Raw genomic sequence first — 142,254 nt, forward strand, 5'->3', positions numbered from 1 at the left:
AAAAACAACGACAATCCCCTGGGAGAGGTGCTCAAATGTCCTGGGCTATGCAGAGCGGCTAGATCCCTGGAGATGGATTCCACTTAGCACATGAGGAGGAAAGGCAACAGGACAGGGGTAGGGCCATGGGAAGGTGGCAAGCTCCCCCTCTTTGGCAGTTGTGTCTCCTTTGCCAGAAAACCATCAATCTACTGGACCTTCTCAGGGCCAGACTAAGCATGTGGCACCCAGAAAATTACAAGCCCTGAACAACCACATTCCTTCTCCACGGGATTGGCTTCTTTCTCAAGACTTGATCCTGACGTTTCCTTCTAGAACATCCATGGCTAGGGCGCCCCTGTCCTATTGCTTCATCGACAGTCCCGGCGGGCGGGGAAGGGGCAGTCCCTCCCACACCAGCGAACCTAAGAGCGGCACCGACTGCTTTTCCGGCGTCACGTTAGTCACCCTGCACCTCGCAAGACTCTTGCAAGTTCCTGGCTGGGTTTGGAACTAAAACTATTTCCAGAGGCTTTGACATAGCCACGTTGGCTACACAAAACTGCATCTGCGACAAGACAAGGCCATCAAGGCACAGACATTACGCTAAACTCTTGAAAACAGTCTGGGGAAGGCCCTCACTGCTCCTTGCTCAGCGTGCGGTGGAAGATGCTGTGGGACGCGATGTGACAGTCTCCGGCTCTCCAGCCCCAACCAGACCCGTGGGATCCGAAACGAGTCCAGCATAGCGGAGGGTGGACGTGGACCAGCCGCGCCCCACGCAGGCGCGGGAGCACAGAGGACGTGGCAGGGCGTGGCCCTGCTAGGGGGCGTGGCCGGACTTGAGATTTAGGGACGTGTCCTTGGTGGGGGCGTGGGTGCCGCAAGGAAAGGATCGTAGTTAGGGGTGCGGCTAAGTGGCTGGGACAAGGCAGAGCTTGCGGTGCTTCGTAGCTGGGGGCGGGGCCTTGGTGGGTGTGCGGCCTTAGCAGAGGCGTGGCGTGGCGGGGCAGGGTCGGGCTGGGCTGGCCAGGGCGTTTCCGTTGCACCGAGCCGCGGAGTACTGCCCTGTACCTCGGCGTGTGCATCGGTTCCCTTCTCGTCCGCAGTCTGCGCTCTATAGTCCTGGTGAGTGGCCGTGGTCCCGGGAGCGGCTCTTCCACCGAGGGCGTGGGGTGGCGAGGGACTCTTTCTGGGGAAGGAGACCAGGGCTCCTGTGATCTTCTCTCTCTCTCTCTCTTCCCGCAGCTCCGGCTCGCTCCTGCCCACAGCAGCATGGCCCAGGTAAGCCGTGCGCCAGCGACCGGGTCGATCGGGACCCTCTCCAGAAACAGCAGAGTTGGGGGAGATGAAGCTGCTTTCGGAGTCTCTTGGTCTCCGCTTTCCCTTCCACGGTCTGCTCTGTGCCCTCTCCGTGACCTCTTGGTGTCCCCCTCTGTATCCGCTCTCCTGTTTCCCTCGTCCCGGAGAGTCCAGAACCAGCTGGTCTGTACATGTGAATCGTGACGCCCCAAATCCAGAGTTGCCAAAATTAGAACCCGAGCAGGAACAGTTCTCTTGGTCATGTGAGGCGAACGCCTTTTGGCTTCCCTTATTTTTTTTTTTTTTAATTTTTCCCGCAGTTTCCTGTGTTTGAATACTGGGTGTGCACGGGCGGTTTCCATGGTGTTTCAAGGGCGCTTAGTCCAGCACTCTGCGCAGTTTGTTTAAAAAAAAACGGACCATTCATCAGTCCTGCTTTCTGCCCTGCTTCCTCCGCTAAAGGCACTGAACCAAAGTAATGAACTCGCGAGACGAGTTCTGAATTGAATTTGCCTTGGGACTCTTTCAGAAGTTGATTACCAAATAGGTTTTTGTTTTTGATACTGTTTTTTTTTAAAAAAAAATTTCGTTATATTTGTTAAGAATGTACCAAAGAAAAGCTAGTTTATATAGGAATTTGTTTTTTGTTTTGTTGTTTTTCAAGATGGGGTTTCTCTGTGTAGCCCTGGTTGCCCTAGAACTGGCTCCTCCTAATCAGGCTGGTCTTGATCTGCCTGCCTCTGCCTCCCAGCTGCTGAGTTTAAAGCTGTGCGTCACCATCGCCTGGTTTGTATAGTAATTTTAAAAGTTGATCATATGAAAACTTGATCATATCATCCCTAAAATATTCCACCCTGAGGCCTGGGTGGCTACACATCATAGAAGGTGGAAGCAGGGGGATCGGGAGTTAAAGGTCATCTTTGGTCATCAAGGGCCTTGGCTATAGGAGATTGTCTTAAAAACCTAAAGAATAAAACGTTTCCACTCCTAAACTAATTTCACACATCTTGCCAAAACTGACTGACTTGTCAGAGTCCCGACAATCTTTAGCCGACTCAAACATTGCTCCTGTGCATACACATGCTCTCCCATTAGTTCGGTAGTCAGGTAGCTTTAGTACAGTCGGATACGATTTCCTGGCCTGTTCCAAGAGAAAATGGAGGGATTAAGACGACTTTGGAACTTTGTGAAGTTTCTCCAGTGCTGCTATTTGTCGGCCTTCGCATTTCCCTAGTTCTCTCATGCTCCCTCAAGGGGACTGTGGGCTTAGGTCCTCAGCATCAAGTGTGTTATTGTGGGATTAGCTTTACTTTTCGGAATCGCGGTTCTCTTCGTGTGTGCTGGTGTGGTGACAGACATGGTGGTTTGCAAGCCTCTCAGAGAAGCTTCCTCTGTCCTTGCTGACTTGGCTTATTCTTCAAATCTCTCGTAAATTTCCCAAAGATGTCTCAAATGTTTTTGTTTGGACAAGGTCCCCATGTGTAGTCCAGGCTGGAGTAGAGTTTGCCTGCACTCTAAGAGTGGGCTTCCTCTTTTAATAGAATTGGAAACATTGTTGTATGTTGAACTTTCTGCAGCTTCGTCAGGAATCTGTGGAAACCACAGAAGTAAATCATTCTGTTAAGAACATTTCAGATTAGAATAGTGTTTGGTATCTTATTTTTGCGTTTGGTGATGAACAGAACGTGTACATTGTACAGCTGCTATCTCCCCTCTCCCTAGTGGTTTTGGGGACCAGCTCTCAAAGGGCTCACTCTGGCCCTTTACTCACTATGTAGCCGAGGATGACTTTGAACTCCTGGTTCTCCTGCCTCTCCCTCCCCAGCCGCTGGGATTTCAGGTGTGCACCACCATGCCTGGCTCTAACTGCGCTCTGCTGTCTGAATCCTTTGGGATCTAGTGACACTGGAGGAAAGCTGCAGCTTCTCGTTAGGTTTCACAGTTTCTATGGAAGGACTTTTGTTGACTTAAGGAGATAGGAACCAGAGACTTCCACTCCATGACATCTGGAGAGCAATGGGATCAGATTTCGATCTTAGAGGTGTGTACTTCAGCAGTTAAAAATTCATTGTTTAAACATTAGTGTCTCTTGCTTATTGAAAACTTGAAATGTAGCTTCCCACATAGTAGTAATTCTTCATATTTATGGACTTGAAATACATACTTATATATGAATAATCTCCTTTTATTTGTGTTGGGAAAGCACCATTTATGAAAGTGGAGAAATCCAGAACCACCATGTTTAACCATGGTGGTTTAGCCATGTTTAGGTAGAACACGAGTATGACCATCTAGCTAAGAACTGACTACAAAGAAGTGGCTGATCTCTGGTGGGACCGTGGATTTCTATCCCTCCCCTTCAGAGCCATCCTCTCCCCTTTCCCACTCTTTCCTCTTTGCCCCTTATATACATATTGTTGTATTTTTCAGTTACATATTTTACTTTTTGTTAGACAAATTTCTTCAACAAGTTCATGAATGTAAACGGTGCATTCCGGTTTCTCTTGCCTTGCTTCTAGCTCCCTCCCAGATCCCTCCCCGCTCTCCCAACCCCACCGCCCCTCTACAGGTTTTATTCCCCCCACATTCTTGTCTTTTTGTCTTAAAACCAAAGTGACTTAAACCAGGGCTGTCTGTGTGGTCCTGAGTTTGTAACAGCCCATGGAGCCTGGGGGGCGAGGGCTCACCAGGGTAATTTCCTTTTTCAGTAACATTTTACCTTAAGCCTATGAGAACTGAGGCAGAAGATCACACTGAAAGGTATATAATTTGTATTAGCATGCTTGGCAAATACACTCAGAACTGGAAGAATCCACAGAGTAACACCACGTGACCCGCTTCTTCATTGGTCCTATTCCTGGTCCCTTAGCATCAATGAACTGATTGTTTGATGGAGGAGATAGTTTAGTGATGGCTTTCTTAGTCTTCCTCAAAGAATACACCGTGGCTAATTGTATCTTTTATGATACCTAGGAAAAGTTTAAATTACAAATAAACTCTCATGTAAGCAGTTAGTGGACACTAGTTATTTTTAAATGTGTGCTTGAAAATCTTATTTGAATGAGTTGTATGATATAAACCACAATGTCCCTAATATTTTAGCACAACAGTGCCGCTACATGAGTCACGATTTACTATGGTTTTTGGATTAGTAGTAACATTTTCTACTATAGTAAATTTAAATGCAAACTCATTCAAATTATTTATTAAGAATTAACAAAGCTGTCAATGTTGCCTGAATGATCTTTATATAGTAAAATATGTGTGAGTCATTATATCTTTTTCTACATTTAAATTCTTATATAAATGTAATTTTTTCTTTACATCTTAGTAATGTTTCTTCAGTTAGACTTAACATATATTAGGCTAGATTTTTATTAGGCTACATTTTAAAAATTGGGTTCTAGAGCTTTTTTTTTTCTTGAATTTTATGCTGTTGTCTTAGTTAGGGTTACTATTGCTGTGATGAAACACCATGACCAAAAACAACTTGGGGAGGAAAGGGTTTATTTCACTTTCAGCTTTTTTTTTTTTCTAATTTAAAGTAGTGCGGGCAGGGGCTCACACAGGGCAGGAACCTGGAGGCAGCAGCTGATGCAGAGGTCGTGGAACAGTGTTGCCTACTGGCTTGCTCATCATGGCTTGCTCAGTCTGAATCCTGAACCGTCAACCCAGGGTTGAAACCACCTTCAATGGGCTGGGCCCTCCTACATCAGTCACTAATTAAGAAAATGTGCTACAGGCTTGCCTACAGCCTGATATTTTGGAGGGATTTTCTCTGTTGAAGTTCCCTCCTCTGCAGTGACCCTAGCTTGTGTCAAGTTGATGTAAAAGTAGCCAGCACAACTGACCCCCTATCAACCTGACACACAAACATCACTGCTAAGCTACAGCCTTTCTTTTCTTGTTCATCCCCAGGACCACACATAAATATCAACATATATATGTATACAATATATACATTTCAGATTTTAAAAAATCTGACAGTCTTTAAAAATTCGTTCTCTTTAAAAATACTAAGTCTTCCTGGCGTTGGTGGCATATTCCATTAGTTTCCAGCACTCAGGAGGGGGAGGCAGAGGCAGGCGGATCTCTGTGAGTTTGAGGCCAACCTGGTCTACAGAGTACATTCCAGGACAGCCAAGGTTCCACCGAGAAACCCTGTCTTGAAGTGCCCCACAGAAAAGTCACCTTCCCAAAGAAGCAACAGCAAAAATGCAACTCAGTCTCTTGTAAAAGCCAAAGTCGGCAAAACTTCAAAATCTCTTTAAAAGTTCAAGGTCTCTCGATTGTGGGATCATCTAAAAATCAAAAATCAGTTAAATACTGTCTTACTTTGAGAAGAAAGAAAAAGGGTGCAGGCAATTTGAACAAAGTGAAACCAAACTCCAAAAGTGTAACTCCATGCCCAATGTCTGGATCCACTCAGGATCTTCTGAGATCCTCCAAAGGGTGTGGTCACTTCCCCAGCACACAGAGCTTCTCTTCCAAGCTCTGCCTGGCTCTCCTCCACCTCTGCTGCTGTTGTCCCGTGGTGCCGGATCTCCAAAAATGATGGAGTCCCTTGCTGTAGCTGAGCTGCACTTTTACCAGTAGCCTTCCCTGGGCTCTCAACAGGACTCCAACCCTGCCTCACAGTGCCAAGGCTCAGCTGCCCTCCATGACCCCTTCATACCTTCAAAACCAGTACCTCTTGGATGACTCTTATATTACCAAGTTCAGCTGCCAGCGTAAGATACTACCTTGGCCACCTCTGGACCACAGTTTCTGTGTGCAGACACTGAGGAAACACTTCTACAATGCTTCACCTCAATGATGCTGGTCTCTTCTTACTCATAGCTGATTTGTTAGCCCCAGCTGACCAGCATCCATTGTCCTTGCAAAGCAAAGATTTTACTTCAGTGGTTCTGGTCTTTTGTTAACCACAGCCAGTTCTGCTCCAGTTGATCAGACACTAGAGACTCTACTTTCTACCCAGTAGAGTCTGTACTTCCTTCTGAAACCTCACAAATCAGGCATCAATCATCTGACAGGCCTCCATCATCTGCATTGCTCTCAACATCCTTATCTTCCAAGCTCCTACGGGAAGCTTGCCAAGCTTTGTGCATTCATTGGCTTTGGACCAATGGTGCAAAGTCTTCCACAGTCTTCCCCCAAACATCATCAGGTTGTCATGGAAATACTGTACCATTCTGGTAGTTAGGGTTACTGTTGTTGTGGTGAAACACCATGACCAAAAGCAACTTGGGGAGGAGAGGGTTTATTTCGCTCACAGTTCCATGTAGCAACACAGCTAGTTTTTCATTGTCTACAACCAAATGAATAGGCATTCCAGCTTACTTTAAATACTTAAACGTTTATGGGCTTGTTTTCTTTGGCTTGGAAAAAGAGTTGTCTGTATTTCATAGGCAAATGAACCATTTCATAAATTTAATTCAGTTTAAGGATGTAGTTTTCACATAATCAAAAATTTTTAGATTTATTTATTTATTATTTATTATGTGTACACCCTTCCTTCCATGTGCGCCTGCACACCAGAAGCGGGCACCAGATCTCATTATAGATGGTTGTGAGCCACCGTGTGGTTGAACTCAGGATTTCTGGAAGAGCAGTCAGTGCTCTTAACCACTGAGCCATCTCTCCAGCCCCACACATAATCAAATTTTAAGAATTTAATTTTGAGAACTCTGAACTTAGTTTTATTAGTTTTGCTGTTCCTAAAGAGTTAAAGTATTCACAGAGGCAGGAATGTCATGAAAACATAACCGGGCTCCGTAAATCTTCAGAAGAAACTCCAAGAGTATCAGTTATCTCAGTCGTATATATTTAAACTGTATAAGGGTTGGTTTGAAAATTTGGGGGTTGGTTTAGAATTGTGGGCTCATAATAATAATTTACAAAGACTCTTTCAGAGCTGGCAGGAGCCAGGTAAACAAGAACATTTTCCACGAGCTTATTACAGAGGATTCTCTAGACACTGACTTAGATCCAGGTCAGTTTTCTCTCAGCTGATCTCTGGATTCGGGACCAAGGTTGCTTGTTACCCATGGCCTCTGCCACCCTGGCTCAGGATGTTGCCGTTCCTGATCCCTTTGATTCTGAGATTTGAATTCTGAGAAAGTCACTTGGCTGCTTTGCAAGACGCTGCTCACTTCATTGGCACCAGCAAGCCCTGGTTTCCTTAAGGCTTTTCTGAGCTCCTTGGAAGACCTGCTCCAGTGCTTAAGTGACTTAGTGATGTGCGCCGATTTTCTTCCTATAATGCCTTCAGAGTTCAACATAGAATAAGTGTATTTCTACATCATAGATCCATTTCTGAAAGATACTTAGTTGTATAACTGTTTACTATTCTGACATTGCACAAAAGCATTAGTCGAATTATAATTAGTGCTCCTATGATCTTTGCTTTAAATATGTTTTGGATCCATCCTTTCTGTCTAGTGTTTACACAGTACATAAACATATAAACCCTGAGCATTTGACTTCGTTTCTTTGGACACTTGTTTCTGTTGTCTTTACTTCCATTTGTTTGTGGATCCTGAATGTTTGGATAGTTGCTGCATTTCTGGGGGTTATGGAAGAGGGGTTGCTGTGTTGAACTTGGGAGGGAAACTTTATCACTTAGGAACCTGTTCTGATAATCCTGGGGAGTGCTCCACTACCACCAAGGAAGTAGACTAGGCAGTGGCTAGGACTTCATCATCACCATGCCGGGCACAGCTGAGACTGAATAGGAGGGACCTACGGGAGAAGGGGACAGCTTTGATAAGTGAGGTGGTGGTGGTTGACGAAGGGCTAGGTGCAGATCAGGATGGATGGATTGCTGAGTTTAGGTTTGGGCGGAGAAGAGAGAAGTGGATTTGTTGAATTTGAGTTCCTATTTAATATTTAGAGTCTACACTAGGGAGTTCACAACTGTCTTTAACTCCAGTTCCAGGGGATCAAATGTCTAATTCTGGCCTCTGGGCACCCTTACTCCTCTGGTGCACATAGACTCACACAGGTTCACAGGCATACACATAAGTTTTTAAAAAACCAACAAACAACATTTTAATGGGGGCTGGAGAGATAGATGGCTCAGGGTACGTGCTTTCGTAGAGGATCCAGGTTTGCTTTCCAGTGCCAACAATGCTTATAACCATCTGTTGGTAGCTCTGTTTCTTGGGGGTCTAATGCCCTGTTCTGGCTTCTGTAGGCACTTGTGTGGTGCATGAACATACATGCAGGTAAAACACTCATATACATAATTTTAAAGATTTGGCTACATTCCCTACTAAACAGCAAGGTACCCACACTCCCTAACTCCTCTCACTTCTGTTGATGTTTATATTGTTTGTCTCTGCCTAACTAAACAGCACTAAGACTCTCTTCTACCTTAGCACAGTTTAAGTCATAGTCACTAGATTTGTACTTCTTAAATACAAGAGGAAATGAAGCTTCAAGCTGTTGACTCTTTTATAAACCTGACTGTTTTCTGATTGCCTTGCAAATGAATTGGTTGGTTCTACCACTTTCCAAGTGTTCACAGAATGCCCTGCTGAAGGCTTAGGTGAAACAGCAGACTCTCCCCTGCCTTAGGAGCTCACGGGAGTTGAAGTTCTTGCACACATCCGCAGAGGAGGGGCCACCCTTACTATAGGGAGCTTCTAAGAGCACTGTGTTACTTTTGATTTTACTGATGTTTGCCAATGGAGGATGTGCCTCACTGTCAGGGAAATTAAAAAAGATTAACATCAAGGATATACCATACCAAAGATTTTCTTTTTATAAAACTGGTATTGGGGACAGAACTCAGGGCCTCACATATACTAGGCAAATGCTTTACCACTGAGCTATGTCCCCAGCCCTCTTTTTGTTTTTATTTTGAGATATGGTCTCAGTAAGTTGCCTGAGCTAGCCTGGAAGTTACTCTGTTGCCCTGCACTTTTGTTCTTCCTATCTCAGACTTCTGAGCAGCTGGGATTATAGACATATCCTACAAAACCCATCTCAGAATTCTGTCATGTTTACAAACCCTGATTTTGTTACTGGGGCTTTTCTGCCACTGTGCATATAACTTAAATAGTGATCCTGTTGTTCCTGACCATGAGAAAGAGCCCATGGTAGTTGGGTGGTTTGACCGACTGAGATGAAGCAAAAAGGAAGAAGGCATGAGAGGGAGAGTGAAGGTCTGGAGAGCAGTAGACCAAGGGCTTGGAGCCAGCCTTCCTCTTCTGACAGGGCCAGCGCAAGGGTTGCGATTGTATGTCTGACCTGGATGCATCACCTGTCCTGCGAGAAGTAGGGGTTGGGATCGTATGTCTGACCTGGGTGTTTTTTACCCCATGGTTTGTTAGAAGTCCTGATTTTTTTCTTGGGTTTATTTCATTGTGCAATGCACAGTCATGTCAGGCTGACTTTTCCATCTTTTCTTAACCATTCAATTATTCAGTGATTAAGATTTTTCCCCATCAGTATCACAGGGAATATTGGTGAGCGTTTAGTTTGTTCACCCAGTTGCACCTTCCTGCTTCATGGGGAGGGGTACAGAACACTCTGTCTTCCTGTCTCCCCACCTTTCCAGACAAGAAAGCTATTGAGCTAAGGAGTGGATATTTTTTAAGATGAGAATTAAAAAGCGAATTCTAGGTTTTGAACAGATGTTGTCTAAGTAGGTTGAGTAATTCCTTTCCTGGGGAATTGGTGATGAGAGATGAAGAGAAATGAGGGTAAACTGAGGCTGAATGAGGCACCAGATGAAGCTTATTCTGTGGATGAAGCTTATTCTGGTGGACTATGGAGATTTCCAGAAATGGGAGCCTCTTGGATGAGTCCCTCAGAATCACATTGCATTTTGTGTGGGTAGCAAGGGGCAGGCAGAGCCCTGAGCAGGGCTCTGTCCTCATGACTCAGATGTATGACTCACGTCTGGTCTCCTAGTGCTGCCATGTGACCTTGCTAGCCCTCGATGGAATATAGTAAAACTGAATCACAGTTTCTAGAAAGCTCTTAAGTATATGGCAGGAAGTTATGCCTTCTAGTCAATAGCTGAAATCTTTACAGATGTTTTCCTCCTTCTACCTCCCAGGAAGTTTCCTTCAGTCCTTAGGCCAGGCATATTTTTTTGAGACCAGTGTCTTCTATCTTTGTGTTCAACCTTGCCCGTGCTTAACTCTGTCTCCTTGCAGTTTCTTCATAACTTACAAACAAATCAACATTTCTGCTTTTCAAACTATTTTACAAAGCTGATTTTTACAAACCATTGTTTGTGAGATGTGGTTTTCCCGAAACAATCCATCTCAGCATCCTGCAGGACCCTTTGCCACACAGGTCATCTGTCACCTCCCGTCCTCTTCCTCTGGGCTGTTCCTTCCTCTCCTTTCTTCTGTGAGCTGAATTGTTTTATGTTAACTTGACACAAGTTAAAGTTGTCTGAGCAGAGGAAATCTCAGCTGAGAAAATGCCTCAATAAGATGGGGTTGTAGTCAAGCCTATAAGGCATTTGTATTTGTTTGATTTTTTTTTTTGAGACAGGGTTTCTCTGCAGCTTTGGAGCCTGGACCTAGCTCTTGTAGACCAGGCTGTCCTTGAACTCACAGAAATCCACCTGCCTCTGCCTTCTGAGTGCTGGGACTCAAGGCCTGTGCCACCACCACCCAGCTATAAGGTATTTTCTTAATTAGTGATTGATGGGGGAGGACCTAGCCCGTTGTGGGTGGTGCCATCCCTGGGCTGGTGGTCCTAGTTCTATAAGAAAGCAATCTGAGCAAGCTCTGGGGAGTAAGCCAGTAAGCAGCACCCCTCCACGGTCTCTGCATCAGCTCCTGCCTCTAGGTTCCTGCCATGTTTGAGTTCCTGTCCTGACTTCCTTCAGTCATGAACAGGGATGTGGAAGTGTAAGCCAAATAAGCCCTTTCCTCAAGTTGCTTTGGTCATGGTGTGTCATGACACCATAGCTGGAACATTCTGGGAGCCTCTGTCCCATCCGTCTTCTTGCCTTGGGAAGCCGTTCTGCACCACATGATCAAGGAGCCACAGGCCCATGGCTTGGAGTCAAGTCCTAACTGCTACGTAGTTGCTTGATGGACACTGAGTGACTGGCTAAGCTGGAGTCGTTTTCAGAATTGCGGCTCCCTGAGACAGTCTCCATGGCACCCCGCAGAGCACTGGGCCCTTTGCCGCCCTCAGCAGAGAGCTGTTGCCCTTCTGATCCGAATCCTTGTTCCACCTACTTTTCCCCACCTTATTATTGTGGTTGCGATGTCCCCGTTCCTGTAGCCTAGCCACCGTCTGTATGACCTTGTCACTCACAGCCTGCCCTTTCCCCTGCGTGCCTGCAATGGACAGACGCAGGGTCGCTGTCCAAGTCTGAATTCCAAGCCCAGACCAGCGGCTCCGACTCGGTTCCTGCCCATCCCCCGTCTCACGGTACTGCAAAGTTGCATTGGTTCAGTTCCTTCTTACCGTCTCTGCTGTTAGTCCGGGAGAGTCTTGGCTGTACTCTTAGATAGTCTGTTCCTTTACCCCCATCGCTGTCAGTCACAGTGCTGAGCAGAGCTGACTTGTTCCTGGCGCCATTGCCTACAGCGTTCTTTATTGACTGCAGGCTCAACTCTGCTCTTCGCGTTAGCTTCTGGAGACCTTTCCCGTGCTGACTTTCCTATCCAACCTGATGCTTTTCCCAGTCTGCTGTAGCACTTAATCCTTTCCCCAAAGGCACAGATCATTTTCTTCTTGTGCGCTTTAAATCATGCTGACAGTTAACCCCTGCGACTGTCTATTTTTATGACATTGGCGACTTTACAGGCAGCCTTTCAGTCTCCCTTGGGCTGTCCCCGACCTCAGTTTCTTCTCTCTCCCGTTCTGTGCTTTCCCTGGCATATGTGTGACTCTGACCAGCCTTTCACCTGCTTGCTCGGCTGCTCTTGGCCACTGATGTGCCTGCCGCTTTCCTGCTTTAGGCATCATGGGAGATTAGTAGGAGCACTTCATGTAGCAATGGGAAACAGGAGGGCTTGGAAAGAGGAGCGCCCGTCATGGCGCTTGTCTGGCGCACAAGTTACCAAGTGTTCTCAGAAACCTCTGAGCTGTCTGAAGACTCCCAGATCTATAGGCCTGAGACTCAGTATGAAGTCTATGTAAACTGGGAGCTACACTTCCAACTGAGTGTTTAGAGCGGGGCATCACATTTTAAAGCAGGCTCAGATTGAAGTGGGAGAGCCTTAGCAAGGAGGAAGCCTGCAGGCCTGACTGTGAAGCAGGCGGCCTTGGATACTGTTGTCGGCGTCTGGGTGTCTCCTCCCCTTCACGGGCCCTGTCACTTCTCCCCGGTGCTCACAAATCCTACCAGATGGTGAATTTACTTAGAGGTCAAACTCAGCACCGAGCAAAGGGAAACTGGACTGTCGGTGTTACTAGCTTTCTGACGTTGGTCACAGTGTGAATAATACTGCCGTTCTGTCTGTCCCAGGTTCTCAGAGGCACCGTGACTGACTTCCCGGGATTTGATAGCAGGGCTGATGCAGAAACTCTTCGGAAGGCCATGAAAGGCTTGGGTAAGTTGCACCTGTTCATTCTAAAAGACCAAGAAAACAGGTGGAAGGCGTGTACAAATTCATTCAAATAATGCAATGGTGTCTTAGACCATCCTGAAGATTCATTCTCTAGAATGTGATATGCAAGTGACATCAGCTCTGTATTCTGGGATCGCCAGTCCAGCTTACACATAGTATGAGGGAAACTGGTAGCTCGGGGGCCTTGCCCATCACGTGTCCACGTCTCCTGCTTCAGGGCCTCCCCCCCCCCCACTGCCCCAGTATCTTTCTAACCAGTTTCTGACCTCTTGAGGGCTTTTGTGTGTAACTGGCTGATCTGCTCTCAGACTTCTACACCGGATTCTCGTTATCCTCACCTTGAAAGATTGCCCATGGCATCCCCAGGTGCCGTTTCAAACCCATCTCCCACTGCTGCCTGGTATCTCGGATCCAGCCAGGCCTGGCTGTCTGCTATGCATGCAAGTCCCACACTTTTCTATTCTGTGAGCTTTCACTTTATTCTAAGCCTGTCCTTACATGGCTGCCTTTCAGAAGTCTTCATCTGTCAAGACTCTGTTGGGTACCTCCTTCCCCCAAACTCCTCTCTACTCTTGTTGGCCAGAAGACCCGACTTTGCGTCTCATGTAGCACTGGAACCTCCCTAGGGTATTTGCCGTTCTGCGTTAGCTCACAGCTCTCTATAGCTTTTTAAGTTTTCCACCCGAAATTATCTATAATTTGAAGCCAGGCACTATGGTTTTTTTTCTTCTCTCTTTTCCCGATACCCAACACATTATGCTTTGTGAATAGCTATTACTTGGGTAACTGTGTAACTATGCGTGAAAGGTAGGCACACCAATATTTTAAAAGCCAGGAGTGTTTGTCCAACTGAGGATAGAAGGTTAGGTTATGTGCATGTGTGTGTGTGTGTGTGTGTGTGTATGAAACATGATAGTTAAATCCTCTTTTATATTTTCTTTTGTGTAAGCTGTGTCTTATATTTTTATAGAGTGCATTAAGAGCACAGAGTGACTGCTGAGCTAATTGGAGGTTGCTTAGAAAATAGGTGTGTGGGAGGCAAGCTGTCTTTGTTAACCATCAATTCCAGGCACTGATGAGGAGAGCATCCTGACCCTGCTGACGTCTCGAAGCAATGCTCAGCGCCAGGAAATCGCTGAGGAGTTTAAGACTCTGTTTGGCAAGGTAAGACCACGACCCAGCCAAGGTGGGAGTGGGAGTCCAGCTGTGGCTTTTAAAAGAGTTTGAGAAGTAAAACAGTCACCCCAGATCTGTAAGGAAGTTTTTCAGGACCCCTCCTCTCCACCTCAAGGACAGGAGAATCCTTAGATGCTTATGCCCTCAGGAATGGCACAGGGCTCTCCTGTAACTTGCTCACCTCCTTCTGATGAGGTTAAGCTGTTCCTGGCTGATCAGCAGATCAGTAGATGACTAATAGAATACACGCCTTGTACCAACACATTGCCATACGGTGTCGTTTAGAAGATAATAAACAGTCTCTCACAATTGTCTTTCCTTGTTTCATGCTTTTGGGGTGTAAAGGTATTAGTGGCCCATGTTGTTAACTGCCCTTGTCCTTCCTCTGTTTCCATTATCTATTTATTTTAGGTATATATCTGTATTACAATAATAGGTATATGCCTGTATTGCAATAGCTATGAGCCTGTATTGCAAAAATAGGTATATGCTTGTATTGCAATAACAGGTATATTCCTGTATTGAAATAACAGGCATATTCCTGTATTGCAATAATAGGTATATTCCTGTATTGAAATAATAGGTATATGCCTGTATTGCAATAATAGGTATATGCCTGTATTGCAATAATAGGCATGTGCCTATATTGCAATAATTTTAATATATTTGATTTCAGTTCTATTTGATTAACAGTTCAAAGCAAAAGATGAAATCTTACTGAATGAGAACATATGTGAAATACCATAATGTAGTTTTGTTATTCTGACAACTTACACTTGGCATTTCACTGAGAAACAAATGCAGTGCGGAACTAGGAAGTGTCCTTTTGTGTTTCTGGGTGGACTCCAGGACCAGTGTTCTCTAGGGAGCTGCAGTGTAGCCCATTGGTAGAAGGTGTCTAATCCCAATCCTGCTGCCTGGTGTGCTGGAGAAATACTGTGTTCCTTTTCATTAATGATTGCACACATTCCCACACTAAAGGTACCCCAGCATATGCCTCTCAAAGCATAACAATGTTCATTGACTATATATTGGAATGTTAATAATATACATTAGAATTTTATAGTAAAAGAAAAGATATTGCTTGGATCTTATAAGCTAAATCTTGCCCCTAAGAATATGTTTGTGAGTTTTGAGAAAATTTCTTTTGCTTTTTTGTCTTTTTCTTTCTGGTGCTGGAGGTCCAACCCAAAACCCTATACATGTGACACAGGGCTCTGTCACTGGGGCGTTCTCGCCCTTTGGGGGAGCTTTGCTAATGATATTTCTGAAAGGACATTGGAAAACCATGTGTACTGAGAATGCATGCTTTACATGGCCCACGTGCTCTGCCACAGAGCAACTTTGCTTCTTAAACTTTTGGTTTTTGTGCGTGGGCTGAGACAGGGGACTTGGGGATCTTGAGGCAGAATCTTGCTGTGTAAAGCCAGACATAGTGTTGTAGGCCTGTAATTCTGGATAATTCAGAGGTTGAGATGGGACCACAAGTTAAAATTTTACTTGGAGCCAAGTATAGTATCCCAACACTTGGGAGGCATAGGAAGGTGAATCTCTGTGAATCTGAAGCCAGACTAGTTTACAAAGTGAGTTCTAGGACAGCCAGAGCTACATAACAGTGAGAGACCTTGTCTCAAAAAAAAAAAAGGGGGGGGGAGGAGAGGAGGAGGAGGAGGAAGAAGAAGAAGTAAAATAATGATGATGATGATAACAACATTCCCACCTGGGGTGCAGAGTGTATTTAAGAACAGCCTGGACAGCTGCCTCAAAATTTATAAAGAGCTGGGAATGTAGACTGACTGTAGGGTGCTTTCCTGGCATGAGGAGAGCCTGGGTTTCATCCTAGTATCAAAATTAAAGAGTCACATATTTCTAGGCTGACTTCTTGCCACAGTCTCCCATATACTGGAGTTACAAGCATATGCTAACGCACATATTAGCCTGCTCTGTAAAGGTATTCCATTTTATTTTAACACTCGAAGTTAAGGAAGACATCTTTAAACTCCTTCGTAGGTAAATACCGCTGGTCGAGGTGTGGGTAAAATGTCGAAGTTTCATTCCTTAGGGCGTTGTTTAGCACAAATAGCGTCTGAAATACTTGAAGAAGCAACGTAGAGAACTGGCTAGAGCAAAGCCGTCCTTCCTGTGTGGGACGAACGTGGTCACTGAGTTTGTGTTGTCTGAGCTAGGACCTTCTGGATGACCTGAAGTCAGAACTGACTGGGAAGTTTGAGAAGCTGATTGTGGCTCTGATGAAGCCTTCGCGGCTCTATGATGCCTACGAACTGAAACATGCTCTGAAGGTAAAGGGCACACGCATGGGGCCTTCTTTCTGCCTGTGTTTTATTTGACTAATTTCAACAAAGGATGCTCAGGAGACAAAACTGTGGGAGTCAATAAGAAGTAAAGGGGTGTGTCATTTAATCTTCTTGTATAGTTAAACTCAAAAATACTGTCTAAAATTTTAGCGTGGTGGAGTTCTATACTTCCATTTTATCTTTAGGCTTTGGAAAGGTTACAGATGAGATATTTTAACTTTTAAAATAAAAAGGCAGAAGTTGACTGCATTGAAACATTTGCTCAGATGCTGACAGGAGCGACTTGTCCTAAGTGGGTTCTGAATCGGTAGACAAAGTAAGCAGCTCAGGGATCCCACCCGCACAGCAGAAGGACAGGAATCACCCAGACAGGAGGCTGAATTTGCTGAGTGTCTGTGCTGTTCTGCAATTACAGTTTTGGAGCAAATGACACCTTAGGACCTTGAGAAAAGGGCCTTTTAACAGAATACATCTCAAACACTGTGAACAACTCAGATTTTCCCATAGGACGAACTTAGGTATTTTATTGTTTGAGTTTTTGAAAAGAAGCAGAAATAGAAACTATGTTATCTTAAACAGAAAACCTAAATTTAGCCGCATTGCTGCTTATCTGTTCTGACGTAGCAGGGTAGGCATGACGTCTATAAACACAGAAAGGGAAACCAGTTAAAACTGTTTGTCAGAAACAGAAAGTGAGTTCCTGCAAGAGACCCCATTGTCGGCCATCTTTCTGTTCTGCTACCCGAGACAATCTGTCTAGGCAATAAGGGTTGATTTTGGCTCATGTTCACAAATAACTGGCCCCAAGGTTTTTGGCCTGTACCTAGGCAGGAGCCCAGAAAGAGAAGAGACAGTTGTTGTCTCATCATCTCCTTTAAAGACATCCTCCAGGGACCTAAAAGCTTTTTAAGGTTTGGTTAGCAGCCCCTGGTGCTATCTGGTGACCAAACTTTAACATTTGGGCTTTTAGGAGGACAGCATTGAAGATCTTAACTTTAACGTTATGTTTGATGGATATAGAAAAGTAAACTTTAGTTTTTTGTTGTGCAAAATGAAAAGTAAAATAGAATTAGATAGAATCAGATTGCCACTGGAAAGAAAATTAGTGTAGAATTTGTTAACTCTGTAGTAATAGACCACGTATACAAAGAAATCCATGTTTTTTGGATATTTTTGTAATTATGAAATTTGGATAACATTCAGGGAAATAGCTTTCCTTTTTTATTTTATTGATATGTTTTTGCCATTAAAAACAAATCTTCCAACAGGGAGCTGGGACCAATGAAAAAGTATTGACAGAGATTATTGCTTCAAGGACACCCGAAGAGCTACGGGCCATCAAACAGGTTTATGAAGAAGGTAAGCAGCTGGAGGCCACCGCCTTCCCATCCTCATGTGGCTGTGGCCCCTTGTAGTTCTGATTGTTGACTGAATGAACTGTGAGTCCGTCAGGCTGTTCTTCTTCAATAACAACAGACGGCAAACAAAGTAATCAAGGAACAAACTTGACAACACCTGTAAGGGAGATGCAGTTTGTTTTTGCCTGAGACTTGCAGACACTATAGGAATAGCCTGGCCTTTTCTTCTATGTTAAGTTTCTTCAAACAAATTCAACTTTATGCTAGACGTTAAGAGCTATGTAGAAGACATTTTGGGAGCAGGAAGAAAGACTGAAACCCTTTTCCAGATTGGAGTTGATAAGACATTGATAAAGGTATGTTTTTCATCTGCTGGGAGTGCTTGACTAAAGTGTCTTGTATTTTTGGATGTTAGTTTTCATGTAATCTATTTTTTTCATCTGTGAAAACAAAGTCTGGATTTTAGTCTAGTTCATATGTCAATTCTTTGAGTGTATTCAAGTCCATGAAATGAAAATGAAGAGAGTCTGATCTTGCCCGGTTTTTATGTCATTGGACTCAGCCTGGAATGTTAGCCAGTGATCGGGGCTCTCTGTGGGCAAAGCTTATAGAATTTAGATGTGATGTTGTTAACCCACCAGGTAAGAACAGTGTGAAATCTATGGCTACTAAACCATTACCCGAGTCTCTCTTTCCAGCTTCTCTTTGTAGCCAAGGTGGTGGCTCCCGCTATGGCTGAGGTGACACACATATCTTGAAGTGGCAGTTTATCTGCTGTCATCTTCAGAGCTCTCTGTCTAGGGTGCTGATGCTGAGGCCTGAGCATCTCTGATGCTGTAATTGTGCTGGCTGCATCCTGCTCAGTGTGTTTCAGGGCACGACTCTGTGTCCACTGCTGCCCCGAGGACATAGAAGGCATGCACAGTTCTTGTCCTCCGTGAGGTTAGAGTCAGTAGCTAAAGGATGATGAAATTTAGAAAGTCACGCATGAAAATATTAATTCAGAATGCAGACAGGAGGGAGAGGACATCGCAGATGGGTCTTAGGGAGGCTTCATAATACAAATGAGATATTTGGATTTCAAGAGTAGGTGACGTACTGAGTGTTCATTGAAAAATGCGTGGAAGGAACGAGTCGAACGTACACACAGTGCTACTTTATCTAGCCTTAAATGTGGAACTTCCGACATTGGCGTAGCACAGATCAACATGGAAGGCATTATGTAACTTAAGTGAAGTGAGCTGGGTGCAGAAAGACAAACACTCTGTGAGGACATCACCTGGGTAGGCTCCAACCAAGTGATAAACAGGTAAAGCTGTAGAGTAGGAAGTAGCATGGTGTTTGCCAAGGCCAGACAGGAGAGACGGTGAAGAGAGCTGGTGAGAGATGGTGCTCACCGGGCAGTGAGGCGGGGGGACGAGTTCTGGGGATGCGGTTGGAGCGTGGAGACTATTCGTAGCACCGTATTGTACAACTGAAATTTGCTAAGGAACTAGAGCCTGAGTGTTTCACCATTCACAGGAAGCTACATGGGGGCACCAGTAAGCATTTCACAGTGTATCAAGTACGATGTATACCTTAAATACACACATTTATCTGTTTATTTATTTATTTATTTATTTATTTACTATTCCTTGTCAGTCAGCAAACTGGGGAGGAAAGGCTAAGATGGGTCTCCAGTACTAAAGGTAGCTTTGATCATCAGTTACCATGGACCCTGTGCTGAGGAGCACAGACTGGGGGATCTAACGGAGCCTGACTGCAGGGAGGAGGGCACATGTGTGTCTGTCATGGGTTGGTAGGGCGTGTAGTGAATCTGCCTGCCTGGAAGATGAACACGGCTGTGAGTCGGCCGTATAATGGCTGATGAAATGTTGAAGGAACAGTTGAAGGAGGGAAGGGGGTTTGAGGCTGGATGTGTATTGTATCGATAGCTCTGTAGGGAGGCAGTGAGGAAGTTGTATAGTAATTATGGCACCACCTCCCCGAGGTTGCGGGGAGGTGGTGGCATGAAGAATGCAAATCAGAGCAGCCAGTGTGTGTGGGGGATTTGGTAACTAATTACGGGTACTGGAGTAGAGGAAGGAATCGGATGCTTACAGGCTTTGTGTCTGGTTCTCACACATAGAAGGGTCAGGTTTTTGAAATATTCCTCTTTCAACCACTGATTAAATATTTTGATGCCTTATAGCAAGACCATTTTAAAATAGCAGCTTGAGAGTTAGCTAAAGGGTCTATGACTCAGAAGGGCTCAGTTCTTCCTTCCTGTGACCTCAAGTTGAGGATTTGGAACCTGAGGTGGGGAGGGGGGGTCATACTTTAAAATGTCATTGCTGTCTGTCAGAAATAACTTAATTGCTGCAAAGGGAAAATATCTTATTAGTGGGAGATATGACCATGCAAAGACAAGAATTCTGAGGATGGAAAACATCTAGCAAAAAAAAAAATCTCATTAAATATTCGAAGAAGCAGAACTTCAGTTAACGATTACCATGCTTTTAAGCTTCACATGGTCCTTGTGTGTGTGCACTTACTAACATTTGGGGAGAGCATTTCTAAGTGGCTGTCATAATTTAGGCTTGAGTGAATGCTTTTGGGGGAGGTTAATAGAGCCCATTTTCATTCAGCTGCTCACTTACTGAGTTTGCCATCCGTGTTTAGAGTGCTCATTGATGGCATAGAGAAGGTTTTTGTTAATCAAATATACATGTCTTCCTGTATGTCTTGTTCATTTGTTTAATGGGGCAGGGTTTTTCTAGTTGAGAGATGCTATGACCAAGTGTGAAATCATTGTTTTGCAGAATACGGTTCCAGCCTGGAAGATGACGTGGTTGGGGACACCTCAGGGTACTACCAGAGGATGCTGGTGGTCCTCCTTCAGGTACTGGTAGAGACTTAGCAGAGTTGACTAAGGAGTCGGGTTGGAATGACATGCCTGTATTAAATGAAGGCCACTTAAAAATCTTTCAACAATTCCTGATATGTGCAGATTCCCACTCTGATGCGCACATGATGCCTGTGCTTGTTTGTGCTTCAGAATATCAGATTCAGACTTTAAAGAGCCAACTCATTCATTAGTTTTGGGCAGCTATATGCAGCCTGTTCACCCATAGACTTTAGAATCAGCAAGGTTGTGCTGGTTTGGATGCTGCTTTGTGACAGTGCAGCACGCTGTAGAGGTGATATGATCTCAGCACTGTAGGGGTGATATGATCTTAGCACTGTAGGGTTGATGGTATGATCTCAGCACTGTAGGGGTGATATGATCTTAGCCCTGTAGGGTGATATGATCTCAGCACTGTAGGGGTGATATGATCTTAGCCCTGTAGGGGTGATATGATCTTAGCACTGTAGGGTTGATGGTATGACCTTAGCACTGTAGGGTTGATGGCATGATCTTAGCACTGTAGAGGTGATATGATCTTAGCACTGTAGGGGTGATGGTATGATCTCAGCACTGTAGGGTTGATGGCATGATCTTAGCACTGTAGGGTTGATGGTATGATCTTAGCACTGTAGGGTTGATGGCATGATCTTAGCACTGTAGGGGTGATATGATCTTAGCACTGTAGGGTTGATGGCATGATCTTAGCACTGTAGGGTTGATATGATCTTAGCCCAAGCATAGTTTCCAGGAAGAGAGCGTGCCTTGGCACAGGCATCAGGTGCATCTTTCCATCAGAATGAAGATGCTCTGTGGTCCAGTGTATGATGTTCTTTCTTACAGGCAAATAGAGACCCTGATACTGCGATTGATGATGCTCAAGTTGAACTGGATGCTCAGGTAAGTAAGATGTATTACATGACAACTTTGTTATGACTTAGAAATAAAAAGAATTTATAATAATGAAAAATCACAACGTGCATTTTAAGAACCTTAACAAATATATTTAGCAGCTACCTACAAAATATATGACCCAAAAAGGTACATTTTTCTTACTCTGATATAGCCAACAAAATAATTGTATCCAACGCTGAAATAAAATTATATTGCAAATTACAGCTAGCCATGTTCTTTTCATCAGTCACAAAATAGAGAATTTTATTTAAAAAATCCCTGTGTTACTGTCCCATTGCCATGATGGAAGAGTTTTTTTTTATTAGTAGGATAAAATAAGGAAGAACAAATAAGGTGTTTATGGTACAATTGGCATTTTATTACAAAGAATTGACGTGTTAGTTTATTTCAGCATTAAGAAATTCTGTTTCCCTTGACAGCATTGTAAATAGAATAACTGTTCTTTTGACAACTACTTTTTTATCAAACCCCAAAGGAAAAATTTCACTTCAGGGACTTCTGAATACCAGTGAAGTTTCAGTGTGGCTTACAAGACAGTCCCACATAAGGAAGATGGTTAGGGGATGTGAAACGTGAGAACTGAAACCTGGCGATTGGTCCTAGAGTATTTGTGTTCCTAGACTCACCCGCTGTAGCCCTGTCTCTGGTCTGTTTCAGTTACAGTGCCATTGAAAAGGGGAGATCTGGTTGACCACTCCATGCAGTTGTCAGCACCATGTCACCTGGCTTTGCTACAGAGGGAAAGGTTATATTCTGAGTGGCTGGTTTCTTAACAGCGTCAGTCGTTGTGATCCCGGCCTCACTGGAGAAGAAAGGAAGCACTTGCTGAGGGCTTACTGTCTGGTATTTCACTCCTGCCCATCCTGCCTGGGAAATATCAGCTGTGCCATGTTCCTACCTAAGCCCTGCAAATGTAGGGGTTCATTGTCCTCCGGATAAAGTCCAGGCCTCTGAATGTTTCTCCTTAAAACCTGTAATCCCTGTCTTCAGCCTCCAAACCCCATCCTGAGTTCTCTTTCCTTCTCCTGTTTCTACCCCATCTTTTCAAAGGTCAGTCCTCCTTTAGATGCTTCCAGTGTGGCCTTTCCTGACCTTGAAGACATAAGTCAGGTGGCCCTCATGCAGAACTGAAGCACCCCAAGCTTCCTGTCCCTGTCTTCCTGCCTCAGCCTGCCTCTCTAGGGCCCAGTGTCAGTTTCTTGCCAGCCTCGGCTCCTACAATAGCGCTGGCATTCAGTCAGTCACTGATGTGTAAGGGTCACATCACAAAGGACTCCTCTGTCCAGGAGGCCTTTCCCAACTGAGATCAAGGAAACAAGCCCAAGTCCTCTGAGTAACAATGGAACTCCAATTCCCAGCCTGACTCTGTGACCCTAGCGCTCTCTTTCTTCCCCCAAACAAGCCTCATGGTCAATGTCAGCTCCCTGTTCTGGTTTCTTATCTTATGAAGCATTTATTAACTTATAGCTTTTAACCTATGGTTAAAAGCTCAGATCTGACAACTCCACCTTCTCGTAGAGAAAGGGCAAGAACAGACATTGATCCAGTCATCGATCCCCCAGCTAGGGGCTTCACCCCATTTCAGATGACCACATTGCTTTCCAGGCATGGATTTCTTTAGGCTTTTCTGAGAGACAGTGTAGTTCTCACATTCCTGCTCTCAGGACTAGGTGCTCTGGAGGTTTTTCAGTGACTACGGCTTGGGAAGCCAACTGTAGTCTCAGATGACAGCGGGAGACCTACATTAGGGCCCCTTGGGCAGACTTCCCAGCAGAGCTGATGTAATGGGCTCTGTGTTGTCTGAGGCCTAGGGAAAACACTCCGCTTGAACCTTCTCATTGATTTTTTTTCCTCTCACCATATGTTGCTTGGAACGGTCTCTCCTGTTCATGGGCCTCTGATCACTGCAGATCTTGGGCTTCAGTTTTTGCCCTTTGGGTCAGGGTGGGGCCATGGTTCTCATAGTCTCCCAGGCACCGATGTCCTGATCTGGGGACTGTGTTGATTACCCAGCCTATGGACACATCGCTTACCTGTCATGCAGCAGATGTGACCCTTTAGAATACTGTAAGTGAGAATTTGCACGTGTGAATACTGTCTCACGGGGTAGATTTTTATATCCCCCGGTAGAACCCAGGCTTTCCTTCCTTCACCATGGCCAGGACCAGCAGAGAGCAAGCCGCACTGGCCACGTCCTCTGGACTGTTTGCACCCAGCCTTGTGCAGTCTGCTTCTCTCAGGTCTGGGGAGCCACACCCCCCCCACCTGTTAGCAAAGGCAGCAAAATTGGCTTCAGAGGTGGGACCTGTGATGTCTCGGTGGGGCAGAAGTGGAGACAGAGGGCTTTTGAGGTTTTCTCTACTGATACTTGGCACTGAGGCAGGTCTGTTATCTTGGGAATCTGAAAAGCCATAGTGAGTCATTCACTTGGGAACTGAACTCACAGGCAATACTTCACATTTTTTTTCAATTACTTAAAACACGTTAAATCAATTTCACCTTTTGGAAAATGTTTTCTATAATTTCTTTATTTTATGTGCATTGGGGTTTTGCCTGTGTATATGTCTGTGCGAGGGTGTCAGATCCCCAGGAACTTGAGTTACAGACAATTGTGAAGTGTCATGTGGGTGTTGGGAATTGAACCCGAGTCCTTTGGAAGAGCAGCCAGTCCTCTTAACTGCTGAGCCGTCTCTCCATCCCTGAGTCTCACCTTTTTAAATGTGTTAAACTGATTTAATATTTTAAGAATGTTAAAACTGCTGTCGTCTTTCTTGCCCAGTGCTTGCTCTGGACAGAGGATTGGACTCTTAGAGAAAGGAGAGAGGAGGAAAACAGAATTGTGTTTATTGAGCACCAAGATGTATGGAAGGGTCTTGTCTTTTAACTCTGTTGGTTAAATAAAAATTAGCTCTAGACCACTATAATCTACATGCTTGTTCACCAAGATCAAGAGGCAAGTTATTGTCCTGTCTCATCTTTATTTGGAGCGTCCTTGAGGAAGAAGGCCATCTCCAGGCAAATTATAGTTCTTTTGGTTCAAAAAGGTTAAGTCTTTTAAAACAGTAACTAAAAGCCAGGTGGTGGTGACACAAGCCTTTAATCCCACCCCTCAGGAGGCAGAGGCAGGTGGTCTGTGAGTACGAGGACAGCCTGGTCTACAAGAGCTAGTTCCACGCTACAGAGAAACCCTGCCTGAAAAAACAAACAAAAAACACAAAACAAACACACAACCCAGTAACTAAAAAGGTATGCCCTTGTAAAGGTTGGCACATCTCATGTGACCTCAGATTTTATAACGTTCATGTATAAGTTTTGTAATTTATTAAATATAGGTTAAATTTATTTAACCTGTGCATGAACTTTGTGAGTATTTCTACTTTTTATGTCAAAGGTGAATATGGGTACTCAGGTGGTCTCATGAGTAGAAGTGACCTATAGATCCCAACGACTGTGCTCTCCTACAATGTTAAGCATTTCACCATCAACTGTGTGGCTGTGTACCGAGGTGTTCTATAGCTAACTCTGCTTACATCACTGATGTAAACAGGAATTACAGAGTTTGCTTTTTGTCACGTGTTATAGACATGACAGCAACTATAGGATAAGCAAAACAAAACCCAGAAACTCTTCATTGAGTTACTTTCCTGTCTGTAAACCGGTATTTAACAGAGAGATTACAGGACCTCTTGCAGACCACGACATCTCCTAGAAGATGGGATATTTCTGCAAACATTTTGGAAACATGAGCTCCTGTCTCATTTCTGTGCTTCGTATGTGACCCATTAACTTGGGGCACAGGCAGGCAGATTCACTGTTCAGGAAGGTACAGAGTGCTTGGGAAACCAGAAAGTTGACTGACTCAGGTGGGATGGTTCATTACAGGCGCTGTTCCAGGCTGGAGAGCTGAAGTGGGGGACAGATGAAGAAAAGTTTATCACCATCTTTGGGACACGCAGTGTGTCTCATTTGAGAAGAGGTAAGTAAACACAGAAACATAAACAAAAACCCAACTGTTTGAGACCAGTGCTTTGGAAAATTTGGAAAGAACATGGGCAAATCTGAACAGATACTGCCCCAGAGAAAAATCAGTTTCCACAGTTTGATCAGGAGAAATCACAGAGTGCTTGGCACTTGCTTTTACAAAGCTGGGTGTCCTCAGCAGTCCCGTCACCCTCAGAGGTCCAGTCTTCAGACTGGAGTCTCGTCAGGCACCAAGAAGGGTCACATTCTAAGAACTTGCTGCACATTGGTCCCTAAGATTCATAGGCATCTGTTCAGTGCAGCTGTCAGTGCCAGTTGAGAATTAGTTTGGTGGCAAGTGACAAAAAGCCCTCACCCTGGCTTTAACAGTTGGGCTTTATTTCTGTGGGTATGACATGGTGATTTGGTAGGATCTGTATCCTTCTGTTTTCCTGCCACAGTCCTCTGTGCTAGCGTGTCCCTTCTTAGGCTCATTACCTCATCATCACAAGATGGCTGCTGTGGCTCCAAACCTCGTTTTCACAACAGGAAGAGGAGAAAAGGTTAAATCAGTTCTACTTGTTGACCACCTTTTAGAAGGAAGGAAAATCTCTCCCAACAGATTTGCCTGTTGCTCTCACTGATTAAAACCAGCAAGAGGCCAGGAAATCTGCATCTGTGAAGCGATGTTTAGAAGCCAAGTGTGGTGGCTTATGCCTAAGTATAACGTCCATGCTTAAGCCTGCCCAGCTCCTCAGGCAAGCCACAGTCACATCTTGGTCTTATTTGGACATTCGTCTTGGCTAACAGAGCTCTGTCTGTTAACTCCAGACAAAAACTAAAAGGGTGCAACTCTGTGACTTGTAAAGATTGTCCACATCTCAAGTGAGCCTTTGGAGAGCACAGACAGGAGGGTCAAAGTTGAGGCCAGCCTGTGTGACATTGCAAATTCTTGTCACGACAAACAAAAGTAAGCTCAATTTTGCAAACTTCTAATTAATGACATGCATTACAACATAAGTAAACTGTTGCTTAGGGCTTGGCACTGGGCAACCCTCACAGTGTGGAAGGTGGTAGTGGGGTTTCTTCATCCAGTATGAAGGCATGTTCTTTTTTATTCTTCTAGTGTTTGACAAGTACATGACAATCTCAGGATTTCAGATTGAGGAAACCATCGATCGAGAGACTTCAGGGAACTTGGAGCAGTTGCTCCTGGCTGTGGGTAGGTGAATTCGCAATGTGTGTAATATTTCCTGTGGGACGATTTGATTCCATCCAGTTGAGACTAAATCTGAAGGTAATCATGTTTCTTCATGGAAAATAGGGGAATGACATGGCGTTGGGTGAACTGAACTCCTGAGTTTCCCTTTGGAGAGTCTAGGCTGAGGTTCTGGATACAGGTTATCTGGTTATTTGCCCAATTGTTTGTAGTTACTAAGGGCATTAGTAGGACTCATTTTAGAGCCACATTCAAAACAGTTCAGCGAGGTGTGGTGGCTCACACCTTTAATCTCAGCATTCGGGGGCAGAGGCAGGAGGATCTCTGTGAGTTCAAGACCAGCCTGTCTACAGAGTGAGTTCTGGGACAGCCAGAACTGTGACACAGAGAAACCCTGTCTCAAAAAAACAATAGATAGAAAATAGTACTGTGGCCCTCTGATGCTGGGGACATTACCACAAAGCTTGCAAGTATGGCTTGCCTTTGATTCCTGTGTGGTTTTAGACTTCCTTTGAATACTGTCCTCACAGCTTTGCATGCAGACTGAGAAATTATCATCTGGCTAGAAAAAAAGTGTGTACCTTCGACGTGATGGGGTGGTGGTGATGGGGTGGAGGTTGTTTTCAGGTTAAATCATTTGGATCTTCATTAAGTGCTCAGAATTACTGGGGAAGTGAGTTTGTGGTTGACTGTGGGTTTTTATCCATTCCCCAAATCCTGAGGGTTCAGGTCCTGGTTTCACATGGTCTGAAGGCGGCCTGTCTGTCATTTGTCTGCGTGTCCTGAGCATTTGACGTGGAGCTCATTCTGGCTTTTTGTTTTGTGGGAAATGAGCAAACGTTATGCAATAGCCCACTCTTAAAAGTCACCTTTTACATGAACACACCGCCAATACGTTGGACACTTGGCTCTTTCATGATGAAGACACACATGGAAGTCATATTATTTGAGCACTTGACAACCCTAAGTTATGTAACCCCCAAACAACCACTGTCCCATCTCCTAACACATCAGAGATAGAGATTTTTTCCACCTAGCCAGATGATAACTTCTCAGTATGCCCCCAAAGCTATTTTCCTTAATCTTTGAAAAGGAAGAATTAAGAAACCTCACAGCTGAAGGATTGTTGGATTTTTATCCCCTAAAGCTTCTATATGCCATGTGTCCTTTGCTGAGTGGACTGTGGTCTCCACAGCCTTAACTGCATTCGCTGTATGTGCTGGGAGGGAGGAGGATGCTTCCCTGACAGTCTGGCCCAGCATCTGGACTGCAATGGATTCATGCAGGCTGCTTATATGAATTGTGAGTTTTAGTTTGAAGGATTAGGAGAGGACACAGTGCTTCCAGAGGTGATCGTAGTCTTGGACCATCTGATTGAACATCTGGAACAGAAACTTCCAATTACTTACATAACATATCAGTGTAAAAGGCTGTGGCATGTTAACTACCCAAAGGAGACCGCAGAGAACAAAGGGGCCCAGAAAAGACTTGAGCCTCTGGTCCAGTGCCTTTCTGTGCCCGCATAGACCTCTGTGGAGAACCAAAGCAGTGCCTAAAAAAGTATTTGGTGAGGGAACCCTAGCAGCTTGCCGATGAGCCCCTCTGCAGCACATCTCACTCTACACTTGGAGACAGGACTGAGAGAGCACACGAGACAGTGTTCAGTGTTCGCACCCTGATTACGTCAGTCTTCTCATGGCAGAATAGCATCTGACAGCCGTATTATGTGTTGTCCTAGTGAAGTCTATTCGGAGCATACCAGCCTACCTTGCAGAGACCCTCTACTATGCGATGAAGGTGAGTGGACCCCGTCAACCATCTGTCTAACGAATGTGCCCTTCTCTGTCTGATTACGCCTTAGACAACAACCTGGGAATTCACATCTTCAAACGGGTTGCCTCTCCCTACTAAACCGCTAGACTGAAGTGACTCAGACCAGGGGCGTTTGATGCTGTATGTGAAGACTCAATGCCTGTGTTCTTTCTCCTCTAAAGGGTGCTGGGACAGACGATCACACCCTCATCAGAGTCGTGGTGTCGAGGAGCGAGATTGATCTGTTTAACATCAGGAAGGAGTTTAGGAAGAACTTCGCCACTTCTCTGTATTCTATGATCAAGGTAGAGCTTCCTCTCACATTGGAAACTCAGAGCCAGACAGTGGGCGGCACAATGGAAACGGGGGAAAGAACCCTCCAGTTCCTATGCTTATAGGGTTAGAGCTAGGGGTTCTGAGAGAGGACAAAGGGAGAGTTGGATGTCAGGCCTGACCATGGTCCAACAGAGCCAAGGCTTTGCCCATGGCTACAACATGTCCTTCTGTGTTCATCGGTATCCACTGTCTCTGTCAACACTTCTCTCTCCTCACCTTTTCTCTGGTGTCAGGTCATATCTGCAGCAAGGGACTAAGGCAACACAGCCATCACTGTAAAAGGGAAGCAAGTCTGACCTTGGAGTTTGGCCACAGGTCTTTTGACAGGCTTCCCTGTGGGGGCATTAAAGTTCCTGTGGCCCATGTGTAGAGCAGGGTCTCGGTTTAGCAAAGCTTTGTCTTTAATGTATGTGGTGTGTGTGTGTGTGTGTGTGTGTGTGTGTGTGTGTGTGTGTGCGTGCTTGGACTGAAGGGCTCTAGAGAGTTCGCACACTTAAGACACTAGTATTTCACACATACTTGGGGCTGAGGCCAGCTTGAGGAAAGCATGTTGTGTGCTTGTGTCTGAGGCAAAGCCCTAGCACCCAGGTGGGCCTGTACCTTCGTCTTTGTTAGCCTGAGAGAAACTGGGAGTCTGTTTGGAAAGCATGATGAGCTTCATATACTTGGAAAAGTTTCCTTGCCCTCTCTTTCTAGATGGAAGAACATACTTCACAGTCATCAAGAGAACAGCTCTTGAGGGGTCAAATTAGAAAGTTAAACTAAGCAACATTGATAGGAAATTCCCTGTGTAGCATTCCTGTTGTGGGAGTCATGAGAAGTTCCCGGTTGGGAGAAAAGTCATAGCAACACAATCTGTGCCCAGATAGCTCCTGATCTCTTATTTCCTGTGGCATTTGTGAGTCAATGAGCTGTGTCTGGTTCCAGGGCGACACATCTGGAGACTATAAGAAAACTCTGCTGCTGCTCTGTGGAGGAGAGGACGACTGAAGGAGGGAGCCTAGAGCGCATGGTGCCCCTGCTGCCTCCATCAGCTTCCCTCAACGACTGCAGCCATGCTTGCCTTCCTGTGCCTGACAAGCTGCCTTACTCATGCTAGTACGCTAATGACCAAATGTGTCATTAGTATTGCTAATGACAATAGTGGCATGCCCTCCTGATCTCCCTGTTGACATTAGTGCTGGCCTTCACTCCTGTGTGTGTCTAAGTCTGAGTTAGTAATATTGTCTGTAGCAAGGGCAGATTGCTTTTTATAATCTTTTTAAAGCTTTTATATTAAGTTAATAACTGTATTACCTTGATCGGAACCTTAGCCGTGAAATTGTGAACTCCTGGAAATGCTGTCAATCAGGCTCAGTGCTTTATCAGACCTACAACATTATGACGGTCATATCAGGAAGATTAATGACAAATAAACATTCTCTTCCCTCAGAATCCTGTGTGCGTTGACAAAGCTTATCTAACATTGATGCTCTTTTGAAACCTGGCATTTGACAGTGGTATTAGGAAAAGCTACAATTATAGTGCATCTTGGAGTACTGAAAATGCAGCCCTGTAAACCAAATTTCCTAATGCAGCAAGATGAAGAATGGTGAAGAAATGGGAGGTTGGGGAGGTATCCTGGCTGGGCGTGGGGTGGAGTGGGATGCAAGTGCGTTTGTGCAAATGTGTGGGTGTGTGTGTGTGCGTGGATACGGGCATGTGCCTGTGTATATATGAATGTGTGTGCATGCATATGCATGTGGGGTGTGGGTATGTGTGCGTGCATGCACACATATGCGTGTGGGGTGTGTGTGTGTGTGTGTGTGTGTGTGTGAGAGAGAGAGAGAGAGAGAGAGAGAGAGAGAGAGAGAGAGAGAGAGTTTTCTGGTGACAAAGAGAGAAGAGGTTTATTTCCTCATCAGCTCACAATCCTGTGTGTTTCTTACTAGCAGAAAAAGTACTTTTTGCACAATCTAAAATTTCAGAGTGCTAGCTTTCACTTTTGCTCTTTGCCCTCTCCTTTGAAGTAATAGCACAGACAGTATTTTTAGAAGCATTTCTTCTGCTTTCCTAATACTTGCCTTTCAGTTTCCTGCATCCAGGGTGCTTTTCCGTGGAATTATTTGCTATTTGTACTAAGGCTACGTATTAAGGGTTACCTTTTTTTTCTTCTAAGAAAAATATTAATCTCCCTTCAAAGAATTTAAATAACAGCAATCTTTTCACAGCTCTCAGTGCTCTATAAAATCACTAAGGAAACTGTAAAGATTGTGTGTGAGATCATGTAAAGTTGGGTTTTCCCTCCCAAGCTCCACAGGTGCAGAGCCATGTTCAACATTAAATGCACAAGCTGGGCAAGAAAGGCTGACACACTCAAGAGCCCCGAGCTGGGTGTGGTGGCTCACACCTTTAACTCAACACAAAGTTGAGACAAAAGGATGGCTGTGAGTCCCAGGCCAGCCTGGGCTACAGTGTGAAATCTATCAGAAAAAGAAAAATAACTCTTTTGGCTTTAAATAAAGATGGAAACACTTTACCGTGTGTTGTATTTATCCAGTTTGTAACCCTGTCATGGACTGGCTCAGTGGAGCCACTCCGACCATGGGAGAAGTAGGGTCTTGGTACTCAAGAAGGCACGAGGTCGGCGATGACAGACAGACACAACTCACAAGAGAGTGGTTTGAATGAGCTGCAATTTTACTTTTTTCGTTCATTTTTTCGTTCTATACCATCCAAACCAGGACATAAATCAGAGGGGCAGGTATCATCATCAGATGGCACAGTATTGTTGAGTCCCTTGAGGACAGGCCTTCACACCCCCACTGGATCTGTTTTGCACTCTTGTGGTTGGTTGGTTGAAAACAGGAACAAGGACAGGAACAATCTGTCATTTTCAGCCATGTTTCTAAGAATGTTTACCCCTAAGCCATGTGAGTTGCTGTGATGAGCTTCCTGCTTTTGCTGGCTCCGCCTCCCTTGCTGAGGGCTATATATGCTGTGTGAAAAAGTGGAATAAAAGCTTGTGTGCAGAACCTGAAGTAGTGCTGTGCGTTAATCCTGACGTCCCTCGCTCAGAACAACTACAGTTGCCGTGCTGGCGCGGCAAGCATGAAAGCTTCTTTTAGTTACATGAGCGATTTCTAAGAAAAGCATATTATCAGGAACAGGTGTTTGACATAACACATCCTTTGAAGAGGAACTCTTGTCCCTGGGAATGTAAACCTCGGACAAGTGGTCTCATCTTATCTAAGAATAGAAAGTTTCTGTTTCATTATCGCTTTCATGGCCTTCCCCAAGCTCCTCTTTCTAACCCTTTCTTTATCTCATCTACTGACCAAATAATGCCTGACGGCTCTCTTCGCCTGCCACATATACTTTCTTGTACCTTCTTATGCAGAAGACACCATGCGAGGTTGGGATTTAGCAAGTCTATCCATAAAGTTCAAAGTATATTATACCACTCTTTGTCCATCAACATTAACCCATCTATTCCCTTGCTCATCATACACCCCAGTGTATGGCAAGGGTTCTACTGTAGTCTTATACATTCCCACACTGTGCTTCCCTATCCCAGAGCTGTTCCTGAAGAGATAATCCTTGTCTTGTAGATATAAAGAATATCGTCATTATAAAAGAGATGGTGCAAAGCCCATATATTACATAGCCAGCTAATGGAGAAACCCGTCTATGCCTCAACGGGCGGCCTATACCGGGCCGTTTGCCATTGACCTCGAAGAAGCCTAGTCCCATAGGATACTCAGCTCCCGTCCGGCATAGTGACATATGTCATGTCACACAGACGACACTGGAGTTGGTGTGGCAATCCCCCAATCATTCCTGAGACCCGAGACCAAGTCCTGAGACCTCTTCACAGTGTCAAGCACCTACCTGGCTTGGTCTTAATCGCCCTCTTCTGAAGTTTCCCGCACCAGTCTCACAAGGAGCTCATATATACGAATTAGGGTATCGGAGTAGGGACAGTGGACGATGAGGTATGTCTTTAACCTTTTAAGGGCGGACATGCCTCTTGTTGTTTCAAAGTCCCCGGGAAAGAGGCTCGTCCACGTGTCCAGGAGGGTGCAGATGGCCCTGGTGGAAAGGGGCAGACAGGACACTTAGTGGCCTGGACTTTCCTTTGCCATCCCGCCCAAGACTCCGTGCATGTGAGACTGCAAAGGAGGGGATATCCAACCCGTAGCCATACGAGGACAATGAGCAGGACTGAGAGGGCCATGGGAGCAGGGAGCTCCATGCGCCCCCATGCTCAGGCTCTAATGGAGCACAGCTGAGCGAGCCTTCATGCCATGGACTGAGATGAGGGTAGGGTCTCAGAGGGTCACCGGAGGCCACAGGCTTTCCTCATATCCCCACTTGCAAGGGCCGTGCTCATGCAACTCTTTTCACCCTCCAGTCAATGCTTAGACCTCAGTATGGTAGTAGAAACGTGGAGCGTGAGCTCCAAGCATCGGCCACCCCTCACCCTTGGTACCCCAGGGAGCCCACCCTGCAGAGCCAAGGCCTGCCTTTCTCAGATTGTAAAGCTCACTTACGTCTTTATTTGCTCATCCTCCTGGCAGCCGTGGCGGAAGCATGCATACCTAGAGGAGATCAGGAAGGATGTTACCTGTGGAGTCCCAGCTCCCTACCTAAAAGACATCTGGGGGGCCTGCTGACTCCTGGAGCAGAATCAAAGTCCAGAGCCTAGAAGTTCTCTCTGCTCTCAGGTTACTAGTTCACCTGCATTCTGTAGGTGCTTCAAATATGTCTGTGCAGTATGTCTACCCGGACATCTCAGTGGACACAGCTTCCCTCGGATTATCCTCCACGGGTCTCCACTCAAGACCCATCTCTATCGGGTGCTCCAATATGAATTCTAGAACCCCCTTTCCAATGGGAGAAGCGCTTTGACCATGCTTCAGAAAAACTGGCCAAGGATAGAGAGCTTCCTGAAGGACACCCACACTCATTAGGGTCTCAGCTGTGGACACAGCAGTCCCTAGGGCCCAACCTGGAGGTAGTAATGTCTGACTACATGCTGCTGGCTTCTGACAAGACTCTAGCAACTAAGTAGGCCCGGAGAAAGGCAGAGGCTTCCCATAAAGGACAAGAGGATATGAGGCCTCTGAGCCTGGAAGTGGGCACTCACCGCCTGAAGAGCACATCCAGCACCTGCTCGATGGTGGTATGAGCAGGGTAGGCGCTCAAGAAGGCCATCAGGCACTCGCGGTCCCCACGGCGAAGGGAGGTGATGAGCTGTTCTATTGCCATCCCCAAATCCCCGAAGTTTAAGGACCCCGGGACTGAGTCCCTCTGGTCCTCCAGCTGGTCCTGCGGGACGGAGTCCACTGGGTCCCCAGGGAAGGACTCAGTCAGGTCCCCGGGGACTGACTCCGGCTGGACCTCCAGGGTGCAGTCCATGGGGTGCGGGTGCCCGGGAATGGCCTCCCCCTGGTCCTCCATGTCCTCAGAGGCAAAGCCTGTCAGGTCCCCGGGGAAGGACTCCGATTGGTGCTTCTGGTCCCCAGGGCCGGACTCTGGCTGGTGGTCCTTGTCCTCTGGGGTGGAATCCGCTGGGTCCCCAGTGTCAGAGCCTCTCTGGTCGCCAGGAGTGGGGTCCCCGCTGATGGACTCCTGGTCCACCAGGGTGCAGTCCATCGGGTGCCCGGGCCCGGGGGTGGAGTCCCGCTGGTCCTCCTTGTCCTCAGGGGTGGAGCCCATCGGGTCCCCAAGCAAGGACCCGGGCTGGTCCTCTGAGGCGGCGGCCATTGGGTCCCGGTCCTGGTCCTCGGGAGTGGAGCCCATCGGGTCCCCGGGGATGGACTCCTGACTGGCCTCCAGGGAGGAGCCAATCAGGTCCCCGGGGACGGACTCCCTCAGGGCCTCCGGGTCTTCGGGGCTGGAGCCCATTGGGTCCTTAAGCCAGGACCCGGGCTGGTCCTCTGAGGCGGCGGCCATTGGGTCCCGGTCCTGGTCCTCGGGAGTGGAGCCCATTGGGTCCCCGGGGATGGACTCCTCCTGATGGGCCTCCAGGGAGGAGCCAATCGGGTCCCCGGGAATGGACTCCTTCAGGGCCTCCGGGTCTTCAGGGCTGGAGCCCATCGGGTCCCCGGGGATGGACTCCTCCTGATGGACCTCCAGGAGGGAGCCAATTGGGTCCCCGGGGAATGACTCCCTCTGGGCCTCCGGGGAGGTACCCATCACGTCCCTGGGAACAGACTCCTGCTGGTCGTCTGTGGAGGAGCCCATCGGGTCCCCAGGGACTGGCCCTGGCTGGTCCTTTGGGGAGTCGCCCATAGGGACCCCGGGGAGCGACTCCAGCTGAGCCTCCAGGGAGGAGCCCATCAGGTCCCAGGAGATGGACTCCTTCTGGTCCCTGGGGGCGGACTCAGTAAGGCCCCTGGGGGCTGACTCCTCCTGCTCCTCTGCAACCTGAGGAGAAATCAGGGTGGGTGGTTCAAACTTTCACAGGACTACAATGTCATGATTGGTTATTATCATCCCACGTTTTCCTGACCCTTTCACTCTGCCAAACACCAAGTTTGAGAAAACTGAGATTTCAGAGTGGTTACCTGGCTCTGGCTGCCCTGCCTCACCTGTCTTCTCTTTTCATGGCTGCCGAATGGCCAGAGGCGCTGGAGCCATGATCTCCAGGAACCTCTAGGGCCTCTAGCTCTCCTCCTCCTCCCATTGGTGTCATCGTCGGAGTTCCCACGACTCCCACAATAACAACACCACAGGAAGCACGAAGGCATGACTACTAGTCAAGCTTGTCTAAAGACAAGTGAGCCTTCTCGGCTGTCTCTAATCAGCTGGCTGCCTGGTTGCAGGTTTCTGCATTGTTATGTCACAGTTAAGGAAGTGAGGTCACTCCTGGGGTCCTCATGCCCGAGTCCTCTCCTCACACAGGCCTTCCCCAAAAGCCTCTTAGGCCCCCTCCCTCCTCCCACGCGCACTACTTGACACAGAAAGATACAAAGGTGCTTCCCATTCCACTGCTCCTAGGGATGTCTGGGTACAGGCAGCACCTCGGCTTTCCAATCTGACCTCCTATTGTTGACCTGCATCTGAAATTCTAAACCCAATCCTAATTGCCCTAGCACACCTTAAACCCTCGCCATGTTGCCTTGCTTCTAGGCTACTTTGTGTGTGTTCTCTGTGAAATATGAGCACACATCACCTTCGTGTTGGGTTTTTAATGAGGATCTCGAGTGGGACTTTAGTTTTTTAGCAAGATTTTTTTTTTAAAAAAATCATTTTCTTTTGCTTTGTATTGTTTTGTTTTGAGACAGGATTTCTTTGGATAGCCATGGCTGTCCTGGAACTCACTTTGTAGACCAGGCTGGCCTGGAAATCTCAGAGATCCACCTGTTTCTGTTTCCGGATGTTTCCGGAGTACTGGGATTGAAAGCATGCACCACAACCAGGGTCATGAGTGAGGTACTTGTATAGTTAATTATAAGTGTGTGCTTTTTTGAAAAAAAAAATTTTTTTTTTGATTTATGTTACAGACTCCTTCAGGTCTCTGCACCTAGGCATCGCCGATGTCTCCTCTTTTATTCTGAAAGTTTGCCAGCAAGGGAAGCGGCACAGGGAAATATACTGGGGAAAGATCCAGCCAGGAGGCCTGGAGCCTTCAGCAGCTCCTCTCCACTTCCCATCTTCCCCAGTGACTGCTGAGCTTCACTGCTGCCCCCGTGTGGAGGAAAGGGACACAGCCGGCGAGAATGCCAGTGGAAAGTGCAGTGGGATGTTTTTAAGTACAAGTCTGAGGTGTGGGTAGGCGAGATTTCTCAGCGGTTAAGTGCACTGGCTGCTCTTCCATAGGTCGTGAGTTCAATTCCCACCAACCCCATGGTTCCTCACACCCATCCGGAATGAGATCTGATGCCCTCTTCTGGTCTGGCATGCAGACATACACACAGGCTGAATACATATTCATAATAGGTAAATAAATCTTTAAAAAACATGTAAAACTAAATAAACCTGAAACTTAAAAAAATGCTAAAAAAGAAGTCAGGGCACTGTTAATATGTCAAATATAGACACGAATTTATACAAACCAGCAGTATCATATGAATTTGTAGTCTATTTGTGTTCAATATTGGACAATTTACATGAACATTTATTTCTGTACTTAAATTACAAGGGCTCAAAGTAATCATTGGTGCTTAGCAGGCAGAGCACGGGGCAGCTCTCCTTTACTGACGAGGCAGCGGCACATCCCTAGAGGAGGGGGCAGTGGGGCTTCAGCTGGTGCAGCCCTGTGGCTCCTTGCAAGGCTCAAGAGTATTCCCAGGCCGCCCCACATTGTTGGACGATGTTGCCTCATCAACATCCTCACACAGGGATGCTGACAGGCCCCATCCCCGCCTGGAATTGAAGGCAACCCCCTGTGGCAAACTTACCATCCCTCTCCCTGAATGCCATTCCTGTGACCATGCTGTCTAATTCATGCTGCGGGGTGCTCCTCACTTTGCCCCCAGCGTCAGGCACCGGGCCTCACTTGTCCGTGGTTCAGACCCTGCTCTGCTTGCGTGCAGCAGAGCTGAGCACCAGGACCTTGCTGTGCACTGCAGAGAGGTCAGAAGAACCTTGCTGACTTCAGAACCGAACTGACCATGTCTCAGAGGAAGCAGTTCTCTTCCTCGTTTTACAGGTGAGAACAGGGAGGCTCGGGGATGTTAGGGGACTGGTTGTCAATTCCGCATAACAAACCACTCAACAGTGGAGTGACTAAGGAAATTATTGTTATTGTTACTGTCAGATTACTGTTCACACTTCCACGAGGCATCACTTTCAGCCTGGCTCCACTGAGGGTTCCTTAGGCCACGCTCACGGGAGTCACTCATGAGACTATGTTTACCTGGTGAACTCCCAGGCACTCATTGTGTTGGGTCTCAGAAAGAAGCAGGTCATCCTGTCTAGAGTTTTCTGAATCAGGGTAGCCCAGGAATCTTCACACCGTCACTGTGTGAAGTTCCCAGAAAGAGAACAGAGGCGTCAAAGCGTCTGCAGATCCAGTACAGGACACTGCACACCACTCCTGTGACCATGGGAGTCCCTCACTGCTCCAGCTGTTAAGAGGGGCAAAGGGGCTTGAAACTGTGATGGATTTGTAGCCTTTGTCCTGTCTTAAAAATCTTGTCCAGCAAGCAAACTCTCTAAGCTCACCGAGGAAGTGTTGGCACGCAGAATTGGGCCTGAAGAGTCTGCTTCAGTCTGTGGGTTTGACCGCAGTGGTTACTGTGGGAAAGGAAGGCCTCTTTTTCTTCAGTTCCTCATGCTTTCTGGACGCTTCTGCTCCCGCACCCAGCCCCACGGTGTGACTGCATCAGTTTTACCCGTATGCTCAGGTGCTAGTTCAGAACTTAAAGGAACGTTTCTGTGGTGAAAATCTGATGTGATCTTTTCCTTAGAAACATTCATGAACCTTTATTTATTCCTGTCTTCTGACTCCTTGGCCCTGACTGGGGAGCCAAGCATTTACACTCACGTTCACCAAACTCTACACCGACTCAGACACGTGAGCAGCTCGCATCCCACTCAAGGACACTATGTGAGTTTAAAACCCCTTCCTTCCTGTGGTATCTAGAAGCAATCAAGGATGTGCTTTTGGGAGGAGGAATTTCATTTCATTCAAAGCTAATCTAAGTGTCTCAGAGAGCTAGATTCAAGAAGCCATTTTCTTAGGAGGTTCTGAGCAACATTGTGGAAGAGTAGCTTGGGGCTGTCTTTGGAAACAGAGGGACCAAGCCTCCAAGCTAGCGCCGCCCAGCTTCTTACAACAAATTATGATGAAATAAAGCAAATCGAGCAAGATATAGATTTTTTGGGACAGTTTAAATTGCCTGCTGGTTAATGCAGAGAACACATTATTCAAAATTCAAGTCATATTCAAAGTATATTTTCGTTATTGAAGAAATAAGTTGTCTGAATTTTGTAACTAGAGACATTGTGTGTGTGTGTGTGTGTGTATTTATAATCTGGCATTCCTTTTTTAACTATTTATCATGTATACAATATTCTGTCTGCATGTATGCCTACAGGCCAGAAGAGGGCACCAGACCTCATTACAAATGGCTGTGAGCCACCATGGGGTTGCTGGGAATTGAACTCAGGACCTTTGGAAGAGCAGTAAATGCTCCTAACTGCTGAGCCATTTCTCCAGCCCCGACATTGTATATTTTTTAAATCTAATACTCATTTTTCTTTTAAGCACATAGAAAGTTTAGAGTAACAGATACGAAAATCTATAAAACTTTTAGAAAGAATCAATGCATGTCATCTTGCCGTAATAGTATTTGACACTTTTTAGATAGCTTATTTGGTTTTATGATGTACATAAGAATAAGATTGCAGCCGGGCTGTGGTGGCCCATGTCTTTAATCCCAGCACTGGGGAAGCAGAGACAGGTGGGGATCTCTGTGAGTTCAAGGCCAGCCTGGACCCAAAGATACAGAGAAACACTGTATCAAAAAAAAGAATGAGACTGCATCTTATTGTTATCTCATCTTTGTTACTTTTCTATGGCTGTGAGGAGACACTATGCCCAAGACAACTTCCAGAAGAAAGTTCTAAACGGGACTTACAGTTTCAGAGGATGAGTCCATGATCCTCATGGCAGGGAGCACGGCAGCAGGAAACAGGCATGATGTGGGAGCAACAGTTGAGAGTTCACATCTGGAAACACATGAGGCAGAAAGAGAGCTAACAGTCATGCCTCTTCCAACAATGCCACACCTCCCAATCCTTCCCACATAGTTCTACGAACTGGAGGGAGGGTCAACTATTCAAATATTTGTGCCTATGAGAGTCATTCTCATTCAGATACATATTCCATACCTGTTCCTGTTGGCTTCTGGTCAACATATCAGAATGAAAAATGCATTTTGTCCAACTCCAACAGTCCCCCTAGTCTTTCAGTCTGAACAATCTCACAGGACTCTCTTAACTGTAATCCCTCTGTAAAATAAAAAAAAATCAAACTACATACTTCTGATATACAATTGCACAGTTATACATTACCATTCCAGAACATATGGTAAATAATAGAGGACAGTGAGGAAATATTGGACCAAAACCCCCAAACTCCAAATCCCATAGCCCTGTGTCTACTGTCAAAGGGCTGACTTAGAAGGCTCCACCCCTTTAGCTTTGCTGGCTGCAGCACAACTCTCTCTCTTGGGCTGTGCATTAGTCAGGGTTCTCTAGAGAACAGAACTGATAGAACGTGTGTGTGTGTGTGTGTGTGTGTGTGTGTGTGTGTGTGTGTGTGTTTCTGTGTGCGTAGCAAGTGAATTTATTTCATCATAGATTTATGATGTACCCAATTTTTCTAGGTCTCTGATATAACGTGCTCTCTCACTGGCTAATCCCATCCTAGTGTTTATTGCAAAAATCTTCAACTATTCTAAATATTGCACTCATTTGGACATCTTTCCCAGAGCTGATCTAATTATATAAGAGGAGCTTTAGTTTCCTGTTCATTTAAACTAAAATTTTTACCTTTTTAACGAATTGACCTGGAATTTTGACTAATGCTGCCCTAAATTTACATATTGCTTGGAAAAAACTGGCAACTTTGCAATGTCACTGGGAAATGTTAAATGGGTGTGCTGATGGGTTTTTGGATTTGTTCTCAAGACAGAGTTTCTCTGTGTAGCTCTGGCTGTCCTGGAATGCACTCTGTAGACCAGGCTGGCCTCAAACCCACAGAGATTCCTCCTGGCTCTGACTCGCAATGATAGTGATTTTTTTAGAAGATTTATTTATTACATATACAGTGTTCTGCTTGCATGTATACTTGCACACCAGAAGAGGGAACCAGATTTCATTACAGATGGTTACTGGGAATTGAACTCGGGACCTCTGGAAGAGCAGTCAGTGCTCTTAACCTCTGAGCCATCTCTCTAGCCCAATGATAATGATTCTTTAAAGACTTTGCAGTTGCTACAGCCTGCAACTATGCTGAGTTCTGCTGCAAAAGAGTCTTTATCAATAGGATTAAGTTAAGGACTAGCAGCGAGGAAGTTGCCCTGAATCTTCTAGAGAGTAACTAACAAATACCACCATGAGAGGGTGACCAGAAGCAGGCAAGGAGATGTGAAAGTTGTGTCAGAAGATGGGGTATGGGCCACAAACCAAGAAGAATGTAGACAACTTCTAGAAAATGAAACAGGTGTGGGAATGACTTCTCTCCTACAGCCTCGAGAAGGAAGGCAGCTCTACTGACCCTGTTTAAACTTCTGACTTCCATAACGTAGCTGCCAATAGGGCTAAGGAGGGGATGGACCCCTAAGCAGGAGTATAGAATAATCGTCTACACACCTCATGCCTGTCTCATGTTATTCTTTACTAACAGAGAAATAAATGTTTAGAAATTGGGTAGGCAAGCTTGTCCAGAAGGGATTAAGTTACTTTTTAAAATGTAATTTCCCCTGTCAAAGATTTTGAAAAAAAGTTCCGAGTGTGGAGTCTGAACTTCATAGTTTCATGAAGTGTGTTGTGGTACCAACATGAAATGTGCCCACAGGCTCATGCGCTCCATCACTCAGTCCCCTATTACAGTAACTGTAACCTCAGTCCTCGCTACTTCACTGTTAAAATGAAGTCTTACTCACAAAGACTGGTCCTGTGTTTCCTCTTAGGTGTGGCTAGACCTGTCTCTATTTAACCAGGCTGCTCTACAATGTTAATCTCTAAAAAATATTTGTTTTAGTTGTTGCTAACAGTTTTCGATTATTACTTATATTCTAATTTTCTGTAAAGTATCTTCTTAAACAGTTCTTACTCTGTATTAAATTTAGAAATATTTACCTTTGGGGTGCTGCACTTTGCCCTCTAAACTCTAGATTACACTGAAAAGCTACTTATATCTGCCTACTTACCAAGAATTAATCCCATGACAAATGTTTTCATGTGAACCGGGTCATAGATCCACACATAAACCTAGAAGAGTCAAGAAACCTCAGTGTTTAAAAGTTCTACGGTCCTTTGAATTGTTTTCTGTGTTTCTATTTTGTTGATTTCAGCCCTCAGTTTGATTATTTCCAGTCTTCTACTCCTCCTGGGTGAATCAGCTTCTTTTTTTTCTAGAGCTTTCAAGTGTGCTGTTAAGTCTCCCATGTGTGCTTTCTCCGTTATCTTTATTTGGGCACCTATTGCTATGAACTTTCCTCTTAGCAATGCTTTCATAGTGTCCCATAGGTTTGAGTATGTTGTGTCTTTATTTTCTTTAAATTCAAGGAAGACTTTAATTTCTTTCTTAATTTCTTCCTTGACCCAGGGGTGATTTAGTAGTTGACTGTTCAACTTCCATGAGTTTGTTGACTTCCTGGCGGTAGCATTGTTGTTGAATTCTAATTTTAATCCATGGTGATCTGACAAGACACAGGTGGTAACTAATATTTTTTCGTATCTGTGGAAGTTTGCTTTGTTATCGAGTATGTGGTCAATCTTCGAGAAGGTTCCATGAGCTGCAGAGAAGAAGGTATATTCTTTCCTATTTGGGTGGAGTGTTCTATAGATGTCTGTTAAGACCATTTGATTCAATACCTCCAATAATTCTCTTATTTCTCTGTTAGGTTTCTGTCTGATTGACCTGTCCATTGGTGAGAGAGTTGTGTTGAAGTCTCCGACTATTAGTGTGTGTGGTTTGATGACTGCCTTGAGTTCTAGAAGAATTTCTTTTACATACATGGGTGCCTTTATATTAGGGGCATAGATATTCAGGATTGACACTTCTTCCTGATGAATTGTTCCTGTTATGAGTATGAAATGTCCATCTCCATCTCTTCTGATTGATTTTAGTTTGAAGTCAATTTTGTTAGATATTAGAATGGCCACACCTGCTTGTTTCTTAGGTCCATTTGCTTGGAAAACCTTTTTCCAACCCTTTACTCTGAGTAGGTGTCTGTCATAGTGTGGGACACTATGAAAGCAGTGCTAAGAGGAAAGTTCATAGCACTAAGTGCCCAATTAAAGAAAATGGAGAAAGCACACATTGGAGACTTAACAGCACACTTGAAAGCTCTAGAAAAAAAAAAAGAAGCTGATTCACCCAGGAGGAGTAGAAGACTGGAAATAATCAACCTGAGGGCTGAAATCAACAAAATAGAAACACAGAAAACAATCCAAAGAATCAATGAAACAAAAAGCTGGTTCTTGGAGAAAATCAACAAGATTAACAAACCCCTATCTAAACTAATCAAACGGCAGAGAGAGAACATGCAAATTAATAAGATCAGAAATGAAAAGGGGGACATAACCACAGACACAGAGGAAATTCAGAGAATTATTAGATCTTATTACAAAAGCCTGTATGCCACAAAATTGGAAAATGTAAAAGAAATAGACATTTTTTTAGATAACTACCATATACCAAAGTTGAACCAAGACCAGGTGAACAATCTAAATAGACCTGTCAGTCGTGAAGAATTAGAAGCTGTTATCAAAAATCTCCCTACAAAAAAAAGCCCAGGACCAGATGGTTTCAATGCAGAATTCTACCAGAACTTCCAGGAAGAGCTAATACCTACACTCCTTAATGTATTTCACAATATAGAAGCAGAAGAGTCATTGCCAAAATCTTTTTATGAAGCTACAGTTACCCTGATACCAAAACCACACAAAGACACAACCGAGAAAGAGAATTATAGGCCAATATCACTCATGAACATCAACGCAAAAATTCTCAATAAAATACTGGCAAACCGAATCCAAGAACACATTAGAAAAATTATCTATCATGATCAAGTGGGCTTCATCGCAGAGATGCAGGGCTGGTTCAACATATGCAAATCTATCAATGTAATCCATCATATAAATAAACTGAAAGAAAAAAACCATATGATCATTTCATTGGATGCTGAAAAAGCATTTAACAAAATTCAACACCCCTTTATGATAAAGGTGTTGGAGAGATTGGGGATACAAGGATCATACCTAAATTTAATAAAAGCAATATACAGCAAGCCAACAGCTAACATCAAATTGAATGGAGAGAAACTCAAAGCCATTCCACTAAAATCAGGAACACGACAAGGCTATCCAGTCTCTCCATACCTCTTCAATATAGTGCTTGAAGTTTTAGCAATAACAATAAGACAACATAAGGGGATCAAGGGGATTTGAATTGGAAAGGATGAAGTTAAACTTTCGTTATTTGCAGACAATATGATAGTGTACATAAGCGACCCCAAAAACTCTACCAAAGAACTCCTACAGCTGATAAACACCTTTAGTAATGTGCCTTGATACAAGATCAACTCCAAAAAATCAGTGGCCCTCCTATACACAAAGAATAAAGAAGCAGAGAGGGAAATCAGAAAAACATCACCTTTCACGATAGCCACAAATAGCATAAAATATCTTGCGGTAACTCTAACCAAGGAAGTGAAAGACCTATTTGACAAGAACTTTAAGTCTTTGAAGAAAGAAATTGAGGAGAATATCAGAAAATGGGAAGACCTCCCCTGCTCTTGGATTGGGAGAATCAACATAGTAAAAATGGCAATTCTACCAAAAGCAATCTATAGATTCAATGCAATCCCCATCAAAATCCCATCAAACTTCTTCACAGACCTTGAGAGAACAATAATCAAGTTTATATGGCAAAACAAAAAACCCAGGATAGCCAAAACAATCTTATACAATAAAGGAACTTCAGGAGGCATTACCATCCCTGACTTCAAACTCTATTACAGAGCTACAGTATTGAAAACAGCTTGGTATTGGCATAAGAACAGAGAAATCGACCTTTGGAATCGAATAGAAAACCCGGATATTAACCCACAAACCTATGAGCACCTAATTTTTGACAAGGGAGCTAAAGGTATACAATGGAAGAAGGAAAGCATCTTTAACAAATGGTGCTGGCATAACTGGATGTCAACCTGTAGAAGGATGAAAGTAGATCCATATCTATCACCATGCACAAAACTCAGGTCCAAATGGATTAAAGACATCAACATTAATCCATCCACTTTGAACCTGATAGAAGAGAAAGTGGGAAGTAATCTACAAGATATAGGCACAGGAGGCCTCTTCCTAAGTAGGACCCCAGTAGCACAGACAATAAGAGAAACAATGAATAAATGGGATCTACTGAAACTGAGAAGCTTCTGTAAAGCAAAGGACACTGTCAGTAAGACAAAAAGGCTGCCTTCTGACTGGGAGAAGATCTTCACCAACCCCTCATCAGACAAAGGTCTGATCTCCAAAATATACAAAGAACTCAAGAAACTAGACACTAAAACTCTAATTAACCCAATTAAAAAATGGGGTACTGAACTGAACAGAGAATTCACAACAGATGAACTTCGAATGGCCAGAAGACACTTAAGGTCATGCTCAACCTCCTTAGCGATCAGGGAAATGCAAATCAAAACAACTTTGAGATATCATCTTACACCTGTCAGAATAGCTAAAGTCAAAAACACCAACGATAGCCTATGCTGGAGAGGATGTGGAGAGAGGGGAACTCTCATCCATTGTTGGTGGGAATGCAAACTTGTGCAGCCACTGTGGAAATCAGTGTGGCGGTTTCTCAGGAAACTGGGAGTCAACCTCCCTCAGGACCCAGCAATTCCACTCTTGGGAATATACCCTAGAGATTCCCTAACATACTACAAAAGCATTTGTTCAACTATGTTCATAGCAGCACTATTTGTAATAGCCAGAACCTGGAAACAGCCTAGGTGCCCCTCAATAGAAGAATGGTTAAAAAAGGTGTGGAACATATACACATTAGAGTTTTACTCAGCAGTAAAAAACAATGACATCTTGAATTTTGCATGCAAATGGATGGAAATAGAAAACGTTTTACTGAGTGAGGTAAGCCAGACCCAAAAAGAGGAACACGGTATGTATTCACTCATAAGTGGATTCTAACCACAATTAAAGGTCTTTGAGCCTATTATTCGTGATCCTAGAGAAGCTAAATAAGAAGATGAACCTGATTAAGATTATTTAGCTATCCACCAGGAGGCAGGAAATAGTCAAGAGTCCCAGGTAACCTCGGGTGCATGGGGGCGGGGGGGTGGGAGGGTTGTTGGAAGGGGAGAGGGTTAGAGAGAAAAAAAGTAGGGGAGGAATGGGGAAAGCTCGGTTGACCGGGATGGGGGGGATGGAGGAAGGATGAATATGGGATCAGGGAAGAATATATTTCAACTAAGGGAGTCATTTTAGGGTTTACAGGAGACTTGATTATATATGGGATCCCAGGTCCAAGGAGAGATCCCCAGATTGTTCTCTGGACAGAGGAGAGGGTGCCTGAACCGGCCTTGGCCCATAACCATACTAATGAATATTTTGCTTATCACCATAGATCCTTCATCTGGCGAAGGAGGGCGATACAGACGGAGACCCACATTGGAGCACCGGACTGAGCCCCCCAAGGTCCAAATGAGGAGCAGAAGGACGAAGAAAATGAAAAAGGAAATAGGGAATGCAAGGGATGCTATCACCCACTGATACAAGGGGACGGATCTAATGAGAGTTTACCAAGGCCAGTTGGACTGTGACTGAACGAGGAAGTGATCCAACCAGATTCTCTGAATGTGGCTGGCCCGGAGTCTTTCTGAAAAGCCATTGACAATGACACTGGGACTTGTTTCCTCTGCATATACTGGATTTTGGGGATCCAGTCTGTTTGGATACTCACCTTCCTGGACCTGGAGGGAGGGGGGAGGAACTTGAACTTCCCACAGGGCAGGAAACCCTGACTGCCCTTAGGGACAAAGAGGGAGGAGGAGAGGGAGTGGGGGGAGTGGGAGGGTGTTGGGAGAAGGGGCGGAAATGGAAACTTTTATAATTTAATAAAATTACTTTCAAAAAAAAAAAAAGTTCTACAGTCACACTGTAGTCAAGTGTACTCCACACTGAAGCTCCTCGAAGGCACCCCAACACCTAACACCCGAAGAACTTTTTCCTTTCAAGATCAGAACTACACTCAATCATTAAAAGGCTCTCAGTTTGAGCTCTCAGTTTCTGTAAAGTACAGCATTCTTCCATTTCCGAGTTCTATTTTGAAAAAACTTTTTATTGCTTGTATTTGGATCCATTTATATTACTAACACTTGGGATTTCAACTCAACCCATATTACACTGTTTCCATATTCCCTGGGAATTAGATTCACAAACATTAGTTTGGCTACTCACCACTAAATAAAACCCTATATGTTAAAAAGAGACATTTTCCAATTTTAAAAGTCCAGAGACATGGTGTTTCATGAGTGTGTGGGTATGTGTGCACACAAACTAACCTTTTCAAGATGACAAGCGTTCAACTTTTGTTCAGCCTGCTTCCTCCCGGACAGACCTACAATTCCTTCCTGGTACAATGGGCAATCTGCCAGTTGGTTCTGAAGACTTACGGCAGGTGTCTACCGTCTCCTACCTAACTGGTAACCGGCAATGCTTACTACATTATACAGAATACAGAAAGATGTGTAGGTGCCTATGTCTTTAGGGAACTCTAAAATTCTTTACAGAGAATTGCACTATATTTTACTATACCAATTCCAGCGTCTGTGAAGCATCTGGCACACACGGATGTACTCAACGCTTAACTCAAGATATCTAAGCTCTTCCCAATGCAGAATTTAAACAGAGAGCCCTAGGAACCACTGCTTTTTACATATTTGATAATTGGTATCAGTGAATTAAGAAAGAATATGTCTTGAAATTCACATCAGTTTGGCGGCTAAGACATAGTTATTATTTTTGTAGTAGTTAAGTGACTACCTTAACAGCCTCCAAGCAAGGCCATCATCGCATAAATCTCACTACAAAAGATAGAATGGAACTATGCCCTTGAACAAAGCATTAGCAATGTTGAAAATTTCAGGGCTCCAAGAGCTGTGTCTGATGAAACACTGCTGAAGAGCCAGAAACCAGTAGGCGATTCCCATGAACCATTCTCCTGCTTCTCTCTATGATAACAGAAATTCTGTGTTCTGACTGGGCAAATTAAACCCTCAGTATAAAAAGTGCATTTTGAAGACCTTATTTCAGGTGATCAGTAAATCCAAGTGTGCATTCATAAGATGGTTTCCTGGAAAGGAATAAACGTGCCTCTCCTTCTTTTTCTCTGTGGATGTAGTTTTAGGGTTGATGGTCTTTATGGATCACGAGGCACCTTGGCCAGAAGATTCTAACACAGGGAAAAAGAAAGGAGGATCTCAGGCCCGCCATGGAGCTCCATGCCTGTGCTGCTCACCCCTAGACTACACTAATGAGAAAGAGTCCAGCATGTGTTCTATACTAAGCGATCGTAATTTCGGGTTTCACATCACTCATATCCAGTCAAATCTGACTCTAACATCTTATAAAACTAGCCTAGAAAAGTGAATTTTTTGAAAATGACTTTCATGTACTTAAATTAAACATTAGATTTTTCTAAATTATTTCTTTTCATAATGATGGTATCAAATATATTTCTAAGATTTTACTAGGAAAAACTGGAATTCTATCATACTCAAATCCAATATTCTAATCTCACCTCATCTCCATCCAGAAAAACTTGATCATCATGTGGCTCAAGTTTGACTTTTTTCTTAGTTTCCTTCTTTTTTTGGAGTTCCTGAAGTTTCCTCCTATGAACAGACAGGTGAATAGAATAAATGCTTCAGACAGCAAACACTGTAACATTAATAAAAGGAGAAATCTGATGATTTCAACACTAATAAAAATCCTTAAGATCAGTATTTACAGATAGCCCAACACTTACCTATGTGGCTGTAAAAGCTTTATGATCATAGGCCAATTAAAGATCACATGTACAAACGATTTTTACTTTTTTAATTTGTGTGTGGATGTTTTCCCTGCATTTTGTCTAAAACACGTGCATGCAGAGCTTTTAAGAGAGCCAGAAACAGATTCAACGCAATGCCCAGCAAAATCCCAGCAAAATTCTTCAAAGACCTCGAAAGAACAGTACTCAACCTCATTTGGAAAAGCAATAATCCCAGGAGAGCCAAAACAATCCTGCAGAATAAAAGAACTTCTGGAGGCATCACAGTCCCTGACTTTAAACTCTGCTACAGAGTTACAGTACTGAACACAGCCTGGTATTGGCATAAGAACAGAAAGGAGGACCGATGGAACTGAACAGAGGACCCAGATATCAATCCACACATCTTTGAACACCCGATCTTTGATAAAGAAGCAAAAAATTATCAAATGGAATAAAAAGCATATTTAACAAGTAGTGCTGCTATAACTGGATATCAACATGTAGACGAATGAAAATAGACCCATACCTCTCACCATGCACAAAACTCAAGTCCAAATGGATTAAAGACCTCAACATAAAGCCAGACACACTGAACCTTATAGAAGAGAAAGTGGGAAGTACAATTGGATGCACAGGCACAGGGAACGACTTATTAAATAGAACCCCAGCAGCACAGACACTGAGAGAAACAATAAACGGGACCACCTGAAACTGAAAAGCTTCTGTAAAGCAAAGGACATGGCCAACAAGACAAAACGACAGCCCTCAGAATGGAAAAAGATCTTCACTAAGCCCACAGAGATAAGAGGTCTGATCTCCAAAATATATACAAAGAACTCAACAAATTAGACACCCAAGATTCACATAATCCAATAAAAAAATGGAGTACAGACCTAAACCAGAGATCTCCCAACAGAGGAATCTAAAATGGCTAAAAGACACTTAAGGAAATGTTCAACATCCTTAGTCATCAGAGAAATGCAAATCAAAACAACTCTGAGATTACATCTTACACCTCTAAGAATGGCCACTACCAAAAACAGTGATGACAACTTATGCTGGAGAGGTTATGGGGAAAGGGAACACTTCTGCATTGCTGGTGGGAATGCAAGCTGGTACAACTCCTTTGGATGCCAGTGTGGTGATTTCTCAGAAAATTGGGAAGCAACCTTCCTCAAGACCCAGCAATACCACTTTTGGGTATATATCCAAAGTGCCACAAGGACATGTGCTCAACTACGTTCATAGCAGCTTTGTTTGTCATAGCTAGAACCTGGAAACAACCTAAATATCCCTCGATTGAAGAATGGATAAGGAAAATGTGGTACATTTACACAATGGAGTACTACAGAGCAGAAAAAATGACAGCTAGAATTTTGCAGGAAAATGGATGGATCTACAAAACATCGTTTTGAGTGAGGAAACCCAGACACAGAAAGACAATTATCACATGTACTCACTCATAGGTGGTTTGTAAACATAAAGAAAAGAAAGCCAGTCTACAAACCACAATCCCAGGGAACTTAGACAACAATGCGGACACTAAGAGAGACTTAAATAGATCTACATGCAAAGTAGAAAGTAGAAGAAGACAAGATCTCCTGAGTAAATTGGGAGCATGGGGACCTTGGGGGAGAATTGAAGGAGGAGTGGAGAGACAGGGAGGGGATCAGAGAAAAATAAAGAGCTCAATAAATATCAATAAAATAAAATAAAAAAAAATAAAACGAAAAAGAGAGTCAGAGACATCCCCGGAACTGGAGTTAACAGAGGTTATGAGCCTCCACGTGGGTGTTGGAAACTGACTGTAGGTCCCCTGAAGAACGGCCTCTGCGCCATCCCTCCAGCCCCCACAGTGACTTTTAAAGTTTTAATTTAACTTCAGGAAGCTTACCTTTTTGGACTCTTCCTTTTCACCATCTTTCTTTTTCTCTTTTTCCTTTGTTGCCCTTTCTTCTTTTAAATTTTCTTTCTTGCTCTTTTTATCTTCTTCTTTCCCACTTTCAGAAATTTTCCTTCTTCTTTTTCTTTTTTTATGTCTTTATCATACTTCATTTCCATTACTTTTGGGGCCTGATGAAAAAACTGTTTCTTTAAAAGTCTGCGGGAAAAGTGACAGTTCTAGGATTACAACTCCCACGAACTACAAAGACACAAACTTTTTAAAAAAGCAAATATATCAAGACCCAAATAAAATGAGCAAAGGAAGATATGAACTGGCAACTCATAAATGAAATTATCAACAGTAAGACTATGGAAAAAATACAGTCAAGTAGGACAAACATACAAAAGAGTATGAGGAATCCCACAAAAGAAAAAAAGCCAATCATTCTCTGAAAAGCAGTCAAAACTGTCATTTGAACTAACACAAAGGACGTTACTGCTTTGAGACTTACCCGCAGAGTCTCTATGAAGTCTCAGTGACAGGAATTACGACTCATTCTCAATGTTATGTCTCTAACACAAGAGTCAAAGGGAACATAGCTTATTGAAGAAATGTCAACACGGGAAACTGTGTTCCCGACTTCTGGGGCACCTACACTCTCTCTTGCTTGACTGGGTTTCCTTGTGATACCCAATTAATTCTAGCTCATGGGCATCCTACACAGCAAATGTCAAGATCTCCTCATTTGGCCTCCCATAAATGTTATTTATATCTGTTTGGTAATGTACAAATAAACAAAAATTTGAAATGAATCTTTAATGATTACTACTTGTAAATGCAAAGGGGAATTTAAAAGCAGCAGGTTAGTGAGTTACTTGAGTAAGGAGAAGAATGTTCTTTTACTTCAGAATGTCTTAAAAAATTATAATAGAAGATATATTCTAATTTTGCTTATATTACCACTCAATATTTAATGGGAAATATATAATTTTTATGGGAACATCAAAATTTTATTAGATTATAGATGCCCACATATTAAAACTTCTGCTCAAAATAGTAATGTGATTAACTATAAAGTAATATTACAGCAATTTAGAATTGTCTCTACATCATTAGTTTGTGTCTTTAGATTTCAATTTACTCTGTGGAAAAAACTTTCTCAGTCACACCAAAAAAAAAAAATCCTCAATAAGAAGTTGCAGAAGGGCACAGACCTAGCAGGGTTGCTGCTTCTGCTGCTCGTCCAGCATGGCTGCCCACACACAGCAAAGCCAAGCATGTAACCACTGCCTAATAAAGGCACTTCCCAGCAAGCCCCCGGCCAACATTTGCTCAAATGGAGAGAAACTAAGAGCAATGCCACTAAAATCAGGACCAAGACAAGGCTATGCACTCTCTCAACACTTACTCGACATAGTACTTAAGTTTCAGCTAAAGAAATACAACAACTGGAGGAGACCAAGGGGGATGAAAACAGGAAAGGAAAAAGTCAAAGGATCCTTATTTGCAGATGATATAACAGTGTAAGTAAGTGACCCTTAAAAGTCCACCAGGGAACTCCTACAGCTGATAAGCACTTTCAGCAAAGCAGCCAGATACAAAATAATTCATAAAAACTAGCAGCCCTCTCATATACAAATAACAAATGGACTGAGAAAGAAGGTGGGGAAAACAACACCTTTCCCAATAGTCATAAATAATACAAAGTATCTTGGGGTAATTCGAACCAAACAAATGAAAGACTTATATGATAAAAAAAATTTAAGACACTAAAAAAGATATCAGAAGATAGAAAGTTCACCCATGCTCATGGATCAGTAGGATTAAATAGTAAAAATGGCCATCCTACCAAAGTAATCTACAGATCCAACACAATCCCCATTAAAACTCCAACACAATTCTTCACAGATATTGAAAGGAAAATTTTCAGCTTCATATGGAAACACACACACACACAAAACAGGATAGGCAAAATAATCCTATTGGAATGAAAACAGCATGGCATTGGTATAAAAACAGACATATCTGTTAATACACTCAAATTGAAGACCCAGACGCAAATCCATATATCGACGGACACCTAACGTTTGATATAGAAGTCAGAAGTACACACTGGAAAAAAGAAAGCATCTTGAATAGATGGTTCTGGTCAAATTGAATGGTAGCATGTACAAGGACCCAAATAGACCCATACTTATCACCCTACATAAAACTCAACTCCAAATGAACCAAAGACCTCAACATAAGGTCAGATACACTGAATCAGAGAAAGTGGGAATAGCCTTGAACTCGCTGGCTCAGGAGACTATTTTCACAACAGAACACAGCACTGGCACTAAAATCAATAATGGGACCTCATGAACCTGAGAAGCTTCTGCACAACAAAAGATAACGTCATCTGGACAAAGCAGCAAGCTTCAGAATGGAGAAAAGACTTTTCAGCAACTACACATCCCACAGAGGGCTAATAACCAAAATATATAAAGAACTCAAAAAACTAAACATCAAGAAATCAAACAACCCAGTTAAAAATGGGGTACAGATCTAAACAGATTTCTCAAAACAAGAAACCCAAATGGCTAAGAAGTACTTAAGGAAAAGTTCAACATCCTTAGGCATCAGGGAAATGCAAATCAAAACTACTTGGAAATTTCATCTTACACCAAACACAATGGCCAAGATTAATAACACAATTGACAGTTCATGCTGGCAAGGGTGTAGAGCAAGGGACACAGTTTCATTGTTGGTACGAGTGCAGACTTGCACAGCCACTAAGGAAATAAATCAGTGTGGCAATTCTTCAGGAAGATGGGAATCAATCTGCCTCAAGATTCAGCTACACCACTCTTGGACATAAACCTAAAGGAGGTTTCATTCTACTACAGAGACACTTGCTCAATCATGTTTATTGCTGCTCTACAACCAGAAATTGTAAATAATCTTGATGTTCAGTAATGAATGAATGGAAAAAGAAAATGTGGTACATTTACACAATGGAATGTTACTCAGCCATGAAAAAACACTGAAATCACCGGGGGATGGTGGCTCAGGCCTTTAATCCCAGCACTTGGGAGGCAGAAGCAGGAGGATCTCTTGTGAGTTTGGAGCCAGAGAACCACAGATAACAAAGGTTAATGTGGGGTAGGGGACCTGAGCGAAAAGAGAATCAAGCAGGGAAAGAGGCAAGTCAGCACCACACAAAGAACAGATCAGAGAGGAAATGTGGCAAACAAATAAAAGCAAAGAGAATTATTTTTTTTGAATGGTAGCATTTTATTAACAGCTAATGAAAGGGTGTGTATAATATGCAAAGATCCCTTCAGAAATGCATAGCTATAAAGATCATTTCTACCATAACACGTTAAGTTCAGGCCACTGGAAAGTGAAATACTAAATGAATATCCATTAAAATGTGTATGACTGGAGACTAATTTAGAAAAGTACATTGGAGTCAGCTAGAAAGAAGTGTCTGGGAATTCCAATCAGATTCAAATTACCTAATTTGAATTAGGTAATTGGTCAAATTATTTAACACTTTACCTGCGCAAAGGTTTATATTGTACTTTAATATTTCTATGGCCTGAAATCTAAAACTCATATTTATCAAAAGTAAAAAAAGAATAAAAGAACACTGTGATCCTTCTACTCTTTCTAAAGTAATAGTTTTTTCTGTAGTATAATTGGCATTTTATTTATTCTGTCAATTAATAATGCAATTGAAAATATTTACATCAATTGAACTCAAGCTAAGAAATCAACTTTCATGTTTTTACATGCCAACATTGGGTATTAAAAGGACAGTCAATATAATTATGCCCAAAATTATTCGCCCACAAACTTGTAAATATCTGGCATTAGGATGTTTACACACAGCTCAGTTGTGGGTGTTAAGTTCTCAAGCTTCAAGGAAGAACATTGTGTTTACTTCACTAATGGGAACATCTCTTAATGCTGGGATGGCATCTTCTTGGTAGTTCTTCCACTGTTGGTTTTTGGCATAGTTATCTGTGATGGTATAAATGGAGTTGAGTGGAGAGGTACTCATCACGTTAATACCAAATAAGAGGAAATAACCAATCACAACAGCAATGAGGAGGTAGACAGGCAATGCGACGACCCAGTATTTTTGAGGCCAGTAAGTTAAGTCTAAGGAGTTTAACCAAGATTCAGGAATGAAAGCCCATACAAGGTAAAGTAGGAAGCCAAACTGAGAGCTTAAGAAAAGAACAAAGCCATAAATCACTTTGACAATGGCGACGGTGAATTTTCCACCATTTTCCCTATGGCTTTAGACAATCTCTCAGCTCCTCAGCACTCAGTCCTCTGCGCAGGCAACGCCCAGAGAACTGCAGTGGGGGGTGGAAGAAAAAATAAAAAATTAAAAACCACTAGGAAAAAGCTGGGGATCAGAGGAGCCCTGTCGGTTAGTGCAGGCACAGTGGGCTAAAGTAAAAGTTTTTATTGCCCAAGAGCCTGCCCATCAATACTAGTTATTTATCAAATCTGGTATTACTGTTTTTTTTTCCTAGAGGAAATTTTCTTTATTATGAAATAATTATAGCCAGAATAAGGGAAATTTAAAGTAATTTAAAAATCCTTTACATCTTCTCAGTTATAAGATGAAAGCTTGACTTAATGCTACAATCTGTATTTGAGGTTTTGCATCGATAGAATCATAAACCCGATTACGTAGTTATCTTTTGTTTTGTATTGGTATTATATGGTAAGTACAATTGTTGTTTATTGACATTTTACTGACTATGCTGCTCCATGGGTTTAAGAGTAAAGAAAATATTAAGATACTAGATTGTGGGTTGGTGATACAACGTTTCACTGAAATGAAAGAGTTTATGCATAAAATATATACTAAAAAAATACGCCATAGGGACTGGAGAGATGACACAGCAGTTTAGAGTCCTTGCTTCTCTTGTGGAGGAGAGGGTTAAGTTCCCAGCAACCACATGTCAGCTGATAACCACCTGTAACTCTAGTCCCAGAGGAATCTGATATCCTTTTCTCACTTCCACAGGTACCAGGTACACACAGAACACAAACACCCATACATGTAAAATAAGACAAAACACCTAAAATGCTAGCATAGAATTTCTCGATCTGGTATTTCCCCTCAGACTTTACTTAGTTGCTGTAGAAATGAAACTGGATAAGTTTTACTGTGGTTTCCTCTACAGCTGAACAGGAACCCATGAGAACTGGTCATAATGAGGACTTTACGGTTATATCAGAATTGGCTGACACCATCTTAGGTCCAGCCCTTTATTTTAGTGCAGAAAGAACACAAACAACTGGACATGAATAGGAATAACGAGCAATTCAAAGTGAGTTTGTCTCTAGGTCGTTCTCCCAAGTTCCAGATCTCTCTCTCTCTCTTTTTTAAGGGTCTTTTTTTTTTTTTAATGTGTATGTCGAGTGTCCTGCACTATGTAAGTGTACTGTACGGATACACTTGGTGTCCTCACAGGTCAAAAAAGGGTACCAGATTCTCTGGAACTGGAGGAGCAGAGGATCATAATCTGTCACGTGGGTGCTGGGAAACAAACTGGGCTCCTGTGCAAGAGCAGCAAGGTAACCAAAGCCATCTCTTCAGCCTCAGGATCTTTTAGAACTTTTCATATAACAATGTAAATGTAAATGTTCCTAAATGACCACAGTATGTGAATTAATACTAGCTGCTCTCCTGATGAGATATTTAGGCTCACAGAGTTAATATCCTTAGTAGTAATATTGGCAGGTGACACACATTAACTTCTGCTCCAGTACATGCATCATGAACCTGCTGGAGGAGATACGCTGCAAGGATGGAGAGTAAGGGATCTGAGCGCTCCATTTCGAGCTTTACTCTGTACTGCTGTTTTCTGACCTCAGATAGGCTTTTCACTTTGCTATGTGCCAGTTCCTTTAGCTCTTAACTTTTCATACTACTCATGCACACCCGTGCATGCGGATACACATACACACAACTGGAAGCAGAGCGGGAAGTTTGTATTTTGAAATTCTCATCAGACAAATCACTGCACAAGACAGTAAATATAAACTGCATCACTGTTAGTTCAGTCCTACTTCCCAAATAAAACTTGTTTCTGAAATGTTCATTACTCATCTCCAGTCATTCAGTAACTAAGAAATTTAAGAAGTATTTGATAATCATTAACTTTAACAGTTTTTAAAGAGGGTTCTTAGATGAAAAATTGGTGTGGGACAATTGTCTATATTCTGTCAATTATATTTTTAAATAAACGCTGATTGGCCAGTAGCCTGGCAGGAAGTTTAGGCAGGATAACCAGACAAGAAGTGCAGGCGGGTCAATGAGAACAGGAAAATTCTGGGAAGGAGGAAGCCCATTCCTTCCCAGTCCTGCCCAGGCATGGAAGAAGGAAAATGTGACCTGCCACACTGAAAAAGGTACCGAGCCATGTGGCTAACATATACCAGAATAATGGGCTAATGTAAGTTATAAGAGGTAATAAGAAGCCTGGAGCGAATGGGCCAATCCGTTAATAACTAATGCAGACTCTCTGTGTCATTTTTTGGAAGGTTAAACAGCTGTGGGAACTGGGCAGGACAGAAACCCCAACAAGCAGGCCCTCATGTAAATAATATTATCATTCTTTCCCCCCTTTTTTTTTCTATAAGAACGAATCTCAAGTAGTCCAGGTTGGCCTCCAACTCACTTTGTAGGCAAGAATATCCTTGAATTCTTGGTATTTCTGTCCCCAGCTCTCCAATAGGGGATTATAAGCATGCACCACTACACCTGGTAGATGGTGGACACTTAAGGGTTATTAAGCATTGTCATCATTAAGTGTTGTATGTACCTCCCATGCAAACATATAATCTAAAATCTCAAATACTCAGATGTTAAACTTTGGTACCATAACCAAAATTTAGCTAATACAGATTAGTAAGTATACTCTTTAAATATTAAACAGAAAGAGGAAGGCAATTTGGTTTGCTTTTGGAGATATAAATTCTTTACCACAAGTTTCTTTACAAAGAAAAATAACTAAACGAAAAATGTGTGTGTCACCAAGGGGTGCGTACTTCATCCTGAATCTTCAAGAAGAGCCTGCGAAGACAGTGCAGCTGTATGATTTTTAAAAGGAATATGATATTAGCAATCACTGAAAACAGCAAGCAAGCTTGACTTTTTCCAGAGTTGTCCCGCGCTATCATCTCGCCCGCAAGAACGACGTGGGACACTTAGGATCCTTCTGCAGAAAAGCTTTAATGCGTCTTGAAAGAGAGAGAGCATAAGCTTCCAAAGCGGAGACCCAGAATGAGGGAACCCATCCCTTATATAGGAAACAGTCCTCGCTTCGGACATGTCACTCTTGGATTGGTCCGCTGCCCATTATCCCAGATGATGCCTCGGGAGTAGGCAGGAACAGCAGTGGGAAGTTACCAAGCACATGTGCGTTATCTTGTTCACCTGGTGGTGAAACTAGATGCCAGCACCATCTTGTAATGGAGTATGTGGTTGCGGTCCTCCACATCTCCCCCTTTTTTGCTTCTTTGCAGAAAGGCAACTTCCTCAGAAGGCAAAGATAGAGGTCGCACTTCCCAAAGTTGAAACATTATAATGGGCTTGTACGGAATCTGCCCCTAGGTTCATGACACCTGGAACTTATCCGGCCTGCCCTCTGCCATTTTTCTGGGAAAGGGAATATACGGCAGGAAACCCTTATGCAGGGCGACATATCTCTCAGAGAGGGCCATTCTCTGTGCGATGCTCTTCAGCTCGACAACCTTCAGGGCTAGCTAAGCCAAGCACTCCACCCTGTGCAATGGACCACTGTCCTAGGGGTGCAGGAGCTGGTTGGCATAAACCTTACTGCTTTAACATAGATAACCACACATCAGTAGAGGCCCCTGTTCCAGGGCAGCCAGCGCTTGTGCAATAACCACTTTGTCCCTATGGCTTTGGGATTTGAGTCCGCAGACCATTCAGAGGAGAAACACTATTCCACAGCATAGGGCTGCTCCAAACATTCCCACCCCCACACATTCTTTGAAGTAGGAGATGAAGGACACAATCCAGGACTGGAATCCTTCGGCTAAGCTTATAAATCATCTCTAGGAAGGTAGGGAAGCCCCAGAGTCTTATTGGTTGTAAAAAACCGAGGAAACACTGCCAATCTATGGTTGACTGGTATCGGCTTCGGGAAGGCTGAGAGTATCCCCCATCGCTGCTCCATCATAACTGTTGTCATCCATCCCTAGTAGAAGTCAGGACAATTCTAGAGATCAGTTTTCTCTTGCTACCTTGTGGGATCAAACTCAAGCCATCAGGTACATACCTTTGCCCCCGAGCCATCTCATCTCCTGAGACTAAATTGAGGACAGAGAATTCTGAATAAGTTCTATCAGATCCTTTTCCATTTTTAAACCTCATGATACCAGAAATCTAAATCAATGCTTCTAGTGCCTTGTTCATCTATAAAGTCACTGTATTTCCTAAAAATAATTACTTTCCGTTTTGTTTTTAAATATTTCATTAGTTTGGCTTGACATCACTTTCATTAGAGAATCTCAGTTGTTCAAATTCTACAACACAACGTCAATTAACACACAAGCTCACTTCACAGTTTAAGCAACCTGATCTGAGTCCAAGAAAGAAATGTGAATACAGTTCCCGTGCTTCCAACTCTGATGGGGCACCAGATTTTAAAGTTGTTCTGTCATGAAAAAAGAAAATGAATTGGCTACAAAAATAAAACAAAACAAAACTCTCAACCTAAGTGTTTGTATCAAACATCCCTCCCCTCCCAACGAAGTCATTGTAATTCAAGATCAATAAATCTATTTAAAAATCATTTCTAAACAAAACCATCAAGTAACAACAGGAAACTCCACAGTTAGTGTGTAAATGCTTTTTCCTGTAACAAACTCTGAATTTGGTCATTACACTCGATCTTTTAATCTCAAGTAATGCCAATATGAGAGGTTTTGATTCTTGACAAGAATAAAAGAACTGAGGAATGCCCTCCTTGGACACTTGGAAGAGGCTAAAGAAACGCCTCAGTGGTTAAGCACGCACTGCTTTTCCAGAAGACATCAACTTGGGTGCTAGCACCCGCTGTCAGGAAGCCTGTAACTCTAGCTCCACAGGAGCTGACACCCCTCTCTGGCCTCCACTGGTACCTGGACCCTTGTGCACATGACCACACATAACCAAAAGACAAGCATTAAAAAATTATTGGGTTGTATAACGATAGTACTGTAAGATCTTCCACAAACATTCTATACTGCCATATAGAAATTAATGTAGAGAATAGGAAAAAATTTTAATTTCATAATACCAAGCTGACTTTTAATAACTAGAGTCTCAAACAAACTAAGTAGCCATATTTCATATAATTTACAGCCTAATGGTTAATTTACCAAATAGGTGGTTGTTAATTATTTTTAAGTTTATTAAGGAGTGATAAACAAAAATCAATATAACCTAACCCAATTTCTTTATTCTGGTGAAGGAGGGCAAGAAAGAGGTTACATACCAAGCATTTTAAATAACTTTTAATAAGTCATTCATTTACTTAATATTTTCATATCAACTCTACAAAGAGTTTTCTTAAGATAAGCAATCCCTGCAAAAGCAGAAGTTGAAGTTAAAAAAAAAAAAAAGCAAAACTTCCAAGCCCTTGCTAACTAGTAGAGCTGGCGTACAAACAAGCATCTGATGTCTGAGTGGCCCCCACCATAGAGGGCTATAAAGTTTCTTCACCTACTTTCCTGTTTAACCTAAAAGTTCATAACTGAAATATGAGCAGCCATTTAAAAAGTACATTATTACCTTTATGACAATATTGAAGAGCAGATAAAACTGTAAAATAATGTGTATTAAGGAGCAAAAAAGTACAAATTTATACTGCCAGGGGTAAATATAGGCAGTACAAGGAGGTACAACCACAACAACTTCAATACAAACTGTAATACAGTAACTATCCACGTTAAACCGTAATAATAAATTTCAAATGCCTAGGAATAGTATAATTAGAAACTGCTGTTGTCTTGACACTTTGGTGTAAAGACCTATGTGAAGTTGGAATATGTCTCTAATTCCCTTCTGTACCCTGTTCAAAATTACTGTTACGCCAGCCAAATTCGAAACTTGCTGAGTGTTAGTATCTTTCCCACAGTATTTTTAAAAGGTTTAAACTTTAACTTACATAGTAGTTTAACTTACATAGTACATAACATACCCAAGACCCGTGGGTTAATTAATCAATAAAACTTTTCAAGTAGATATAAAATGAAAAAAGAAAAAAGCTATCTTGAGTGAGGAACAGAAAGACAATAGTGAGGCAACTTGGGACTGGTTTATTAACAATTTAGCACATGCCATCAACTTATTACGCCTTTATTTACCCCATATGGATGTTCAACAAAGAACTCACAACTGGGAGGGAAGTGCGGGGAAGAGATGCACAGATGACGTCCATCCCTACGGGCTGAGGGGGACGATGTGTAGGGAGGAGGCTGCCCAGCTGGCACAGGAAAGGGGCCAACAGCACCGACCGGGCTGGGTTTGTTTATACCGCGTCCCCTGGAGGAAAGCCGGCGAGCCTCAAGTAGGCTGTGCCGTTAAAAGAACTCCTGACAGGCAGGGGAGGGCCGACGCCACCTAACGTCTGCACCGGGAGCCCGCAGGCCGGGCAGGGACCGGGGACCGGGAGCGCAAAGCAGCGGCTCGGCCCTCGGGTCCGCCTCCGCCGCCTCCCACCCCAGCCACCGTGGCCTTCATTTCGGCAGCGCCAGGATGAACGGGGAAGGGACGGGAGGCCCGGGCCCGCCGCCGCCGCCGCAGGAACGCGGGGCCGGGCGCGGTGTTCCGAGCGCCGCTCCTCCTCCCTCCCTTCCTTCCCCGCCGCTCCGCAGACACCACGGCCGAGCGGCCCCCAGCACCGCCCCGCCGCAGACCCGTCCCGGCGCCGCGACCCCGCCGAGACATCCTGCCGCCGCCCGCCAGCTCGGAAGTCTTCCCCGCTCCCTCCGCCTCCCAGGGAGCACGTGTCCCCGATTCATGGCTCCTCCGAGCTACCTGGATCCGCTTCTCGTGTCGCCTGCGTCCCGCCACGTCGGCCGCTCCGCCCGGTTCCTTCTGACCTGGAGCCTGGACGGCGAGGAGGCGGCGTAAAGCTCGCGAGAGCGCGGCGGCTCGCGGCCCGGTTCGTAGCCCGCCGCGGGCTCCGGGCTGCGGGAGGCTCCGACGGCTGCGGGCTCCGTGCTCGCCCGGGGCTGCGGAGGCAGTGGCGGAGTGGGTCCAGGGACGGCAGGCTGCGACGAGCCTGGGCTCTCAGCCCCGCCTGGGCGTCCGAGTCGCCTGCCACAGGGGACTCCATGCGACCCCGCGGTCCAGTGTCCTCCGGTACGGTCTGGACCGGCGGCGGGGACTCCGAGGGCGGGGGCCCGGGACCCTCCTAGGTGACTCGGAGGTATTGTCAAATACCAAATAAATGCTAGCTGAAAGAAGACATTGGACTTGAGAAATGAAATATTCTGGATGGGAGAGAGAAAGAAAAAACCAACTGTGGTCTAGTGTGCATAACAAGGAGAACATGAGGCTAATAAATTAAATCTCTTCTGAAGGTAATAGAACCATAGTTTGAGAAGGAGCTCATAATGGTTAGTTTGGGGATTGTACTTGGCTGAATCTGGAGTCAACTGAAAGGCAAGCCACTGGACACATCTATAAGGGATTTTCTTCATCGGGATATCTAAAAAGGGAAGAACTACTCTAAATGTTAGTGGTAGATATTTGTGGCAACCTCAAGAAAGGAGGTAGAAAGAAGCTTTTGCTTTTGCCTGCTTTCCTTCACTACCACTGGGAAGCTCATCTGCCCTGCTGCTGCTCCTTCCTGCTGCTGCTGCTGCTGCTGCTGCTGCTGCTGCTGCTGCTGCTTCCTGCTGCTGAATTCCTTCACTGTTACTAGGGTGCAAATGCCTGCAGATCCTAACATGTCCCAAACACCAAGACAGCTCTAGGAACCCTCCAGGTTTTCAGCACTAGACCGGGGTGCTCAGCTACGCAGCCTCATGGGCTGAGCCACTACCCGGGCTCTCATCATCCCCAGAATGAGACAGTTATTGTTGGACAACCCAAATAGTATTATGCCACCTGATGGAATAAATTCCCTTTTAATATATATTTTATATATTGAATTAAATATAACATATAACACACACACACACACACATATATATATATATTTATCTAGAGATCCCTGATCAACACAAGCATAACCTAACCCTTTACATTTGGAAAGAAGTCAATCTCTACTGAATGAAATAGTGTTTTCATGTACAGATCAACTGACCTATAGAAACAATCCAGTGCTTTCCAAATAAAACAGCACAGAACAGAATCATCATTGGGTAGGAAGGACTAGACAAATCAAAAACACATTTTATGTTCTAAGTTGTGGGCTAATTAGTGAGAAGTCATTAATTTTCCTGCTCCCTGACAGCACAGATCCAAATTACAGATCTCAGTGGGAAGGAAAAGAAATGACTGCCTTCCGAGTAGAATCGAAGGGTTAAAAAAATAAAATAAGAGAACTTTAATGACTTTAAAATAAGAGAACTTTAATTTTAAGTCAAAATTAATGACTTTCTCTGTTCTTTGGTTAGTTTGGATAAGGGCTTGTCTAGGTTGTTGATTTTTTGAAGAATCAAATCGTTTTGTTTTGTTGATTTTAATATCTTTAAAAATTTGATGATATTTTCATTTATGTATAGGATTCTATTGATTTTTAGGTTTTTATTCTATGTTAGTCAAGGTTAGTAAAAAAAAAAAAAGAGTAACCTGCAGAGGTATTTGACATGAAAGAGATGAAATTAAAGGAACTGGATGCTTTCCAAACTGAGTAGAGGTTGGAGGAATAGCCTGGGCCTGCTTAGATGACTGCCAGATGCTATGGGAAGAACACAGACAGGGGAGTGAGTGAGTTCAAGACAGCAATGCTGGCTTCAGGAAACTCCCCAAGAAGCTGTGATCCAGCTACCAGGAAGCCCAGATTGGAAATTTGCTTCTCACACTTTTGAGGTTGCTCTTTAGCCCACAAAGATAAGAAAATGGGCCCCAGGCAGAGAAATACTCAGGCCCTATGACTTTGTTAGCCAGCAATGGTCGGTAGATAGCCTCCTCATAGTGTGGATAGTCTCCTGATGTCTCCAGTGACTCACGCCTTCATCTGGCACCCAATGAACGTTTGGTTTTAGAACCTCCTCCATCACCCCCCCCCCCCCCCCGCTGTACTACCCGCCGCCAGCTCAGAGTGCACCTGGCTATTCTCTCCCTCAGCTGGTTGATACCTGTGCGTTGAGCCAGCAGGTCATTTGGATATAGAATTCTCACGAAGCAGTGTCTTTTCTTGCTGCAGATCGGTCACGGTTCTTTATATTGTCTCATTACTCACCTCAGAGCAGCTTCCAGGCCTCCCACCACTGCACACTGTGCGGAAATTCAGACGGAGTATGGGCTTTCCTGGGTGACTGCTGTCATCTTGTTATCCCTGTGCTGCTGCGGCTGTTGACCAATCAGGGGTCACTGCAGTACACACAGTTTGTGATTTCTATTAATAACTATTTTTGATCTAAGCGTATCTTTTAGCATTTCACACTAAAGTCAGATTCATACCAGTCACATGACTCCAACAGCCTCGCCGGGCCCAGCAGGGTTAGTTTTGAAGGTGGCCCGAGACACTGCATCTTAGAGTTCCTTCATAGCTTGTCTCTACCCTAGCAGAATGATCCATGGTGTGTGCTGTTAGTCATTTTCTTCCTGTAGACTGGAGGCCTAAGGAGCTGACAACTTATCTGTTCCGTGTTGGATAAGTAATAAGCTCCTGAATTTGGGTGGATGCCCAAGGACTCACGAGTATGGGCTCATTGAGTCCTTGCTGGTTCCATGCATGAAAATATAACCAGCCAAGCTCATGGCTCCAGCAGTGACAATTGTGATCTTGTTAGCCACCAAGGTCCTCCAGAATGTGTGGCCCCTGAACAAGGAGCTCCAAAGTAGGTTTGTGTCATAAGGTTGTCATAAGGTGTATGTCTGTGGGACCAAGTCCTCCTAACAGCCAGTAAGGTCTATGATATATGTCTTCTGCCTTTGAGTTCATTGGCATCCTCCTCTATGGCCTAACCCCTGCATGAGGCTTTGAGGTTGAGCTTCATCAGTATTATGAAGCTATTCCATGTCCACCCTTCTTGGTCTGGGTGGGGTGACCTGAAAAGACACATGAGATTTTCAAGAATCTACAAAACCCATGTTAGTGCCAACAGCATCACCACCACCACTGGATCCTCCATGGGGCAGGGGGTAGGGATCAACTGTTACTGTAGTTCATGAAAGCAACCATTTTCTGCCTCTCCTTTCAAGTTCACAAATTTTGTGGCCGACCAACTTCTATATTTCCAGTTCTCCAACCCCTTTCTGCCTCTGCTGAGGAACCACAGACATCTCAGTGAAAGCTGGGGAACTTTCCTTGCCAACCCCACCCAGCCTGTGGCACTGAGGAAGACTTAGCAGAAGGTATATTTTGTTTCTGATTCTGTCTGAAAATGATGGGTTCCTAATGATTAATCCTGTAACAGGTAGGGAAAGGCTTTCTGCTTTTCTCTATCTTTGTGAAATTGAAACTAAATGTATTCGTCCTGTATCTGGGTTGAGAGTGAGACAGTAGAGATCACAGAAACCTTAAAAGACAGCCTGCCCTCATTTCCTGGGAGCAACTAGACAGCTGTGCAGTAAGAATGGGTTGTGAAGTGTTTCATCATGTATTAGTTGCTTCGTTGTTAACTAGGTTGTGTATCACATTGCCTGGCAATGTTAGACCAGACAGAGCAACTTGAAAAGAATGTCTGATGCTGCCATCTGGTGGCATATGACAGCTGCAGAACTGTTGCAACAATACGAGCTTTACATCTTGTAAATAATGTTTGATTATACGCAATAGACAGATGCTAGTCCTAGTCGTACCCAAAGAAGCTTCCGCTTGCAATAAATAGTAGTGAATGCAGAGACTCATGGCTGCTCAAGGTGCTGAGAAAACGTGAAAATTGAATGCTCGTTCCTACAGACAGTACCTCTACTATACTGTCCTGTCTGAGGTTCAGGAAACGCGCTCAAAGAGAAGGCAGACGAATGTGAGAGCTAGAAGACAGAGAAAGGGGCTGGGAAATGCCGTGTTCTAGGCATGACACAGCTATGCAGTCAATCTCTCAGCGGTTACGCCTGCCTCCGTTGACTGGGCCTGCACAAGGTAGGGCCTGTCATCAGCCAAGCCTGGACAAAATTGGTGAGACGGTATCCCATCCCGATGACATACTGGCCACTAGTAGATTCTGAGGAGAAAGCAGGCTTTGTCTCCCCTTTGATATTCACAGGAGGATGTGGTGACTAGTTCAAAAGGCTCCCAGAACTACTTCAAATCGAATATTCACAAACAGCCCTTCCTAAACTCAGTGGGTCACAAACAAAACACAAAGAGGTAAATCTGAGAAAGAGACTTGTAAAGAGTAAAGAGGTGATGGGGGAGTTGACAGAGTTAGGAGGGAGATGGGGAAATGGACTGAGTAGCCATTACATATGCATCTATCAAAGGAGAAAAATTAGTAAGAGTTAGATATAAAAGAACCAGTGCTAGGGCTGGAAAGATGGCTCAGTGGTTAAGAGCACTGGCTGTTCTTCCAGAGACATGGGTTAAATTTCCAGCACCCACATGGCGGCTTACAACTGCTGATAACTCCAGTTCCAGGGGATCTGATATGATACCTTCACACCAATGCACATAAAATAAGTTAAATGAATCATTTTTTAAAAAAGAAACAACGTGGATCCAATTTTTATGGACCCAACTTGATTTCATAATGAATTAAATACTATGTACATATTTTCAACTATAAAATATTACTTGGAAACCTCCTCCAATGCTGCATGGAGCAACAATTACATTATCTTAACCACATTTTTGCCAGTGTAACTGCAATGTATGTAAATCCTCTGGATGGTACAATTAGCAAAGGATAGCATTTGATGTCAAGAGAATTATTAAGATATTTGACTCAGTTTCTTCATTTGTATTCTGAAAGAATGCTTATACCCACTTTTAGGGTTGACGTGAAAATGAACGACCCTGTGAATGAAAAGACTAGGGTCTCGGGTCCCCTCTGAGGGAGATGCAGTTGTTGTTCATGGAGTAAGGGATAGTGTTTTAACGTTGTGCAAGTTTGTGTGTAGAACTGGTTTGTTTAGTAAGTCTGAGAAAATGCTAAAAGAGCAGTCCTGCCCTTGCTGAATGCTGACTTGCCTGGCTTCCAGGCCGGACCCACCACCTAGTGGTGTGAGATAATTGTCTGTATTCTGTCAATCATGTTTTAAATAAATGCTGATTGGCCAGGCAGGAAGTATAGGCGGGAAAACCAGACAGGATGTAGAAATGGAGCAAAGAGAAAAGGGGAAGGCTAGGAAGGAGGAAGCCCATTCCTCCATTCCTGTCCAGACCACCAAGAAGCAAGATATAACCTGCCCAGCTGTGAAAGGTACTGAGCCGTGTGGCTAGCATAGATAAGAACAATGAGTTAATATAAATTACAAGGGCTACTAGGAAGCCTGACCTAATGGGCCAATCAGTTTATAATCTTCTGGAGTCCTCTGTGTGATTTTCTTTGGGGCTTGCTGGCTGAGGGGAACTGGGCAGGATACAAACCCCAACAAGCAGGCTCCTTCATGTTACAACCTGGGCTCCTCCAGGCCTGAGGGAGGCTAAAAGCAGTGGAACAGGGTGTGGGGCAGATCCAGGATTTGAAATGACAACATCAACTCTTCAGGGTTTCTCTGCAGCTTTGGAGCCTGTCCTGGAACTCACTACATGACTTCAGTCAGTTTCCCCTCCTGCTGTGCTGGACTGGCCCACTCTGATGCTGTCTTTTACCTGGAATCCTGATTCTGGCCCTGTCAAGATGGGGGCCTCCCAGAAGACGTCCTGCACAATTGATGCCCCCTCACCCTATGGATAAATACATTACTGAAGCTCAATCCCTGTGCAATGATGTGGACTCTCTGATGCATGGAACTGAGACTGGTGGGTGAGTTCCCTTTATCCCCAGGCAGCTATAATGAACAGATCTGTGACCCCTTTAAGTCCTGCGCACTCAGTTGGTCTCTCTGGGGACACAAGCACCTTAGCTGCCCAAGGTCAGTTATGTGTGACAGTTGGTGATAGAATCATCAATGGAATTTTATGGGAGAGGGGGCCACAAAAGCAGGGTGAGTGGCAGTTGGGTGGCTACAAGCTGTATCCCTGAACACTGGAGGAATGTTTCTTTATAATTATTATTATTAATACTATTATTTATAACTTGACATTGTTACTCATAGATGGTCCCGAACACTGAAGAAAAGCCGAGTATTACTTCAAGAATATCAGCATGGTTTAAACATCGTCAACAGCATGAAAGAACCTTCCTGGAAACTGTGGCCACTCGTCTCTTCAAACTGTGTACTTACTATGGGCGACGGTGAGTGTGGGCCTGGCCTTGTGCTCATGGGAAGCAAGGATCTCACGAGATCACAATTAGTCCTCATCTGCTTCACAAAGATTACTGCTACCCAGACACAGGAGGCTGCACCTAGAGCAGAAAGCCCTCGGAAGGACTCTTGCTCAGCCTGAGATCTAGCACCTGACCCTGGCCTTTAGTTCCCCAGCAGACAGCAGCGAGACACAATGTCTAGCTCTCAGATATTCACCTGGTCCCCGTCAAAGCAGTGGCTTTTGCCTCCCTTTCTCCAAGATGGTCTGTCTCCATGGAGCCTCTCCCAGAACTAGTGTGATATGCTTGGGGATCCTGCTAGGCCGTGTACAAGCATGCTGAGCGAACACTGTAACCGCAGTTTACACAATGAAAAACAAACAACGATTAGTTAAAAGCAATATTTAATTTAACACAGCATTGAAAATAGCTCGAAGAATACAAAGGCTGTTACTCAGGAGAGGGGAAGCTGGCTGTGGGTCTTGGAATGCTGCTGGGTTGAAATAAGGGGGTGATTCTGTGGGGAACAATAGAGCTGGTGCTGTCTGCCGAGCAGAGAGATGAGGGACGCCTAAAGAAGCAAGTAGGCCCGGCCAATCTCTGGACCCCCCCAGGTGAAGTTGCACTGTGTCTGCTGACATAGTAAGAGGTTGAGTATCTGGAGTATCCTTGACTGCAGGTGGGAATGTGACCCCGACTGCTACTCCAGCTGTACATGTGACACAGGACCTTACGTTGGATTTTCTGACCTCAGGCTGCTCTGGTTCTTGCTAATTCTGGATTGTTCATTGCTTGGAACTCTAGATTTGGATGTGCAGTTCTGCCTCAGCTCTCTGGATCTAAGGATGGAGACAGATGTGCTGCTGATGCAAGCATCTCTAGAAGGGGAAGTGACAGTGGAGGGACAGGAGACAACATGCCCAGGATGAGACCTCTTTCTCAGTCTTTCCAAACATAGGAGAGACCATGTCTGCCTGCCTGGATTCCCAGATCCTATCCTCCAAAAGATCACATGCCCAGGCTAGGGTCCGGTGACTGCTCCTGCAAAGAGGAGCCTCTAAAGGATCCCCCAGTCATTCCTGAGACGCAAGACCAGGTCCTGAGACCGCCTCACAGTGCCCAGCATCTACCTGGCACTTTCTCAGTCGCTATCCTCTGAATCACTTGCCAGTTCTGCCTGCAAGTTGGTATGGAGCTCATGGACACAGACAAGGACATCTGAGTAGGGCATGTTAAGAATCAAATAGGTCTTCAACCTCTTCAGAATGGACATGTCTGATGCCTTGGAAAAGTCTTTAGGGAACTTATCAATCCATGTGTCCGGAAAGGGACAGACAGGACACTTAGTGACCTAGACTTTCTTTTGCCCCCACCCCCACCCCCAAGACTCCGTGCATGTGAGACTGCAAAGGAGGGGATATCCAACCCGTAGCCATACGAGGACAATGAGCAGGACTGAGAGGGCCATGGGAGCAGGGAGCTCCATGCGCCCCATGATCATACACCCCCGTGTATGGCAAGGGTTCTGCTGTAGTCTTATACATTCCCACACTGTGCTTCCCTATCCCAGAGCTGTTCCTGAAGAGATAATCCTTGTCTTGCAGATATAAAGAATGTCATTATTATAAAAGAGATGGTGCAAAGCTCATATCCTACATAGCCAACTAATGGAGAAACCCGTGTATGCCTCAACGGGTGGCCTATACCGGGCCATCTGCCATTGATCTCCAAGAAGCCTAGTCCCATAGGATACGCAGCTCCCATCCGGCATAGTGACATATGCCATGTCACACAGACGACACTGGAGTTGGTGTGGCAATCCCACAATCATTCCTGAAACCCGAGACCAGGTCCTGAGACCTCTTCACAGTGTCAAGCACCTACCTGGCTTGTTCTTAATCGCCCTCTTCTGAAGTTTCCGACACCAGTCTCACAAGGAGCTCATATACATGTATCAGGGTATCGGAGTAGGGACAGTGAATGATGAGGTACCTCTTTACCCTTTTCAGGACTGACATGCCTTTTGGTGTAGCAAAGTTTCCGGGGAAGACGCTCGTCCACGTGTCCAGGAGGGTGCAGATGGCCCTGGTGGAAAGGAACAGACAGGACACTTAGTGGCCTGGACTTTCCTTTGCCATCCCGCCCAAGACGCCGTGCATGTGAGACTGCAAAGGAGGGGATATCCAACCCGTAGCCATACGAGGACAATGAGCAGGACTGAGAGGGCCATGGGAGCAGGGAGCTCCATGCGCCCCATGCTCAGGCTCTAATGGAGCACAGCTGAGCGAGCCTTCATGCCATGGACTGAGATGAGGGTAGGGTCTCAGAGGGCCACCGGAGGCCACAGGCTTTCCCCATATCCCCAATTGCAAGGACCGTGCTCATGCAATTCTTTTCACCCTCCGGTCAATGCTTAGACCTCAGTATGGTAGTAGAAACGTGGAACGTGAGCTCCAAGCATTGGCCACCCCTCACCCTTGGTACCCCAGGGAGCCCACCCTGCAGAGCCAAGGCCCGCCTTTCTCAGATTGTAAAGCTCACTTACGCCTTTATTTGCTCATCCTCCTGGCAGCCGGGGTGGAAGCATGCATACCTGGAGGAGATCAGGAAGGATGTTACCTGTGGAGTCCCAGTTCCCTACCTAGAAGACATCTGGGGGGCCTGCTGACTCCTGGAGCAGAATCAAAGTCCAGAGCCTAGAAGTTCTCTCTGCTCTCAGGTTACTAGTTCACCTGCATTCTGTAGGTGCTTCAAATATGTCTGTGAGGCATGTCTACCCAGACATCTCAGTGGACACAGCTTCCCTCGGATTATCCTCCACGGGTCTCCACTCAAGACCCATCTCTATCGGGTGCTCCAATATGAATTCTAGAACCCCCTTTCCAATGGGAGAAGCGCTTTGACCATGCTTCAGGAAAACTGGCCAAGGATAGAGAGCTTCCTGAAGGACACCCACACTCATTAGGGTCTCAGCTGTGGACACAGCAGTCCCTAGGGCCCAACCTAGAGGTAGTAATGTCTGCTACATGCTGCTGGCTCCTGACAAGACTCTAGCAACGAAGTAGGCCCAGAGAAAGGCAGAGGCTTCCCATAAAGGACAAGAGGATGTGAGGCCTCTGAGCCGGGAAGTGGGCACTCACCGCCTGAAGAGCACATCCAGCACCTGCTCCATGGTGGTATGAGCAGGGTAGGCGCTCAAGAAGGCCATCAGGCACTCGCGGTCCCCATTGTGAAGGGAAGTGATCAGGTCTTTAATCAACTTTTCTGAAGGGAAGTGATCAGGTCTTCGATCACCTTTTCCAGATCTCCAAAGTTTAAGATTCTAGGGTATGTGTTAAGGAAGGCAATGAGAGACTCGCAATTCCCATTCTACATGGAAGTCAAAGTTTTGAAGCTGAATACATTCATGTACTCGGGGCAGACTCCTGGTCCTCCATGGCAGACTCCTTTTTGTCCTCCGGGGTGGCATCCTTCTTGTCCTCCGGGGCTGATTCCTTGTCCTCCATGGTGGACTCCTTCATGTCTTTGGGGATGGACTCCTTCCTGTCCTCTGGGGTGGACTCCTTTTGGTCCTCCAGGACGAACATCTCAGGATACTTTTCAACCTGAGGAGAGATCAGGGTGGGTGGTTCGAACCGGCACAGGACTGCAATGTCATGATTGGTTATTATCATTCCAAGTTTTCCTGACCCTTTCACTCTATCATCCTTCAAGACTAAACACAATGAAGGCAACTACTCACACAGATTCAGAGGATTCCTGAGCGCAGCAGACGCGAGGACACTCCTTACCTTTAAGATAGATGCCACAACAGGGACGCTTTCGTTGTTGAAGTTCACTTCTGTTCCAGAATCCAGTCTTTCTTTAAGGGCTTGGAATGCTCTTATATCACCTGATGCTCTGAAGATGCCTTCGGTGACTGGCCCTTTTTCACTAATAAAGGCTAGGATGTCCTGAGAGGAAGAAAGGGAAGCACCTGTCACTCTATCCACAGCACAGAGCATGGTTTCCTTCTTCTTGAGAACCAGACCAATGGTGTGCATAGGTGCAGTGCACAAACTGTCATGGACGAAGAGGACATTGAACTGGATTTGGTGCTTCCATCACCTGTGGTGCCCAACCCACCTTAATGTTAAGGCATTACTTATTTACTTACATCACCTGTGGTGCCCAACCCACCTTAATGTTAAGGCATTACTTATTTACTTACATCACCTGTGGTACCCAACCCACCTTAATGTTAAGGCATTACTTATTTACTTCCATCAGATTTTCCACAACGGATAAGTGATTTCTGCAAGTTCTCCAATACACAGCTCCTGGTGAATAGCACCCTCTTACCTTCCTAATCTTAAGCCAATGATTTGATGCACACTTGTTTCTCCACTTGAGGATAGAATTGAGTGGGGGTATTTAGGAGAAGCAGGATTTTGTCCTTCGGACAACCAGAGAAGGGCCATGTGAGACCTACCAGAACTGCTGTGGGCAGATTTCCATCCTCACAAATGGCAGATCATTTCCCAAGAATTTTCCTGTCTTAGCAACTGGAAAGCTGCGCACAATTGGTCCTGGTGAAGCACAGAGCCCCTGTGGAACAACAGAGATATGAAAGGCCGTCTTTTCTTAGCTCTTGGCTCCTCTGCATCTAAAGAGAATGCAGATATAATTATATGGGGTACTTTAACTTATGCAGCCTTTGTTACAGATTTCCAAATGCATAATGTTCCTGTGTAATGCATGCAATCAAAGTAATAATCATTTGTAATATATATTGCGCCACATTCTAAAATTGGCTGCTCATTCTGTCATTGTGTATGTTCTTCTTCCCTATATTCTACGCTGTTGTTAATCTTAGAGACTTGAACTGAGTGCCCTCTAGTGGGAAATCTCACAACTCAATGCTGTCTGACCACACATTACACCATGAGATTCTTGATGCCTCGTTGAACAAGCACCTCTGTTATGTTGCTGTCAGATGCTTCAGTGGTCACATCCTTATTCATAGTCACACTTCTGGTGTTCAGATAAAGAAGTGTTCCATTATTCTCAAATGTCATAGTGTGTCTCTTTCCATTCTTAGCTTTCTTGTTGAACTTTTGGAAGACCCACTGTCAAATTTCTCTTGAAAATTTATAGGCAGTTTCTACCAGCAGGAAAATGCCTGTAATGTACGGGTAATATTTTACTTTATAGTGGTTTTAGTAAACTCCCAATCACTGCTTGTTGTAAAGGATATTTTCAGGTGTAAATGAATCTTTTAAGTTGTGATAATAGAACATCTATACTTACCTATATTTCTTCATTGTGACGAGGAGCAGTTGGACTTCTGGGCTCTACATCATTGCCTGTGGGGCCCGTGCTGCCACTGGGGTGGGGTCTCCTTCACACTCATTTTCTTCCATCACAATTTGTCAGTTTGTGTGTCAAACGCATCGTAAGTGTTCTCCCCATCAGAGCAAACCGATGGGCTCTCGAGATGAACTGGATGGCCTTCTCCAAATATTTTTGGATAATTCTCAGTTAGGAAACTGACCAGAGAAATCTGTGACATAAGAGGCAAACACAGAGATCTCTGACCTTTTGCATGGTTGTAATTCTCATTTTAGCCTTGAGGCTAAAAGTTTGTACTTCAAAATTCTGAGAAAAAGTCACCTTCTATAAAATAGAGGGGAGTTTTCTGTTAGAAAAATGAAAATACTTTATGACCGTATGTTAAAATGTGACCATCACAGTGCAATACCATATGGGGATGATTTCCAGTGTTCCCCCCTGTGATGGGTAGTATATATTGTTAACTTGTCTCAAATCCTTCCACTTGTGACAGATGTGGCTGAGCATGTTTGTAAGGACGCTTACAGAAAGGCACAGGAAGGAGGAAGACTACCCTTGAATGAGGGCACCATGTGTTAAGATTGGGTGTCTAAAAATAAAGGACAACTTTCATGGGTCTCTTGTTTGTTCAGTGCAGATGCAATGCTAACAGGTTTATTACAATGGGAGATATTTGAAGGAAGGCCTATTTGGCTGATATTGAATAATTTTGGGTCTGCAATGACAGGTTGTTTGGACCCTAACTTTATCTTCCATCCATTGATGCTATACAATATGAGGAAATGATGTTCTGAGTCAGATGTTGTAGATTATTATTTTATAATGTGTTACATTTGTTTAGGTTATAGAACATCTGTTTGGTAATGCAAAGATGTGTTTCGTTCCTTTATATTACGTTTTTAAACTGTGAGGCTGTGTTATGCGCCTGTTTAAAACACCTGATTGGTCTACTAAAGAGCTGAACGTCCAACAGTGAGGAAGGAGAAGGGATGGGAGACTGGAAGTCAGAGAAAATAAATAGAAGGAGAAATATAGGAGGAGCAATATCTAGGAACAAGTAAGGGAAGAGAACTCTAGGAGTCAGCCACCCAGCTACACAGCAAGCCAGGGAGTAAGATGTAAAGAAAGGTTTATATGGGGAGAACTTGAGGGAATGGGATAGTCGAGATGGAGGAAGGACAGATATGAGAACAATGAAAGAAATATCTTGCTTGAGGGAGCCATTTGGGGGTTAGCAAGAAACCTTGCTCTAAAAAAAAATCCCAGGAATCCACTAGGATGACCCCAGCTGAGACCCTAAGCAATAGAGGAGAGGGTGCCTGAACAGCCTTGCCCTGTAGTCAGACTGATGATTATCTTAAATATCACCACAGAACCTTAGTCCAACAACAGATAGAAACAGAGGCAGAGACCCACATCGGAGCACTGGACTGATCTCCCAAGGTTTAGTTGAAGAGTGGAAGGAGGGAGAGTATGAGCAAGGATGTCAAGACCATGAGGGGTTCACCCACTGAGACAATTTGCCTGAGCTAATGGGAGCTCACCAATTTCAACTGAACTGGGTGTGAATGAGCATGGGATCAAACTAGTCCCTCTGAATGTGGGTGAAAGTTGGGGCAGACTGAGGAGTCAATGACAATGGCACTGGGTTTTGTCTCTACTGCATCTACTGGCTTTTTGGGATCCTATTCTCTTTGGATGTATACCTTGCTCAGCCTAGATGTAGTAGGGAGGGACTTGGACTTTCCACAGGACAGGGTGTCTTGCCCTCTCTTAGGATTGGAGTGGTTGAGAGGAGGATGTGTGGAAGGAGTGGGAGGGTAGTGGAAGGAGGGGAGGTAGTGGGAATTTGGATTGGTATTTTTTTAAATAATAAAATAAAAAATAAAGCTTTATTGGCAAACCTCAGAAAAAAGAAGTGAAAAATGAAATTTTTATTATCAATATTTGTATTTTCCTAAATTGAATTTGAAATAAAATTTCTACCTAGCAAATAAAAAAATCTTTGTCTCCTTACCTTTCTGGAGACATCTGGCAGTTCTGAGTTGCAGGAACCAGGCAGGTGTAGAATACTCAGGGTGATGCAAACAGCTAAATTTGATGATGTCATATGGTTGAGTTCAGAGTTTTGCTCAATTTTGTACAATATCCAGAAAAGTTTATTTAAAGATAGACATTTGGTTGGGGTAGTGAAAGACTGCACACAGAGATAAGTTATTTTAAAACAATAAATTTCACTCATAAAATTATAAATATGAAGAAAGGGAACAGAGTAATACTCTGTATCTTATTCATGATTTTCTGAGAATCAAATTAAAAGCAGAATATGTTCTATAAATATTGCTTAGAATATCTCCCCAAAGTCAGAAATAAATGGAGAAATTTAATTAATGAATATACAATGTACATACACATGATGAGATTATAAGCATGGGCCACTGTGAGTCCCCAAATCATACTTCTCTTTTCAAAATGTCTTCTGTGTTTGTGAACAATTGAAACCATTTGTTCCCAGTCAATATATTTAGTAAATGATTCTGTGCTATAAAATCTAGTGTGTCTAAGCAAACATGACTTCTATTATTGTGTTAAATGTTGTTCCCGCCATTAGTGAAGCATTACCTCTGCACTGCAGCTACTTCCTTCTCTTCACACTCGTAGTCAGGGACACCAAGCCATTCATCATATCGTCCAGATGTCAGCACACTGCCTGGTATATCTCAAAGAAATTCCTTACGGACATAGAGTAAGTGTTATGCGGAAAATAAAAATCACAGAAATTACTCAAAATACTTTCAACTGTAAAAGTATATTTAGTTCCAACTTAGTTCCTTGTTCCCAGCCTGTCCCCTAGCTGAAGCCTTGTCTGACGTTTGACACACTGAGTTTTGAGCAGATTTTGAGCAGAGGAAACTAGCACACTCGAAAGAAATCAACATCTCATCTCAAACACCATTTTTAAATGACAAAATACACAGTATGTCCATTTCTTCTCAATCCAGGGTTTTATGCTTCTAACCCTAATGGCTCTGAAAACGTGATCTAATTGCAGGGACCCATGTGCTCATAAGCAAGGTCTGATTAAGCATAGACTTCCTTTCACGTGCTGTGTGTCCTGAGAGAAAACGCTTCTAATAACATCCTGTACGCGGTGGTGGAAACGGAACGTGTGTCTTTGTACAGTGACTGTCAGGTAAATGTCACACACTGGGCATGTGGCACTTGATAATACATGGAGAGCACAGAGGTGTGCGCCTGTCATCTCTGAACTCAGGAGAGGAAAACGTAAACCTCAGGTTAGACGTCAATGCAGCAACCTGCATAATTCCTTGTTAGCCAAAACTGAGTGGAGCCTTGATGTTAGTCGTTAAAAAATTAAGATTTCCAATCACCTTGACGGCTTCCAGTCACAGGCTGTTTGTACTGGCCACATGGATTTAATTTTCACAAAATGTACCAAGCTACTTTTACTTTTATTATCACACATTAAGAATTATTCCATTATCAGTTATCTAAAACTATCAAGTATTTCTAGAGCTGTCCCACGTACCATGTCTGGACTGAGGTAACTGAGAGAGGTCAGTGAAGAAGCTGTACCAGTTACCCTTTCTGTTATCACTAGTACATAACAGGTACACAAAGCCCACCATGGCAGTGTATATACTTCTGATATACAATTGCACAGTTATACATTACCATTCCAGAACACATGGTAAAATAATAGAGGACAGTGAGAAAATACTGGACCAAAGCAAGACCAAAACCCCCAAACTCCAAATCCCATAGCTCTGTGTCTACTGTCAAAGGGCTGACTTAGACGGCTCCACCCCTTTAGCTTTGCTGGCTGCAGCACAACTCTCTCTCTCTTGGGCTGTGCATTAGTCAGGGTTCTCTAGAGAAGAGAACTGATAGAACGTGTGTGTGTTTCTCTGTGTGTGTGTGTGCGTGTGTGTGTGTGCAGCAAGTGAATTTATTTCATCATAGACTTATGATGTGACTTTATTCTGCCCAGTCTTTCTAGGTCTCTGATATGAAGTGCTCTCTCACTTAGGAGCCTAAGAACTGTGTTGGACAGGCAAACGTTCGAATACAGTTTGCTTGTGTGTAGAATAAATTAAGTGCATGTCAAGTTGCACTATAATCTCTTAGACTATTGTCTCTAATGATGGAGATGTAAACCCCTTCTTTCCTGGGTAAACTGCGAATGTCAGTTCATGTTGTTTTCTACTAACAAAAGAGGGATTCATTGCTGAACCATTATCCCAACCAGTCGCTTCTTCCAATTATGGTCTATTAGACCTTTTTTTCCATTATTAAAGCAATGTTTTTAATCTTCTGTACAAATGAATGGTCCTGAAATCCCTGCCCCTTCCATACGTGCCCTCTTTGAAGCCATTGCTACACTACAGTCAATACAAATTATGTCCATTTTCAAGAATTATGTTTTCAGATAAGGGGGCTTCGATTTAAATCATTGAAGGTGCTGTGTGTGGTGGATCCAGAGGCAGGGTGAGTAGGTAGGATGCTGACCCTACTCCCATCGAGACTAAGCGGTCCATGCTATGGGAAATAAGAGTATATGTGAGCGGAGGTTGGAACGGGAAGCAGCGGATGATAGAGCAAAGTCTGTGTTCCCTAACCAGTGGGCTATGTGCACCATTGCACATTTCATGCCAGACTCAGACGCTGTGGGGATGAAACGGAAGTGGTGACAAACTGCAGCAGGAGCCTCACGATTACCTAGGAGTTGGCAGGACATGGCTGGGGCAGCCGCCTTAGTGTGCTACAGGCCAGGAAGTCTACTTTCCGAGGAAAAGGGCAGCAGAAAAGCACAGCGAGCAACTTTATGTGCTTACGAGTAACAAGTTGACAAGGAAGTAGCTAAGAGAATGTAATAGCTGGCTACTGGAGGCCCATGGGCTCGGTCTGAAGCTGGGACTTGCCATTAGGAGGAATGCAGGTGGGTGTTGGGTAGTCAAGAGAGGAGCTATCCATTATAGACAGGCTTTAAGAAGAAACTGATATTAAAATCAGATAATCACAAAATGGTGCCCCAAAGAAGAAGCTCTATCTAAAGGAAGTGAAAACCTTTTGTGAGGGATGGAGGGGTATTTTTTTATAAAAATAAACTTTTAAAGAAGTTTTTTTCTTTTTCTGGAGTTGCAGGTGATTGTTAGCTGCCATACTGGTGCTAGAAACCAAGCTTGAGCCCTCTGCAAAAGTAGTAATTTCTTTTAACTACTGAACCTTCCCTCCAGCCCATAGATTTTATTCTTCAATTAATTACTTATTCATTTAATTTTAGTTTCAGAGCAAACTTGAGAGGATGCCTCCCACATTCCCAGTGTTCCCCAGTGTGCTTGCTGCAATAAACTAATTTATAGACAGACCCTCATCACCCAAAGACCGTGGATGGTGTTGGGGTTCGCTCTTGGTGTTGTGACGTTTTAGACAACTGCAATGATGTGGATCTACCCCAGAGTACGGTACTCAGTTGTTAGTTTCACTGTCCGAGGCTAAAATGAAATAAATGTGCTTGCTACCAAGCAAGATTGTCACTGTGGGTTTTCTACTGACATTTTGGACTAATGGAAAAGCACCATGCGTTAGAATAGATTTTTAAGTGGAAGCGGATATGTTTTGATGAGTTTTGAATGGATTTACAATCCATGAAGCCCTTAGATGCCAGAAAACAATGCCTGCTTGTGAGGCAACTTGGCGGAAGAGGCAGGAATGATTGCTAGAAGTCAATAGTGTATCAAGGCAAGGGATGGATCAGTTAGACACTTAGCGCTATTGGTGAACAGCCGTTTGGTAACGGGAGGGCTGGCCTCGGGACAGGTCTCTTTCTTGCGTGTTATTTTCACATCCAAGATGTAACCTGTGTTATATAACTGTAGGGAATATTGCTTAAATTAAATCAGCCAAACTAATGTAATGTCTAGGACCTATGTGGAAATCTGCGTTGGAAAGTTGGAAGTAGTGTAGTATAGGATACCATGGAACACAGAGTAGTAAGTTCTCCATTATATACTATGGAATACAGTGCAGGATAGATTACCGTTACAGTACATTGTATACTATGGAGTATAGTGCAGGATAGATTACCGTTACAGTACATTGTATACTATGGAGTATAGTGCAGGATAGATTACCGTTACAGTACATTGTGTACTATGGAGTATAGTGCAGGATAGATTAGCATTACAGTACATTGTATACTATGGAGTATAGTGCAGGATAGATTACCGTTACAGTACATTGTGTACTATGGAGTATAGTGCAGGATAGATTACCGTTACAGTACATTGTATACTATGGAGTATAGTGCAGGATAGATTACCGTTACAGTACATTGTATACTACGGAGTATAGTGCAGGATAGATTACCGTTACAGTACATTGTGGTTTTTTTTTTTTCAATAAATATTTTGGGCCAGGTAGTTTGACTAACTTTGACCAGGACATAACTTTATTATCTTCCTCACTTCTCAATGAAAGTCAGCATTGTTGACATCAGCCAGTCAAACTCAAACCTGGGTCTCAGAACCATGGTGCCCTGAAGTAGAATGGACCTTAGCGACTGTCCCTCAGGCGGTGCCTCCACCCTTACCATTATAGAACTCACGATTTCCCAAAGTCTGAGAACCTAACTGGTACAAGCACTGTGCTCACTCTACTGAATAATCATGTCTGGAAAACACTGGACACCTTCTAGCAAAGCAGCGTTATTCACGACGAGGTACAGCTCGCACTAGTGTAGGACGCGGCTGAGGACATTCTCATGTGATATTCTGAGGCTTCGCGCAGATAATGGTGAGACTACCAGGAGAGATCAGGTGCTTTGTTCGGGGCACACCCCAGAAAGGAGAGGCTGGAACCCATTTTCAAGAAAAGGGAGGAAAAGGAGCCCTGGAACAGCCCTGAGGTTGAACAGAAGACTAGAGAATTGGTGTGTGCGTGTATGTGTCAGACAAGGAAATTTCCAAGGAGCTCGATGGAAGTTGAAGCTTTATGAGTTTCTCTCTCTCTCTCTCTCTTTCTTTCTTTCTTTCTTTCTCTCTCTCTCTCTCTCTCTCTCTCTCTCTCTCTCTCTCACACACACACACACACACACACACACACACACACACACCATTAAACCAAGAGGGGACCTGCAGAAACAAGAGGTCAAAGGGACAGGTCATCAGAGAGTGGAATGAGGGGGGAAAATGACTGAAATTCATTATATATGAATGAAACTGTCAAAGAATAAAAGCAAATATTCAATGAAATTAAAAAAAAAAAACCCTGAGAGTCTGTGTATAACTCGCCCAGTTTTGTTTTGTTTCTGGTGTGTAGCAGTGTTTGTAGACATGTTGTGAGAGGAATTGAGGGTAGGTGTGGTTATAATGGATGTTGTCAGGGATTGTGTGATTACGACAGCTGCTACAATAGACCAGCGGGGAAAAGTGCCACACGGGCCAGATGTCTACAGAGATCACCGAATGAATGCAGTCAGAAGTCTGCAGGAGAAATGTCGTCTGAAATGGTCACAGAGCCTGATGTACGCAGAAAACTGAGTCTCAGCGCTGGCACTCCGTCTTCTAGAATCATGCGGACGGCCTTTTCCTGGCTCAGGGCACCCCGAGTCTACACTTCGGCACCGTTTCTTTCTCCATCACAAAGCAATGTACTGTTTAGGAAGTAGGACTCGCCTCTTACGTCACACAGTGCCGTGTGTCAGAAATTAGCAATCCTCAAGTATTAGCTCAGGTAACTCAGAGCGGTCCCCGAAGGCGGAAATGGAGAGAGAGTGGTTAAGTCACTTGCAAGCAGTACCGAGCTCAAGCAGACTGAGGTCATGACTCCTGACCCCTGTTCTTATCTCTACACACTGGATCCCTGAGCCAGGCAGATCGGGGACTTCGTAGGGAGTTCTGAGCCCGCAGGCCGAGGTTAGATGCTATAGAAAGTCCTGGGAGCTCCTCTTCCACACCTCTAGAGCATGGGCCTTGCACGTGGAGGCCAGAGAGTGGTACGCTGTCTCCCCATTGTGGCCATTTTAGCTGACCTACATTGGAGCCCAAGTTTGCCCTAGTCTAAAGACTCAGACTTCAGAGGGAGAAACCAGGGCCCATAGCAGAACAGCTCTACTCTGTTCTGAACGCAGGTTTTCATTTCTCAAAGCTACGATTTGTGTTTACCTTGGATGGAGACGTAGGCGGTGAGCAGTCCTCAGTACGGACTTTGAGAGCTGTCACGGAGTCATCTTACACGACACAGCGCATTGCCCTTTCTAACTCCTATGAGGAGTTCTGTCCTTGCTACATCCGGCTAAGCTGTGTGTTGACTTTAATCGCTCTCCCTACCTCCAGGTCTTTCAAGGGATGGGGTGCCAAGGCAGAGCTCAGCACTAGTCACACCAGCATCCCCTAAGAGCAAAGCTAAACAAGTGAGAGATTGGAGGGACAGCATCACAGAGCCTCTCCTGCTAGGCTGAGACCTGCTTCTTACTATTTTTATTTTATGCGTCTGGGTGTTTTGCCTGATTGTCTGTGCATCATGTACATGCAGTGCCCACAGAGGCCAGAAGAGGGCGTCAGATCTCCTGGAACTGGGGTTTAGGAAGGTTGATGAGCTACCATGTGGCTGCTGGGTTAAAGTCTGATCTGGAAGAGCAGCCAGTACTTAATCACTGAGCCATCTCACCAGGACCAGACTAACAGCTTCTCTCTACTTCTCATCCACTGAAAGCTGCAAGTGCAAAAATACACATATAATGTCATCAACGCTGCTTCCTGAGGGGAGTGTGAGGCGCTGAGTGAAGATAGTGTGGGGAAGAAGGGAGAGAGACGGTTTGCACATGCTTAGAAGTTGGCTTATGCTACCTCATCAAGAACAAATAAAGTAATTTTATTTGCTTATTTGCTCTTAAAACTTTTAAGACCAGCTGCAGCAGATTGCAGGGGAAGCTCGGGGACCCGAGAGTCGAAGGGCTTCAGTTTGAATCCTGCTCGACTATGTACCAGTTGGGCGAGTTTATTCAATTTGCTTTAGTTTCCAGTGCCTTGGGGCCCTCATAGTAAAACAGCGATGACAGAACCTGGAGAGACAGTTAAGAGGCAAGGAGCGCAGGTTGCTCTCCCAAAAGACCCAACATTAGCGCTCCCATCAGGCTGTTCACAAGCACCAGGGGTCTGAGCTCCTCTTACAGCCTGTGTGGACACTGAAACACTCTCTCTGACACACACACTGAAAAATAAAATTAGTTTTTAGAATGGTGATAATAGCTGAGTCCAGAAAGGTGAAAAGGTTGGGGAGGACCGTGTGCAACAGTGGCCCCGGCTTATGTAAAGCAAACACATTTTATAGCTGGAGATTTCAACCCTTCCATAAATTATACATAGAACCCATAGAGCTCACCCCTTTCCCAAGAATCAGGACACACGAAGGACCTGACTGGTGGCCAAGAACTGAGTATTCAGGTATTCAGCAGTCTCGCCACCAGGGCCACAGCTAGTAGAGGCGTCTTTGCATCCAGTTTAGACTCGATTAGAACAGAAGTTTTATACAGCTGCAGAATTGTTGGGCTGCAGCTTTGGCTTCACAATATGTGCAGCTGCTCCCCTTCCACCTAGATCATTCCATATTCGCCTCGTTTGGATATCTTCTCCCTTTCGGAAGCTGAGAGCGAGGGCAGGTGCTCCATTACCTCTTTCCCTGGATCGTGGTCAGTGGGGTGGAGGTGGCAGAGATGGGAGGGAAGTTTGACAGTGGGCACCAGCTTCCAAAATTTCTCTGCATCAGCAAACAAATGGGAGAAGAGAGCCGTCAGCAGGCACAGGCAGGTATTGCTGCTGCTTCACTGAGCCTCTCTTGTCTCAGAAATCCTCACTGCCAGTTTCATAGCCCATCCAGCCCAGCGGTGCTGGGCGATGCCGTAGCTGATTGCTTCAGATATCCCAGGCTGGTCTCCCTGGGTGTGAAACCAGCTCTTTGCCAATTTGGAGTAACGAGACAATACAGAAAAAATTTATATATCATGTCAAAATATACATCGTATATTGTGTGGCACGCACTGCATATGTCTGAACACATGCACATGAATAGTGGAGGAGAAGACGAAGCATCGCCCTGACTTCTCCCAGGCCTCTGCTTGCCGAAGGTCTTGTGTAAGGTGGATATGCTTTTCAGGACAGAACTGGAGGTGAGCAAATAAGATGGGGCTGTGTGCTTGAAGTGGCATGGCACATGCCAGTTCAGGAAAGCGCTGGTGAGAAAGGTGCTGCAAGTGCTTGCTTTGAATTAGGAACTAAATTACCTTTAGAATTAAGGAATCGGAAGATGGATAGCCCCAGTTACTTATTTGATGAAACAGAGGAGGGCCGATGGAGCTTGTCTCAGCGTATTAGGAAAACAACCTCTGGGCTCCCGCTGACAGGACACTTTCTCCATGTGCTATTAATTAGATCGTGTTATCAGCTAACAGCAGGGAGCAGACATCCTTTACATGTTAACTAAAGAGCACTCGCCATTTAGCTACTGGGGCTTGCTCAGTCTTTAAAACTGTCTTAATCATTAGTGAATTAGTTAAACTATAACATTATGAGATAAAAATGATGACTGGTGTCACTCGGGAACAAGTCTGAACTGGACTGGTTGTCAGATGTTCTCTGTACAGTCAGCGCTGACCGTGCGGACAGCTCAGCAACCCGGCTGCCCGTGGTTGTGCAGTATCTTGAGATCAGTGTGTTGGGGAGGTAGGGGTTAGGGGGATGGTCCCGGGGCTTCATCTTCCATCCTCAATCACCCGGAATTTTACAACATATAGTTGTAATTCGTGTATGTAGAGGTCAGAGAACAACTTTGTGGAGCGCGTTCTCCCCTTCCACCTTTCCGTGGCTCCAGGGATCAAACTCAGTACACCAGCCTTGGGTAGCAATCACTTTACCGCTGAGCTGACTTCACCAACTCCATCTCAGCATCTTGGCAGCTGGCATATTTTTCTCCTGCCACTAATAACCCATATTTAATAAAGTACACACACAAGGCTTAATTGATCTATTTTGACTTATGCTTTTAATCAATGACTACCAGTAGAAAATGTGAAGCATGTCTTACAAGACCTGAGAAGATAATTATATCATAACTTCAAAAAACATTCCAAACAGGCTGATAACCATGAGCATAATTTAAATGTAACAAAGAAAGAGTTAAACTATATACATTAAGAGAAAAGGAAAGGGATTTTATTCTATAGCAACCATTTCCTATTAATTCAGTTTCTGTTAGAACTAAACACCTTTTTCTCAGTTTAATTTAGAATGAAGTAATAGAACTTTTATTATCAACTTCATAAACTGTCTTTAAGGAGAAAATGAATTAAGGAGAAAATAGGTGTCACCATATTTACTGGTGAACTGGCTGCATGGTCAACTTGGCTCCTTTAAGTCTGGCTATCATTAGAACTAACAAGAGCAAGTCCATGAGGCCCACAGGGAACTCAGTGGCTGTGGCATCCAAGGGGAGGGCACACTCCACACATCACAATGATGAGAGCTAATGCTCCTACCCTCTGAGTCCACATAAAAAAATTACTACTCTCATTCAAACTAACTGGAAGTCAAACAGTTTAAAAAGTCAGAGTAAAGAATAAAACTATTTTCTTTTCACATAGAGGAAGGACACACCCTCTGCTCCATTTAAAGTGAGTTCTGTGCTGAGTCCCTGCTCCATCAGAATAATAAACTGAAAGTCATTTATTGTTAGTAAAGCTCCAGTGGTCCCTTTCCTACTTCAAAGATGTTTAACACAAAAAAGGCTATTGGTTTGGCTTGAAGCCCTCTGAGGAAATAGTGTGGCGGTGGAGGCAGGCTGACACTGAAGGCCTATCCTCTACAAGCCACCCTGTGCCTTGTATCCCCAGGGGCAATTTACCACTACACTGCCTCCGAGAGATCACCAGAGCACCCCACACATATGGAGTGGGGCAGAGATTGTTCTGTGGTCCCATGGGGAGGAAGAGGCACCATGCTTTGCTGATCAAAACCTACAAAGCAGTCAAAAGTCCAGAGGATCAAAGCCCAGTCAGCCAGAAGAACAGCTTTGGAAATATCGATCTACTCAAGGACTGTGGGAAAGCCAGGGTAGTGGCAGGTTAAGTAGGCGACTCCTCTGAAACACGGGCAACAGTGGCTTGGGTAAAAGCCTGGAAGTGAACAGCTGCTAAGGCCACTGTTACTGCTACCACCTCCTGGTATCTATGCTTGGGCAGACATCAGGGGTGGGAACTGAAAAACTGAGGGTTGGAGAGCACTGTGGACAACACAGGACACAGCAGAAAAGAGAGGACACTCAAAAACCTGCTTGTCCTCCTGGCCTTGAATGTTCTGTGCCAGGCAAAGACCTTTGGAGCATGGGTAGGGATCCTGAGAACAGCTGGTGAACAAAGATGGGGTGCAATGGGCACTGCTCCCCATGGGAGGCAACACTGGGCTGAGGACACCAGCAGTGCCACGTCTTCCGGATTGCTGAGGAGCAGGTGAAGAACGGGCCTAACATGGCTGCCCTGCAGAGGGTCTCTGGATTTGCAGAAAACACTGCACAGCAATGATAAGGTACAGCTAGAATCACAGATCACCTCTGCTCTCCAAAGAAAAATAAAGTCCACCAGCAGGGCTTTTCAGGGGCGGCTTCTGTACTGGGATCCTTGGATGGGCTGTGTCTGGCCAGGTCACTGTGTGGCAGGCAGAATAGCTAACTGGCAGGTACCTTGGGAAGGCTCTGTACCCACAAGAGGTTGGGGCAAACTTTCCCAATAGGGAAACTTCTTGGCCAACATCTAAGCTCCGTGAAGAGGCTGGAGCCACAATACTCAAACTCCAATGTGCCTGACTCCTTTTCTCCTACTCCTGGTTCAGAATACCCAGGAGCAGAGATGCTAAGCTGACCTGGGAGGATCCCTGGATCCTGTTACATAACATCAAACTGGAGAAAACAAAAGGGCCTAAGGGGCTGAAAAACAAAAGAGCAGTTTACATCAGACACTGATTTTTTAAAGTCTTTTTGAGCTCAGGAAACTGGAGGCAGATACCACACAGAAAGCCCAGCTTGGCTGTCTGTCCTTTGGTCTGTCCTGAGCAGTTCTGAACATTTCATATATAAATGGGGTGGTACCACTTATGGTTGATCTCTTTCCTACAAGTTGGGCAAGTGTTAGCATTCTTAAGGGAATCACGGAGGCACTGACTACAGAAGCCGTGGCCACATCCTGTAGAAACAATGAGGCGCCCATTCTGCACAACCTCAGTATCCATCCATGCAGATTGGACAACTGACAGTACCGAGGGCCTGAGTCCTGTAGCTCCTTCATCCTTGGCGCTTAGAGGAGTGTGGGTAGTCACACACACGTCTTTGTCCTAGACAGTTCCTCATCATCACTGCTCACCACGCAGCTGTCAGCATGGTCTTGGCATAACCTCCTCCCATTTCTTCCTGGCCTTCTCCTTTCTTCAACAATCACAACAGCGTCATTGTGACTGAGGTCCACAACCAGAGGCTCCAGGGACTCACAGGTGAGGTCCACGATTTCATCACCAGCATTCACGAGTTCTGTGGGTTCTGGTTCCAAGGAAATCTCAGGGGTTGAAGTTGTTCCCCGAGTTCGCTTCTGGGTTTGTGTAGAACTTACTGTTCCACCAGGCCACTTTCTTTGAGGATTCCTCTAAGGCCATTGTATTCATTGTGCTCTCTGGCTTCAATCCACAGAAAAGGAAGTGATCTACACCAAGGTTTATGGGGAGGTGGGATGTTCTCAATCTCTCATGCCCACTGAGTGCTCATCCCGTGGCTTGGAGTCAATTAGCTGTCCAATATTTCCACGTTTCGGAGTTGGTGTGATCAGGCAGACGCCACAGTGGATGTGCGTGAGCAAGGACGTACCCCCTCCACCAGCCGCTAAGGAGACCCACTCAAGCAGGACTCCACCACCTCACAGAGACCCACTTCCGCTCTGCCGGCCCTGGCCCGCACTTCCCGAATACTATTTCATTTTAGCAATAAGAACTATACATCTATTAATAGGCAGGTTAATCACAAGAATACACAATCTCATTCCTTTCCCTCATATTTCTTTTCTGTAATACTTGCCTTGTTCATGCCTTGTGTATGCCAGACTTGTACTAAACAACTGGGTCACACCCCTAATTCCCCATATTGAGATAAATTTGTAAAACAGCTGAAGATTTGATAAATTTAATTTTGTCAAGAATTTAGGTTTCATATCAGCTGTATTTTGCAATAACCATACATACTAACACAATCCAGAAAAAAATGGCTTAACACTTTTGTCTTTGTAGACACAATAGGTTTTTTTAAGTTAAAATTATAGGTATTTTTGTTGCAGTTATTCATAATAATATGCAAAATAGTTTTAAAAATTTACTCTTTTGAGACAAAAGATGCTTGGGGAAATGGAATGAAGGTGGTGATAAAATTCAATAAAGTTTACAATGACAGCAAATATACAGAAACAGATCAGAAGTAAAGCTGATTTATGTGCATGCATTTCTCGTCTGTTTTTCAGTCACTGATGGTTATATTGCTAATGTCAGAATTCCATTGAATAGGATACAGTACTTACTTTTATATATAATTATTGTGCACATAAACCATGTGTACATGGGGGGGAATCATACCACAACTTTGTTAGCTGGCTCTCCCTTTTCACCTTCAACTGACCTCTGACAATAGAATTCAGATATTCAGATATTTGGCTCATGGGGCAATTCTATTATTTTTTGTTTGTATGTTTGTTTTTTTTTGTTTTTTTTCGAGACAGCATTTCTCTGAGGCTTTGGAACCTGTCCTGGAACTAGCTCTTGTAGACCAGGCTGGCCTTGAACTCACAGAGATCCGCCTGCCTCTGCCTCCCAAGTGCTGGGATCAAAGGTGTGCGCCACCACCGCCCAGCTGGCAATTCTATTCTTGAGGTGTCTTGTCAGCCCTGAGCACAGTGATTTGAATGGCAATCTATAACATGTGCTGAGAAGCTGCATCCTTGTTGCTCCTGTATACATAAACTGAGGGATTGTAAAATCCACTAGAAGCCGGAAAGTTCTGTCTTACAGCTCTGTCGGTTCCACTGGCTGTTCTTATTTACAACCTTGAAGTCTTCTGGTTGGAATTTCAGTCCCATTGTGAGAGTGCAGCTGACGGCACATAGCAGCCCTGTCCTCCAGACTCTGCACAGTTCACTAGCAGCCGGGTCCTCCAGGCTCTGCACAGTTTACACGACTCTAAAAGGCTCCCTGCTCATGATGCGTGTTCAGAGAAAAAGTTACTGAATTAAGTGTATGTCAACAAAAGGAGTCACTCATTTCTCCTCCACCACTCGTAGCCTTTAAGCCAAGTTTTGTTCTGACTGATGACTAAAGAACTACCAGGTGGAAGCAAAACTGGGGCTTTTATCCCTAAAATAAGAATAAGGAAAATATTTTGAGAAAAAAATACAGAGTAAACCAATATAATTTTTACTTTTTTATTAGTGTGGGTATTTTCCATATAAACGAGAGCAGCACCAACCATTCAGAAACATAGTTGTGGCCAAAAATAGTAGTTATCTGTAAATTTCTCACTTAAGACCAATTTCATCTTATGATAATTTTAAAAATGTACAACAAGTTAGAAATCAACACACTGTTAGAGAGATGGAGTGGCTCTCTTTCCTCCTCATATTCTCATTGCAGAGCTTTAGTGAAAATCATAAGCACATGGATCTCACATTGTCTACATGTGCAACAAGCTGGCAAAGAAATAGTTGATGCATTTTATAATTTTTAGGAATTATCAACAAGGTTTGATTTTATGCAGTGACTGCAATCCATATATATATATATGTATATATATATGACATTTAAACACAATATGTAGTATTTTACTTTGTATTTACTATTACCCAAAGAAATAATGTTGCACATAGACCCTCTAACATAACTTAGACAAAAAATATATTTTAAAAACAAAATAAAAACTCTTACAGGCTAACTTGGAAGTATTATACTTAGATTTAGGAATTAAAGTCCATGGTATTTTATTATTGACTTGTTTTGTGGTATTTTTTTCCTTGATGTAAGAAAATAAATATTATCTTGAACTTGTGAACTCCATTTATTTGAAAGAGCACCTGGAGCTGCCTTCTATGCCGCAATCTTTATCTCGACAGCAATCTGTGGACACCAGTTCTGAGTACCAGTGCGGTCACCCCTCTATGCTAGGTCCTGTCGTTTTGTTCTTGACCCCCAGGACCCTTTGCTGAGGTAGGAACTGCTGTCGTGCCTGCCTTCAGTGGACGGGGACGTGAAAGGCATGCGAGCACGAGTCGTGCACTGTCTGTCTTAACTTGCCATTGGACATAAGCTCCCTACAGTGTGTGAACAAGGTCTCACTACAGCTAGGAATGTATGACAAAGTGGACCGTGCCCAGGAAGCCTGGGAATAGAAATTTAGACCAAACCCTTTCCTGCGCGCCTAGACAGCAGACAGTAACCAGGTGCAACAGTTACGTGGCCAGACCACGAAGTCTGGCCGTACTGCATATAAGGTGAGAGAAAATCACATTTGTGAAGATTGCAGAGCATGAAAACACCACTGTAAAAATGATACCTGGAGACTGGAGGTTCAAAATCACATCTAATTTTCCTGGAAATTAATGTAAGTGGTGCCCGCTTTGTGATTTACCATTGAAAACCGATTGATTTTTTTTTAAAAAAATTATGTTAACTAGTATATTGGTCATCAATGTATAACGCTTTATTAACTTTCTATTTCCCTTTAACAGTTCTTCAGCACATGCTTAAGAATGATCATTGATACTGATGATTCTGCACCCTCACATAGTATTAAATTGCATTGGCAATGAGCATTCTCGAATGTTTTTCTCAGCGTTATTCTCTAAACATAATTTAGGGTCTGTGGCGGATGCTCCACTTTATCTAAGGCCTTCAGCATCTTTTGATCTGATCATGTGCAATGGTGAATGGGTAATGCCCATCTTAGCTAGGGCACAACGTAGGGCACTTACAATTCAATGAGAAAGAAAACTTCAATATTGGAATATCTAGAATTTGGGGTTATTTAAAAATAACTAGTTATAACTTACAAGTGATCTTTGGGATTTCTTTGAAAATCTTTACTACTTTATTCCCCCAGAGAATGGGTCCAGGGACCACGGTTTGCTAGAAAGCACACTCATCTATTTAAGAATATTAAGCTCCTGTATCACTTACTGGAACTGTGAACTCTCCAGAGGCTGCCAGCGTCTGAACGAGGGAGAAAATAAGAGCCCCCGCCCCAGCACAGAGATCTTCATTTTTGTTCTGAATTCACAGCCTAGCACAAAAATCTGAGCTTCTGAAGCTTCCTTTTGACTGCCTCTTGACATTTCAAGTTGAAAAAGAAATCACCCAAATTGTCCCCAAAGGAGAGGGAAAAAAATATAGAAAGAGTTTCCTGTTGGTTTGGACTGCATGTTATACATGAATAAGTCTGACCAAGAGAAAACAAACAGAACACCAGAAAGGATTAAGCATAGTGCTACTCACCTGTAATCCCATAGCCTGGAGGCAGAGGCAGGAGGATTGCCACAAGCTGGAGAGTAGCCTGGTCTACATAGGAGTTCCATATCGCAGAATACTACACAGACCTTTACTTAAACAGAGAAATGTGGGCAGGGAGAGGGAAGGAGTAAGAGAGGGAGAGAATGAAGAAAAGAAATGTGGTCAGTGATCTTTCTCACATGTCAGAAGCTTCTTTTCACTGCGTGCGTTTGGTAGCATGTCTGCAATCATGGCACTTAGGGATTAGGAGCAGGAGTTCAAGAGCCATCCTAGATTGCATGAGACCTTGACTGGACCCTTCCCCAAATGAAAGCATTAAGTGCTTTTTGTCAACATACACACATCGCTCCATCCACCTGTCCGTCCGTCCGTCCATCCATTCATCCATCCATCCATCCATCATCCATCCATGAACGATTGGTCTCCTGCATTACTTTGTTGGGAAAACAGCTCAGAGACAGTTTAGTGACCTGTGTGTCCCTAACTCTAATTAGGGACAGTATTTTCAATCTGCCCACACAGGTGAGGGTCCTTAGAATGTCCTGGCCACACTGGTTACACACAGCAGATGTTAGTGCCAACAACAGAGTAGTTTATATAGGACCTATGCATGGTAAAGACAGAGAAAGGTGAAAGGGAATGGCTGTTACAAGCCAGGGAGCCCAGTTGGTGTTTCCAGAAAAATTAAAGAGGGGTTTTTATTAGGTCTGAAAGTCAATTCCTTTTGAGACATCATCATTTAAAAATAAATTAACAAATAGAGCAACATGCTACTCCAAATTTCCCTGTGAGACTGATATTATTTATTAGAGTTTGGAGCCGATATACATAACACCTGACTCATAACCCATTATGTGTGTCTTATAACCCCTCAGACAAAGATGCTAGTCAGCAATTAAAAAAAAAAGCATAGCACAAAGGACTGAAGCAGAGAGAAACAACATGGTTTAGATGCTAGTATTAGTGGCTAAGCTAGGCTCTGCAGCAAGGAAACCCTTGAGTGCTTAACTGCAAAATACATCAAACAAAGGAACTACACTGTTTTCTCTTAATACAGGAAGATTTTGGTAGCTATAAAAATAGTTTTTCAGCACAAATATAGTTTAACATACTCAGCTATTCTATATAAAAATACAGAAAAATAATTTTAAGTAAAACACAAACTCTAATGCAGTGAGAGAAGCTGAGGAACTGTAACAAAAATGTCAGTTTGAACAGGAGCCTTGCGGACTCCAGCCATTCACCCTCTAGCTGCAGCGGTGTGACTAAGGAAATTCCAATTTAACCATGTTTATTTAACTCTGTTGATATCAGCTGTAGCTTCAGGTTTCTTAGTCACGCGCTTTAGAATGCAGTGATATGTCAAAAGCACTTCCGTTTCAGGTTTAAAAAACCAACAGAGCTGGGTAGAAACCCGTCTTCCCCGTAGAGCATCAAAATAGCAGCCCCTTTGGTTTACTTATTTAGGAGTTTTAGCGTCAAAAAAAAAAAATAGATTCTCTGAGTTTAAAAAAATACTTTCTTTGGTAATATTTGTTGACATTTCCGATCAGAGTCTGTACAAATTCTTCAAAAGGTATAAAACAAAACTCTTGGGTGTAGATGTACACTCGTGAAGGAATCGGTTAACAGGGAACACATGGTTCCCTTCTTGTCTGTTCCTGGGCTTGCACGTCATCCTCAGGCGGTCTCTGAAGCCCCCAGGAATTCCATTTGTACAGCCGCTTTGGCGGGTGGGGCCGAACTACTCTTCTTCCGGAATTCTGCAGAGATTTCCTTTGGTTTCTGGAACTTTAAAAAATGTAAACAAGGTGAAGGCCAGGACGATCCCAGCGAAGAGGAAGAACACATAAGGCCCGCAGAAGTCCTGCAAGGAGAGCAAACAGTGGTGGTTAGCTGCTGGACAGTCTGCCCGGTCCTGGGGGGGAGGGGGGCTTGCACCATGTGGGCACTTACCGCGATGTACTGGAAGCAGAGAGCAATAAGGAAATTGCAGACCCAGTTGTTGAAGGCAGCCAGGGCCAGAGCAGTGGGGCGGGGTCCTTGGCTGAAAAATTCAGCAACCATGAACCAAGGGATTGGACCTGGTCCAATCTCAAAGAAACTGACGAAGAGGAAAATGGCTGTCATGCTCACATAACTCATCCAGGAGAACTTATCCTGAAGACAAAGAGAAAGTCGTAAGTGGGGCAGGTGACTGCTGGCTGTAGCCTCCTTGAGTCTAGCAGCTTCTGAGTTCTCTCAGGCTGAGATCAGAGGCGAGCACAGCTGTGAACCGAGACCCCTCCTTCATTTCCCGGCTGCCCGAACCCGAATAATCACACAGAAACTATATTACTTCCAACACTGGCCAATGGTTCATGCATATTTCTAGCTAGCTCTTACATCTTAAATTAAGCCATTTTTATTAATCTGTGTATTGCCACGGTGTTGTGGCTTACCGGTAAGGTTTTTCTTGGGCAGTACATGGTGTTTCTTTGACTCTGCCTACTCTCTCTCTCTCCCCCTCTATCTCTGTTTGGATTTGCCACCTGGCTTTATTCTGCTAAGCCATTGGCCTGAAATAGTTTTATTCGTTAACCAATAAGAGCAGCACATATACGGAAGGGCATCTCCACATCACACAACTCTCTTCCTTGTGTGTTTGTTTTTCCTCAAATTCAAGTTACTCTGGTTTGAAACAAGTTGATCCAACCCAACCAAATCTTGCTTCTGAATTTGGAGTCCCTGCCCAGCCAATCCCTTGCATTAGGGCTTTTGGGGTTTTGTTTTATAGTTAATCTTTCCCTGTGACAAGCAAGAAGATTCAGAATGCATAAGTCTTCCTACCAAGATGGCCAGACAAGGTTTGACTCCCTAGGTGCAAGATGAGCATGTAGGTAGGAAGGGGGTGGGGTCAGGTACGGCCTGTGGTTACACAAGCAGGCAGCCACCCATGCAGCTGCCCCAAATCACAGGTGCCATCCTGGTACTTACATCTCTCACTCCAAGAACATAGTTCCCTTTGCTTTACATTTCCCCTCTCCCTTAGTTAGGAAGTCAGTCTCATGCACTTGCTGTGGGCAGAACTCTTTAACTTGGGAGCCAGAGATGTTTTCCTGTGGTAAAAAAAAAAAAAAAAAAAAACTACCAGCCCAGGTACCAAACTTACCAGCAGCACAAGTCCCACAGACATGAAGATGGCACAGAAAAACATCCCAATCATTCCAGCTAGAAACAGGGACCGCCGCTCGGCCTTCTCTACAAGCAGTACCTGTGGGAGTTTACACATCGGCTCAGTGTTCTGCTGTCTTCATGCTTGCCCACTTGCCCACTAGGGAGTTTGGAATGTATGTAGTGGGGTGAAGGCAGTACTGTGGCCCCCTTTTACAGACATGCAAGAGATGACAGTTGTGTGCCCTGGCACTGCTAGTCTCGGGTGACAGTGGGAATTAAACATTGGTTTCATTTGGCCATATGGATTTGAGAAGTTCAGTCTTGGTATAGACCAGAGTGTTCCCAACACTCTAGGGCCATCCCTCTGAATACAGTAGTGAGAGGCTGTACATCCTGGTGCCTCCTAAGAGAATATCTCTGCCATGAAACTGTGAAAGATCTCCATTTACCAGGGCTGGGGTGGTAGCTCAGTAGTAGATTACTTTCCTCATATGCACAGGCCCTGGACTCAACCCCAAACATCACAAAAGAAAGGAGAAGATCCTGCTGTGCTACAGAGAAAAAGGTGACCCAGTCTCTCACCTGCTGACGTAATCATTGCAAGAGTCCCTGTGCCTCAGACACCTGAGACAGCTGGTGTCGGCCATTCTTACCCAACCTCTCAGGGCTTGGTTAAGTCAAGTTATGACGGTTTACCTGCTGCTAAGTGCATTTGATCACTGTACAGAGAATTTGGTCAGTGCACCAAATCAGTGAGCTCTGTATATCCAGGGTGTGCTTGTATGTACCTTTTGTGGGGGTGAACTGTGTATTTGGAAAGAGGTGACGTCACAGCAAGACGTTAGAGTGCTTCTTCATCCTGACTGATGAGACCTGCCAACAGTCTTTGAGCTATGGACCTCATATGGATCATCATTTTCTGACTAGTCTGACCCATGGGATCTTGTCAACACTGCACACATACACACACACACACACACACACACACACACACACACACACGAGTCTGACCCATAGGATCTTGTCAACACTACACACACACACGAGTGTGACCCTTGGGATCTTGTCAACACTGCATACACACATACACATACACATACACTAGAGTATAACCCATGGGATCTTGTCAACACTGCACACACACACACACACAGACAGACACACACACAGGCACACATACACATACACACGATTCTGGTCCATGGGATCTTGTCAACACTGGACACATACATACACACACACACACACACACACACACACACACACAGTTTCCCATCTTGGTGAGTAAACCGGCTGTGCTCATCCAGCTGAGTAAGCCAACAGCAAACCAGCACCAGTAGCATGCAGCGCTCTGGGCCCGCAGACATCTGTGGAGCACTTGTCTCTACCTGCAGTAAAAGCCCTTTTCATCTCAGAGGCCCTCAGATCAGTGTTTCAGATCACTCTAGAAATGGTGACAAGCCAAGAGCCTACATCTAATTACTAAGAAGAAAGCAAGAAAAATGTTCCTATGTGTTTCTTAAAAATTGTTTTATTTTACATGTGTGGTGCTTTATATGTGCTTTTATGTCTGTGTACCACATTCCTACAGTGCTTGCAGGTGTGGGGGGCATCATATCCCTGGGAACTGGAGTTAGAGGTGATTGTGAGCTGCCATGTGGGTGCTGGGAATTGAACTCAGGCCCTCTGGAAAAGCAGTCTGTGCTTTAACCACTGAGCCATCTCTTCTCTTATACATTTGATTCTTTCAAAGCAGGAGGAATGATACATGATGCTAACCTAGCAGTATCAGGGTCTGAGAGAACAGGAACATTCCCACAGGATTATCCGCACCTTCTGCCAATGAAAAGTGCTAACTGGATAATAAAAACTAAAAACATGTGTGCTGGATATTGAGTTACATTCTCCCCCGGAAGCTATGGCACTCCAATGCACATGACCAGCGGAGAACCATGGCCAACCACTGGGACATCTGCTGGATCACCGTCCTCGTCTCTGCCCCAGTCTGTACATCCCTCAGGCCCGTCTGTCTTGCTGGAGCTAGGCAGCCACTGCTTTGCTCCAAGAGCCATCCTGCCTCAACCTCCCCATTTTTTCTTCCTGTTTTGTTCTTTTCTCAAGCTCATAAGCACCCCTCCATCAGCTTATCACTATGGATGAAAGCCATAGCCATAGAGCCTGGACATCATTCAGAGTACTATTGGGAGCGTCTCTGTTTCTCAAGTACTCAGGAAAAATGGGTTAGATGATCTATGTTGTTCCTGGGAAACAAAGCCACGAGTGCTCATTCTTTCTGCACGCATCAGTATGGACATTGTTTTCAAGTTCAGGGACACAAAACCAGTGTCCTTTGCTGTGTTTTGATATGGTTTGGTTTGCTGCAGTGTCTCGCTGTGGAGCCTTGCTGTACTTGGACTTGAGATCCACCTTCCTTTTCCTGCTGAATGCTAGGATCACAGATGTCTGCCACCGTTAGTATTTGGGAAACCTACATAAAAACTGCAATGCTTTCTTTAATTGTGGCGTTCTGATGAAGTGATTAGAACTGATTTCCTTTGTGTCAGTCATCTATTTTAAGACTTTTGTTAAAAAAAAGAACAAACTCAAAACGCTCCATATTCAAAACAATTAAGGTGCAAGTTATATTTATAATTTACAATAATTATCAATTAAACTGCTCCTCCATTCAAATTAGTTTGGGTATGAGGGAAGAAATAAAATTCTGCACAGTTTTTGTTATTTTTTTCCTCAGGATTTGGGTTAAACAACTTGATGCTTAATATGGCAAATGCTCTTTTAAGTAATGAATTTTAATAATATGTCCATTTTGTAAAAAGTACCATTTTCAGGAGACAGAAGGACTAAGAGTGCCTTGGATTGAGGCCCAGGAATGGCCGTTAGGGACTGAAGCAGCCTTTGGCTTGCACGGGGCTGTCTCTGAAGTGGAGTCTGTAGACAGGGCATTCTGTGTAGTTCACACTCTTTTGCCTCTCCATGATCTAGCACTGGGTAATGAGGTCTGGGGATTCAGGATGTAATTTATTGACCACCCCAAGATAATAGTTAAAGTCCATGTACAGAGGAAAAAACAAGTGAACAAAATAAGCTGAGTATAGTATTATGACCAGCATTAAAACTTAAAAGCATTTGAACATGTCGTATTCAAAGGTAAGAATCAGTGGAGTTTGTCTCGTTTTGAGCAGATTTCATTAGTTGAGAAGCCTTTGTACTACTACTTAATAGGTCACAATATTAAACTAGTCCTTGGCTTTAAGAAAGTAAATAACTTCTCTTTTGGAGTTGATAACACAATGAAATTCCATATTTTATGTCATTTCTACCCAGACTCCCATTACACATATCGGAAGCATCACCAGGAGCCGTTTATTTGTGTTCTGCCCAGGGACCTAACATCACAGGAATCTGCCAAGTTTGTTCAATTCTGTTTGCAAGCTTAGCTATCTATTAGCTCGTTCAGTGTTTTCCCTAGGATACCAGGATGAAACACCTCCACCAGGCAAGGAGAAGCTGGGGAATGTGCCCAGTGTTGCTGCAATGACAAGCTATCAGCCGACCCTGAGGTGTTTAAATAGAGAAGAACAGAATGCAGTCTCGTAGAGAAGGAAAGTCTTGCCAGTGAGTTATTAATTCACCAAATGAAAGAATTACCGGCACCGCCCAGAGTGGAAGGGCCGGTGACTCACCAGCTCAGCCCGCCTCATCTTAGAGCAGTAGCCGGTGTGTGCACAGGACTTTCTCCACCACTCACTTATCTGTGCACACACAGGGCACGTGGACGAAGCTGCGGATGCTTTTAATCATAGGCCACCATCCCACCTGCACTCCCGGGCCAAGGAGCGGGCAGAGTGCTCCTCTGGGTAGTGACTTACAGAGACAGCAGTGAAGATCAGGTTGATGGCACCAATGCCAATGGTGGCGTACACAGGCTGGCTGATCCCAGCTGTCTGGAAAATGCTGGTTGAGTAATAAAATATCTGCAAGATCAGAACAGGCCAGCCGTAAGGGGAGATTCCCCATGAGGCCCCAGAACCAAAATATATAGCTGTTTATTTTTAGTTTTTGTGGATCCATGGTCCCTAGAATCCCGTAAGGTTTACCTAGCCCTCTCCTCAGACAAGTCTTCCTTCAGCATTTAAAGTTCCCGGTTGCTTAAGAGTTCTTGGCTTTCGCTGAGAACTCACTCCATTGCTTCATTCCCTTTATTTGTTTATTTTCTAAACTTTTTGTTAATATATAACCTTATAACAGGTACACCAAGTGAATAGCTCCTGTGTGTTAAAAACTGATTACAACCGTGTAAAGAGAGCCCGGGTTAAGGACTAACTCGTTTCCGGCTCTGCAGAACCCCTCTATCCCTGTATGCATCGTCCTCCCAGAGCTGCTCACCTAACATCTGATATGATAGCTGAATTTGCCAAGCCCTGTACTTGATGTTACTGTATCATGCATATTCTCTTGTTCCGGCTTCTTTTCCTAAACGTTGTCTCCACGAGAATCCTTGTTGCCCTGTGCATTTGGACACTTCATTGTCACTACTGTGTGGCATTCTGATATACCTGCATTACTATACTTCAGTTACTTCTACTGATTTTTAGAATATTTATGAATGGTGTTGCTGGGTATATACTTTTTGTTTTTGTTTTTTTTTTGAGACAACATCTCTCTATGTAGCCCTGGCTGACCTAGAACTCACTGTATAGACCAGCTAGCCTCAAACTTACGAAGATCTGTCTGCCTCTGCCTCCCAGGTGCTGGAATAAAGGTGTGCGCCACCACTCCTGGCAGGCATACTCTCTAGCGATTATTTTGGTGGAGTATGTGAATATTTATGCCCAGAATTTGAATCACTGGATCAAGTGTCTGTTATAAATTCCGCTTTGGCATAGATGCTGCCTAACAGTTACCAAAAAGAAATAAAAGTTTTATATTTTCATCAGTGTGTAGAACAGTTCTAGTTGTCATTGCAACTAAACTACTATCTGTCTGTCTGTCTGTCTGTCTGTCTATCATCTATCCATCTACCTATCTTTTATCTATCTATCTATCTATCTATCTATCATCTATCTATAATCTATCTATCATCTATCTATCAATATATAACTTGAATCTATCTGTCTGTCTGTCTGTCTGTCTATCATCTATCTATACATCTATCTCTATTCTTTATATGCATGCTGGGTCTCTGAACTCAATGATCTGCCAGACCTATTTCCTTCTTCTTAGTAGACCCAAAGTTCTCTTGAATGTTGACATTTTAAAATATTAAGCTAACTTCTAAAAATCATTGAAGCAAATCAAGGGAAATAAATTACTACCGAGTATATATTTGAATATTTGATGTCAGTTTTTACAAATGTCTTCTGGTGACTTAAGCCTAAATTTCTTTCTTTCTCAGCTCACTTTACCTCACATACCCTCCATTTCCTGTGCTTATAGGGTTAGAGCTAGGGGTTCTGAGAGAGGACAAAGGGAGAGTTGGATGTCAGGCCTGACCATGGTCCAACAGAGCCAAGGCTTTGCCCATGGCTACAACATGTCCTTCTGTGTTCATCGGTATCCACTGTCTCTGTCAACACTTCTCTCTCCTCACCTTTTCTCTGGTGTCAGGTCATATCTGCAGCAAGGGACTAAGGCAACACAGCCATCACTGTAAAAGGGAAGCAAGTCTGACCTTGGAGTTTGGCCACAGGTCTTTTGACAGGCTTCCCTGTGGCGGCATTAAAGTTCCTGTGGCCCATGTGTAGAGCAGGGTCTCGGTTTAGCAAAGCTTTGTCTTTAATGTATGTGGTGTGTGTGTGTGTGTGTGTGTGTGTGTGTGTGTGTGTGTGTGCGTGTGCGTATGTGTGCGTGCGTGCTTGGACTGAAGGGCTCTAGAGAGTTCGCACACTTAAGACACTAGTATTTCACACATACTTGGGGCTGAGGCCAGCTTGAGGAAAGCATGTTGTGTGCTTGTGTCTGAGGCAAAGCCCTAGCACCCAGGTGGGCCTGTACCTTCGTCTTTGTTAGCCTGAGAGAAACTGGGAGTCTGTTTGGAAAGCATGATGAGCTTCATATACTTGGAAAAGTTTCCTTGCCCTCTCTTTCTAGATGGAAGAACATACTTCACAGTCATCAAGAGAACAGCTCTTGAGGGGTCAAATTAGAAAGTTAAAGTAAGCAACGTTGATAGAAAATTCCCTGCGTAGCATTCCTGTTGTGGGAGTCATGAGAAGTTCCCGGTTGGGAGAAAAGTCATAGCAACACAATCCGTGCCCAGATAGCTCCTGATCTCTTATTTCCTGTGGCGTTTGTGAGTCAGTGAGCTGTGTCTGGTTCCAGGGCGACACATCTGGAGACTATAAGAAAACTCTGCTGCTGCCCTGTGGAGGAGAGGACGACTGAGGGAGGGAGCCTAGAGCGCACGGTGACCCTGCTGCCTCCATCAGCTTCCCTCAGCGACTGCAGCCATGCTTGCCTTCCTGTGCCTGACAAGCTGCCTTACTCATGCTAGTACGCTAATGACCAAATGTGTCATTAGTATTGCTAATGACAATAGTGGCACGCCCTCCTGATCTCCCTGTTGACATTAGTGCTGGCCTTCACTCCTGTGTGTGTCTAAGTCTGAGTTAGTAATACTGTCTGTAGCAAGGGCAGATAGCTTTTTATAATCTTTTTAAAGCTTCTTTTATATTAAGTTAATAACTGTATTACCTCGATCGGAACCTTAGCCGTGAAATTGTGAACTCCTGGAAATGCTGTCAATCAGGCTCAGTGCTTTATCAGACCTACAACATTATGACGGTCATATCAGGAAGATTAATGACAAATAAACATTCCCTTCCCTCAGAATCCTGTGTGCGTTGACAAAGCTTATCTAACATTGATGCTCTTTTGAAACCTGGCATTTGACGGTGGTATTAGGAAAAGCTACAATTATAGTGCATCTTGGAGTACTGAAAATGCAGCCCTGTGAACCAAATTTCCAATGCAGCAAGATGAAGAATGGTGAAGAAATAGGAGGTTGGGGAGGTGTCCTGGCCGGGCGTGGGGTGGAGTGGGACGCAGGTGCGTTTGTGCAAATGTGTGGGGGTGTGTGCGTGCGTGAATATGTGTGTGTGCCTGTGTATGTATGTATGTGTGCGCGCGCGCGTGTATGCATGGGTGTGTGTGTGTATGTGTGTGTGTGTGAGAGAGAGAGAGAGAGGGAAACAAAGAGAGAAGGAGAGAGAAACAAAGAGAGAGAGAGAGAGAGAGAGAGAGAGAGAGAGAGAGAGTTTTCTGGTGACAAAGAGAGAAGAGGTTTATTTCCTCATCAGCTCACAATCCTGTGTGTTTCTTACTAGCAGAAAGTGGTCTCATCTTATCTAAGAATAGAAAGTCTCTGTGTCATTATCGCTTGCCGCTTGCCGCTAGTCTCCAGTGGCAAGTGCTGAGGGAGGGCAGATGGCACTGGCCTTTGGATTCCTGAGTTCGGCGCACGGGACCCGTGCATAGCAGCTGGGTCTGTGCCCAAATGAATGCAGCCTGGCCCCCACTGGCCAGAGTCTTAAAGAGCTCTAAAAAGTCCCACGTTGGGCACCAAGTGAAGGGCGTGGTCAATCGGCAGTTAGAATTAACCAGACCAGCTCACAGATAAATAATATATTTAATAATTTCACAAACACAGAAAACTCACACAACCGAGATCCAGGGAGCACACACACGCAGCTGGGAGCAAGAGAGAGCAAGGAGCAGCCACTTCACTTCCCCATCAGAGACCCATACACAAGATAGGGATCAGAGCCTAGGATGGGTTGTTGTAAGGATGCTTAAACACAAAGATGAATGGAACCAGCCCCCTTGTTGGCAAAGGTGAGGGCGGCTGTATGTGGTGCTCCTCTAAGAGGTGACAAACCAATTGCGGTCAGGACGAAGATGGGAACGCTCCTTCGGTTTCGGGTGATGACTCTGGTAACAACAACAGAATCATAGGTGATGGGGAGTCTGGTGAAAAACCCCCCACATTTTAACGCCAGTTAGTATTGCATAACTAATAATCATACTCATACCGCATCCCATCCTGAAAGAGGATTTGAAAACAAATATAACATAGACCTATGGTCCCAAGCCTGCTCCTCGGTGTTGGGATGCTGATAGAGATTTTAATCTCTACCCCACAGTTATGTGGGGAGAATGTATCACTCAAAAGCCTGATTTGTTATACTGCTGGACGCAATATGACTGTTTGATCCTCTGCTTGTGTTTTTGCCCCGTTTTTCTTTGTATTGTGGAATGGCACTTTGGAGGGCGATAGTCTTAATTGTTCTTCCAGGATCTGCAAGCTGAGTAACTGCTGGGATGGTTCTGATGGAGCCTTGATCATTTGAGTGCCTGCTGTGATTCCTCTGCCGGGGCTGGTGTCTCAAGAACGGTCAGGAGATCATCCTTCATGGACAGCGGCAAGACTTTGGATAACAGCTGCAATTGTTGCTGCTATTGCTGTCGCTGCCACTGTGGCTATGCTTGCTGGGGTTGCCGTTTCCCAGACAGCTGTGACCGCAGAGACTGTGGATCAGCTGTCTGGAAGGGTTAGCGAGTCCCTGCAGGCACGGAGTGCTCTGGACTCTCATATGGGACTTGGACTTTTAAATTTAAATCAACAAACTGCGCTTTTGCAAGAACAGGTAGATTCCCTTTGGCTCCTGCAACAAGTGTCTTGTACGTTACACCTGCTAATGTTGTAAATGCTTCTGATATGTTTGAACAGTTGAATGCGTGTTTGGATGGCCCTTGGAATTCCTCCTTTTTGAATTTTACCCTGCAGACAGCTCATCATATTGTTAATATGAATAGCACACAGGTTCCTGCTGTGTCTGGATCCAGTCAGTGGAATGCCATAGTCCAGTTTGGGGGCTGGGTCCAGCAATTGTCTGCAATGCTCTCACTGCGCTGATATTGCTGATATTGGGGTTATCTGTTTTTGGATTCTCTGCCGCTTTATGTGGCAATCCCACGTACAGTACACTGTCACTCAACAAGTGTTGCTCGGGTTGTCTTCGGGTAATCAGGAAGCGCCCCAAGTCTGGCTGCAGAAGTCATGAGGGATCCCTATGATGGGCAACTGTCCTGGTATAGAAAGCTCGCCTAAGACAGGGGTTAAGACCTCCCATAGAGAGGTTAGAGTACCTATCTGGGGGAGTCCTAAGACAGGGGCTCTCATGCTTTTAAAGTAAAAAGGGGGGAATTGCTGGGTCCCTTGAGGACAGGCCTTCGCACCCCCACTGGATCTGTTTTGTACTCTTGTGGTTGGTTGGTTGGAAACAGGAACAAGGACAGGAACAATCTGTCATTTTCAGCAATGTTTCTAAGGCTGTTTGCCCCTAAGATATGTGAGTTGGGATGATGAGCTTCCTGCTTTTGCTGGCTCCGCCTCCCCTGCTGAGGGCTATATATGCCGTGTGAAAAAGTGGAATAAAGGCTTGTGTGCAGAACCTGAAGTAGTGCTGTGCGTTAATCCCGACGTCCCTCGCTCAGAACAACTACAGTTGCCGTGCTGGCGCGGCAAGTATGAAAGCTTCTTTTAGTTACATGAGCGATTTCTAAGAAAAGCATATTATCAGGAACAGGTGTTTGACATAACACATCCTTTGTCCCTGGGAACGTAAACCTCAGACAAGTGGTCTCATCTTATCTAAGAATAGAAAGTTTCTGTTTCATTATCGCTTTCATGGCCTTCCCCAAGCTCCTCTTTCTAACCCTTTCTTTATCTCATCTAGTGACCAAATATGCCTGACGGCTCTCTGCGCCTGCCAAATATACTTTCTTGTACCTTCTTATGCAGCAGACACCATACGGGGTCGGGATCTAGCAAGCCTATCCATAAAGTTCAAAGTATATTATACCACTCTTTGTTCATCAACATTAACCCATCTATTCCCTTGCTCATCATACACCCCAGTGTATGGCAAGGGTTCTGCTGTAGTCTTATACATTCCCACACTGTGCTTCCCTATCCCAGAGCTGTTCCTGAAGAGATAATCCTTGTCTTGTAGATATAAAGAATATCGTCATTATAAAAGAGATGGTGCAAAGCCCATATCCTACATAGCCAGCTAATGGAGAAACCCGTCTATGCCTCAACGGGTGGCCTATACCGGGCCGTCTGCCATTGACCTCCAAGAAGCCTAGTCCCATAGGATACGCAGCTCCCGTCCGGCATAGTGACGTATGTCATGTCACACAGACGACACTGGAGTTGGTGTGGCAATCCCCCAATCATTCCTGAGACCCGAGACCAGGTCCTGAGACCTCTTCACAGTGTCAAGCACCTACCTGGCTTGGTCTTAATTGCCCTCTTCTGATGTTTCTGACAAGAGTCTCATAATGAGTTCATGCACCTTTATAAGGGCATCGGAGTAGGGCGAGTTGATGATTAGGTGCCTCTTGACACTTTCCAGGGCGGACAGGCCTCTTGGTGTTTGAAAGTCCCCGGGAAAAAGGCTCGTCCACGTGTCCAGGAGGGTGCAGATGGCCCTGGTGGAAAGGGACAGACAGGACACTTAGTGGCCTGGACTTTCCTTTGCCATCCCGCCCAAGACTCCGTGCATGTGAGACTGCAAAGGAGGGGATATCCAACCCGTAGCCATACGAGGACAATGAGCAGGACTGAGAGGGCCATGGGAGCAGGGAGCTCCATGCGCCCCATGCTCAGGCTCTAATGGAGCACAGCTGAGCGAGCCTTCATGCCATGGACTGAGATGAGGGTAGGGTCTCAGAGGGCCACCGGAGGCCACAGGCTTTCCCCATATCCCCACTTGCAAGGGCCGTGCTCATGCAATTCTTTTCACCCTCCAGTCAATGCTTAGACCTCAGTATGGTAGTAGAAACGTGGAGCGTGAGCTCCAAGCATTGGCCACCCCTCACCCTTGGTACCCCAGGGAGCCCACCCTGCAGAGCCAAGGCCCGCCTTTCTCAGATTGTAAAGCTCACTTACGCTTTTATTTGCTCATCCTCCTGGCAGCCGGGGCGGAAGCATGCATACCTGGAGGAGATCAGGAAGGATGTTACCTGTGAAGTCCCAGTTCCCTACCTAAAAGACATCTGGGGGGGCCTGCTGACTCCTGGAGCAGAATCAAAGTCCAGAGCCTAGAAGTTCTCTCTGCTCTCAGGTTACTAGTTCACCTGCATTCTGTAGGTGCTTCAAATATGTCTGTGCAGTATGTCTACCCGGACATCTCAGTGGACACAGCTTCCCTCGGATTATCCTCCACGGGTCTCCACTCAAGACCCATCTCTATCGGGTGCTCCAATATGAATTCTAGAACCCCCTTTCCAATGGGAGAAGCGCTTTGACCATGCTTCAGGAAAACTGGCCAAGGATAGAGAGCTTCCTGAAGGACACCCACACTCATTAGGGTCTCAGCTGTGGACACAGCAGTCCCTAGGGCCCAACCTGGAGGTAGTAATGTCTGACTACATGCTGCTGGCTTCTGACAAGACTCTAGCAACTAAGTAGGCCCAGAGAAAGGCAGAGGCTTCCCATAAAGGACAAGAGGATGTGAGGCCTCTGAGCCGGGAAGTGGGCACTCACCGCCTGAAGAGCACATCCAGCACCTGCTCCATGGTGGTATGAGCAGGGTAGGCACTCAAGAAGGCCATCAGGCACTCCCGGTCCCCACGGCGAAGGGAGGCGATGAGCTGTTCTATTGCCTTCCCCAAATCCCCGAAGTTTAAGGACATTGGCACTGAGTCCCTCTGGTCCTCCAGCTGGTCCTGCGGGACGGAGTCCACTGGGTCCCCAGGGAAGGACTCAGTCAGGTCCCCGGGTACTGACTCCGGCTGGACCTCCAGGGTGCAGTCCATGGGGTGCGGGTGCCCGGGAATGACCTCCCCCTGGTCCTCCAGGTCCTCAGAGGCAGAGCCTGTCAGGTCCCCGGGGATGGACTCCTGACTGGCCTCCAGGGAGGAGCCAATCAGGTCCCCGGGGACGGTCTCCCTCAGGGCCTCCGGGTCTTCGGGGCTGGAGCCCATGGGGTCCTCAAGCAAGGACCCGGGCTGGTCCTCTGAGGCGGCGGCCATTGGGTCCCGGTCCTGGTCCTCGGGAGTGGAGCCCATCGGGTCCCGGTGCTGGTCCTCGGGAGTGGAGCCCATCGGGTCCCGGTGCTGGTCCTCGGGAGTGGAGCCCATCGGATCCCGGTCCTGGTCCTCGGGAGTGGAGCCCATCGGGTCCCGGTCCTGGTCCTCGGGAGTGGAGCCCATCGGATCCCGGTGCTGGTCCTCGGGAGTGGAGCCCATTGGGTCCCGGTTCTGGTCCTCGGGAGTGGAGCCCATTGGGTCCCCGGGGATGGACTCCTGACTGGCCTCCAGGGAGGAGCCAATCAGGTCCCCGGGGACGGTCTCCCTCAGGGCCTCCGGGTCTTCGGGGCTGGAGCCCATGGGGTCCTCAAGCAAGGACCCGGGCTGGTCCTCTGAGGCGGCGGCCATTGGGTCCCGGTCCTGGTCCTCGGGAGTGGAGCCCATCGGGTCCCGGTCCTGGTCCTCGGGAGTGGAGCCCATCGGGTCCCGGTCCTGGTCCTCGGGAGTGGAGCCCATCGGGTCCCGGTGCTGGTCCTCGGGAGTGGAGCCCATCGGGTCCCGGTCCTGGTCCTGGGGAGTGGAGCCCATCGGGTCCCCGGGGAATAACTCCCTCTGGGCCTCCGGGGAGGTACCCATCACGTCCCTGGGAACAGACTCCTGCTGGTCGTCTGTGGAGGAGCCCATCGGGTCCCCAGGGACTGGCCCTGGCTGGTCCTTCGGGGAGTCGCCCATAGGGACCCCGGGGAGCGACTCCAGCTGAGCCTCCAGGGAGGAGCCCATCAGGTCCCAGGCGATGGACTCCTTCTGGTCCCTGGGGGCGGACTCAGTAAGGCCCCTGGGGGCTGACTCCTCCTGCTCCTCTGCAACCTGAGGAGAGATCAGGGTGGGTGGTTCAAACTGGCACAGGACTACAATGTCATGATTAGTTATTATCATTCCACGTTTTCCTGACCCTTTCACTCTGCCAAACACCAAGTTTGAGAAAACTGAGATTTCAGAGTGGTTACCTGGCTCTGGCTGCCCTGCCTCACCTGTCTTCTCCTTTCATGGCTGCCGAATGGCCAGAGGCGCTGGAGCCATGATCTCCAGGAACCTCTAGGGCCTCTAGCTCTCCTCCTCCTCCCATTGGTGTCATCGTCGGAGTTCCCACGACTCCCACAATAACAACACCACAGGAAGCACGAAGGCATGACTACTAGTCAAGCTTGTCTAAAGACAAGTGAGCCTTCTCGGCTGTCTCTAATCAGCTGGCTGCCTGGTTGCAGGTTTCTGCATTGTTATGTCACAGTTAAGGAAGTGAGGTCACTCCTGGGGTCCTCATGCCCGAGTCCTCTCCTCACACAGGCCTTCCCCAAAAGCCTCTTAGGCCCCCTCCCTCCTCCCACGCGCACTACTTGACACAGAAAGATACAAAGGTGCTTCCCATTCCACTGCTCCTAGGGATGTCTGGGTACAGGCAGCACCTCGGCTTTCCAATCTGACCTCCTATTGTTGACCTGCATCTGAAATTCTAAACCCAATCCTAATTGCCCTAGCACACCTTAAACCCTCGCCATGTTGCCTTGCTTCTAGGCTACTTTGTGTGTGTTCTCTGTGAAATATGAGCACACATCACCTGCGTGTTGGGTTTTTAATGAGGATCTCGAGTGGGACTTTAGTTTTTTAGCAAGATTTTTTTTAAAAAAAAATCATTCTCTTTTGCTTTGTATTGTATTGTTTTGTTTTGAGACAGGATTTCTTTGGATAGCCATGGCTGTCCTGGAACTCACTTTGTAGACCAGGCTGGCCTGGAAATCTCAGAGATCCACCTGTTTCTGTTTCCTGAGTACTGGGAATGAAAGCATGCACCACAACCAGGGTCATGAGTGAGGTACTTGTATAGTTAATTATAAGCGTGTCCTTTTTGGAAAAAAAAAATTTTTTTTTTTGATTTATGTTACAGACTCCTTCAGGTCTCTGCACCTAGGCATCACCGATGTCTCCTCTTTTATTGTGAAAGTTTGCCAGCAAGGGAAGCGGTACAGGGAAAGACACTGGGGAAAGATCCAGCCAGGAGGCCTGGTGCCTTCAGCAGCTCCTCCCCACTTCCCATCTTCCCCAGTGACTGCTGAGCTTCACTGCTGCCCCCGTGTGGAGGAAAGGGACACAGCCGGCGAGAATGCCAGTGGAAAGTGCAGTGGGATGTTTTTAAGTACAAGTCTGAGGTGTGGGTAGGCGAGATTTCTCAGCGGTTAAGTGCACTGGCTGCCCTTCCACAGGTCGTGAGTTCAGTTCCCACCAACCCCATGGTTCCTCACACCCGTCCGGAATGAGATCTGATGCCCTCTTCTGGTCCAGCATGCAGACATACATGCAGGCTGAATACATATCCATAATAGGTAAATAAATCTTTAAAAAACATGTAAAACTAAATAAACCTTAAACTTAAAAAAACGCTAAAAAAGAAGTGCCATCACTGTTAATATCTCAAATATATACACGAATTTATACAAACCAGCAGTATCATATGAATTTGTAGTCTATTTGTGTTCAACATTGGACAATTTACATGAACATTTATTTCTGTACTTAAATTACAAGGGCTCAAAGTAATCATTCGTGCTTAGCAGGCAGAGCACGGGGCAGCTCTCCTTTACTGACGAGGCAGCGGCACATCCCTAGAGGAGGGGGCAGTGGGGCTTCAGCTGGTGCAGCCCTGTGGCTCCTTGCAAGGCTCAAGAGTATTCCCAGGCCGCCCCACATTGTTGGACGATGTTGCCCCATCAACATCCTCACAGGGGATGCTGACAGGCCCCATCCCCGCCTGGAATTGAAGGCAACCCCCTGTGGCAAACTTACCATCCCTCTCCCTGAATGCCATTCCTGTGACCATGCTGTCTAATTCATGCTGCGGGGTGCTCCTCACTTTGCCCCCAGCGTCAGGCACCGGGCCTCACTTGCCCATGGGCCTCACTTGCCCATGGTTCAGACCCTGCTCTACTTGTGTGCAGCAGAGCTGAGCACCAGGACCTTGCTGTGCACTGCAGGGAGGTCAGAAGAACCTTGCCGACTTCAGAACCGAACTGACCATGTCTCAGAGGAAGCAGTTCTCTTCCTCGTTTTACAGGTGAGAACAGGGAGGCTCGGGGATGTTAGGGGACTGGTTGTCAATTACGCATAACAAACCACTCAACAGTGGAGTGACTAAGGAAATTATTGTTACTGTTACTGTCAGATTACTGTTCACACTTCCACGAGGCATCACTTTCAGCCTGGCTCCACTGAGGGTTCCTTAGGCCACGCTCACGGGAGTCACTCATGAGACTATGTTTACCTGGTGAACTCCCAGGCACTCATTGTGTTGGGTCTCAGAAAGAGGCAGGCCATCCCATCTAGAGTTTTCTGGATCAGGGTAGCCCAGGAATCTTCACACAGTCACTGTGTGAAGTTCCCAGAAAGAGAACAGAGGCGTCAAAGCGTCTGCAGATCCAGTACAGGACACTGCACACCACTCCTGTGACCATGGGAGTCCCTCACTGCTCCAGCTGTTAAGAGGGGCAAAGGGGCTTGAAACTGTGATGGATTTGTAGCCTTTGTCCTGTCTTAAAAATCTTGTCCAGCAAGCAAACTCTCTAAGCTCACCGAGGAAGTGTTGGCACGCAGAATTGGGCCTGAAGAGTCTGCTTCAGTCTGTGGGTTTGACCGCAGTGGTTACTGTGGGAAAGGAAGGCCTCTTTTTCTTCAGTTCCTCATGCTTTCTGGATGCTTCTGCTCCCGCACCCAGCCCCACGGTGTGACTGCATCAGTTTTACCCGTATGCTCAGGTGCTAGTTCAGAACTTAAAGGAACGTTTCTGTGGTGAAAATCTGATGTGATCTTTTCCTTAGAAACATTCATGAACCTTTATTTATTCCTGTCTTCTGACTCCTTGGCCCTGACTGGGGAGCCAAGCATTTACACTCACGTTCACCAAACTCTACACCGACTCAGACACGTGAGCAGCTCGCATCCCACTCAAGGACACTATGTGAGTTTAAAACCCCTTCCTTCCTGTGGTATCTAGAAGCAATCAAGAATGCGCTTTTGGGAGGAGGAATTTCATTTCATTCAAAGCTAATCTAAGTGTCTCAGAGAGCTAGATTCAAGAAGCCATTTTCTTAGGAGGTTCTGAGCAACATTGTGGAAGAGTAGCTTGGGGCTGTCTTTGGAAACAGAGGGACCAAGCCTCCAAGCTAGCGCCGACCAGCTTCTTACAACAAATTATGATGAAATAAAACAAATCGAGCAAGATATAGATTTTTTGGACAGTTTAAATTGCCTGCTGGTTAATGCAGAGAACACATTATTCAAAATTCAAGTCATATTCAAAGTATATTTTCGTTATTGAAGAAATAAGTTCTCTGAATTTTGTAACATTTGAATTTTGTGACATTGTGTGTATGTGTGTATTTATAATCTGGCATTCTTTTTTTTTAACTGTTTATTTATTTATTATGTATACAATATTCTGTCTGCATGTATGCCTACAGGCCAGAAGAGGGCACCAGACCTCATTACAAATGGCTGTGAGCCACCATGTGGTTGCTGGGAATTGAACTCAGGACCTTTGGAAGAGCAGTAAATGCTCCTAACTGCTGAGCCATTTCTCCAGCCCCGACACTGTATATTTTTTAAATCTAATACTCATTTTTCTTTTAAGCACATAGAAAGTTTAGAGTAACAGATACAAAAGTCCATAAAACTTTTTGAAAGAATCAATGCATGTCATCTTGTTACCGTAATAGTATTTGACACTTTTTAGATAGCTTATTTGGTTTTATGGTGTACATAAGAATAAGATTGCAGCCGGGCTGTGGTGGTGCATGTCTTTAATCCCAGCACTGGGATAGCAGAGACAGGTGGGGATCTCTGTGAGTTCAAGGCCAGCCTGGTCTAGGAAGCGAGTCCAGGACAGGACCCAAAGATACAGAGAAACACTGTATCAAAAAAAAGAACGAGACTGCATCTTATTGTTATCCCATCTTTTTTACTTTTCTATGGCTGTGAGGAGACACTATGCCCAAGACAACTTCCAGAAGAAAGCTCTAAACGGGACTTACAGTTTCAGAGGATGAGTCCATGATCGTCATGGCAGGGAGCACGGCAGCAGGAAACAGGCATGATGCGGGAGCAACAGTTGAGAGCTCACATCTTGAAACACATGAGGCAGAAAGAGAGCTAACAGTCACGCCTCTTCCAACAATGCCACACCTCCCAATCCTTCCCACATAGTTCTATAAACTGGAGGGAGGGTCAACTATTCAAATATTTGTGCCTATGAGAGTCATTCTCATTCAGATACATATTCCATACCTGTTCCTGTTGGCTTCTGGCCAACATATCAGAATGAAAAATGCATTTTGTCCAACTCCAACAGTCCCCCTAGTCTTTCAGTCTGAACAATCTCACAGGACTCTCTTAACTGTAATCCCCCTGTAAAATAATAACAAAAAAATCAACTACATACTTCTGATATACAATTGCACAGTTATACATTACCATTCCAGAACACATGGTAAAATAATAGAGGACAGTGAGGAAATATTGGACCAAAACCCCCAAATTTCAAATCCCATAGCCCTGTGTCTACTGTCAAAGGGCTGACTTAGACGGCTCCACCCCTTTAGCTTTGCTGGCTGCAGCACAACTCTCTCTCTCTTGGGCTGTGCATTAGTCAGGGTTCTCTAGAGAACAGAACTGATAGAACGTGTGTGTGTGTGTGTGTGTGTGTGTGTGTGTGTGTGTTTCTGTGTGCGTAGCAAGTGAATTTATTTCATCATAGATTTATGATATACCCAATTTTTCTAGGTCTCTGATATGAAGTGCTCTCTCACTGGCTAATCCCATCCTAGTGTTTATTGCAAAAATCTTCAACTATTCTAAATATTGCACTCATTTGGGCATCTTTCCCAGAGCTGATCTAATTATATAAGAGGAGCTTTAGTTTTCTGTTCATTTAAACTCAAATTTTTACCTTTTTAATGAATTGACCTGGTATTTTGACTAATGCTGCCCTAAATTTACATATTGCTTGGAAAAAACTGGCAACTTTGCAACGTCACTGGGAAATGTTAAATGGGTGTGCTGATGGGTTTTTGGGTTTGTTCTCAAGACAGAGTTTCTCTGTGTAGCTCTGGCTGTCCTGGAATGCACTCTGTAGACCAGGCTGGCCTCAAACCCACAGAGATTCCTGCTGGCTCTGACTCGCTATGATAATGATTCTTTTTTTTTTTAAAGATTTATTTATTACATATACAGTGTTCTGCTTGCATGTATACTTGCAGGCCAGAAGAGGGAACCAGATCTCATTACAGATGGTTGCTGGGAATTGAACTCAGGACCTCTGGAAGAGCAGTCAGTGCTCTTAACCTCTGAGCCATCTCTCCAGCCCAATGATAATGATTCTTTAAAAACTTTGCAGTTGCTACAGCCTGCAACTATGCTGAGTTCTGCTGCAAAAGAGTCTTTATCAATAGGATTAAGTTAAGGACTAGCAGCGAGGAAGTTGCCCTGGATCTTCTAGAGAGTAACTAACAAATACCACCATGAGAGGGTGACCAGAAGCAGACAAGGAGATGTGAAAGTTGTGTCAGAAGATGGGGTATGGGCCACAAACCAAGAAGAATGTAGACAACTTCTAGAAAATGAAACAGGTGTGGGAATGACTTCTCTCCTACAGCCTCGAGAAGGAAGGCAGCTCTACTGACCCTGTTTAAACTTCTGACTTCCATAACGTAGCTGCCGATAGGGCTAAGGAGGGGATGGATCCCTATGCAGGAGTATAGAATCATCGTCTGCACACTTCATGCCTGTCTCATGTTATTCTTTACTAACAGAGGAATAAATGTTTAGAAATTGGGTAGGCAAGCTTGTCCAGAAGGGATTAAGTTACTTTTTAAAATGTAATTTCCCCTGTCAAAGATTTTGAAAAAGAGTTCCCAGTGCGGAGTCTGAACTTCATAGTTTCATGAAGTGTGTTGTGGTACCAACATGAAATGTGCCCACAGGCTCATGCGCTCCATCACTCAGTCCCTTATTACAGTAACTGTAACCTCAGTCCTCGCTACTTCACTGTTAAAATGAAGTCTTACTCACAAAGACTGGTCCTGTGTTTCCTCTTAGGTGTGGCTAGACCTGTCTCTATTTAACCAGGCTGCTCTACAATGTTAATCTCTAAAAAATATTTGTTTTAGTTGTTGCTAACAGTTTTAGTTTATTACTTATATTCTAATTTTCTGTAAAGTATCTTCTTAAACAGTTCTTACTCTGTATTAAATTTAGAAATATTTACCTTTGGGGTGCTACACTTTGCCCTCTAAACTCTAGATTACACTGAAAAGCTACTTATATATGCCTACTTACCAAGAATTAATCCTATGACAAATGTTTTCATGTGAACTGGGTCATAGATCCACACATAAACCTAGAAGAATCAAGAAACCTCAGTGCTTAAAAGTTCTGCGGTCACACTGCAGTCAAGTGTACTCCACACTGCAGCTCCTCGAAGGCACCCCAACACCTAACACCCGAAGAACGTTTTCCTTTCAAGATCAGAACTACACTCAATCATTAAAAGGCTCTCAGTTTGAGCTCTCAGTTTCTGTAAAGTACAGCATTCTTCCATTTCCGAGTTCTATTTTGAAAAAACTTTTTATCGCTTTTATTCTGATCTGTTTATATTTCTAACACTTGGGATTTCAACTCAACCCTTATTACACTGTTTCCATATTCCCTGGGAATTAGATTCACAAACATTAGTTTGGCTACTCATCACTAAATAAAACCCTATATTTTAAAAAGAGACATTTTCCAATTTTAAAAGTTCAGAGACATGGTGTTTCTTGAGTGTGGGGGTATGTGTGCACACAAACTAACCTTTTCAAGATGACAAGGGTTCAGCTTTTGTTCAGCCTGCTTCCTCCTGGACAGACCTACAATTCCTTCCTGGTACAATGGGCAATCTGCCAGTTGGTTCTGAAGACTTATGGCAGGTGTCTACCGTCTCCTACCTAACTGGTAACCGACAATGCTTACTACATTATACAGAATACAGAAAGATGTGTAGGTGCCTATGTCTTTAGGGAACTCTAAAATTCTTTACAGAGAATTGCACTATATTTTACTATACCAATCCCAGTGTCTGTGAAGCATCTGGCACACACGGATGTACTCAACGCTTAACTCAAGATATCTAAGCTCTTCCCAATGCAGAATTTAAACAGAGAGCCCTAGGAACCACTGCTTTTTACATATTTGATAATTGGTATCAGTGAATTAAGAAAGAATATGTCTTGAAATTCACATCAGTTTGGCGGCTAAGACATAGTTATTATTTTTGTAGTAGTTAAGTGACTACCATAACAGCCTCCATGCAAGGCCATCATCGCATAAATCTCACTACAAAAGATAGAATGGAACTATGCCCTTGAACAAAGCATTAGCAATGTTGAAAATTTCAGGGCTCCAAGAGCTGCGTCTGATGAAACACTGCTGAAGAGCCAGAAACCAGTAGGTGATTCCCATGAACCATTCTCCTGCTTCTCTTTATGATAACAGAAATTCTGTGTTCTGACTGGGCAAATTAAACCCTCAGTATAAAAAGTGCATTTTGAAGACCTTATTTCAGGTGATCAGTAAATCCAAGTGTGCATTCATAAGAAGGTTTCCTGGAAAGGAATAAACATGCCTCTCCTTCCTTTTCTCTGTGGATGTAGTTTTAGGGTTGATGGTCTTTATGGATCACGAGGCACCCTGGCCAGAAGATTCTAACACAGGGAAAAAGAAAGGAGGATCTCAGGCCCGCCATGGAGCTCCATGCCTGTGCTGCTCACCCCTAGACTACACTAATGAGAAAGAGTCCAGCATGTGTTCTATACTAAGCGATCGTAATTTCGGGTTTCACATCACTCATATCCAGTCAAATCTGACTCTAACATCTTATAAAACTAGCTTAGAAAAGTGAATTTTTTGAAAGTGACTTTCATGTACTTAAATTAAGTATTAGATTTTTCTAAATTATTTCTTTTCGTAGTGATGGTATCAAATATATTTCTAAGATTTTTCTAGGAAAAACTGGAATTCTATCATACTCAAATCCAATATTCTAATCTCACCTCATCTCCATCCAGAAAAACTTGATCATCATGTGGCTCAAGTTTGACTTTTTTCTTAGTTTCCTTCTTTTTTTGGAGTTCCTGAAGTTTCCTCCTATGAACATACAGGTGAATAGAATAAATGCTTCAGACAGCAAACAATGCAACATTAATGAAGGGAGAAATCTGATGATTGCAACACTAATAAAAATCCTTGAGATCAGTATTTACAGATAGCCCAACAGTTACTTCATGTGGCTGTAAAAGCTTTATGATCATAGGACAATTAAAGATCACATGTACAAATGATTTTTACTTTTTTAATTTGTGTGTGGATGTTTTCCCTGCATTTTGTCTAAAACACGTGCATGCAGAGCTTTTAAGAGAGCCAGAAACAGATTCATCGCAATGCCCAGCAAAATCCCAGCAAAATTCTTCAAAGACCTCGAAAGAACGGTACTCAACCTCATTTGGAAAAGCAAAAATCCCAGGAGAGCCAAAACAATCCTGCAGAATAAAAGAACTTCTGGAGGCATCACAATCCCTGACTTTATACTCTGCTACAGAGTTACAGTATTGAACACAGCCTGGTATTGGCATAAGAACAGAAAGGAGGACCAATGGAACTGAACAGAGGACCCGGATATCAATCCACACATCTTTGAACATCTGATATTTGATAAAGAAGTAAAAAATATCAAATGGGAAAAAAGCATATTTAACATGTAGTGCTGCTATAACGGGATATCAACATGTGGAAGAATGAAAATAGACCCCTATCTATCACCATGCACAAAACTCAAGTCCAAATGGATTAAAGACCTCAACATAAAGCCAGACACACTGAACCTTATAGAAGAGAAAGTGGGAAGTACAATTGGATGCACAGGCACAGGGAACGACTTCCATTTAGAATCCCAGCAGCAGAGACACTGAGAGAAACAATAAACGGGACCTCCTGAAACTGAAAAGCTTCTGTAAAGCAAAGGACACGGCCAACAAGACAAAACAACAGCTTACAGAATGAAAAAAGATCTTCACTAAGCCCACATCAGACAGAGGTCTTATATACAAAGAACTCAAGAAATTAGACACCAAAAGATCACATAATCCAATAAATAAACGGAGTACAGACCTAAACCAGAGATCTCCCAACAGAGGAATCTTAAACGGCTGAAAGACACTTAAGGAAATGTTCAACATCCTTAGTCATCAGAGAAATGCAAATCAAAACAACTCTGAGATTACATCTTACACCTCTAAGAATGGCCAAGATCAAAAACACTGATGACAACTTATGCTGGAGAGGTTGTGGGGAAAGGGAACACTTCTGCATTGCTGGTGGGAACGCAAGCTGGTACAACCCCTTTGGATGTCAGTGTGGCGATTTCTCAGAAAATTGGGAAACAACCTTCCTCAAGACCCAGCAATACCACTTTTGGGTGTATAACCAAAAGATGCTCAATCGTGCCACAAGGACATGTGCTCAACTACGTTCATAGCAGTTTAATTTGTCATAGCCAGAACCTGGAAACAACCTAAATATCCCTCGATCAAAGAATGGATAAGGAAAATGTGGTACATTTACACAATGGAGTACTATACGGCAGAAAAAAATAACATCTTGAATTTTGCAGGAAAATGGATGGATCTACAAAACATTGTTTTGAGTGAGGAAACTCAGACACAGAAAGACAATTATCACATGTACTCACTCATAGGTGGTTTGTAAACATAAAGAAAAGAAAGCCAGCATACAAACCACAATCCCAGAGAACTTAGACAACAATGCGGACACTAAGAGAGACTTAAATAGATCTACATGCAAAGTAGAAAGTATAAAAAGACAAGATCTCCTGAGTAAATTGGGAGGGTAGGGACCTTGGGGAGGATTGAAGGAGGAGGGGAGAGCCAGGGAGGGGATCAGAGAAAAATAAAGAGCTCAATAAATATCAATAAAATAAAATAAAAAATTAAAAAGAGAGAGAGAGACATCCCCGGAACTGGAGTTAACAGAGGTTATGAGCCGCCACGTGGCTGTTGGAAACTGACTGTGGGTCCCCTGAACAACAGTGCGCCATCCCTCCAGCCCCCACAGTGACTTTTAAAGTTTTAATTTAACTTCAGGAAGCTTACCTTTTTGGACTCTTCCTTTTCACCATCTTTCTTTTTCTCTTTTTCCTTTGTTGCCCTTTCTTCTTTTGAATTTTCTTTCTTGTTCTTTTTATCTTCTTCTTTCCCACTTTCAGAAATTTTCCTTCTTCTTTTTCTTTTTTTATGTCTTTATCACACTTCATTTCCATTACTTTCAGAGCCCGATGAAAAAACTGTTTCTTTAAAAGTCTGTGGGAAAAGTGACAGTTCTAGAATTACAACTCCCATGAATTACAAAGACACAAACTTTTTAAAAAAGCAACTATATCAAGACCCAAATAAAATGAGCAAGGAAGATATGAACTGGCAACTCATAAATGAAATTATCATCAGTAAGACTATGGAAAAAAATACAATCAAGTAGGACAAGCATACAAAAGAGTATGAGGAATTCCACAAAAGAAAAAATGCCAATCATTCTCTGAAAAGCAGTCAAAACTGTCATTTGAACTAACACAAGTGACGTTACTGCTTTGAGACTTACCCGCAGAGTCTCTATGAAGTCTCAGTGACAGTAATTACGACTCATTCTCAATGTTATGCCTCTAACACAAGAGTCAAAGGGAACATAGTTTATTGAAGAAATGTCAACACGGGAAACTGTGTTCCCGACTTCTGGGGCACCTACACTCTCTCTTGCTTGATTGGGTTTCCTTGTGATACCCAATTAATTCTAGCTCATGGGCATCCTACACAGCAAATGTCAAGATCTCCTCATTTGGCCTAGTCTTGTTCAGAAGCAGATACTTGAATGCAATTGTGAAACTGCTCCAACTGCCCCCCCCAATAAATGTTATTTATATCTGTTTGGTAATGTATAAATAAACAAGAATTTGAAATGAATCTTCAATGATTACTACTTGTAAATACAAAGGGGAATTTAAAAGCAGCAGGTTAAGGAGTTACTTAAGTAAGGAGAAGAATGTTCTTTTACTTCAGAATGTCTTGAAAAATTATTATAGAAGATATATTCTATTTTGCTTATATAGCCACTCAATATTTAATGGGAAATATATAATTTTTATGGGAACACCAAAATTTTATTAGATTATAGATGCCCACATACTAAAACTTCTGCTCAAAATAGTAATGTGATTAACTATAAAGTAATATTACAGCAATTTAGAATTGTCTCTACATCATTAGTTTGTGTCTTTGGATTTCAATTTACTCTGTGGAAAAAAACTTTTTCAGTCACTTACCAAAAAAAAAAAAAATCCTCAGTAAGAAGTTGCAGAAGGGCACAGACCTAGCAGGGCTGCTGCTTCTGCTGCTCGTCCAGCATGGCTGCCCACACACAGCAAAGCCAAGCATGTAACCACTGCCTAATAAAGGCACTTCCCAGCAAGCCCCCGGCCAACATTTGCTCAAATGGAGAGAAACTAAGAGCAATGCCACTAAAATCAGGACCAAGACAAGGCTATGCATTCTCTCAACACTTACTCGACATAGTACTTAAGTTTCAGCTAAAGAAATACAACAACTGGAGGAGACCAAGGGGGATGAAAACAGGAAAGGAAAAAGTCAAAGGATCCTATAGCTGATAAGCACTTTCAGCAAAGCAGCCAGATACAAATTAATTCATAAAAACCAGTAGCCCTCTTATATACAAATAATAAATGGACTGAGAAAGAAGGTGGGGAAAACAACACCTTTCCCAATAGTCATAAATAATACAAAGTATCTTGGGGTAATTCGAACCAAACAAATGAAAGACTTATATGATAAAAAAAATTTAAGACTCTAAAAACGATATCAGAAGATAGAAAGTTCACCCATGCTCATGGATCAGTAGGATTAAATAGTAAAAATGGTGGAAAATTCACCGTCGCCATTGTCAGAGCAATTTATGACTTTGTTCTTTTCTTAATAATGTGTATTAAGGAGCAAAAAAGCACAAATTTGTACTGCCAGGGGCAAATATAGGCAGGACAAGGAGGTACAACCACAACAACTTCAATACAAACTGTAATACAGTAACTATCCACCTTAAACCGTAATAATAAATTTCAAAAGCCTAGGAATAGCATAATTAGAAACTGCTGTTGTCTTGACACTATGGTGTAAAGACCTATGTGAAGTTGGAATATGTCTCTAATTCCCTTCTGTACCCTGTTCAAAATTACTGTTACGCCAGCCAAATTCGAAACTTGCTGAGTGTTAGTATCTCTCCCAGAGTATTTTTAAAAGGTTTAAACTTTAACTTATATAGTTCAAAAGACCCGTGGGTTAATTAATCAGTAAAACTTTCCAAGTAGATATAAAATGAAAAAAGAAAAAGCCATCTTGAGCTAGGAACAGAAAGACAGAGTGAGGCAACTTGGGACTGGTTTATTAACAATTTAGCACATGCCATCAACTTATTATGCCTTTGGGTTTCTGGGTGAGCTCGTGAGGAGCTGGTCACATCGATATTTACCCCTTATCAACAAAGAACACACAACTGGGAGGGAAGTGCGGGGAAGAGATGCACAGATGACGTCCATCCCTACAGGCTGAGGGGGATGGTGTGCAGGGAGGAGGTTGCAGAGCTGGCACAGGAAAGGTGCCACCAGCTCATCGCAGCACCGACCGGGCTGGGTTTGTTTACACCGCATCGCCTGGAGGAAAGCCTTCTAGCCTCAAGTAGGCTGTGCGGTTAAAAGAACTCCTGAGAGGCAGGGGAGGGCCAACGCCACCTAACGTCTGCACCGGGAGCCCGCAGGCCGGGCCCGGGGCAGGGGACCGGGAGCGCAAAGCAGCGGCTCGGCCCTCGGGTCCGCCTCCGCCGCCTCCCACCCCAGCCACCGTGGCCTTCATTTCGGCAGCACCAGGAAAAACGGGGAAGGGACGGGAGGCAAGGGACCGCCGCTGCCGCCGCAGGAACGCGGGACCGGGAGCGGGGTTCCGAGCTTCGCTCCTCCTCCCTCCCTTCCTTCCCCGCCGCTCCGCAGACCCCGCGGCCGAGCGGCCGCCAGCACTGCCCCGCCGCAGGCCCGTCCCCGCGCCGCAACCCCGCCGAGACATCCTGCCGCCGCCCGCCCGCTCGGACGTCTTCCCCGCTCCCTCCGCCTCCCGGGGCGCCCAGGTCCCCGATTCACGGCTCCGCCGAGCTACCTGGATCCGCTTCTCCTGCCGTTTGTATCCTCGGCCGCTCCCGCCTGGTTCCCTCTGACCGGGAGCCTGGACGGCCAGGAGGCGGCGTAAAGCTCGCGAGAGCGCGGCGGCTCGCGGCCCGGTACGTAGTCCGCCGCGGGCTCCGGGCTGCGGGAGGCTCCGGCGGCTGTGGGCTCCGTGCTCGCCCCGGGCGGCGGAGGCAGTGGCGGAGTGGGTCCGGGGACGGCAGGCTGCGACGAGTCTGGGCTCTCAGCCCCGCCTGGGCGTCCGAGTCGCCTGGCAGGGTCTCGGGCCCCCGCCCTCGGAGTCCCCGGCGCCGGGGCGAGGCGGTTCCGGAGGACACTGGACCTCGGGGTCGCACGGAGTCCCCTGTGGTAGGCGCTTCCTGTCCCAGCGAGCCCCTTCGCGCCTCTCTCAGTCTCCTGAGGTTCCACGGAGAAGATGAACGACGAAGGCGGAGTCAGCTAGAAGTGCTTTTACAGAAGCGTGGTTGGGGCCCTCAGTCCCCAGTGCTTTCTCAGTGTGAGGGGTTGGTTCCACCACTGACCTCCCAAAACTTGGGGTGTGTTCCCCTCCCCCAGGGGCCTGCTCAGAAGTCTTCTTCAGAATCCAGAAGGCAGGAAGAGTCCAGGGCAGTTAAGATGGAAAGAGCAAGGCTGAGTTGGGATGAAGGAGACTGCAGGCCACTTCAAGTCCGCCGTTTATTTACTAGGTGCCTTGTTATTTTAGAGCCTTCTAGACCAGAGAGAAGAGCTCAAATTGATAAGCTCTTAGATACAAGTTCCCATGACACTGTGGGAATTTCAGACCGCTGTAGCTGTAGAAAGTTGGGGGAATACAGACGAGATAAAGACAATAAAGTTGAATTCTACCACTCAGGTCTGTTAACCATTTTAATTTTCTGTAGTCCTTTGTTCCCACTTTATGTGTACACCTGATGCGTGTATGTTGACTTTACCCATTTTCTCTGGCCCCAAGCATCATACAATATGGTGGTCTGCTTTTTCACTTTTACACTGTAAACACATTATTTCAAAATTCTCGACGTCTCTATTTCATATGTCTAATATAATGATTGATATGTAATTAAGGTGAATTGCAGCAACTGGTGCCTGATCCTTTTGTAAAGTAAGATTGTTAAAGGTCTCTTATTTTATTTTTTAACAGTTCGATTCTACTCTGAAGGCAGTCATTTCTTTTCCTTCCCACTGAGATCTGTAATTTGGATCTGTGCTGTCAGGGAGCAGGAAAATTAATGACTTCTCACTAATTAGCCCACAACATAGAACATAAAATGTATTTTTGATTTGTCTAGTCCTTCCTACCCAATGATGATTCTGTTCTGTGCTGTTTTATTTGGAAGGCACTGGATTGTTTCTATAGGTCAGTTGATCTGTACATGAAAACACTATTTCATTTAGTAGAGATTGACTTCTTTCCAAATGTAAAGGGTTAGGTTATGCTTGTGTTGATCAGGGATGTCTAGATAAATATATATATATATATGTTATATGTTATATTTAATTCAATATATAAAATATATATTAAAAGGGAATTTGTTCCATCAGGTGGCATAATACTATTTGGGTTGTCCAACAATAACTGTCTCATTCTGGGGATGATGAGAGCCCGGGTAGTGGCTCAGCCCATGAAGCTGGGTAGCTGAGCACCCCGGTCTAGTGCTGAAAACCTGGAGGGTTCCTAGAGCTGTCTTGGTGTTTGGGACATGTTAGGATCTGCAGGCATTTGCACCCTAGTAACAGTGAAGGAATTCAGCAGCAGGAAGGAGCAGCAGCAGCAGGAGGAAGCAGCAGGAAGCAGCAGCAGCAGCAGCAGCAGCAGCAGCAGCAGCAGCAGCAGCAGCAGGGCAGATGAGCTTCCCAGTGGTAGTGAAGGAAAGCAGGCAAAAGCAAAAGCTTCTTTCTACCTCCTTTCTTGAGGTTGCCACAAAAATCTACCACTAACATTTAGGGTGGGTCTTCCCTTTTCAGATATCCCGATGAAGAAAATCCCCTATAGATGTGTCCAGTGGCTTGCCTTTCAGTTGATTCCAGATTCAGCCAAGTACAATCCCAAAACTAACCATTATGAGCTCCTTCTCAAACTATGGTTCTATTACCTTCAGAAGAGATTTAATTTATTAGCCTCATGTTCTCCTTGTTACGCACACTAGACCACAGTTGGTTTCTTCTTTCTCTCTCCCATCCAGAATATTTCATTTCTCAAGTCCAATGTCTTCTTTCAGCTAGCATTTATTTGGTATTTGACAATATTGGTTGTTCACATATTCTCCATCTTGACCTTTATGATCCGTCTTTAACCCGCCCTTCTCCCTTTTTTCCTAACCAAATCTCTGTTCATAGACATTTGCAAGCAACAGTGTACTCTCTCAAAAGTGATACTTGTGTTTCTGTTGCAGTGGTAGCCAGTAACCCCTTCTCCCAAGACAAGGTTTCTCTGTAGTTTTGAAGCCTGTCCTGGAACTAGCTCTCGTAGACCAGGCTGGCCTCAAACTCACAAGATCCACCTCCCTCTTACTCCTGATGGTGGGATTGAAGTTGTGCACCACTAACTTCCGGCTGGTAGTCAGCTTTTTAAAAAGCATTAAAAGGGTCAATTTACACGAGATAAGGAAGAATACAAAAATATGTTGATAGGGCAAAATCAGACAACAAAAGTTTGAACACTGAATACTCATTTTCTGTAGTAGTCTGAAGAAAGGGCTCCTCGCCTACCTACCTATTACCTGTCTGCCCTTATGAAACACCTATGTTGTTTGGTTTTAAAATTTCTCCACGTTAGGCAGATATCTCGTGAGATGACAAGGGGTAGGGAAATGACACAAAGGTCCTTGTCCCAGACCTTTCTGCCCTTCCTGCTTCCTAGTCCTACGAGGCAGATACACTGGGTTTTGTGTGCCAAGATGGCCCTGCAGTTTCAACTGGTCATTCTTAGTTCAAACATCCAAAATGCTTCAAAACCTTAAACATTCTGAATATTGAAATGATGCTACAAGTAGGAAAGAGCATGTCTGACTTTAATGAGTTGCAGGCCACTAGAAATAGTGTGTAACATTAATTTCTAGTTGTATCTATCACATGTATTTGAAACCTATACAGCTCATGTATATACAAAGCTTCGGTTTCCCCATAAAAATCTGAAATTCGATACAATTATGATGATGAGGATTTGGGATAAAGAATATTCAACTTGTAGAAATTTCCTCCTCCTTAATCATTTTTGATTCTCCTGTTTGCATGTTCTGGGGAATTTCAGCTACACTCTCAGCTCAATGTTGAAATCCTGCCTGGATATGTATTTCCAGGTTTCTTCCAGATGTCTATCTGCACTGGGTGTTGAACTAGAAATCCCCATGCCACAGCAGCACCTTTCCCCTTCATTATATAACTGTAATTTCAGTCACTACATCATCCACTCAGTCATGCTAGAAACCTTGAAAGTATGCCAGCCAGGCCCTACTGTTAGTCATTCACTGGTCTTGTGATTGTACGACTGAGATGTTTGGAATTCTTCCCTTCCTATCACTGTCTTCATCAGGTCTTGGTTACTCAGTGAACAATTACTGTGACAGCCTCCCAGTTGTCCTTCACTACCCTCTGTGCACCATACCGTCTTTTCCACTCTTGTTGACCACCCCCATTGCTGTGTATTGTGCACAGAACATTGTATAATGGCCAATATTTGTTCATATAACCTAAGAGTTGCAGTTCTGGGTCCCCTCTTCTACTTATGACTCACATACAATGGCTCAGTATCTGTTACGCCATCAATGATGGTAGTGCAGACTTCGTCAGAGCCATTTCTTGTCCAACTGCTATTTCTCTTCCAGATGAGTAGCACTGACTTTCTTATATATTTTTTCCTAAAGCAAAAATATAAGAGACTTTTCTGAGACATTTTTTTTTAAGAAAAAGAGATGTATCAGACAACAAAGAGGACCCTAAGAGAGACATACATGGATTCACTTAGGAAGGGGAAAAGGAGAAGCTCTCCTGAGTGTAGGGGCAGGGGAAGGGTAGAAGGAGATAGTGGAGAAAGGGAGTAGAAAAAAGTATAGCTCAATAAAAACAATACTAAAAAGAAAAAGATTCAATTTAGTTTTTGTTAAGGGATTGTGGCCAGTGTTTTCCTAGGTAATGAGGGATATAATGGTGACTCAGGGTTGGCTATCCCTACCCTCGTGGAACTTATCTTTTAGGGAGAACAGATAAATACATGAAGCAAGTCGTGAAGTTTCTTAAATGCCTTGACAGATGTGGCTGCATGAAAGAGCTGTTTGCAGTTGGAGGGGGTGGCACGGTCCTCCCTCTCCTTCCCCTTCCCCCATCCCCCACCTCTCTCTCTTTCTCTCTCTCTCTCTCTCTCTCTCTCTCTCTCTCTCTCACACACACACACACACACACACACACACACACACTCACACACATGTTGTGGGAGTAACTTCCGCTGCCTCAACCAATAGTCGCTGAAATACGAGCCCACAGTGCAGCGGGGAGCGACTTCTGCTCCGTCAGCCAATAGCCGCTGAAATACCAGCCCACTGGGGCGTGGTATATTTCTCTTTTAAAAAGAGAAGCAGATCCGGATCAGGCTCTCTTGGTTCCGGCTCTTGTTTCCGGTGCTTGGTTTCTGGTTCCTGCTCCCGGCTCCTGCTCCAGCAACTAGGCTCCCTTCCTGACGGTTTATGGTGTATGTAAGTTTTACCCCCCAAAATAAATAACCCCTTAAAACATAACTGGTGTGGGATTGATTCGCTGATCATTGGCAGCCCATGTTGGGCGCCATATGTAACACGAGGGCCGGCTTGTTGGGGTATCTGTCTCGCCCAGTACCCCAACAAGCCAGCAAGTCCCAAGGAAAATCACACGGAATCTACATTAGGTTATAAACTGATTGGTCCATTAGGTCAGGCTACTTATTAGTTCTTATGACATATCTTAACCCATTATTCTGATCTATGTTAGCCATACGGCTTGGTACCTTTTCCAGCTGTCAGCTTACATACTGTCTCTTCGGTGGTCTGCACAGGAATGGCAGAGGAACTTCTCTGCTTCCCAGAATTCTCCTGTTCTCATTGCATCACCTCTACTTCCTGTCTGGTTTTCCTGCCTATACTTCCTGCCTGGCCAATCAGCGTTTTATTAAAATACATGATTGACAGAATACAGATAATTCTCCCACACCACACACACACACACACACACACACACACACACACACACACACACACACATGTGCAGGCGTGGCAAGCAAGTGAGTAAGCAAGCTGAGCAAGTCAGTAAGTCAAAGTCTTTCTCTACTTCAGTTCCTGCCTACATGTGTTTCCTTGAGTCCTGCCATGGTTTTCCTTCATGAGGGACTGTAACTTGTAAGCCAAATAAGCCCTTTTCTCCCCATCTTGCTTTTGGTCAGAATGGTTCATAAAAACAACAGAGAAGCAAACCAAACAAAGAATTTGATATATGTTGTTAAAAAATTAGTGCATTAGTACTGCTGTCAAAACAAATTTAATATAAATTATAATAAGCCTAATTTTGTCTAAAAATTTAATTTGATTCTTTGAATTCTTAACAAAAATAAAGGTACATACCTATAGTCCCAGCTATCAGGACGCAGAGACAGGCAGTTCTCTGAGTTCAAAGTCAGCCTAGTCTACATAATGAGGTCTAGGACAGCCAAGGCTACACAGAAACTCTGTCACATAAAAACCAAAAAAAAAAAAAAAAAGAAAACAAAAACACGATAAAATGGGCCATTGAAAACCTGTAATAAACACATTTTTGCAAAGATTCAGAAATACACAAATTTTTTTCTCTTCAGTGAAATAGTAATTGTTTTATTGTTTTGATTTAAAATATTTTTATTCATTTTACATACCAATTATAGTTTCCCCTCCCTCCTGCCCTCCCACCCCCCTCCACCTACTCCCCAGAGAAGGTAAGGCCTCTCCATAGGGAGCCAACTAAACTTGGCATATCAAGTTGAGGCAAGACCAAGTCCCTCTCTGCATAATGGCTGAGCAAGTTATCCCACCACAGGGAATGGGCTCCAAAAGCCAGTTCATACACCAGGGATGAATCCTGGTAACACTGCCAGGGGCTCCACAAACAGAACAAGCCACACAACTGTCATCCACACTCAGAGGGCCTGAGTTTGGTCCCATGCAGGCTCCCCAGCTGTCTGTATAGGTCCGTGAGCTCCCACTAGCTCAGATCTCTGTGGGTTTCCCCACCATGATCTTGACTCCTTGTTCATCTATTCCCTCCTCCCTCTCCTTGACTGGACTCCAGGAGCTGAGCCTAGTGCTTGACTGTGAATCTCTGCATTCTGCTTCTATCAGTTACTGTACGAAGGTTCTATGGTAACAATGAGGGTGGTCACCACTCTGATTACAAAAGTCTGGTTCAGGAACCCTTTTCACTATTGCTAGAAGCCTTAGCTGGGGTCATCCTTGTGGATTCCTGGGAATTCTCCTAGCACCAAGTTTCTCCCTAACCCCAAAATGTTTCCCTCTATCAAGTTATCTCTTTCATTGTTCTCCCCCAACCTCCCCCAACTTGGACCATCCAGTTCCCTCGTGTTCTTATCCCCCATCTCCTCCTCTCTGCCTCCCCCCAGCCCCCAGTTTACCCAGGAGCTCTTATCTATTTCCCTTTCCCAGGGCAATCCATGCATCCCTCTTAGGGTCCTCCCTGTTACCCGGCTTCTCTGGGGAAGGCATCATCTTTAACAGCAGAAGATACACAAACACCCAAGGAAAAGTGTCTGAAGATGCACAGGATTTGTATGAAGGAGTTGTAAAAGCTAATTGAGGAAAATTGGATAAAGGAAGTTGATTAAATATTTAATGCTTGCTGAATTGTCGGTGGACACAGATCCCCCAACACACACAGTCAATTTTGGGCCTGTAGAAACCACAATCAACCAGATGCCATTGGCCCCATTGAAGCCTGAATCAGCAATGAACACAGATGGTTCCCCCAGACTTTTGTACCATGTACCAAGGCCTGGGCACAGAAGAAAAGAAAAGAAACAGCTCCATGCCATCCCTTATGACTGGGTTGCACACTATTCAACCATGTGCCATCTGTGCCCCAACCAAGAGCCCTGGTGCTGGGTGGTTGGGCACCATTGTGGAAAGGGTATAGGTGAGGAGGTGGAAGAGAGAGTCCAAATGGTTTGGGGGCTTGGAAGATCCCCAGTGGCAGATCCAGAAAGGTGAGGGTTGAAAGGAATGGGCTGATGTGAAATGCCAACTAGCTACCCAAGTTCAGCAAGGTTGCTGGGCCTGGTCTATGACCAAGGACTAGGTCTAGATTCAGGATCCTGGAGCTGCTGAGGGGTGCTGAGTAGTACTCCATTGTGTAAATGTAGCACATTTTCTTTATCCACTCTTCAGTTGAGGGGCATCTAGGTTGTTTCCAGGTTCTGGCTATTATCTGCTATGAACACAGTTGAGCAAGTGTCCTTGTGGTATGATTGAGCAGCCTTTGGGTATATGCCCAAGAGTGGTAACGCTACGTGTTGAAGTAGATTGATTTCCAATTTTCTGATAAATCACCATACTGATTTCCAAAGTGGCTGTATATGTTTGCACTCCCACCAGCAGTGGAGGTATGTTCCCCTACTCCACATCCACTCCTGATGACTTAAGCTGTCATCAATGTTTTTGATCTTAATTATTCTGACTGGTGTAAGATAGTATCTCAAAGCCATTTTCATTTACATTTCCCTGATGACTAAGGATGTTGAGAAATTCCTTAAATGTCTTTCGACCATTTGAGATTCTTTTGTTAAGGATTCTTTTTAGTTATGTACCCCATCTTTTAATTATGGGATTATTTGGTATTTCAATGTCTCGTTTCTTGAGCCTTTTTTATATACATTTTGGAGATTAGTCCTCTGTCAGATGTGGAGTTGGTGAAGATCTTTTCCCATTCTGCAGGCTGCTGTTTTGTCTTAGTGACTGTGTCCTTTGCCTTTCAGAAGTTTCTCAGTTTCAGGAGGTCCCATTTATTGTCACTCTCAGTGTCTGTGCTACTGGTTCAAGGCCACTTCTCACTTTCTCTTCTATCAGGTTCAGTGTAACTGGATTTATGTTGAGGTCGTTGATTCAATTGGACCTGACCTTTGTGCAGGGTGATAGATATGGATTTATCTGCATTCTTCTACATGTTGACATCCAGTTATGCCAGCACTATCTGTTGAAGATATTTTCTTTTTTCCATTGTACAATTTTGGCTTCTTTGTCAAAAATCAGGTGTTCATATGTCTGTGGATTAATGTCAAGGTCTTCAGTTTGATTCCATTGGTCATGTGTCTGTTTTTCTGCCAGTGCCAACCTATTTTCATTACTGTAACTATAGAGTAGAGCTTGAAGTCAGGGATGGTGATACCTCAAGGAGTTCTTTTATTATATAGGATTATTTTTGCAATCCTGGATTTTTTGGTGTTTCATGTGAAGTTGAATGTTGTTTTCTCGAGTTTGTAAAGAATTATGTTTAGATTTTGATTGGGATTGCATTGCATCTGTAAATTGCTTTTGGTAAGACTGCTACTTTTACTATGTTGGTCCTACCTATCCATGAGCATGTGAGATCTTTCCATTTTCTGATATCTTCTTCAGTTTCATTCTCCAAAGACTTAAAGTTCTTGTTAGATAGGTCTTTCACTTGTTTGATTAGAGTCACCATAAGATATTTTATATTGTTTGTGGCTATTATAAAGGGAAATATATCTCTTATTTTTTCTCAGTTCATTTAACATTTGTATAAGGGAGGGATACTAATTTTGTTTTAGCTAATCTTGTATTCTGACACATTACTGAAAGTGTTTATCAGCTGTAGGAGTTCTTTGGTAGAATTTTTGGGGTCACTTATGTATACTATCATATCATCAGCAAATAGTGAGAGTTTGACTTCTTTTCAATTTGTATCCCCATTGATCTCCTTCTGTTGTCTTATTGCTCTAAATAGAAGTTTAAGTACTATATTGAATAGATATGGAGAGAGTGGACAGCTTTGTCTTGTTCCTGATTTTAGTAGAATCATGTTGAGTTTCTCTTCATTTATTTTGATGTTGACTGTTGTCTTGGTGTATATTGCCTTTATTATGTTTAGGTATGTTCCTTGTATTTATGATCTTTACATGACCTTTATCAGGAAGGGTGTTGTTTTTTTTTTTTGAAGGCTTTTTCAGCATCTAATGAAATGATCATGCGGTTTTTTTCTTTTAGTTTGTTTATATGGTGGATTGCATTGACAGATTTTCATACGTTGAATTATCCCTGCATCTCTGGAATGAAGCCTACTTGATCATGGTGGATGATTTTTTTTAAGTGTTCTTAGATTCAATTTGCCAGTATTTTATTGAGTATTTTTCATCAATGTTTATGAGGGAGATTGGTCTGTAATTCTCTTTCCTTGTTGCTTCTTTGTTTGGTTTGGGTATCAGGGTAACTGTGGCCTCATAAAAAGAATTTGGCAATATTACATTCATTTTTATTGTACAGAACAATCTGATGAGCATTGGTATTAGCTCTTCTTTGAAATTCTAATAGACTTTTGTGCTGAAACCATCTGGCCCTGGGCTTTTTTGTGGGGGAGACTTTTAATGACTGTATCTATTTCTTTAAGGGTTTAGATTTGTATCATTTGTACAGTCTTGATTTAATTTTGGTATGTGGTACCTATCAAGAGAGTTGTCCATTTCTTCTAGATTTTACAATTTCATGGAGTATAAGTTTTGAAGTCAACCTAATGATTCTCTGAATTTCCCTACAGTCTGTTGTTTTGTCTTCCTTTTTGTTTCTGACTTTGTTAATTTGGATATTCTTTCTCTGTTCTTTGGTTAGTTTGGATAAGGGCTTGTCTAGGTTGTTGATTTTTTTGAAGAATCAAATCGTTTTGTTTTGTTGATTTTAATATCTTTAAAAATTTGATGATATTTTCATTTATGTATAGGATTCTATTGATTTTTAGGTTTTTATTCTATGGTAGTCAAGGTTAGTAAAAAAAAGAGTAATCTGCACAGGTATTTAACATGAAAGAGATGAAATTAAAGGAACTGGATGCTTTCAAAACTGAGTAGAGGTTGGAGCAATAGCCTGGGCCTGCTGAGATGACGGCCAGATGCTATGAGAAGAGCCCAGACAGGGGAGTGAGCGAGTTCAAGACAGCAATGCTGGCTTCAGGAAACTCCCCAAGAAGCTGTGATCCAGCTACCAGGAAGCCCAGATTGGAAATTTGCTTCTCACACTTTTGAGGTTGCTCTTTAGCCCACAAAGATAAGAAAATGGGCCCCAGGCAGAGAAATACTCAATGGTCGGTAGATAGCCTCCTGGTTGCAGCCTGTGCGTGGAGCCAGCAGGTCATTTGGATATAGAATTCTCACGAAGCAGTGTCTTTTCTTGCTGCAGATCGGTCACGGTTTTTTATATTGTCTCATTACTCACCTCAGAGCAGCTTCCAGGCCTCCCACCACTGCACACTGTGCGGAAATTCAGACGGGATACGGGCTTTCCTGGGTGACTGCTGTCATCTTGTTATCCCTGTGCTCCTGCGGCTGTTGACCAATCAGGGGCTACTGCAGTACACACAGTTTGTGATTTCTATTAATAACTATTTTTGATCTAAGCATATCTTTTAGCATTTCACACTAAAGTCAGATTCATACCAGTCACATGACTCCAACAGCCTCGCTGGGCCCAGCAGCGTTAGTTTTGAAGGTGGCCCGAGACACTGCATCATAGAGTTCCTTCGTAGCTTGTCTCTACCCTAGCAGAATGAGCCATGGTGTGTGCTGTTAGTCATTTTCTTCCTGTGGACTGGAGGCCTAAGGAGCTGACAACTTATCTGTTCCGTGTTGGAGAAGTAATAAGCTCCTGAATTTGGGTGGATGCCCAAGGACTCACGAGTATGGGCTCATTGAGTCCTTGGTGGTTCCATGCATGAAAATATAACCAGCCAAGCTCATGGCTCCAGCAGTGACAATTGTGATCTTGTTAGCCACCAAGATCCTCCAGAATGTGTGGCCCCTGAACAAGGAGCTCCAAAGTGGGTGTGTGTCATAAGGTTGTCATAAGGTGTATGTCTGTGGGACCAAGTCCACCTAATAGCCAGTAAGCTCTATGATATATGTCTTCTGCCTTTGAGTTCATTGGCATCCTCCTCTATGGCCTAACCCCTGCATGAGGCTTTGAGGTTGAACTTCATCAGTATTATGAAGCTATTCCATGTCCACCCTTCTTGGTCTGGGTGGGGTGACCTGAAAAGACACATGAGATTTTCAAGAATCTACAAAACCCATGTTAGTGCCAACAGCATCACCACCACCACTGGATCCTCCATGGGGCAGGGGGCAGGGGTCAACTGTTACTGTAGTTCATGAAAACAACCATTTTCCTTTCAAGTTCACAAATTTTGTGGCCGACCAACTTCTATATTTCCAGTTCTCCAACCCCTTCCTGCCTCTGCTGAGGAACCACAGACAGCTCAGTGAAAGCTGGGAAACTTTCCTTGCCAACCCCACCCAGCCTGTGGCACTGAGGAAGACTTAGCAGAAGCTGTATTTTGTTTCTGATTCTATCTGAAAATGATGGGTTCCTAATGATTAATCCTGTAACAGCTAGGGAAAGGCTTTCTGCTTTTCTCTATCTTTGTGAAACTGAAACTAAATGTATTCGTCCTGTGTCTGGGTTGAGAGTGAGACAGTAGAGATCACAGAAACCTTAAAAGACAGCCTGCCCTCATTTCCTGGGAGCAACTAGACAGCTGTGCAGTAAGGATGGGTTGTGAAGTGTTGCATCATGTATTAGTTGCTTCGTTGTTAACTAGGTTGTGTATCACATTGCCTGGCAATGTTAGACCAGGCAGAGCAACTTGAAAAGAATGTCTGATGCTGCCATCTGGTGGCATATGACAGCTACAGAACTGTTGCAACAATACAAGCTTTACATCTTGTAAATAATTTTTGATTATACCCAATAGACAGATGCTAGTCCTAGTCGTACCCAAAGAAGCTTCCCCTTGCAATAAATAGTAGTGAATGCAGAGACTCATGACTGCCCAAGGTGCTGAGAAAACGTGAAAATTGAATGCTGGTTCCTACAGACAGTACCTCTACTATACTGTCCTGTCTGAGGTTCAGGAAATGTGCTCAAAGAGAAGGCAGACGAATGTAAGAGCTAGAAGACAGAGAAAGGGGCTGGGAAATGCCGTGTTCTAGGCATGACACAGCTATGCAGTCAATCTCTCAGCGGTTACGCCTGCCTCCGTTGACTGGGCCTGCACAAGGTAGGGCCTGTCATCAGCCAAGCCTGGACAAAGATTGGTGAGACGGTATCCCATCCTGATGACATACTGGCCACTAGTAGATTCTGAGGAGAAAGCAGGCTTTGTCTCCTCTTTGATATTCACAGGAGGATGTGGTGACTAGTTCAAAAGGCTCCCAGAACTACTTCAAATCGAATATTCACAAACAGCCCTTCCTAAACTCAGTGAGTCACAAACAAAACACAAAGAGGTAAATCTGAGAAAGAGACTTGTAAAGAGTAAAGAGGTGATGGGGGAGTTGACAGAGTTAGGAGGGAGATGGGGAAATGGACTGAGTAGCCATTACATATGCATCTATCAAAGGAGAAAAATTAGTAAGAGTTAGATATAAAAGAACCAGTGCTAGGGCTGGAAAGATGGCTCAGTGGTTAAGAGCACTGGCTGTTCTTCCAGAGACATGGGTTAAATTTCCAGCACCCACATGGCGGCTTACAACTGCTGATAACTCCAGTTCCAGGGGATCTGATATGATACCTTCACACCAATGCACATAAAATAAGTTAAATGAATCATTTTTTAAAAAAGAAACAACGTGGATCCAATTTTTATGGACCCAACTTGATTTCATAATGAATTAAATACTATGTACATATTTTCAACTATAAAATATTACTTGGAAACCTCCTCCAATGCTGCATGGAGCAACAATTACATTATCTTAACCACATTTTTGCCAGTGTAACTGCAATGTATGTAAATCCTCTGGATGGTACAATTAGCAAAGGATAGCATTTGATGTCAAGAGAATTATTAAGATATTTGACTCAGTTTCTTCATTTGTATTCTGAAAGAATGCTTATACCCACTTTTAGGGTTGACGTGAAAATGAACGACCCTGTGAATGAAAAGACTAGGGTCTCGGGTCCCCTCTGAGGGAGATGCAGTTGTTGTTCATGGAGTAAGGGATAGTGTTTTAATGTTGTGCAAGTTTGTGTGTAGAACTGGTTTGTTTAGTAAGTCTGAGAAAATGCTAAAAGAGCAGTCCTGCCCTTGCTGAATGCTGACTTGCCTGGCTTCCAGGCTGGACCCACCACCTAGTGGTGTGAGATAATTGTCTGTATTCTGTCAATCATGTTTTAAATAAATGCTGATTGGCCAGGCAGGAAGTATAGGCGGGAAAACCAGACAGGATGTAGAAATGGAGCAAAGAGAAAAGGGGAAGGCTAGGAAGGAGGAAGCCCATTCCTCCATTCCTGTCCAGACCACCAAGAAGCAAGATATAACCTGCCCAGCTGTGAAAGGTACTGAGCCGTGTGGCTAGCATAGATAAGAACAATGAGTTAATATAAATTACAAGGGCTACTAGGAAGCCTGACCTAATGGGCCAATCAGTTTATAATCTTCTGGAGTCCTCTGTGTGATTTTCTTTGGGGCTTGCTGGCTGAGGGGAACTGGGCAGGATACAAACCCCAACAAGCAGGCTCCTTCATGTTACAACCTGGGCTCCTCCAGGCCTGAGGGAGGCTAAAAGCAGTGGAACAGGGTGTGGGGCAGATCCAGGATTTGAAATGACAACATCAACTCTTCAGGGTTTCTCTGCAGCTTTGGAGCCTGTCCTGGAACTCACTACATGACTTCAGTCAGTTTCCCCTCCTGCTGTGCTGGACTGGCCCACTCTGATGCTGTCTTTTACCTGGAATCCTGATTCTGGCCCTGTCAAGATGGGGGCCTCCCAGAAGACGTCCTGCACAATTGATGCCCCCTCACCCTATGGATAAATACATTACTGAAGCTCAATCCCTGTGCAATGATGTGGACTCTCTGATGCATGGAACTGAGACTGGTGGGTGAGTTCCCTTTATCCCCAGGCAGCTATAATGAACAGATCTGTGACCCCTTTAAGTCCTGCGCACTCAGTTGGTCTCTCTGGGGACACAAGCACCTTAGCTGCCCAAGGTCAGTTATGTGTGACAGTTGGTGATAGAATCATCAATGGAATTTTATGGGAGAGGGGGCCACAAAAGCAGGGTGAGTGGCAGTTGGGTGGCTACAAGCTGTATCCCTGAACACTGGAGGAATGTTTCTTTATAATTATTATTATTAATACTATTATTTATAACTTGACATTGTTACTCATAGATGGTCCCGAACACTGAAGAAAAGCCGAGTATTACTTCAAGAATATCAGCATGGTTTAAACATCGTCAACAGCATGAAAGAACCTTCCTGGAAACTGTGGCCACTCGTCTCTTCAAACTGTGTACTTACTATGGGCGACGGTGAGTGTGGGCCTGGCCTTGTGCTCATGGGAAGCAAGGATCTCACGAGATCACAATTAGTCCTCATCTGCTTCACAAAGATTACTGCTACCCAGACACAGGAGGCTGCACCTAGAGCAGAAAGCCCTCGGAAGGACTCTTGCTCAGCCTGAGATCTAGCACCTGACCCTGGCCTTTAGTTCCCCAGCAGACAGCAGCGAGACACAATGTCTAGCTCTCAGATATTCACCTGGTCCCCGTCAAAGCAGTGGCTTTTGCCTCCCTTTCTCCAAGATGGTCTGTCTCCATGGAGCCTCTCCCAGAACTAGTGTGATATGCTTGGGGATCCTGCTAGGCCGTGTACAAGCATGCTGAACGAACACTGTAACCGCAGTTTACACAATGAAAAACAAACAACGATTAGTTAAAAGCAATATTTAATTTAACACAGCATTGAAAATAGCTCGAAGAATACAAAGGCTGTTACTCAGGAGAGGGGAAGCTGGCTGTGGGTCTTGGAATGCTGCTGGGTTGAAATAAGGGGGTGATTCTGTGGGGAACAATAGAGCTGGTGCTGTCTGCCGAGCAGAGAGATGAGGGACGCCTAAAGAAGCAAGTAGGCCCGGCCAATCTCTGGACCCCCCCAGGTGAAGTTGCACTGTGTCTGCTGACATAGTAAGAGGTTGAGTATCTGGAGTATCCTTGACTGCAGGTGGGAATGTGACCCCGACTGCTACTCCAGCTGTACATGTGACACAGGACCTTACGTTGGATTTTCTGACCTCAGGCTGCTCTGGTTCTTGCTAATTCTGGATTGTTCATTGCTTGGAACTCTAGATTTGGATGTGCAGTTCTGCCTCAGCTCTCTGGATCTAAGGATGGAGACAGATGTGCTGCTGATGCAAGCATCTCTAGAAGGGGAAGTGACAGTGGAGGGACAGGAGACAACATGCCCAGGATGAGACCTCTTTCTCAGTCTTTCCAAACATAGGAGAGACCATGTCTGCCTGGATTCCCAGATCCTATCCTCCAAAAGATCACATGCCCAGGCTAGGGTCCGGTGACTGCTCCTGCAAAGAGGAGCCTCTAAAGGATCCCCCAGTCATTCCTGAGACGCAAGACCAGGTCCTGAGACCGCCTCACAGTGCCCAGCATCTACCTGGCACTTTCTCAGTCGCTATCCTCTGAATCACTTGCCAGTTCTGCCTGCAAGTTGGTATGGAGCTCATGGACACAGACAAGGACATCTGAGTAGGGCATGTTAAGAATCAAATAGGTCTTCAACCTCTTCAGAATGGACATGTCTGATGCCTTGGAAAAGTCTTTAGGGAACTTATCAATCCATGTGTCCGGAAAGGGACAGACAGGACACTTAGTGACCTAGACTTTCTTTTGCCCCCACCCCCACCCCCAAGACTCCGTGCATGTGAGACTGCAAAGGAGGGGATATCCAACCCGTAGCCATACGAGGACAATGAGCAGGACTGAGAGGGCCATGGGAGCAGGGAGCTCCATGCGCCCCATGATCATACACCCCCGTGTATGGCAAGGGTTCTGCTGTAGTCTTATACATTCCCACACTGTGCTTCCCTATCCCAGAGCTGTTCCTGAAGAGATAATCCTTGTCCTGCAGATATAAAGAATGTCATTATTATAAAAGAGATGGTGCAAAGCTCATATCCTACATAGCCAACTAATGGAGAAACCCGTGTATGCCTCAACGGGCGGCCTATACCGGGCCATCTGCCATTGATCTCCAAGAAGCCTAGTCCCATAGGATACGCAGCTCCCATCCGGCATAGTGACATATGTCATGTCACACAGACGACACTGGAGTTGGTGTGGCAATCCCACAATCATTCCTGAAACCCGAGACCAGGTCCTGAGACCTCTTCACAGTGTCAAGCACCAACCTGGCTTGTTCTTAATCGCCCTCTTCTGAAGTTTCCGACACCAGTCTCACAAGGAGCTCATATACATGTATCAGGGTATCGGAGTAGGGACAGTGAATGATGAGGTACCTCTTTACCCTTTTCAGGACTGACATGCCTTTTGGTGTAGCAAAGTTTCCGGGGAAGATGCTCGTCCACGTGTCCAGGAGGGTGCAGATGGCCCTGGTGGAAAGGGACAGACAGGACACTTAGTGGCCTGGACTTTCCTTTGCCATCCCGCCCAAGACGCCGTGCATGTGAGACTGCAAAGGAGGGGATATCCAACCCGTAGCCATACGAGGACAATGAGCAGGACTGAGAGGGCCATGGGAGCAGGGAGCTCCATGCGCCCCATGCTCAGGCTCTAATGGAGCACAGCTGAGCGAGCCTTCATGCCATGGACTGAGATGAGGGTAGGGTCTCAGAGGGCCACCGGAGGCCACAGGCTTTCCCCATATCCCCAATTGCAAGGGCCGTGCTCATGCAATTCTTTTCACCCCCCAGTCAATGCTTAGACCTCAGTATGGTAGTAGAAACGTGGAGCGTGAGCTCCAAGCATTGGCCACCCCTCACCCTTGGTACCCCAGGGAGCCCACCCTGCAGAGCCAAGGCCCGCCTTTCTCAGATTGTAAAGCTCACTTACGCTTTTATTTGCTCATCCTCCTGGCAGCCGGGGCGGAAGCATGCATACCTGGAGGAGATCAGGAAGGATGTTACCTGTGGAGTCCCAGTTCCCTACCTAGAAGACATCTGGGGGGCCTGCTGACTCCTGGAGCAGAATCAAAGTCCAGAGCCTAGAAGTTCTCTCTGCTCTCAGGTTACTAGTTCACCTGCATTCTGTAGGTGCTTCAAATATGTCTGTGCGGCATGTCTACCCAGACATCTCAGTGGACACAGCTTCCCTCGGATTATCCTCCACGGGTCTCCACTCAAGACCCATCTCTATCGGGTGCTCCAATATGAATTCTAGAACCCCCTTTCCAATGGGAGAAGCGCTTTGACCATGCTTCAGGAAAACTGGCCAAGGATAGAGAGCTTCCTGAAGGACACCCACACTCATTAGGGTCTCAGCTGTGGACACAGCAGTCCCTAGGGCCCAACCTAGAGGTAGTAATGTCTGCTACATGCTGCTGGCTCCTGACAAGACTCTAGCAACGAAGTAGGCCCAGAGAAAGGCAGAGGCTTCCCATAAAGGACAGGAGGATGTGAGGCCTCTGAGCCGGGAAGTGGGCACTCACCGCCTGAAGAGCACATCCAGCACCTGCTCCATGGTGGTATGAGCAGGGTAGGCGCTCAAGAAGGCCATCAGGCACTCGCGGTCCCCATTGTGAAGGGAAGTGATCAGGTCTTTAATCAACTTTTCTGAAGGGAAGTGATCAGGTCTTCGATCACCTTTTCCAGATCTCCAAAGTTTAAGATTCTAGGGTATGTGCTAAGGAAGGCAATGAGAGACTCGCAATTCCCATTCTACATGGAAGTCAAAGTTTTGAAGCTGAATACCTTCATGTACTCGGGGCAGACTCCTGGTCCTCCATGGCAGACTCCTTTTTGTCCTCCGGGGTGGCATCCTTCTTGTCCTCCGGGGCTGATTCCTTGTCCTCCATGGTGGACTCCTTCATGTCTTTGGGGATGGACTCCTTCCTGTCCTCTGGGGTGCACTCCTTTTGGTCCTCCAGGACGAACATCTCAGGATACTTTTCAACCTGAGGAGAGATCAGGGTGGGTGGTTCGAACCGGCACAGGACTGCAATGTCATGATTGGTTATTATCATTCCAAGTTTTCCTGACCCTTTCACTCTATCATCCTTCAAGACTAAACACAATGAAGGCAACTACTCACACAGATTCAGAGGATTCCTGAGCGCAGCAGACGCGAGGACACTCCTTACCTTTAAGATAGATGCCACAACAGGGACGCTTTCGTTGTTGAAGTTCACTTCTGTTCCAGAATCCAGTCTTTCTTTAAGGGCTCGGAATGCTCTTATATCACCTGATGCTCTGAAGATGCCTTCGGTGACTGGCCCTTTTTCACTAATAAAGGCTAGGATGTCCTGAGAGGAAGAAAGGGAAGCACCTGGCACTCTATCCACAGCACAGAGCATGGTTTCCTTCTTCTTGAGAACCAGACCAATGGTGTGCATAGGTGCAGTGCACAAACTGGCATGGACGAAGAGGACATTGAACTGGATTTGGTGCTTCCATCACCTGTGGTGCCCAACCCACCTTAATGTTAAGGCATTACTTATTTACTTACATCACCTGTGGTGCCCAACCCACCTTAATGTTAAGGCATTACTTATTTACTTACATCACCTGTGGTACCCAACCCCCCTTAATGTTAAGGCATTACTTATTTACTTCCATCATCTGTGGTGCCCAACCCACCTTAATGTTAAGGCATTACTTATTTACTTACATCAGATTTTCCACAACGGATAAGTGATTTCTGCAAGTTCTCCAATACACAGCTCCTGGTGAATAGCACCCTCTTACCTTCCTAATCTTAAGCCAATGATTTGATGCACACTTGTTTCTCCACTTGAGGATAGAATTGAGTGGGGGTATTTAGGAGAAGCAGGATTTTGTCCTTCGGACAACCAGAGAAGGGCCATGTGAGACCTACCAGAACTGCTGTGGGCAGATTTCCATCCTCACAAATGGCAGATCATTTCCCAAGAATTTTCCTGTCTTAGCAACTGGAAAGCTGCGCACAATTGGTCCTGGTGAAGCACAGAGCCCCTGTGGAACAACAGAGATATGAAAGGCCGTCTTTTCTTAGCTCTTGGCTCCTCTGCATCTAAAGAGAATGCAGATATAATTATATGGGGTACTTTAACTTATGCAGCCTTTGTTACAGATTTCCAAATGCATAATGTTCCTGTGTAATGCATGCAATCAAAGTAATAATCATTTGTAATATATATTGCGCCACATTCTAAAATTGGCTGCTCATTCTGTCATTGTGTATGTTCTTCTTCCCTATATTCTACGCTGTTGTTAATCTTAGAGACTTGAACTGAGTGCCCTCTAGTGGGAAATCTCACAACTCAATGCTGTCTGACCACACATTACACCATGAGATTCTTGATGCCTCGTTGAACAAGCACCTCTGTTATGTTGCTGTCAGATGCTTCAGTGGTCACATCCTTATTCATAGTCACACTTCTGGTGTTCAGATAAAGAAGTGTTCCATTATTCTCAAATGTCATAGTGTGTCTCTTTCCATTCTTAGCTTTCTTGTTGAACTTTTGGAAGACCCACTGTCAAATTTCTCTTGAAAATTTATAGGCAGTTTCTACCAGCAGGAAAATGCCTGTAATGTACGGGTAATATTTTACTTTATAGTGGTTTTAGTAAACTCCCAATCACTGCTTGTTGTAAAGGATATTTTCAGGTGTAAATGAATCTTTTAAGTTGTGATAATAGAACATCTATACTTACCTATATTTCTTCATTGTGACGAGGAGCAGTTGGACTTCTGGGCTCTACATCATTGCCTGTGGGGCCCGTGCTGCCACTGGGGTGGGGTCTCCTTCACACTCATTTTCTTCCATCACAATTTGTCAGTTTGTGTGTCAAACGCATCGTAAGTGTTCTCCCCATCAGAGCAAACCGATGGGCTCTCGAGATGAACTGGATGGCCTTCTCCAAATATTTTTGGATAATTCTCAGTTAGGAAACTGACCAGAGAAATCTGTGACATAAGAGGCAAACACAGAGATCTCTGACCTTTTGCATGGTTGTAATTCTCATTTTAGCCTTGAGGCTAAAAGTTTGTACTTCAAAATTCTGAGAAAAAGTCACCTTCTATAAAATAGAGGGGAGTTTTCTGTTAGAAAAATGAAAATACTTTATGACCGTATGTTAAAATGTGACCATCACAGTGCAATACCATATGGGGATGATTTCCAGTGTTCCCCCCTGTGATGGGTAGTATATATTGTTAACTTGTCTCAAATCCTTCCACTTGTGACAGATGTGGCTGAGCATGTTTGTAAGGACGCTTACAGAAAGGCACAGGAAGGAGGAAGACTACCCTTGAATGAGGGCACCATGTGTTAAGATTGGGTGTCTAAAAATAAAGGACAACTTTCATGGGTCTCTTGTTTGTTCAGTGCAGATGCAATGCTAACAGGTTTATTACAATGGGAGATATTTGAAGGAAGGCCTATTTGGCTGATATTGAATAATTTTGGGTCTGCAATGACAGGTTGTTTGGACCCTAACTTTATCTTCCATCCATTGATGCTATACAATATGAGGGAATGATGTTCTGAGTCAGATGTTGTAGATTATTATTTTATAATGTGTTACATTTGTTTAGGTTATAGAACATCTGTTTGGTAATGCAAAGATGTGTTTCGTTCCTTTATATTGTGTTTTTAAACTGTGAGGCTGTGTTATGCGCCTGTTTAAAACACCTGATTGGTCTACTAAAGAGCTGAACGTCCAACAGTGAGGAAGGAGAAGGGATGGGAGACTGGAAGTCAGAGAAAATAAATAGAAGGAGAAATATAGGAGGAGCAATATCTAGGAACAAGTAAGGGAAGAGAACTCTAGGAGTCAGCCACCCAGCTACACAGCAAGCCAGGGAGTAAGATGTAAAGAAAGGTTTATATGGGGAGAACTTGAGGGAATGGGATAGTCGAGATGGAGGAAGGACAGATATGAGAACAATGAAAGAAATATCTTGCTTGAGGGAGCCATTTGGGGGTTAGCAAGAAACCTTGCTCTAAAAAAAAATCCCAGGAATCCACTAGGATGACCCCAGCTGAGACCCTAAGCAATAGAGGAGAGGGTGCCTGAACAGCCTTGCCCTGTAGTCAGACTGATGATTATCTTAAATATCACCACAGAACCTTAGTCCAACAACAGATAGAAACAGAGGCAGAGACCCACATCGGAGCACTGGACTGATCTCCCAAGGTTTAGTTGAAGAGTGGAAGGAGGGAGAGTATGAGCAAGGATGTCAAGACCATGAGGGGTTCACCCACTGAGACAATTTGCCTGAGCTAATGGGAGCTCACCAATTTCAACTGAACTGGGTGTGAATGAGCATGGGATCAAACTAGTCCCTCTGAATGTGGGTGAAAGTTGGGGCAGACTGAGGAGTCAATGACAATGGCACTGGGTTTTGTCTCTACTGCATCTACTGGCTTTTTGGGATCCTATTCTCTTTGGATGTATACCTTGCTCAGCCTAGATGTAGTAGGGAGGGACTTGGACTTTCCACAGGACAGGGTGTCTTGCCCTCTCTTAGGATTGGAGTGGTTGAGAGGAGGATGTGTGGAAGGAGTGGGAGGGTAGT

General features: G+C 44.5%; 4 protein-coding genes, 2 long non-coding RNA genes and 3 pseudogenes across 14 annotated transcripts; 3 read left to right on the forward strand and 6 right to left on the reverse strand.

The window, feature by feature from the left end:
- Positions 1-968: 968 nt before the first annotated feature.
- Positions 969-30,242, forward strand: Anxa5 (annexin A5). Its single transcript, XM_087899534.1, has 13 exons — positions 969-1,107; positions 1,228-1,263; positions 12,731-12,815; positions 13,903-13,997; positions 16,196-16,309; positions 17,593-17,683; positions 20,484-20,563; positions 21,410-21,466; positions 25,364-25,457; positions 26,568-26,663; positions 28,399-28,457; positions 28,655-28,777; positions 29,736-30,242. The coding sequence occupies exons 2-13, from the start codon at positions 1,255-1,257 to the stop codon at positions 29,796-29,798; spliced, it is 966 nt and encodes a 321-aa protein (XP_087755660.1). The 5' UTR covers positions 969-1,107; positions 1,228-1,254; the 3' UTR covers positions 29,799-30,242.
- Positions 30,243-31,465: 1,223 nt separating this feature from the next.
- LOC148118811 (uncharacterized) lies at positions 31,466-61,597 on the reverse strand. 4 transcript variants are annotated; one of them, XM_087899533.1, is made up of 11 exons: positions 61,470-61,597; positions 50,420-50,626; positions 48,292-48,385; positions 41,678-41,738; positions 39,633-39,752; positions 39,380-39,470; positions 37,196-37,360; positions 33,937-35,219; positions 33,341-33,388; positions 32,679-32,879; positions 31,466-31,785 (listed from the first exon to the last, which is right to left on the reverse strand). In XM_087899533.1, the coding sequence occupies exons 7-10, from the start codon at positions 37,196-37,198 to the stop codon at positions 32,690-32,692; spliced, it is 1,524 nt and encodes a 507-aa protein (XP_087755659.1). In that variant the 5' UTR covers positions 37,199-37,360; positions 39,380-39,470; positions 39,633-39,752; positions 41,678-41,738; positions 48,292-48,385; positions 50,420-50,626; positions 61,470-61,597; the 3' UTR covers positions 31,466-31,785; positions 32,679-32,689. The 4 variants fall into 4 exon arrangements, with proteins under 4 accessions (XP_087755659.1, XP_087755658.1, XP_087755656.1 ...); XM_087899532.1 differs by lacking the exon at positions 37,196-37,360 and adding an exon at positions 47,795-47,943; XM_087899530.1 differs by lacking the exon at positions 37,196-37,360.
- LOC148118812 (phosphatidylinositol N-acetylglucosaminyltransferase subunit P pseudogene) lies at positions 50,639-56,255 on the reverse strand (annotated as a pseudogene).
- A 2,899-nt stretch (positions 61,598-64,496) lies between the features above and the next one.
- Positions 64,497-68,934, forward strand: LOC148118813 (uncharacterized). 2 transcript variants are annotated; one of them, XR_015735779.1, is made up of 3 exons: positions 64,497-64,964; positions 67,275-67,519; positions 67,812-68,934. It is a non-coding gene; the product is annotated as an uncharacterized LOC148118813 (long non-coding RNA). The 2 variants fall into 2 exon arrangements; XR_015735778.1 differs by lacking the exon at positions 64,497-64,964 and adding an exon at positions 65,301-66,973.
- A 719-nt stretch (positions 68,935-69,653) lies between these two features.
- Positions 69,654-71,276, reverse strand: LOC148118814 (ral guanine nucleotide dissociation stimulator-like). The gene is made up of 3 exons (XM_087899535.1): positions 71,104-71,276; positions 70,509-70,556; positions 69,654-70,048 (listed from the first exon to the last, which is right to left on the reverse strand). Exons 1-3 carry the CDS (start codon positions 71,169-71,171, stop codon positions 69,859-69,861), a joined length of 306 nt encoding a protein of 101 aa, XP_087755661.1. The 5' UTR covers positions 71,172-71,276; the 3' UTR covers positions 69,654-69,858.
- Positions 71,277-86,393: 15,117 nt separating this feature from the next.
- LOC148118815 (E3 ubiquitin-protein ligase RNF4-like) lies at positions 86,394-88,472 on the reverse strand (annotated as a pseudogene).
- Positions 88,473-91,671: 3,199 nt separating this feature from the next.
- On the reverse strand, positions 91,672-98,114 carry LOC148118816 (solute carrier family 2, facilitated glucose transporter member 2-like; annotated as a pseudogene). The gene is made up of 4 exons (XR_015735776.1): positions 97,938-98,114; positions 94,043-94,144; positions 92,848-93,051; positions 91,672-92,758 (listed from the first exon to the last, which is right to left on the reverse strand). The product of XR_015735776.1 is annotated as a solute carrier family 2, facilitated glucose transporter member 2-like (transcript).
- Positions 98,115-99,928: 1,814 nt separating this feature from the next.
- Positions 99,929-100,899, forward strand: LOC148118817 (uncharacterized). Its single transcript, XR_015735777.1, has 2 exons — positions 99,929-100,223; positions 100,390-100,899. It is a non-coding gene; the product is annotated as an uncharacterized LOC148118817 (long non-coding RNA).
- A 777-nt stretch (positions 100,900-101,676) lies between these two features.
- On the reverse strand, positions 101,677-120,593 carry LOC148118818 (uncharacterized). 4 transcript variants are annotated; one of them, XM_087899527.1, is made up of 10 exons: positions 120,465-120,593; positions 117,351-117,557; positions 115,236-115,329; positions 113,485-113,545; positions 111,436-111,555; positions 111,183-111,273; positions 105,620-106,971; positions 105,023-105,070; positions 104,362-104,562; positions 101,677-101,997 (listed from the first exon to the last, which is right to left on the reverse strand). In XM_087899527.1, exons 6-9 carry the CDS (start codon positions 111,210-111,212, stop codon positions 104,373-104,375), a joined length of 1,620 nt encoding a protein of 539 aa, XP_087755653.1. In that variant the 5' UTR covers positions 111,213-111,273; positions 111,436-111,555; positions 113,485-113,545; positions 115,236-115,329; positions 117,351-117,557; positions 120,465-120,593; the 3' UTR covers positions 101,677-101,997; positions 104,362-104,372. The 4 variants fall into 4 exon arrangements, with proteins under 4 accessions (XP_087755653.1, XP_087755654.1, XP_087755655.1 ...); XM_087899528.1 differs by lacking the exon at positions 113,485-113,545; XM_087899529.1 differs by lacking the exons at positions 111,183-111,273; positions 111,436-111,555; positions 113,485-113,545; ... (1 more) ...; positions 117,351-117,557; positions 120,465-120,593 and adding an exon at positions 108,943-109,054.
- Between the last annotated feature and the right edge of the window lie 21,661 nt (positions 120,594-142,254).

Source organism: Myodes glareolus, chromosome 20 (assembly GCF_982192425.1).
Source record: "Myodes glareolus chromosome 20, mMyoGla1.1, whole genome shotgun sequence".
Lineage (NCBI taxonomy): Eukaryota > Metazoa > Chordata > Mammalia > Rodentia > Cricetidae > Myodes > Myodes glareolus.

Excerpts from the sequence above, each read along its gene's own strand:
- Anxa5 (XM_087899534.1), top strand. Across the intron at positions 13,998-16,195 it reads TTAAGACTCTGTTTGGCAAG|GACCTTCTGGATGACCTGAA; the intron begins GTAAGACCACGA and ends TGTCTGAGCTAG. Across the intron at positions 28,458-28,654 it reads CCCTCTACTATGCGATGAAG|GGTGCTGGGACAGACGATCA; the intron begins GTGAGTGGACCC and ends TCTCCTCTAAAG.
- LOC148118811 (XM_087899531.1), bottom strand. The coding sequence starts at position 39,409 with ATGAGGATCATGGACTCATCCTCTGAAACT. Across the intron at positions 33,389-33,936 it reads CTGGATGTGCTCTTCAGGCG|GTATGCATGCTTCCGCCACG; the intron begins GTGAGTGCCCAC and ends GATCTCCTCTAG. Across the intron at positions 32,880-33,340 it reads GAGGATGAGCAAATAAAGAC|GGCCATCTGCACCCTCCTGG; the intron begins GTAAGTGAGCTT and ends CCTTTCCACCAG.
- LOC148118814 (XM_087899535.1), bottom strand. The coding sequence starts at position 71,171 with ATGGCCTTCTTGAGCGCCTACCCTGCTCATACCACCATGGAGCAGGTG. Across the intron at positions 70,557-71,103 it reads CTGGATGTGCTCTTCAGGCG|GTATGCATGCTTCCACCCCG; the intron begins GTGAGTGCCCAC and ends GATCTCCTCCAG. Across the intron at positions 70,049-70,508 it reads GAGGATGAGCAAATAAAGGC|GGCCATCTGCACCCTCCTGG; the intron begins GTAAGTGAGCTT and ends CCTTTCCACCAG.
- LOC148118818 (XM_087899526.1), bottom strand. The coding sequence starts at position 107,294 with ATGCCTTCGTGCTTCCTGTGGTGTTGTTATTGTGGGAGTCGTGGGAAC. Across the intron at positions 106,972-107,135 it reads GCCATGAAAGGAGAAGACAG|GTTGCAGAGGAGCAGGAGGA; the intron begins GTGAGGCAGGGC and ends ATCTCTCCTCAG. Across the intron at positions 105,071-105,619 it reads CTGGATGTGCTCTTCAGGCG|GTATGCATGCTTCCGCCCCG; the intron begins GTGAGTGCCCAC and ends GATCTCCTCCAG.